The sequence below is a fragment of the Lathamus discolor genome, chromosome 4 (genome assembly GCF_037157495.1).
Source record: "Lathamus discolor isolate bLatDis1 chromosome 4, bLatDis1.hap1, whole genome shotgun sequence".
NCBI lineage: Eukaryota > Metazoa > Chordata > Aves > Psittaciformes > Psittacidae > Lathamus > Lathamus discolor.
The window spans coordinates 110,612,020-110,718,232 of NC_088887.1; the positions used below are offsets into that span (position 1 = coordinate 110,612,020).

At 44.2% G+C, this 106,213-nt stretch overlaps 1 protein-coding gene and 1 long non-coding RNA gene across 9 annotated transcripts; one reads left to right on the forward strand and one right to left on the reverse strand.

The window, feature by feature from the left end:
• Nucleotides 1-8,198: 8,198 nt before the first annotated feature.
• LOC136013971 (E3 ubiquitin-protein ligase RNF213-like) lies at nt 8,199-68,483 on the reverse strand. 8 transcript variants are annotated; one of them, XM_065678632.1, is made up of 68 exons: nt 68,399-68,483; nt 67,627-67,708; nt 67,223-67,334; nt 66,516-66,643; nt 64,829-64,892; nt 64,224-64,263; nt 63,825-63,893; nt 63,539-63,715; nt 62,702-62,913; nt 61,739-62,022; nt 59,210-59,415; nt 58,186-58,359; nt 57,369-57,567; nt 56,450-56,514; nt 55,856-56,063; nt 55,356-55,475; nt 55,160-55,258; nt 54,806-54,934; nt 54,376-54,589; nt 53,366-53,545; nt 51,650-51,781; nt 50,226-50,803; nt 49,128-49,293; nt 48,744-48,961; nt 48,020-48,157; nt 47,304-47,477; nt 44,918-46,385; nt 44,263-44,456; nt 43,463-43,618; nt 38,905-42,462; nt 37,779-37,912; nt 37,567-37,662; nt 35,859-35,974; nt 34,209-34,337; nt 33,444-33,508; nt 32,873-33,014; nt 31,490-31,631; nt 31,086-31,259; nt 30,328-30,461; nt 29,962-30,119; nt 29,560-29,763; nt 28,434-28,624; nt 27,300-27,420; nt 26,785-26,885; nt 25,991-26,164; nt 25,293-25,468; nt 25,119-25,215; nt 24,912-25,026; nt 24,160-24,343; nt 22,880-23,085; nt 22,193-22,294; nt 21,766-21,987; nt 20,861-20,939; nt 20,487-20,521; nt 20,295-20,389; nt 19,800-19,950; nt 19,466-19,637; nt 18,949-19,040; nt 18,453-18,707; nt 18,106-18,241; nt 17,087-17,170; nt 16,649-16,817; nt 16,330-16,525; nt 13,553-13,630; nt 12,799-13,008; nt 12,519-12,608; nt 11,955-12,115; nt 8,199-11,025 (listed from the first exon to the last, which is right to left on the reverse strand). In XM_065678632.1, the coding sequence occupies exons 3-68, from the start codon at nt 67,317-67,319 to the stop codon at nt 10,851-10,853; spliced, it is 14,808 nt and encodes a 4,935-aa protein (XP_065534704.1). In that variant the 5' UTR covers nt 67,320-67,334; nt 67,627-67,708; nt 68,399-68,483; the 3' UTR covers nt 8,199-10,850. The 8 variants fall into 8 exon arrangements, with proteins under 8 accessions (XP_065534704.1, XP_065534705.1, XP_065534701.1 ...); XM_065678633.1 differs by having other exon boundaries at nt 12,808-13,008; nt 22,880-23,091; XM_065678629.1 differs by having other exon boundaries at nt 22,880-23,091.
• Nucleotides 67,965-105,603, forward strand: LOC136013973 (uncharacterized). The gene is made up of 3 exons (XR_010612467.1): nt 67,965-68,507; nt 87,155-87,236; nt 105,428-105,603. It is a non-coding gene; the product is annotated as an uncharacterized LOC136013973 (long non-coding RNA).
• Nucleotides 105,604-106,213: the final 610 nt, after the last annotated feature.

Genomic DNA, 106,213 nt, shown 5'->3' on the forward strand with positions numbered 1-106,213 from the left:
GTCTCCTCAGATGAGTTACACTGATATAAAGAAGCCATACACGAATGGTCAGTGCAGCATAAAACTGTCTGTAAACAGCCTTAAGGCACAGGAGATTAATATGGCCTGCTCAGGGATTTGCACTGTTTTAATGAATTTGGTTTGTTAATTGAATTCCATTAAAGTGCAGAAAAAAATTATTTTAGACAAAACCTCGAGCGCTGATCTTCCATTTGGATGTGCCATTAGCACTGGCTGAACTGCTTGTGATGAACACTTCATCTGAAACAGCGCACTGTTGGTCATTGCCAGACTATTAGTGAGTGTGACCCAATTTGCCAAACAGTTTCCCTGAAAAGCAGTTTTGAGGCCTGATGATGAGGTCATCTCCTATTTATGGTCTCTGAGCTCACAAACTGTGGCTGAACTTGTAAGACCCAAGTTCGCTTTGAATAATCTATCTAAGGGGCTGTGAACTGATAGCTTCTTGGCTGAGCAAAACAATTTTTTTCTTCCTCTGCCTGGAGAGCCGTGTGCCCTGTGCTCACTGCCGTAATGCACTTGTAGGGTTGGTTCACACAGCAGCTTGGAGTACTCCAGTTGTGGTTGCTCAGAGACCAAGAAGAATTAGAGGGAAAGAGTGGGAAAGCAAGTGGAACATATTGGCTGAAGTCAGGAAAAGCAAGCTTTGTCAGTGTCACTTCTGGAGACCATGTTAATGTTAGCTAGGTGGCTGTGCCTTGTCTGAGCAAAAGCTGTGGGCTATGCTGGCTGATCCTGGGACACGGTGTGATGCTGTAATCTGGACTAGAAGAGCAATAAAAGGGGATTTTCTCTAGAAAGTAGTGTTAAGATCTGGTATAGAGAGAAAACCTCATGCTCTAATTCACTGGGTCACTTTGTTTCCACTGCTGTTTGCTTGTTCCCTGTTAAAAACCAACCAACCAACCAAAACTGCAGGAGTTTTAGGTAACAGGGTAAGTCACTGTAACTGGGATAGGTGTGTGGTACAGAGCAGTTATTTCTTTGAATTGCATGCTTATAAAACACAAGAAAGGACCTTTAAACAACCTAAAAGCATACAGATTTAATGTAACTTTGTTAAGCTTTGTGTGAAAGTCACATAGAATCATAGAACAGTTAGGGTTGGAAAGGACCTTAAGATCATCTAGTTCCAACCCCCCTGCCATGGGCAGGGACACCTCACACTAAACCATCCCACACAAGGCTTCATCCAACCTGGCCTTGAACACCGCCAGGGATGGAGCATTCACAGCTTCCTTGGGCAACCCATTCCAGTGCCTCACCACCCACACTGTAAAGAACTTCTTCCTTATATCCTTCCTTATATCTAAACTTCCCCTGTTTAAATTTTAACCCATTACCCCTTGTCCTATCACTACAGTCCCTAATGAAGAGTCCCTCCCCAGCATCCTTATAAGCCCCCTTCAGATGCTGGAAGGCTGCTATGAGGTCTCCATGCAGCCTTCTCCAGGCTGAACAGCCCCAACTTTCTCAGCCTGTCTTCATACGGGAGGTGCTCCAGTCCCCTGATCATCCTCGTGGCCCTCCTCTGGACTTGTTCCAGCAGTTCCATGTCCTTTTTATGTTGAGGACACCAGAACTGCACACAATACTCCAGGTGAGGTCTCACAAGAGCAGAGTAGAGGGGCAGGATCACCTCCTTCGACCTGCTGGTCATGCTCCTTTTGATGCAGCCCAGGATACAGTTGGCTTTCTGGGCTGCGAGCGCACACTGAAAACAGCTCCAGTTCATTTTCTCCTCGACCAACACCCCCAAGTCCTTCTCCGCCCAACCTGTAGCTGTGCCTGGGAAATCTGCCTGGCCTTTTTAAGGTCCTCCCCTTTATCCTGGAGAATTGATGAAAAGACTGTCTGAGCTCCAGAGCCCCTAACCACCTCTCCCAGGGCTTTGGAGTCCTTCTTAATATTCTCCAGGCTACTGCTATCTATATCACTAGCACCCACATGGATGACTAGAAGCGGGTAAGTCAGTGGGACTTACTAGAGCAGGCAGCCTCTCTGCAACATCCCTGATCTGTGCCCCTGGTAGGCAACACACCTCCCTTGAGACTGGGTCAGGCTGACAGATGGGTGCCTCTGTGCCTTTTAGAGTCCCCTATTACTATGACCCGCTGCTTTTTCCTGGCAGCACCAGTAGAGATCTTCTTTACTGGTGCATCACCCGGTTGCTCTTGGTCCGAGTGTGATTCCTTGTTAGCCCTCTACAGAACTGTGAAGTGGTTCTAGGTGGGGATGTCAGATTTAGGAGGAAGCCCCTTGCTTTTAACTGTCCTCTTCCTCCTTTTTTTGTTGGTTTTCTTGTTACTAGCTCCCAGCTTCCTGGGTTAATGCCCTCCTTTCCTCCATGAGCTACAGGGGACGCTTGAGGCCCCTGCACAGTTCGGGCCTGGAGCAGGCAGCGCTGCTTCCTCTCCGCTTCCCTGACTCCTTGCAGCCCATTGACAGCGTCCCGCAGCTCAGCCCCTGCTGCAGGAGGGCCTCCACCAGGGAGCACCGGGCGCAGCCCTGCCCATTGCGCACCCTCCCCTCACGAGCCCAGCGCAGGCACTCTCTGCCCCCGAGCTCCGCGCTGCAGCCTCCCCTCTCATCGGCTCTGCCTGGTGCCGACGCTGCCACCGCCGGGGCAGCCAGCGCAGAGCTCCCAGAGCGGGCCCTGCCCATGAGGCCAGCGCTCCCCGGCACGCACCAAACACCACAACCCGGCCGCCCGCGTTCCCCGGGGCAGGTTTTTACCCACCCAGGGCTGGTGCCGCCCCTCCTGGCCCCGCCCCCTGTGAGTCCCCGCCCGCCCCAGCGGAGCTGCCGGCTCCTGGGCACGGCCTGTGCAGGGCGTGAGGCTCCCTCGGTGGCTCCCGCCGCTCTGAATTGAGGCTCCTGGACGCTGAGCTTCCCTCCGCTCCGCTCCGGTGTTGAAGGCGTCATCTCTGGAGCTGCTCACCTTAGGAATTCGGTGACTAAGCCTTCCATTTCCTTCTCAGGTGTGCTCGCTGAGTAAGTGACCTCTTTCCAGGGCAATGTATCTCCTGGTGCCATGGAGAAAGAGACTTGAAACATTCCGGGAAACACAGCCCCTTCAAACAGCCTGGCTCGGTGAGAAGGGAGTAGAGGGCCTTCATCAGGGGCAAGGTTGTGTTACATCTTGGCATGTCTGTTCGGTGCAAAGTGGTAAATACCTGTCATGAAAAGGCTGATAACCATGTTTCATGTGCCTGCAGCTCTGAGGTGCCGCCAAGATGATGTGAAATCCTTTCCCTGCCCTAGAGTCAGACCCTGAGGAGGGAGAGGTCCCTCATTTTGCCAGCTGAGGGAGAGACACCAAAGAGCTGGGCAAGTCGGGTACCTCCTTACACCACTGGTACTGGTCTCTGGGTCAAGGGCTGGGCTGTACACAGGGCTGAGTTCTGCACCTGCAAGGGGCTTATGCTCTGTTGACTTGGGGATGGGGCGTGCTTGTGGCCGTGGCATGCCAGGTGAGGAAATATATCAGCCCTTCCTTGGAAATTTTGCCCATCTGGTTCTTTTTTGGTTTTTTTTTTTTTTTTTGACACTCTGCAAGAAGACGTACACGTGGCTGCACTCCTGTGCCAGCATTGCTGCTGCAGGCACCCCAGGACGCCTGGGCCTTTCTGCAGTGGTGCCTGCCCCAGGCAGGGCTCACGGGTGGGTGCTCGGGTGGGCATCTCCGGGCAGAAGGGCGGCTAGGTGGGTCCTCCTGCGCCCCGGGCGTTGCTCCCGCCGTTCAGCGGCGGGTCTCTCGGGCAGGGCACCGCGCAGAAAAACCAGGTTTGACGTCTAACGGGGTGGTTTGGGGTTTTTTTCAGCTTTTGAGACAGCACCGTCTAGCGGGCTCCGTGAGCATTGCGGACTGCCGGAGGGGCTTCTCAGTGCCGCGGTTGGACAGCGGCCAGCGCGGCAGCGTTGTCCGCACCCGCCGCCGGCTCCGGGATGCTGCTGTCCGGCCCCGGGGATGCTGCTTTCCTGCCCTGGGATGCTCCGGTTGGTCCTGGGGACTTCGTGGCCTCGAACCCAGCTAATGGTCTCAGTGCAAGCACTACTCCCCAGCCTGCTGCATGGATTACTGCTCCCTGTATCCTTTCTTCGGAGATTTCAATCCATCATTCAGACTGGCAGGGGACAGTATTAATAATTCTCCCCAGTTACAGTTTTTTTCCTTAATTTTATTTTTGGCTGTGGTGGCTTTCTAGTGCTACTCCCTACTCACCCCAGCCTCAGGCAGTATTTTGCTCAGGATTTTAAGCTGTCCCTAATCCCCAGAAAGGGTGAAGAGGAGAGAGAGAAGGAAAAGGGAGGGAGATGGAGAGGAGAAGCTGAAATGCTGGAGATGTGCCAATGCAGATGCCACGGATGGAACGGAGTGCTGAAGTCCAGAGGCTTGTGCAGTGCTCCCATGCTTGTAGAAGTGTTAGGCAAGATATAGTATAGTAGTTGCAGGGTCAGAGGACAGAAAAGACAAGAGCTACTCACTGAAAAAAAGCAAACTCTGAAAGCGCTGAGCTACCTAATGTTATTTTGAAGTTGTCTCTGCTTTGGGTGGACACTGGACTATGTGATCAGCAGAGGTCCACTGCAGTCCAAACTATTCTGTGATTCTAGTTTTGCTTTATTTCTGCATTTTAAGAGAACAACATTCTCCTTTGGTGATGTAGGTCTTTTGGGAATCATATTACTGGAATTAGCATCGTAAATCTGACCAGTTACTTGTCTAAAGTATTGACACATCTGTCTGCAGCATGAGCACATTTTGAAAGTTACTGGGGTCATGTCCTTCCTTGGAATTACAGGATGTTTTCTGACAGCTTTGGAAAAGAAAGACTATTGCAGGGTCTGACTGTCAAATTCAGGCTTTGCCCGTTAATTGCATTCTTGAAACTATATTTTAAGACGTAGAGAAACGTAATTGCTGGTCACAAAATGGAAGCCATGCAGGGCAGAAATTAAACATTTTAGATTTGAGGAAGAAGGACACGAGGGATATTTCCCAGCTCTGCAAATTTTGCAGTAGTAGTGCTATTCCATAGGAGCAAGAAGATCTGCAGATTTCCAGAAAGACAGCAAGTGCATGTTCCAGGAACACTTAAAGTGTAACAGTTGACTTTCTCAAGAAAAACTGCAAGGGCAGTTAGAGCCTTCTGTTAGCACAAGCAGCATGTAGAGGAAAGTCTTAGCTAATTTTTGAAATCAGTTGGATTTAACAGCACAAAGTGGAGGTGATATTGTTTGTCTCCCTTCCCTGCTGGAGAAATGATCCTGCCAATGATTTTTATCTCCTGCATGGATTCAGGGTTACGCATGGGGATTTGAGAGTGCAGTGACCAAACAGCTATCAATGCAGGCAGATGAGAGTGAACAGGAATGGAGCTGGGCCTGCTCAGTCCCACTCTCCTTCCCTGTGCCCACAGTGGATATGGGGTTTACAGCTTCTTTCCCGTTTCACAGCATGATTGGAAATAGCTGCATTATGCAGAAGTTTATAGAGACATCAGAAAAAGGCACCACTGTGCGTATTCTGCATAACTGAGATGTATGGGGTGGGGAGAGGGAAATGAAACCCTGAGAGAAAGACCACATCTGTGCCTGGCTGCAGCATTACACAGCCATGGCACCCCCTGAGCACTAAAAGCACATTTGCCTTTCAGTAATTTCTGCATTATTAACGCTCAGGAAGGAAAGGATGCGCTTTGCAGAGACTCATGTGATGTGGGGCACAGCAGATGCCTAGATGTGAGACCACACCAGCTATCAAGGCAGGACCACACTGGACCCACCAGCCTCACCAGCTTTGCCCTGTCTCCAGCAGCTGGCTTTTCCTTTGGGTGACATGTGCCCACCCCAGCATACCCCTGTGTGCCCACCAGGGCAGAGCAGCACCCTGAGAAGCGGCCTGGGGAAGGACATGACATGACATGGCAACTGGTTCCCAGCACCTGTGGCAGGTCCTGCATCCTCTGTGTGCTGCTGAACTTGAAGCTTGAGAAGAAGCAGAATTACTGAATTAAAAAAAACGAAATGCGCTCAAAAAGCAATATAAAGCAAAGGATTTGCACTCCCCCATGTCTTCTAATATAACCATGAAGTGGAGCAATTTTGCATATTTATACTCTTACTCTACAAGAACCTGCTGAATATTTATTACTGTAACGTCTCTTGCACCTTTGTTCATAAACAGCTCAATACCAGTTATTTAAGCATTCATTGCTTTAAACTGAAGCCAATAGTTACTGAACGAAACTGCTTATTCCACGCAAGATCCCTACATCTTCCACAGAAAAGGTGATTAAGGGATAACTGTAACACAGGGGTTTTAGAATATGATAATGATGGCTTTGGGAATGAGCCATAATTAATTACCTGCCTTAGAGTGATTTTATTGTCGCTGGTGGGTTTCAGACAAGCCAGCTCCCAGGTGCAAATCTCCTTTTCTTTGTAAGAGGAAAAGCATCTGTATAGTTGAACACAGCATTTCCCAGCTGGGCGTCCTGGAGCTTCACAAGTTAAGCGCAAGGACTTCACATGTTTTCATGTAGGCAAGGAAAGAACCAAATGGGTGGATGTAAAGAAGTAAATATTCAAAGCTGAAGCCTTTGTTTGTTTGGGTTGGGTTTTTTTTTTCATTGGAAGTGGGAACTGCACAAAAGTGTAGATGCTTTTTTCCCCAAAAGTGGTAGTTTGCTTTGTTAAGAAAACAACTTTAGCTCACTCCTTTGCTTGGGCTACACACTTTTGTGAATATGCATCAGTAAGTCCTTCTCAGTCAGATCTGGTGGATGGGTAAGCCAATAAAGACACCCAGACCATGGAGCATGTGCTTAGAGCTGAAAATTATATGGATACCTGTCCTGAGCTGCTGATTCCTGGGGAGGCAGCACTTCAGTGGTGGAGCTAAGCTGGCCATAGGAACACCACTGCTCTGTTTCCTGCTGGCACAGCTCCTAAAGGCGTGATTCTCCTGGTCACTCCTTCAGAGCTGTGACCTACATTAGAGTGAGTCTGTAATGAGAAATTTTTCCATCCATCTTGTCGAAATTTATCTTTTCAGAATGCATTTGGCTTTTATTTTGGGGTTGTTGTACTAGGTTTGCTTGTGTTTTGTTTTCACACAGGATGGTAAGAGGAGGATTGGTGTAAAAGACAAGCCAGTAAAATCAAACTTGTATGCCTAGGGTGAGATTGGAAGAATTTAGTTTCCTTTTGGGTGAACTCTGACAGATGATACAAATTTCCATCCTTCCCTCTTCTCCCTCCTCCTCCTTAACCCACATCTGGCTGTAAAGAAAAGCCTTGAAATAGGTGGTGACCAAGGCTCAGGAATTTCCCAATTTCTGAACCTGTTCTGGCAAACCTTGACTTGCTCCTGTGGCACTTGAGGGCTCTATGGCACCTCTACATGAAGCCATTGGTGGATGGGTGAAGCTGAAGAACTCAAGGACCCCAGCCCAGGTTGCCCTCATGGCCTCCAACAGCTGCGTGTGGCTGACATCAGCCATGGCCAAGTGAGTGTTCAATGACTCCAAGGATGAAGATGCCACCAGCTGACTGCCTGGGCAACAATATGTGGTATGGTCAGTCTTTGTCTTCACCAAGGTTCATCCAAGGAATATCTGACTAGTGTGGGAGACCTTGTGCTGGGAGGGAATGAAAAAGGAGTTTCTCATTCAAGTGGAGAGGGAAATGGCTGGTCAAATGCCAAGGCCACTGTCTGGGGAGTGCTGCAGTCCAAACGTGTTGGCTTACCCATCACTCCATGTGCTTTCCACTCTAAACCAGGACATAGTTCTACTTTTGTGTTGGAGGAAAATGCAGAGAGGCAATCATGGCCTACCATGGCACTGTTCCCTCTTTCAAAAATTATCTATCCCCATCACACCCCTTTAAGTGTGCTAAGCAGCTCCAATCACCCCTGATCTCTCCACTATGCCAACGGGGTATGTGGCCGCAGGTCCTAGAAAGGCCTGTAAAGGATTTACACCTCCTTAGAGACCTATTTAAAAGCACTTTTTCTTTTTTTTTTTTTTTTTTTTTTAATTTGCTGAGGGAAGGTCCAGCTGTGTGTCAAATTGCCTCTTTTTGTCTCCTGTTCTTCCCAAGGGTAGAAAGCAGTTACTCCTCAAGTCCAGCTTTTCTCCATTTGATTGGAGGCTTGAGAACTAGTGAACTAGGATGCTAATGATGTTTATTAACTAAGCAAAACACACATCTAAAAAGCTTGTGACATCTTAACTACATTATAAACACAGCACTGTTAGGTAGCTTAATTCACAATTATGCCACTGCAAGTAATATGGAGTGATAATTCTATTGCTTATTACTAGTGTTAGTACTGATACATAATTATATTACTACAAAGAAATCTTATAAATCAAGCACTTATTAAGATGCAATTCTATTGTCTTTCTTCCTGCATACTATGATTAAGGTATGAAGTCTATCCTTCCTTATAAGTTTGTGCATCTTTACTGCATCATCCCACACCAAGTCTTGTGAACCGGCTGGTCTCTCTGGTGGAGAGACCAGTGTATTCTCCAAGGGGAGCTCCTTCCAGCATCGCTGGTAGTGTTGGGTCCATAGCACAGCTTTGGCATCTGCACTCCTTCCGTCAGAAGCTTCTTGCCCTTCTTTGCTCGCCACCTGATCTTATACCTCACTGCCCATTCTTTTCTTTTTCCTGCACCCACATTTTTGCCTTCATTGTGGTTCTTTTTTTCCCAAATAAGCAATCCTTAATTATTCATTAGTTACAATTCTGTTTGTTACATTCATACCCAAATTCAGTGTTTCTGACACTGTTACTTGGGCGTTTTAGACCTATTATGGTGTTACCGATACAATTCTTAAGATGAAGGACATCTTAAATCCTGAGTGTATGGTCCACAATGGTAGCATTTGATTTACATTTAATGCTTTTTTGGGCAGAATTACCTTACTTTAACCTTACTCACCTACCTCAGTATGTGTGTATATCTATATATATGCATGCATATATATACATAAATACACACACACACACAGATATAGTGACTAACACTAGTAACAAGTACTTACTATATGCATTAGGAAGTGTGTATGACCTTAGAATAGAAATGCAAAGAGGACTACAGGCATGGGATGAAAGTGACAGCCTTGAAGATAGAGGTACAAGATGATACTTGAAGCCACAAAGTTCTAACCTACTCGCCAACTGTCAATCACTCATCACCAGAGGAATTCAATCTTGGGAACTGGGATTGATTTTGGGGATACAGACCACTCCAAACCTGCTCTATGAAAGGTGTCCCTGCCCATGGCAGGGGGTTGGAACTAGATGAGCTTTAAATTGCCTTCCAACCTAAATCTTTCTGTGATTCTATGATATCAAAGAAACAAAAGTTGGGACCAATAAGAACAGAACATACTTCTAGGTCAGGATGACCAAAACTAAAGCTTTGTTGTGGGTCAGCTGAAAGACTGATGTACAATCTCTCTCAAGGTGCAGAGTCTTCAAGTATGGGTGTGTCAGTGACACTAGGTAATGGTCTGTAGTGAAACACACAAAGATAGAAAAGTCCTGTTTGTCTGCTTTGGCTCCTCCCTAGAAGGTCCCGCTTGGGCTGCTCCCGTGAAGTCCAGCTTTGGTTCCTCCTCAGAAAGTTCTGCTTTAGAACTCCCTGGAAAAGTCCCGACCTTGGAGACCTTTTTAGATATTGCTGGCCACTTCTCCTGACGCAGGCTGGCCCCCTGTGCCAGAATGAGTGTGCATTTTTGTTAGTATAAAAGCCGGAGCCTCATGCGATGTGGAGAGGCAGACCCTCTTACCGCCCAGGTCAAAGTTGCCTTCTCGGGATGCCTGCTAAGGGACACCTGCCACCTCACACTGCGATGATGTTTCTCAGAGCTGGTTTCCTGATCGTCATCACATGGTCTTTGGGGTTGGTAAGACAACCAGACATCAGAGATATCCTTTACAGTATCTTTTGTTACCTCTATATTTTCCCTGTATTATGATATAAACTACTTATGATTATTCATTGTGTTGCGTTTCTCTCAACCCAGAATCCTCGAACTCTGGAACAATGAGCATAAAATGGGTCTTCACTGCAGTTGTGAAGTGTATCTTTATTGTGAATGTACCACTGCTGATCTATGCTGCAGTGCTGCAGCTGCTGTAAGCGTCTTGCTTTTGCTTTTATTTCTAGGGGTATTTTTGCTTACGCTGCTTTTGCTGCCTTGAATATGCTATCACAGCTATTAGAAAAAAGCACAAATATATTACTAAGTATTAAAATGAGGTTCCCTTTCCCACCCTCTTTACATCTGATTTTTTTTTTTTTTGTAACCTGCTCTGAAACTTGGATGCATTAAATTGGCAACAAGCTGAACGGTTGGTGGGCACATTTTTGTCATAGAATGGCAGCTGTGGGGCTGTTCCATACAGGAAACTGAGCTGGAAGCAGAGGCTGACCCCAGCAGAGGCAGGACAGTGTAACCACTGACCAGGCACAGTCTCACAGAACCTGGGCAGAACCAGATTCTATTGACTGGCCAGTGATCATCAAACAAAGTGAGGTGATGACAGCGGTTTAAGGTCAATGCAGGAAGGCTAGTGAACAAATCAGGACTGCCAGGGCACAGGGCTGGACATCAATATACTTACAGCATAGCTCAAGCAGGGACAGAGGCCCAAGCTGAGTGGAACTCCAGGGCCAGTGGATAGTGGGTGCACAGAAGGAAATTCTGGGTGAGGTTGATCAGGACAATTAAGGCACTCAGGGCATTGATAACTGGATTGGGGAAGCTGCTGGTGAGTTAATTCCTGGGGGACTTAGCAAGGGTTAGGTTGGTCTCTTCTGGGTAGTAGAGCTAAGAAGTTTGCTGGTCCTCAGAGCTGTCTTCCAGATAAAAACAACATTCTTCAGTAGAAGGTCTGGACTCAAACAGCCTGTCAGGTTTACAATGGAGGCATCATCTTGCCTGTCTCCCAGGAAATCTTTGAAAGTTTCTTTTAGCCTGTGGGTGAGACAGATCACAATTTTAAGTGTCTGGAGGACTGCTGGGTTTTCACATCTCATGACCTTTGGCAGGCAGTGCTGGCACTCTGCACTGGCTCCCCTGAGATGGCCTTGCAGCTGGAAGCCAGGCAGTATCTCTGGGGTATCTCTGGTGGTATCAGACAACAATGTGGGCAACTGTTGCTCAGCATTGTTAACAATACCCAAATAGTGGCTGTGGCCTCGTCAAAGCTAAACAGTGTCACCAACCACCTCTCCCATCTCAGGTACAATAGCACACTGAAACTATCTGTACTCAACTCAATATATCCCCTGCTCCCTCCTTCATGAGGTCTGTGATGCTGTCACTGTGGCATTAGGAGATGTTTCTTATGCAAGAAACAGGGAAAGGGAGATGGTATGGCCATATCCTCACACTGTGTTTTCTCACTAGTCCTGTATAAGGGGCACCTTTTTTTGTTCCCTTACATGATCCTTTTATTTTTTTCCCCAAGGCCAGACACATACTGGGCTGTTTAACAAGAATATAGCCAGCTGGAAAGTAATTTTTCTACTCTGCTGGGACTTGTGAAATCACATCTGGAGGAATGTGTCCGATTTTGTGCTCCCAATACAAGAAAAACATTGAACCTAAATCTCCATGATGATATTATTTGTACTGGCTGTCTTGCTTCCCCATGACATGCAAGATGAATTGAAGGTGCTGGGGTTTCTGCTTTATTTTACTCCTACTTCCTTTTAGCTGGGCATCACAAAAGGATTCAGTGATGCTCATCACAGGTGAGGTAACTCCCACTTTTGGAAGAGATGGTCCTTCTCTCTAGCAAGCTTCAAGAGCCCATCTTAAAAGAGATTTCAAGACCCATTCCACCTGGGTCTAGAGTTTTTATCTATCCCTGGAACAAACCAGGAAAAATCTGCTCATACCCCCACTGTGGATCAAAGCTGTCCAGGTGCACAATGATCATCTCATGGAGCTCAATAAGGAACAAATCCAGGTTAACTGCTGAAAGTGCAGTAGTCAGAGCCGCCGCCTTCTCTTCACTCAATTCCTCATGATAGTGCTCAGAAACCAGGCAGAAAGGATTCTACAATAACAAAGAACATCAGCAAGAGGATGGCCTGGGACTTGCCGCAAAGACCATCTGGGGCTACATCTGATAGAAGAGGAAGAACTGGAACCCGTTTTGTTCCTGGTTCTTATGCCAGGGCCGCCATTAGAGACCACAGAACCAGCTTATGTGACCCGTGCCAGAAAGCACCACTGCTTCTAGCACAAAATCTTGTGGATGGCCCTTTTCCAAAGGTATTACATGACTTAAGCAGATGAATAATGCTTGGCTTTTGCTGAATGGTAAGATACTAAAATCACTTTTTTTTTTTTTTCCTAAATATTTCCAAAGCTTTCCACACAAAATCAACTTTGTCAAAAAGTTTCTGTCTTCCCCTAGCTCTTGTAGACGGTTTTGTGAACTGGGCTGTCTCCCTCACCTGATTCATCTGCACCAACAGTATAGATCTCTTTGCTGACAATGTTTGCCACAGAGACAGGATGTGCTTCAGCTGGCTGTTTGCTACCCCCTGGAAGAGATAAAAACAGATAGGCAATCAGTCAGCCAATTCCTGCTTTTCAGAAAGGCAGTGGCTGAGTTAGCCATGTTCTAGGTTAAGTCACAAAAAAGTGTGTGACCTAAAAGGCGATGTCTTAATCCTTAGGGGAAGGCATGAGGGATGGAAATGCTTAGCCATTTTCCTATTCAGTACAAAGTACCTTGCTTACCAATATGTCTCTGAACTGTTCTGCACTTGCATCCATCCTCAGCTCATTTTTTACATACTCAGACAACTGGCGCTCTGGGTTCCCACCAGTCACAGCCAGGAATTCAGCAGCCAGTTTCAAGGTGTCAAGTGTTTGGGAAATAGCATTCACTGATCGTGCTTCTTCCATGACCCATTTCAGTGTGTTCACATTTATTGATTCCTATCAATAGGAGAAATATAGACATGCCGTGACTTTGACACATAAGATCTGGGTTCTGCAAGTGTGTGTTCTCAGCAAAGGAACTGTATAACCTTTTGGCACCAATTCTGCCCTCTAATCAGAGGCAGACTTTGAGATACCTGGCTGATATCCAGGGTTTAGATGGGAAAGACACAGGCTCTACAAGGACATGGGTTTCCCAGCCTAGTTGCAAGCAGGAACAATAACCCTACAGTTGACACTTGTGTTGATCCGCCATGCCAGTGTATGACATGCTGTGGTCACCATGTCCTGTTGGTTTAGACACTTGTACAGATCAGTCCACATGAGTGAGTTGCCTCGATTCCCTTTGCAGCCAGCAAAGAAAATTGGCTCCTTGTGAGGCTCCAGCCATCTGCCTGATTTGGACTTGGACCTTTTTACACATCCTGTAGGTGCCATATTCTCTGCTGAGCTCTCTGTCTCCTAATGTAGCTTATTAATAAGCATTACAAGACATAAGAAAGCTTGGGTGGAAAAAAAAGATGGTAAGCTTTTTGTGTACCTGAGGCACATGTTCTCTCACTTTTGTTTTTGTGTACTTCAGGGTCTTCATTCTGTCCAGCTCAAAGAATGGAGCCGTCTGGAAAGCAAGTAAATGGATATGAAACATAAAGTATCACTTGACACAGGCCAACTTGAAAAACCTTGACCATGCAGTAAGACACAGCTACCCACATCTTGGCTGCAGGGCTGGCGGCAATGACAGCTTAGTGTAAGACATAGAGGGGAGGAGGAAGCAGGGACAGGCTACCCAAGTGGAACATAAGAGACATTGCTTGGACATGCAAGGATGGAGTTAGGAAAGACAAAACTCATTTGCAGGTGAAACTGCTGAGGGGTGTGAAGGCCAACTAGAAGAGCTTCTACATCAGTACCTCAGTAGCAAAAGGAAGACCAGATAAAAACTGGGCTCACTGCTCAACAGGGAAGGGGACCTACTGAAAAAGGATGTAGAAAAGGTTCTCACTGTGATACTTGGTTCTTTCTTTGACCCGCTTTTTACTGTAAAGGTCTGCTTTCAACCCTCTCTGTTTACTGACAAAGTTTAAAGGCATGTCACAAAAAAAAAAACCGACCAAATTAGGCACTACTGTACCATCGAGCTGATTACTCTCTTCCCTCCCCTTGCCTCCAGCGGGATGGTGAAAGGAGAAAAAAAGTGAGAAAACAAAACAAGTGATGCCAAGGTAATGCAACTCACCACCTCCAATGGGTACACTGACACTCAGCCACTTCCTGAGCAAAAGATGGCCAACCATCCTAAAATCCCTCTCATCCATTTTATTCCTGAGCATGATATTATATGACATGGAATACTTCTTCGGTTAGTTTAGGTCATCTGCCTTGCTGTGCCCCCTCCCGGTCTCTTGCACATCCCCAGTCTGTTCACTAGGAGGGGGGAGCAGAATGAGAAATGGAGGCAGCCTTTAATGCTGTACAAACACTGTTCAACATTAGTGTGTTATTAGTGCTATTTTGGTCAGAAATCTAAACCACAGCACCATACAAGCTGCTATGATGAAAATTACCTCCATCTCGACCAGACCCAAAACAGCTGGATATACATAGGTCCATGGGACCAGATAGAATGCATTAAGTGATGCTGAGGAAGCTGGCTGATGTTGTTAAGATATTTCAGCAACAACTGACATGACATCTGAGGAAGTTTGTTGATGATACCAAACTGGGGAAAGGAGCTGATGTGCTGAAGGGCAAGGCTGCCACTCAGAGGGCTCTCAACATGCTGAAGAAATGGGCTAACAGAAACCTCATGAACTTCAGCAAGGACAAATGCAAAATCCTGCATCTGGGATGGACAATCATAGGAAACCAGCTCTGAAGCAGCTTTGCAGGAAAGATCTGTGTGCCTGGGTGGACAGGTTGAACCAGAGTCAGCAGTGATTATGGTTAAAAAGACCATGTGCACAAAAGGCTGTATTAGCAGGAGTGTAGCCAGCAGAACAAGGGAAATGATTCTTTCCATCTAGTCAGCATTCATGAGATTACATTTGAGCACTGTATCCAATACGGGGTTCCTCAGTACATGAGACATTGAAGTGAGTCCAGCAGAGCCCAACAAGATGATTGAGTGACTGCAGAACAGGGTGAAAGGAATTATTCACCCTGTAAAAGACAATTCTACAGGGAGAGTTTTTGCACTTCTAATTGTACTTCCACTACTAAAAGGGGGGTATCAGTGAAGACAATAAGGACAAGGAGTAACATGGGATCTCCTGCTTAAGCACACAGGAAACATTTTCTCAGTAAGGGTGCTAAAACACCAGAACAGAGGGGCAGAGAGGCGGTGAATCTCTGTCCTTGGAGATTTCCAAAATTCATCCATACTCTGTACATCACCCCAAGCAATCTGCTCTCACTTTGAAGTTAGCTTTACTTGGAGAAAATGGCTGGACCAGAAACAAACACCCAGAGGCTCCTCTGGCCAAACTCTTTCAAGTTTCTCTGTGACTGTGTGTCAATTTCTCTGCCTATTCTACTCTACTACTGGACATGCATGTAAGCCAGAATCACTATGTGACTGTTACAGTCCTTGAACCCCTTATTCCTACTCCCTCGAAGCCAGATTTTCACATTTCACAAATGTAAACACCTAGTAGACTTTACCTCTGACATAAGAAATACCTGGGGCAACCAGTGGTTGTAGGAGAACCCCAGATGATGTCTACATAACCACCTGAGAGTTTTAAAGGGGCTGAAGGGATTTAGGTACTTAAATTCATTGCTGTCCACAAGCTGTACATTTTGAGGTGTATATCTCTGGCCTGCCTTTTCAGATGAGAATAACCATTTGCAAATCTGGTCCCCCGAGAGCTTCTGGAGAAAAGTCAAAGGCTGATGTGACTAACTGAAGATGTCTGCCACAGCAGAAGTCTGACTTCTCCAGTATGATTTAGAGGTCCAGCCCTATAGTATGCACAGGGACTCAGCTCTCTTGAGTCTTTTTAGGTAGCGTCTGACTCTTCCTTGGTTTTAAGATAATTCAGGTCAACCTCCCCTGCAGGCTTTGACAAGAAAGGCTCACATTTCCTGTCACAGCACCAAGGTTTGCTGAGCACAGTGTGGTTTTTGACCGCACAATCCAAGGAATGCAGATAGATGCAGAGTGGTGGGTGGGCTGCCAGACATACAGGCACCTTCACCTGTGTTTCCATCTCTGGAGGGGTGGATACCAGGTGCTGGAAGAAAAATCATATGCTATCTGCTGGCCTGGAGCACTGCAACTTGGCTTGTGCTGAAAGTTCATTGTGCTAAGCTCACCTGAGCTCTGATGATAGGTTTCCCACTGATAAAACGTTGGATCATTTGCCGCTGTAGTGTCTGGAAGTCAAAATGGGTTGTCTTGGTGCCATCTTCATGTATCACATACTGAGAGTTGACCAGTGTTGCAGTGATCAGATCATTCTCAGTTATCTTCAACATGGAGTATGGTTTCACTTCTTCTGCAGAGATGATCCTGGAAAAGAAGTTACCTGTTAAGGATAGCAGCTTGCTTCTTACCTCATCCCACTTTGCAGTCAGTGACACTGCAGCTCTGGATGAGTTCTGATTTTCTCCAGAGGGATGATTTGAAATTTACTGTTGCTTTTCCTTTGTGATCTGTGTAGCTGTGTCCACACAACTGTTCTGGAGCTGTATGAGGAGCTTTGTCACAAGGTAACCAATAGAAAACGGTGTTGGGAGGAGTTTCAGGACCGGAGTGTTGGCATTGATGTCCTTTGGCAACTTGTCTGGGATGACTCTGACATCTGTAACAAAATGGGGGGTTTCTCTTCTGATGCATGCGGTGTTAGGAAGAATTCTCCTAAGGGAGAAACTCTGTATAGACTTTGTTGAAATATTTTTGACTTTTTTTTTTTTTTCATATTAGGTTTTGTAGTTTCTGAAGGGTTTTAATTTTATTTTTTTTTTCTCAACTAGGGAGTCAAACCAAGGCAAGCTCAGCAACAGGCATGAGTTCCATACTGCATCAAGGGCTTAGGAAAAGAAGGTAACAGTACCTGAGAAGTTTAAATACCTGAGCACAGTGGTTTCATTCTGATATTGCTCCAGACTTTCTGGATGGTCTCTACAGCTCGGCAGAAAGCTGAACGTTGGTCCTCTTCAGGCACAGAGAAGGGAGTAAAACAGAAATGTCAATGAATGCTCCCAAAAGGAAGGAACTGAAAAAGATTTATTTTTGTCTACTTGGAAGAGAGTAAGCTGTGTTGACTGGGCCTTGGTTGTCATTCACAGCTGTGGCTCCAAGCTTAATTAGAGTGAATTTGTTTCTACCCCATATTATAGCATATCTGGCATTAAGGGGTGCTGAATCCCAGCTCATGTGCACCATGCTAATATCCTGTCTTCCAGTCTTAAAACCCTGTCTTGAATATGTTGACCATAGAAGCAGTCTCTACAAGTTTCTCAAGTCCTGCTGGCTATACCTACTCTGAGGGTGGGAAGCAAACTGCCCAAGACCCATTCTAATGTTTCAGAGATCATTCCAGTGTCTTGGAGATCTCTACCCTCTCCCTCAAACACCAACGGTGGTCACAAAGGTGGAGATGATCACTGTGAACTTGCGTCATGGCCCTGAGGGCGCAAACAGACCTTAATAGCCCTGATCAGCCTGACCTGAAGACTCCATTTCACCCCTTGCCTATGGGCCCAGGAGACACGTGTAAGCTCAGGACAGTGCCTGAGTTGTAAGCAGCCCTGTCTCCTGCTCTCATAACTTATTGACTGGACCTCCTAGTCTCCTCCTGGACTTAATACCTTGCCTTCTGTTATGATCATTGGATGTTGACGGAACCCTGTTATCACTACTCTGGCCTTGCCCTGATCTTACAGGACTTCACCTTGGTCTCTACCTGGTCTGTACTGTGGTCGCCCTTAGCTTGCGGCTTATCTTCCCTTATGGAGCAGTCTTGTGTTTGCTGCTCCCTCACAGCTTGCAACAGAAATCACAGGTCCTGCTATAATGTAGTAGCAGAGCATGTGGGTATTGAGTTGTAGAAGCCAGTTTACTGGGATGAGAATAGGTCTGTGTCATACCTGAGAGTTCGTGTTGGTCTAGAAACTGTTGTACTGAGTATATTTCCCCTCCATGGCAGTTCTGGAAGAAATGGATCAGGGCTTTCTGCAGACTCAAAATGTCAGGCAGGTGTTGGACGTGCTGGATGTTTTTTATCTGGAAGGGAAAATTCAGCATGACTTTGCAATCTACATATTTATCTGAGAAACCAGGATTGTGTCTGGCATTGTGTGGTATTTGTGAGAAGGGCACTGTACTAGAAACACAGGGAAATAAATCAACTTAATGCCCCACTGATAACAACAATGGTGAATTGCCATAGTGCCTGTCTCTGCTTTGAAGGAGGAGGAAGGTTTCCACAGCAAACCTTAGACATGAGCTCCAGAAGAACAGGATAGTGACTCCCTTCACTTTCTCCGTGTTCTTGCTGAAGGAGATGCATCAGGGTATGAATGGACACCTTCTGTTCATATCTCCACATGTAGGAGAGGCCAATCAGTCCAAGGTTTGGCTGGTCTTCGAAAGGGATCATCTGGTCACAAGCTATTTGTGGGAGCAAGCTGGAGCCCTGAATATCTCTCATTCTCTGCTGCTTGATGTAAGTAAGGTTCTGCTTCAAGTCCTGTGGAATTTGAAGGGTTGTTAGGTGATGCCTTTTGTTACAAAGGGGTTTGGGAGGACTTACAAGTCTTTTCATGAGTGAAGACAATGGTAGCTCTGAAGAAAGGGAGGAGATAGTAAAATTTTCCTGCTGAAGAATGAAGCAGGGTCAGGAGGAAGGAGGGGTTGAGCAAGTGGCTGTGTGGTGCCAAGTTGCTGGCTGGGTTTAAACCACAACACACAGCAATAAGTCCCTTGTGTACCTTGAAGAATGGCTGAGTCAGGGTTTTAAAGCAGGTTTCCCACTGCCTTCTGTCTTCTTGGCTAAGCAAAATATTCCAGTTCATGTTTTGTCCTGTAGGAAATTCAAAGCATTATAAGGACAAGGGGCAATGGGTGTAAACTGGAGCATAGGAAGTTCCACGTTAACATCAGGAAGAACTTCTTTACTGTAAGAGTGACAGAGCACTGGAACAGGTTGCCCAGGGGGGTTGTGGAGTCTCCTACACTGGAGATATTCAAGGCCCGCCTGGACAAGTTCCTGTGTGATGTACTGTAGGTTACCCTGCTCTTGCAGGGGGGTTGGACTAGATGATCTTTTGAGGTCCCTTCCAACCCTTGGGATTCTGTGATTCTGTGATTCTGTGACCCTCACCCAATAGACACTGGAGTCTGTGCAGAACAGCTGTAGTTGTGGGATGAGAGCCACCAGGTCCAGTGGCTGTGTGAAAACCAACTTGTTGTAAGCCTGCTGGTACCCTCCCGGGGGGTGGAATATACCTTTACTGTTTGCACTGTTGCTCAGGTGCTGGAGGAACAGATGGACTGTCATTGTTGCATCCTCCATGTTCCTGCTACATGCCTCTGCCAGGCATTCAATGTCTTTCTCAAGGTGGCCGCAGAAGAATTTTGCCACATCATCTGGCTTCTCTGTCATCAGACTCAGAATTGCCTGGAAGACAGGGTGGTTTCTTAATTTAGCTCTCAAGAAAGCTTCTGCCCTATTCGTCCTCTGAATAGGGAAGAAGCTATTCATCATGTGGAAACTGCAGGCTGAGTGGAGTGGGCAGACAGACAGGAGGCAAGGGAGAGAAAAGAATATAGGCTGTCTCACCTCTTTGTCTGTGTAGATGCCCAGCAGCATGGATGAATGCAGAAGAACTCTTGCAAGACAGACAGAGGCAGGCGACAGGTCCCTCTCCAGTTCAGTTCTCCGTATGGAAGGGCTTCCAAGGATGTATCCTTTTCCTGTTCTATCCTGTGTGCTGTGATAAGGAAATGTAGTTCAGTTTACATTCCCAGTGACTAGGTTCCTCTCATGTAAGTTAACGTTGACAGAGGCTTGGTCATCCTTGGGTCAGAACAAGTCTGAACATGGGGTGAGATGAAACTTTCGGAAGGGAAGAAATGCTGCTGAAGAAATGCTCTTTTCAGCTGTTTCCACTCAAGCTTTTTCTTCTCTCTGTTCCCCCTAGTGTGTACTTCTGAGATTTAGACCTTGCTTTGCCCAGCTACAGTGTTTCTCCTGTACCAGAGAGTGGAAAGAGAGTCAAGTGGCCACATGTGTGTCCATCTCTCTTGGGCTGCAGGTCAGAGAGCATCAACTTACATTTTTAGCCTCACAAAACCTTTCTCAGGTTTGTGTTTATGTCCTCCAATTTCGGCACCACATACGCATCGTTTGACTTCCCAGGGACACACGCACTATAGGTAAAGATATGACAGCAGTGTGAGACCTAGCAGAAAACGTAACAGCAGACAGAAGATCCCCAGCATTACAAAAAAGCCAAAAGGCACTCACATCAGTGACGGTCCAGTATGATCCACACTGACAAACTGTGTAGGAAAGGAAATTAGATTAATCTGTTAATTATCTCCCAATTACAAAATCCTCCATAATGTAAGCACAACTAGAAATTCACTGGACAGGCTTTTCTTAAGTAAGACATTCTTCCCATCTATTGGGATCTTGTGTCACAACATTGTTCTCACAGAGTTTAGCATAAACGAACCTGAAGGTGCTGAAGCCAAAAGCAGACCAGTGAATACTCATCAGGAGCACTCCATCTACCCGTTTCCCTCCATCTCCTGCAACATTTATAGCAAGTTCCCTGTGTCTGCCATCCATATAGGAGCAGCTGGGCTGGACTAAGGTATAATTTTCCTACCACTTACTCCAAAGCGTATCATTTTGACCAGTTTTCCAGTTCTCATCAAAAGGCAGGTCTCCAGGCATGGTGGGAAGGTAGGAACTCTTAGAAAGGAAACAGAGGTGTAAAGAAGAATTTGAGAAATTCTATAACCATTTTCCTAGTTTTCTTCTCACCTACTGGAGAAATAACTGTTCTGGAGATAAACACATTAGGTGTAAATGGGTGCATGAAAAAGCTTGCCTGAGACATAGACCAAGCAACATATCATTGTATCAATTGGGGATACACTGGGGATTGGCTGAGTTTACAAGAACAGTGATGCCCAAGTTAGCATGTTCATATCTTCTTTGGTATCTGCCTACTAAACTGAGGATTCACCGGGAAAGAGCAGGATCTGGACACTGCCATTGTCTTCACAGCCAAGATATAGGCAATGCACGTCTCAAATACTTTCTGCATTCCTCGAATAACAGGAACAATTTATGCATCATTAGGTGCGGGGGGGGTGGGGGGTGGGGGGGAGAGGGGTCTAATCTAGTAAAAAAAATAATCTTTTCTTACAGATGGCATATTTGTGGTTGGAATGAAGAAGCTTGGGCTAGGATTTGAGTCATGTAAGCTCAGTTGACAGCTAACATTTGGCAGGGCCCCTTAGACCCACTGGAGAGATATGGGCATCTCCAGCAGGCTGTCTCCCACTTTCAATACAGATAGTGATGGACTATCAATACAAATAATCCATCACTATCCACTGATGGTCCCAGTTTCCTTTTAGTGGACTGTCCAGAAGGGAGCATAACTAGAAGGTTCCATTTGGTGTCTGCAACAAACCAGAAAGCTGCAAACTTACCCAAACCAAATCTGACAGAGCTGGTAGTGTAAAAGCAGGTCCCACCCCAACAACATTATCCCCACAACTTGACTTACCTTCACCTCACAAGGCTTAAAGCAGATAATTCTGAAAAGCTCAGCAAGGGGACTTTGGGATAGTGCCAGAGTAAATGCAGTGTGAAACACCACCTCCATCAAGACCTTGGTTTTGTGTTTGCACAGAGCAAACTTATCCCAGATCTTCTCAATCTTGTTTTCCAGAGACTCTTCTGGGAGCACTGGTGTTTGGAGGATGATTTCCATTTGTTCTATGACAGGCTAGAAAAGAAATTAAAAAAACCAGATGGAATTTAAGAAGACCGATAAGGCACCTTTTGATGAGGTGACCACTGTTAGGCTACAAAAGTGGTTTATATAAATGTGATCCTTTCATCTCCAGCTCAGGAGAAAATTCCTGTATCTTTCTACAAGCACCCCATAACACCCACAGAAATCCTATGTAGAAGATACAATGGATACTCACTATCAGCCTTTGGAATTCCTGGGGATTTCCTGTTTTTATTTGTTTTTTTGCTCTGTCCACCACTGGAAACACCAGCATTATATCTGACCAGTCACCCGTATGCTGTGAAACACAGATATAAAATATGTTATCACAGTGAATATACCTCCAGCATGTAGAAGGCTATATCAAACTCACTGAAGCACTGAGATAAATCCCTCACAAATGATAATGTTATTTTTGTGTTGTGACTATAACAAACTTTTTGCATTGTTTAAAATTTGTGCTTGTATCATTGGGGGAAAGGTTGGGGTGCTGTAGAGATATGGGGTCTGTTCTGCCTGGATTTTGCTGTGCAATAGTTCTAGATTCTACAGTCTTCCAAATACATAACTAGGTCCCTTGAGGGGAACAGTCACACGCCTACAAGTGAAGGAGGTAAAATGATTCTCTAGAGGGCTTATAACTCTCTCCAGAATGGAAGAAAGCCCCAGGAAGAATTTTTTTCAATACTTAAGATGGGTGTTTCCTATCCCATCAGCTCTGGTAAGGCACACAGGCTACAATGCGAGATGTAATTCACCAGGCAGGGCCCAAGTTAGCCAGCTGTAAACTCTCAGAGCTAGCGGCAAAGAAAAGCCTGGGTGCACCTGTGTGGTTGGGTGGCCCAGCTTCAGTGCCATGTAGAAGATTTTGGAAGACACTCACCTGTGAAATTTCAAACCCTCTGGGTAAAATCCATTTTTCTGCCTGAAGGATCTTCTGTGCTGGGATGAACCCGTAGTTGTTACAGAGATTTTTAATGAGGAATATTTGAGGCCATGGTGTCTCTGCATTTGCCACCAGCTCCTTCATTGCATTCACCAAGTCTTGCTCCTCTTGACTGCTCCCACAAGGAGATGGTTTGTTTTGATCTGCAGCTACCAGTGAGATTTTTCATTAGGATTACTCCCATGCAGTTGTGTATTGTAGATTTTTTTTGTAAACACACCACCTGCTTAGGTTGCAGCAACACTTTTTCTCCAAGAGCAGAAATATGGCCTGCAACCATAGTATCCTGGGCTTCTTAATACCTGCAGTATGCAGGGAAGTAGAATACTGGGCAGTGATTATGAGGACTTAATGGTCCACTATTATCCCATTTTTGGTCTTTATAGGATCTTGGTCAGGTAATCTTCTCTAGCATATTTTAGGTCAGAAAGGAAAGCTCTCAAAGGCTGTTCACAAGGTAAAGAGCAATCTCATGGCTCTCTTCTAGGTAGCTGAGTGGGAATCTTCTGACCTATTCATATCTTGGCCTTACAACAGGTCTCCTGTATCTCTGTTTGTTGTATGGGTTGAGATAAGACTGTGTTGGTTTCTTCAGTCAGACTTTACTTGGACACTCTTTGAAGCTAACAAAATGTAAGGAAGTGACTCAACAGAATTTAAAGTGCACTATATTTGCTTCTAAACCGAGAGGCTCACACATGTTCATAGTGAACTCCACTCTGCTGCACACCACCCCTTAATTCTGGTGAACTATTTTTTTGAGGGGAAATGCCAGTATTTCTATAAGTCTCTTTTAATTCTGAACAAAACCTGGATGTTCAGTTTTTCTCATGCTGAAAAAATAATCCAGAAAAAAAAAAAAAAGGCTTCAGGGGAAATCCAGAAGTTCTAGGTAATACATACATTTTGAGTGCAACATATGCATCTTTGGATGCAACCCATTCACATATAAAATTTAGCTACTTTAGCACCATTCAGTTTAAATATTGCAAAAAAAATAGTTTTATAGTGTCAGAATAAGAGGGTTAAAAATCATCTAGATTTAAAAGAAATAAATTAGCCCTGCTGATCCTGAATCACTTCTTGAAAATTCCTCTGTTAAACCTCTTAAATTTAGACAAAACTTTGTCTTTGTTGTTGTTGTTTTAATCCTCTCAGAAGAAACCTCAAATGCTAGTGAATGTTTGGCTTCACAAATCTCATGTTCTCTGACTCACCGCAGAGCACCTGCCTGCCAAGCACAGTGGCCACATGGCTGATGGAGAGCCGGAGACGGGCTATGAACTGCAGGGTGTCGATTTTTGAGGCCTCTTGTGAGCAGAAAGCAGAAAGGTCTGCAGTAGAGAGGCAGCTTTTAGCAAGCTGGTTGACACTGTCTTGGGAAGAAGGATACATAAAATCCTGTTCAATGGGAAGAGAGAGGGAAAGGTAAGAGTCCAAATCTGCCATAGGTTCTGTATAGTCCCTTCTTCTTTCCTAAGCTTTTTCAGCAGGTGCAGAACTTATTTCTGCTGTGATGTTGTACCCTGTAAATCTCAAGTCCCCTCAATGACTGCTTTAAAGACATACCACTGAGACTAGTCCTAACTCTGTTTCTCCATCAGAAGAGGACTGCTTCCTTTCTGGATTTGCTTGGTGGGGAATCATGTGTTGGGCCGATGTGCTTGTGCATATCTGCAGTGCACCAGCTCAAAGTGGAGCAGGGATCACAGACAGTTCTGCTCAGATTATCAGCTATGGGAGGCTCTAGTGGCTTACAAATCAGGCCATGGGCAGCCCTGGACTCCAGGAGCTAGAGCTCCAAAATCCAGATTGTACAATGGATATTACTAACTCAGGTCTGGATTCTTCTAGACTATGCTTAGGAAGGGAGATCAGCAGCCTGTTACAAACAGCCTCAGGAGCCAGTGGGGGGAAAGAGAGAGGAAGAGTTTTATCTGCAAAGGGTCGCACAGGTATTTGCACTTACCTCCAGACAATGCACCACCATGAAGCATAAATGTTCCCAGTTACTTTTGTTGAATGTTATCTTTTTCTCCATCTCAGAAAGGTATTTTTCTAGGTGAAACTTTATGTTGTTGAACCTATGATAAAAAAACAAAGAAAACCATTAAATGTGAGCGTCCATGTAGCCTGAGTGTCTCAGCGATCAGGCTAAGAGCTAGCTCACACTAACCCATATCTCAGGAGCAGTTTCAAGAGGGAGGACTTGATTGTTGCACTGGTGTCCATGCACTCTTGAAAGGGTGACAGCTCACTTTCTGACTTGCGCACTAAAAATGAAGGATGGCATTCATTATTTTTCTTCAGGGCAAATCAGGTCAGGGTCCCAGTGAAGTTAGACTCTTACCCCTTTTTACTGCCTGGTGCTCAGGGCTGGATGGCTTGCAAGCCACAAATTGGATCAGCTGAGTGATCACTTTTGGGGACGGTATTCCTTTGTCTCCCAAGACAGAGGTGGTGACAAACTCCATAAAGAAGGAGTTACATTTCCTCCTGAATTTGTTATGACTTTCAACAGCTTCTCTGTAGGAAGGAATAAAGTCAAGATCTACCATCAAAACTCAATAAAGCAAAGAAGCAACTTGTCTTTTCTGCTTCTCGGAATGTGACCAGAAGACCAGGTATACCATGACTGTGGAAAAGAAATACACATTTTAAATAGAGAAGGTGATTAACTCCTAGAAAACCCACTACAGCATTTTTTCTTGAATACTGAAGACAAACTTTCTTCTTCCCTGTATTCTTCCTCTCCTATCTCCAGTCAAGTTAGCTAGAGAACAAAGACAAATGGATTCTTATGTGTTATGTATGCCTGGATAGACTGCCTGTTGAGATGGAGGTAAAAGGGCTGAAACTGACCCCAGATCACCTCATGTGAATCCTTTCACCACCAAAGGTTTGCTACATATGGTAAATACTGACATTTCCATGGAGCTCACATGTTAATGACATTTGTGTGGCCCCTGCTCTGGTAACTCTTCCAGTATTTTATACACAGTGATAGAGACTGAAACAACAAAACTAGTTCTACTAGTTACAGGATACCTCGTGGCCACTGTAGCTTTGGGTATGTAATCCTCTGGGAAGTTTTCCTTGCAGATCTTGCACTGCTTGTTTCTCCATTCAAGGATGCAATCTGAACAGAAAATGTGGCCACAAGGCAGCTCTGCTGGGTCATTGATCTCCAGTTGACAGCTCTTGCAGTCCTTCACACCTTTCCTGAAAGATGCCACCAAAGGAAGATGCATTTAGGGCTGATTTTACACCAGTGCCAGACTTGAGGGGTGGGCAGGAGATTCTCACGCCAACATTTGACCATCCAGAACTGTATGGTAATTTGTAACTAACCTCACTGGTGAGCAGAATATAAGAGAAACTCCTGCTAGTTTAATAAGGAGGTGGCTCCACCAAGGACCATCTCATCTAAGAGATGTGGCTCATCAAGCTAAGTGAGGCTGGGCTGGGGGGTGGGCCTTATCCGCAGTCTTACTAGGCCTATGAGTAGCTACACTGACTGCACCACATTCAGTACCAGGCTTGTCTCTGTCACCAGCCAGGCACAACACTGCATGGAGAAGACTTTGCTCCATGGTCTTCTGAGTTGGGCATTACATGCCCTAGCATTAGTAGTCTCCAGGGGATACCCTTTGGCTGGAGGAGATTCATCCCCATTGAGTGCTGACAGCCTTACCCTATCCCTTACAAAAACCAGTCTTGATGTAAAATGTCCCTAGAACTGGGATTTTTTTTTTGTTGGTTTGTTTAATTGTTGGTTGGTTTTTGTTTATTTTTTTTGTTGTTTGGTTGTTTGTTTTTGGGTTTTTTTGTCTTGGACTTACACAAGGTACACATTTTCAGCATTCTCGTTGCATTTCTTCAGCACTTTTGTCACCAATTCAAAAATTTCTGCTGGGTCAAAACTCTGTGCTTCAGTCAGGCGCTGTAGGAAAGAAAGGATGGTGAAAGCTCAATGGCAATACCTTCTTGGCGTATGGAAAAGGAACAATAATGGACGTCAGCATCACAAAATTACATAATAAACCACTAAAATCAAATGAACCCACCAAGCACTTTTCCTTATGTAATGCCAGGGATAACTGGCCTGAAATAAGTCTTCTTTCAAGGAAACATTCCTTTAAATAAAATTCTGATTTGGGGGGGTTTCAGGATGTTTCTGAAATCTCAGTGCTTTTTGCCCTAGGTGGTGTTTCCACCTTCTTCCCACCCTCTTCCCATTTCCATGCCTTCCCTCAAGCCAGTATCAGAGGAATCTGTGGAAGATAAGGCTGCTTCAAAACTCTGACAGTCTCCAATGCTATAAATTGTCCAGGAAAGCACTACACTGAGCCCATACTTTATAGATGAAGATGAACTGCTTCACAAGAAGTCTCAGAAGCTTCTCATCTATTTGTGTCTCATTGTACAGCAGGTGGTCAAAGAACATGTAGAAAATGTTGGTGCAGGTCCACTGGCATCTGGAAAAAAACACAGATGTTGAACAAAGCTTCAAGACTTTCCAGAGAAAGCCGCAGGTGACCTACTCTACTGTTGGCAATGGTGCAATTTTAAGTGGGAGGCTGGCCTACAGACCTCTGAGGTCCCTTCCAACCAAGATTTCTATGACAGGTCCCAGGCACTGAGATGATTTGAGAACACAAGAACTCCTGGGCTAGCTTTGAAGGACTAGACTGAGCAAGAAGCGAAAAATATGGCATAGTCCTGTCTACCTTGCTTGCTGGCATGTGCCCAGACTAAACTGAGTTATGGAATCATTACTGGGTTTTGTCTATGGAGATACCTACTTTACTACTTGCTGTAAAGTAAGCATCCTGGGCATGATCAAGCAAGCATTCAGTCAGATGTTTAGGAAATCAGATCTTATTGTCAAGGAATGATGGGTGCTTGACCATTGTCCTGGTCACTGGACATTCTCCTCTCCGTCCCTCCAGGAACAGGGCGAGGGCAAGAAGGGGGGGAGTGAGTAAATGAGGTTTGTGGTTCGGTTTAAACCACGACAACCATGACCAAAACATGTAGTTCTTAACACAGCTTTTTGGAGTAATTTTGTCAATGTTTTGTGATAATTAGAAAACAAAATGAGCAAAGGATTAGGAAGGAGCCAACAGGTTCAGGGATCAAGATTCTTGGACTAAATACTACAGGTTTCCAAGGAAACCATTGATTAAACTCACTCACAGTGTAGACACATAACTCATGGAAGAGGTGACATAATACACTATATGTTTGCCTGAAATCTTTCAATTCACTGAAACACTGGATTAGGAACTCCAAGGAAAAAGTGCGGGCTATGAGCAATCCTTCTCCACAGACCACATTTTAAAGCTCCAATTATTTTAATTTTCAAACCTTTTGGTGAAGGCTGGCAGAATCTTTCAGCAAACACAAGCTAGCAGTTTGAACGAAAACAATATCGGCTTGTCTGAAAGAGGACCTGTTACTTGAAAGATGAAAATGAGGCTGGACTTACAACACACTCCTTAGGAGTTCAGTTTTCTTCTGATGAAGATGAACCTGGTGATTGCTCGTATCAATCCACCCCATCCAGGGCTTAAAGGACTTCACCCTTCTAAGCCATTCTGTACAGGCCTCAAATGACAGAAGAGTATCTGTGGGCTTCAACTTTTTCAGGATAATGTTCAAGGTGTCAAGGGTGATAAACTGAAATTATATTTAAAAAGAGAAGGAAAAAATTGCTTTTATAGTTGGCATTGCCCCATTGCACCTTGGTGAAAAGAAAAAAAAAAAAAAGGCTTTGGAAGCTATGATGGGGAATTCTCTGAAAACCTTAGGTTGGTGCACACAACAAGAAATACCATAGTAGGAATTTATTAGGTAGGAAAGTGAGAACCGTACAGAAACCATAATTGTATCATAGTGTGACTCTGTGTTGCACTTGTGTCTTGTATACTGTTTGAATACTTGAACAAGGGCACTGGTTTCCCTCCACAGGGAAACTCTGAGCTCTAAGCTTCTAAGCTTGTTGCCTTCAGTCCCCTTGATGTCCAGGAGAGAGAAACAGGTATTTCCAAAGAACAATTCTTCCATTTCACAGAGAGATGTTTAAGGTTGTCGAATTAATTGTTCTTTGGAAAGACTTAGATATTTAGGTGGGATCCAGTTGCTCTATTGTAGGTCTCTGCTGTCAGCTGAAATGCCTTTGGATGTCTGAGACATCTATACAGAACTGGCATATAGGGCACACAACCTACAGGAGACAAATGCCCTACAGCAGCAGGAGCTGGAGGCCAATCAGCATCTGAAATGTCAGTAGATGCCTGCTTGTGGGCAACTGAACTGCACCTCCCCCTTCAGTCATGAGTCACTCTCTACTGTCTTTGTAGCCCATGTTTTCACTGTCAAATCAGAGATCAGACAGTAGATCAGACAACCACTGCAGATATAGGCACATCCCTGTAGACATGTAGGCTACAGTGTCTGAATCCAGACTTGGACCCTCACCCTGGAAATTAAATTCTATGACCACCACCTAAAAGGTCTGAATGTCTAAGAATGGATGAATGTCATACCCAGGATAACACAAGAAAAAGGATGTATAGTATTTTTCTACACAGTGTAGATTCCCTTTAGCTTACCATTTCTGGTGGATCCTTCTCATACATGTTTTGTAGCTCTCTTATTACAGACTCATCAATTTTTACCAACTGAACAAAGAGTTGATACTCCTCTTGTAGGTAGAAATATTCCATATGAAGCCAAATGGGGGAAAAGCTTATCTCCTCCTGCCCCACAGAGGAGCAGAGCTGTTTTGCATTGACTAGGAGAGCTTTTGACAGAACCTGCAGATGAAACAAAAAGTATTATTTCTGCTCCAAAAAAAGCAGCAGGGCACTGAGGATGTCATTCAGCATTGCTGAAGTCGTCTAGTCAAATTTCTCTGTCAAAATTTCCCCCAGTTCTTTGAACCCTAGGTATCCGTAGCCCTGTGACTCAAGCCTGTGCCATTTAAAGCTTGTACTCCATGAAACCCTATTTACCTCATAGACAGAAAGATCTTGCCCAGGAAAAGTCATCCTTAGAAAATCATTGGTGTAACACTGCATCATCTCTGGATTACTTCCATCTGGTATCAACACATTCTTGATCAGCTCTTGGAACAATTTGGCTGGTTCCTTCATAGGCACTTTTGGATGACCTAGAGGAAAGGACAGAGATAGCAGGTAATCAGAAAATAGAAATTGACAGGAAACCAAGAGTGAAAAACAGATATTCTAGGTCAATATGGTTGTGTGGGGAACAGAACTGCTATGGTTGCTCCTACCACAACCTTTGACTATTGCGGGAAACTTTGGAGATCAGCTTCCCTGGGTTAAACAATACCTGCTTGAAAAGTCTGATGTTACCTTTCATATTATAGACTCTCTCCCACAGTTCCTCCAGGTAGGCCTTCAAAACCCAGCTGAATGGGAACTGGCAAAACACAGATGTGTTGGGATCTTCAGTCGCTGACAACACAGAAATCTTAGCATCTTGTTTCCTTAAACAAGACAGAATGAAGCAATCATGTCATATGCTCTATGTGTACGGAACTGAAGCATCACAGAAAAAAATTCTGACTGCCACTGACATATGCTCTGCTTAAAAGGTTAAAAAGCACAGAAAGATAGTTTGTAAAAAACTCAGCAATACTGAAAACAATGGAGGAACAGAAGTTCCTGCCACTTGGAGCTGAAGGCAGAAAAAAGTCTGCAGCAGAGGAAAGGCAAGTGAGTCAGATAACACCTCTCTTGTCTCTGACAACAGCTGCTGTTCAGAGTAAGTTAAAATGTGATAGTTGTATACCAAATGCATTTTGTGCTGGGGAGGAGCTAAGATTCAAGTTTTAAAATTCTGGACTTATTGTTTCAAAGTTTACACTGTGTCAATCACTGTTTCAAGGGTTCCTTACTAATGTTCCTGAGTTGCTGAAGGTATAAGACAGCTGTAAGGTTCTGATTCCAATGTCATGACACAGAGGACTTATCACAGATAAGTTATGAGCTGTGTGAGTTTATCTTAACTTCAGACTTGTTTTACCATTTCCTTCTCCAGAGGGTGCATTATGAAAGCATGTTCTTATTCTCCTAATGTACATACTGTATTTTTCCACCAAGTCTCTTACTTGCTGGTATATTTAATTCTCAAGAATGATTCTTCTTTGAACATCTGAAGCCACATTTCTGAGAATGGAGACAGTGGAGAGAGGTGATCCAGGTTATTGTTTGCATCCACCACTGCGAGAATTTGAGCAAATAGATTGGCCACAATGTCTTCTAAATGCGTCCAGAGCGCATGCCTAGAAATGATAACATGGCCTGTCAAGTGTTTTCCTCATACCTTACTAATCCTCTATTCATCAGAAACTCACATTTACTCCTGTATACCAGATAGCAATACTCTTCCTGGTTGTCATATCTGATCCCCATTAAGTATTGTGCTTTACGCAGCACAGCTCTTTTAACACTCTCAGAAACAGATCTGTTAGAATTTGGAAAGGGTTGCACAGGTAAAATGTGTGAACAGTACCTGAATGAAGTGTCTTCAAGGATGAACTCAATGGAGACAGCTCTGCGGAAAACCCACTCCCTTGGCTCAAGACTTATTTTCTCACGTTCTTGTAGGAGGAGGCAGATTCTCCTTTTCAGCACTCTCATGAAATGACTAGAAACTAGTTATAAACAATGCTTATTGAAACATTTAAATGAAAGGAGTTTCCATTCAAAGTTTTCAGTCAAAGTAAAGCCAGTCATAGGAAATGACCTCTATAAAAGTTCTTGCTTTTCCTCCACAACAAAATCCAGGGACTTTATATTCTACCCCAATCTCCTCTCTTTATTTCTCTCTTTATTTCTAACAAGTTGATTCTGGGGCAACACTTACTAAAGACACTCCTTTTTTGATTGAGGAAAGAAAATTCCCTTCTCTCTGTCTGAGCCTTTTAAAAATAATTGCATGAATTAGGTTCTTTGGTGTATAAATAATCTGATATTCAAATCGATACGGAGAAATATTTAGTATTGTATGCCACAAGAATAGTCACAATCCTGCAGAAAAGCTGACATCCTGTTCTTATCTGTATAGCACTGGTATCAATATAAAATAAAATTGATGGGATTGTTTCCATTTCCATACTGATAAAGCCACAAGCAAAATTCATCCTGCATTGCATGAGGACTGGTGTCACTTTGCAATCACAAGAAAAAGTATTTTCACTGGGGACATTTTCTCATAGTCCAAATTTAGTACAGTATTCTGGTTTTGCCATATGACCACAATGACTTCCCATACCCACCACATTGTTAAAGTGGCAACATAGTCTCTTTTATTTTTTTCAGTCACTAATAAACATCCTAGGCACCTGACAGGAACCTATTGCTCAAAGAAGAGCAAGTCATGCACCACAGTGAAAAAGTCTTTTCATATGCTGGAAAGAATAATTTCCAAATGCACACGTAGGGCTTTTGATACTGGAAAACCAGACCCTTTCCATTTTGCTGTAGCCACAGTTTTCTATCAAGGCACCACATCACCTGCACAAATAATTTGTATCAATTCTATGTAGAAATGAGTTGTGTGGCACTGGACTCCAAAATAATCATGGGAGTATAAAGTGACCTCTGCCTCAGATTTTTCTGTCAAGGTCTCCATCAAAGGTCATGCAAAAATCTGGATGTTTCAATATAGATTCTGAGAACACACAACATGGGGTGCATGAAGAGCAGAACTGGCCCTGACCAAACCTAGTCCTCTCTCTTTTGGGACCTCCCTCCCTGCTGGCCTAGACAGGCACCAGGACAGATCATTAAAACACTCATTTTGTTTCCCCTGTTCCATGGTTTGCAGTGTGCAAGATGAAGCGATGCATAAATAAAAAACCCCAACCTACTCTGGGCCTTGGTTTGTACTCACATGTGGTTCTACTGTCCTGGAAAAGCAAGTTGTGAATGATCATGATTCTTTCAGTGGCACGCCGACTGTTGTCTGTCTTGTCTTCCAGCTGGATCACAGCTTTCTGGATGCTCTGTTTGATCATAGAATCCATGCTGAGGAGCTGTGAATGGAGAAGACTGGAGCTCAGTATATTGCCTAACACTTTGTTGCAATTCCTACTTGCCCTGACAAAATGGACCCCCAGGCATATATCTATTTTGCCATTCCATCTATAGTAAATAAGTCCCAACATTGTAGAGAAGTGCTAAAAGCCCTGGCAAAGGAATGAGAAGTGGGGAAGCATTTAATGCTTTGTCAAATTTCACAAAAGCCTTATACATGTCTACTCTTGCCTTGTGCTGGTCTGTCATAGGATGGGGAGAACTTCACTCACAAAGACCTGCAACTACTTTTTCATGTGGCAAATGTACATCCAAACCAGAGACCAGCGTAACTTGCATCCCTATATCCCTATGAAAACCATTGTTTCCTAAACCACCTCCTGTATAATGCCAGGCAGCTGAAATTAGAAAAAAGAAATAAATCATACATTTCCTTCTGGATAAAGATTGGACTTGGCTGGATCTTCAAGTGCAGCAGATTCCTCTTGAGAACCTGAAATCACAGTAACTTATAAGACTCCATTGCAAAAAATGCAGAAACCTGAAAAATAGATAATTCCATCCAAAGCAAGCATCTGGAGTCTCTGAGCAATCCACAAAAGGTTGAAAAGCTGTCTCTCTCACAGATTTCAGCCTGGGCTTTGATCCCTCCGGGGTGAATTACCCAGTAACCAGATCTTTGTTTTAGTTGTCACCCCAGAGGAAATATAGGTGTGTCAGGACAGGAAGTAGAGTTCACCCCTAACTGCTCCTGTCTCCCTTCACCCATACATCCTGAAAACAATGGCAGGGATGTATTGAGCTGGCTTTGAACTCACAAAATCAGGAATATTTAGAGGGTTTTTTTGGGTAAGGCTAGCACAAAGACTTGATGGGAATCAAAGAAGGTAAGTGTATGTCTACTCTGTGCTAAATGAGACAGCAGTTCAGCCAATTTGCTATTGCAACTGAAGAACAAACTTTGGTACCCTGCTACCTTATAGTCACAGCTTTCAGACCAGAAAGAAAAAAAAAATGCAGTGCTGTGAGGACTTCAGAAACAGCAAGTACAGTAAGTCTTGTTGAGACCCAGAGACAGTGCCTCCATAGGCCACTTGGTGTAGCTATACTTAAAGCTGTAGATGGAGCAAATGGGACACAAAGGAAGGGAAAGAGCTGTGAAGGTAGTGGGTAAAAAGCAAATGGCAGGTTACCTGTTGGGAGATGCTCATGTAAAGTGGTCATGAAAATCTCAGCAATAGTCATTTTGGTGAGATGGCCTAGGTTGGCTGTAAAGTCGTCTGATGGCATCAGATCATCCAAGTGGACTGACATCCATTCACCTGGGGAAGCAGTAAGCATGACAGAAATAGTAGTGCTGGACTTGACTGCTGTGAACAATTGACCTACTCTTCTTGGTGCACCACATCCATCCAGAAAAATAAATAAACTTTGGCTGCCCTGACCTACCAACAACCTTGATAAGATATTGAGAGATGGAAGGTTTACTAGCTCCTACCTCTTTTTGCTCTAAATTATTCTGTTGCCCCCTCTCTATTTTCTTAGTGCTAATGGGCACAAATGCCCTAACTGTCATTCTCATCCATTAACTAGGGAAGAAAATGATTCTATAATCCAAAAGATGTTTGACCACCTTCAATATTCTCTTTGAATGGAATTTCTTGTGTTTCAGTTTGTGCCCATTGCCTCTTGTCTTGTTATGGGACACCACTGAAGTGTGGTGTCTCCATTTTCTTCATGCCCTCTCATCATGTATGTATACATAATGCTAAGATCCCACAAGCCTTCTCTTCTCCAGTCTGAACTGTCTCAGATCTCTCAGTCTCATATCAAAGATGCTCCAATACCTTAATCATCTTCATGGCCTTTCACTGAGCTTGCTCCAATATGTCCATGTCTCTTCGATACTGGGAAGCACAGAAATGAACACCGTAGTCCAGGTATGGCCTCACCAGTGCTGAGTAGTGAGGAATAATCACCTTCCTTGACCTTCTGATGGTACTCTGCCTAACAAAGGCTATGTTGTCCTTCTTTGCCACAAAGGCAGATTGCTAGCTCGTGTCAAACTTGATGTCCACCAAGACCACTAGGTCCTTCTCTACAAAGCCTCTATCCAGCTGTTCAGCTACCAGCCTATACTGGTGCCTGCGGCTATTTCTCAACAAATGCAGGACTTCACACTTCATGAGGTTCCTGTCAATCCATTAGTCCAGTTTGTACAGGTCCCTTTGGATGGCAGCAGGACCTTCTGGTGTATTAGCCACTCCTCCCAGTTTTGTATCATCATCAGACTTACTGAAGGTACACTCTGTCCCATCATCTGGGTCATTAATTAAGATGTTAAACAGTACTGGCCCCAGTATTGATCCTTGAGGTAACACCACTAGTGACTGGCCTCCAGCTGGGCTTTGTGCTGTTGAGCAAAGCCTCTTAAGTGCAGTGGTTCACCTACTTGTCAGTCTAACTCAATGTCCATTTATCTAGTCCATAATTCACTAGTTTGTCGGCGAGAATGTTGTGGGAGATGGAGTCGAAAGCCTTTCTGAAGTCAAGATAGACACCATCCACCATTCTCTCCTCATGCACCAAGCCACTCATCTCATCACAGAAGGATATCAGGTTGGGCAGACTTGATTTGCAATTCATAAATCCATGTTGGCTTACTGTTTTTCATGTGTTTGGAAAGGGTTTCCAGGATTATTTGGTGCATCATCTTTCTAGGGATCAATGCAAAGCTATTTGGTCTATAGTTTCCTCAAATCCTTCTTCTTGCCCTTGCACAACCTCTCCTTTCCCACCCACTTTCTCTCTGGTCCAAAATATTAAACAAAATTCGACCTTACCACTGCCAAATGCCAGGTAGCTGCAGCCTCCCAGGACTCGTGGGACTTTAGTGGCCAGCACAACATGTGATGGGCCTGTGCCTGTTGATTTCCTTTTCTCATCTATGATACAGTACCTAGAATCAGGACAGAAAGGCTAAAAAACCCATTATCTCTGTCAGGTGGGCAAAGAGTCTCCTAAAGCCATGCTCTGCCTTCTCAGGGCTCAGGCAGAGCTTCTAGAAAGACTAACAGCTTGAGGCATGGTGGTACTGCAGTGGTGGAAAGAGGAGACAGAAGCTCAGCTCAGTTCAGAGTAGACGTGTTCTGGCAAGGCCAAGATCCAAGATAGTTCTGGCTGCCTCAAGATCCATGCTCATATATCTCCTCTACACCCTCTCCAAGCAATGACTCAGTCACATACCTCATCAAGCTTTTTCACAATAATTTTCCCTTCCTGTTAAATATGGAATCTTTATTTTAATCTGAATTTGTTTTGTTGTATGTATGGGTCTCTACCCAATCATACGTTATTTCTGGCAACCATGGGAATGCCAGGAGCATTATCTGCTACAAACATAGACAAATTAGACAACAAAAGCCATGATACAGACCGGTGCAGGACTTGCTGGGAAACAGGCCAAAACCCAGCATAGCTTTCCTAGAAACAGAACCAGAAAAGTTCAAGCTTCTCTCTAGAGAAGCTCAAATCCACCCAGGACAAAGCATTTCAGAAGACAACATACACAGTAGCTCAGATGGTGAAGAAGCTATGTGAACAGGAAACATGGGAGAGTGGCAAATGTGGTAAGAGAGATCATATTGCAAGAGGATGTGTTTGGCTGGGAGAGGATGTCACTAACATACTTCAAGGGCTGGAGACCAACCTCATATAATGCTATTGTCAATGACTTCAGCTCTCACTGGTGCCCAGAAGGGCTTAAGTCTCCTGAAAGCCCTATCAGTGAAGTCTTATCAGCCAGCCCTGAGAGGTATCTTGGATCTCTAGGATGTCTTAAATGGCACTAGATGTCAGTTTAAGTCCTTTGCTTTGATGACTAAAGGGAAAAAAAGTGATCTGGTGCTAGGCCCTGTTTGGAGTAGCTTGTGCTGTGTGAGTCAACCCTGCTGCCAAGTGGTTTTAATGTGGGAAGGATGTGAAACAGTGTCAAAGGCTTGATTAAAGTCCAGGTAGACAACATCCAGAGCCTTCCCTCATCCACTAAGCAGGTTGCCTTGTTGTAGAAGATCAGATTGGTCAAGCAAGACCTGCCTTTCATAAACCCATGCTGACTGGGCCTGATCACCCAGTTGTCCTGTACATGCTTTGTGATGCGCTCGAGACGATCTGCTCCACATAAAACATGCTGCCAGAATGAAGGTGATGTTCTTTTAAACAAATGAAAGCTGAGATGTTAGGGATGTTTTATCTTAATATCTTAACAGACACGGGCTTGAAAATTTCAGCTACAGAACTTATGCATGAGTGCACAGACACAGGCATGTGCATAATAGAGTCATAGAATCATAGAATAGTTAGGGTTGGAAAGGACCTCAAGATCATCTAGTTCCAACCCCCTAAAGATGTATGAAAACATTTGCAATGACTTCACTGAACAGGTCACTAAAACCAGTGCTATATCCCATGGCTATTTGGCCTCTGCATCTTTCTTTTCATACCTGATGAAAGAAATACAGAAGAAAAGAAGAAATAAGGAAGGATGTTTACTTGGCACAAGCTAGAAGTCTTTTGCTGCTCTGTGGCTCATCAAAGTGAAACTGGATGAGGAGTAGTTTCTCTTCTGATGATTGTTCAAAAAAATCCCTGCAGACAATGAAATGGTCTGTTATTGCTCTATTCATAAAACACCTTTGTTCTTCACTCCCACTGCTCCCCCTCTATAAAATTAACAAACAGGCAGGAAGGAAATCTCTCCTCACCTGAGTTCCTGGCGGAAAGTGTATTCGGTGTCAAATTGGCTTAGGAAAAGGCAATGGATTTTATTTTGAAAATTAAGTTTCTTCCTTAACTCTTCTAAATCTCTCTCATTTAGAAGTCTTGCATGTGTAGAAACCTTCAGTGAAAGGGAAACAAATTACAGGTAATTATTTTGTAGTTGTTGCATTACCATCCCTAACGGGTGAGAAAATTGAAGTGATCCCTTATGGAAGTTTTCAAGTGCTTCTTAAAGGCAAGACTCAGAAATGTGCCTGCTTACAGGGAAAAACGGTGGAAGCATTGTTAACAACCAGAAAAAAAATTATTTCTTGTGCTACAAGAGACTCAGGTGAGCTGCATCCTTAGGAATTACTCAGAAGCTGAGAGGCAGTGACTCGAAAGGAATCCTGCTCTGGGAGACATGCATGAGCACCTTGAGGGCTGGAAGAGCTTTTCCATGCAATGTTACGGGCCTAGAATGAGGATCCACTTGTGTGATTCTACTGGGCTGACTTTTTCCCAAGGATGGGGGCTCCCAGTACTGTAGATTCTGTTTGGAGATTTGGTTGCTACCTTTTTAGGTGTCTCTATGCAACACAGGTTCCTAAACCACTGTGACAGTCGCTGGAAAACTGATCAGGATGCTTTCTTTGGCATGGACAACAGCTCCTGAAAATAGATGTCAGGAGGCAATAAGCATGCTCCAGGACTTGCAGAATGGCCAAAACTAGTTAAAGTCCTGGTGGATGCTTGGTGAGATCCCCACAGTACCACCAGTGGTGCTTGTCACTTGTCTGCAGGCAATGAATGATGCCCTGAGCATCTTAGCCTTGAATCTCCAGAGCAGTCAGAGTTAGGACCTGGCACCTCACTGCCTGTCTGTTAGCAGATCCACCACATCTGGGTCAAGAGGAGAAGCAGAGTCCACCCTTGATGCAGAGGACCGCAAGGCAAAAGCCAGGCGCATATGTGATACAACTGATAGGGCAGGACCCAAAGAGGACACGTAGAAGCCCATCACTATTCAACAGTGGAATTTATCCAGTAGCTTAATGGAGGTTGTATGGTAACCTCCCTCATCTGAAAAGCAAAGACCACTCTCAGTGCTTTACAGTGAAGCACACCTACCTGCAGGCAGAGCCCAGAAGTCCTCTCCTTCCCTGGCTGCTGGTTAAATGCCTCTTCCAAAACACTAACAAGGCTGTTGTGCTTCTGCTTGTGGAAGTACAAGTCTTGTATCTGCTCAGCATCATCCAGAAGGGAGTATTTAAGGCGCAGGATGGAGTCAGGGGTTGCACACTGAACAAGTTTACTTTTGGCAATAGAGGCCTCTGGCTCTTCATAGGGCAAAAGGGGTCCCCGGGACCTGTTCTGAGTGCTCTCCAAAGCAACGGCTGCAGAGGTATCACTGCTGAAACCGATGAAGACATCTGGTTCCTTGGGGCTGAGCTTGGTGGACCAAACATTGGAGAGCTTGCTGCTGTCAATGGAGACAAACAGCCTGGCCCAGTTCTGCAGCTCCCTCTTCAGTTCTTGCTGCTGCCAATTGAGAATGGTGTTCATGTCTAAGCAGTGCTTCTCCAGCCGGTTCAGCAGCGGTGTAGGGAATTGGGTGTAGACTACATTCTTCTCCTCTATCACAATGAGTCTGAACTCATCCTTCACACGGCTCTTCACTCTATGAGTGCCGAGACCCAGGTCCACATAGTAATTTCCCCCAAGGCTAATAAAGCACTGGTTGAGAGCATCATAAAGGCTTTCGTAAAGGTTGTGTATATTTAAAAGTACAACAGTCCTGCCTGTCTCCATGCAGACCTTCACTCTGCTGACAGACTGGCATATGCAGGAATAATCCTGGTCCTGTGGAAAACTGGAGCCAAATATAATTTCACAGTTCTCAGTATCTATAAGCTGTGTCATCTGGATGATGTAGAAAGCTGCATGGTTGGTTGTCAGCAGCAGAAGGTATCGAGACATGAGACCTGCCTGTTTGCTCATATTTTCCCTCAGCAAATGAAGTGTGTGGCTGGTTTCCAAGTGCGGGGAACAATCGAACTCACTGGTGCAGTTTTGCAAGAGCTCAAGAGGATTGATATCACTGGAGCCTCCAAAGTTTCTCTGAATGGCTTTTATAATGTTCTCATATTGAGAGATGTTCTTTTCCTGGAAGTAGTGCAGTATCGTTTTGATCAAGCTGTAGAAATCACGGAGCCCAAAGAACTCATTTTTTTGTGCTTTTAGCACATTGCAGTAGAATTCTGCCAGCAAAGGGAACAAATGCTTCATGTTTTTAAATGAAGTGTGTGCAGCACAGATGCCCTCAGCAGTTTTAACTAGCTCTTCTTTGCTAGGGTCAGTCCGAATTACAAAAAGGCCCCTGTTCATTTTGGCAGGATCTAGGGCCCAGTTTGAAATGCCCAGAAAGCCAACTTTTTGGTAAGGCTCTGGGTTTTCATCATCAACACATCCGCCTTCAAGAAGAGGGTGCAGTGTCTTCAGTGGCATCTCTGGTGAGTCTTCTGCTAGGCCGACTTCATCCAGGACGACAACGGATGCAAACTCATCCAGATTCTTCCCCCTCTGGAACTGTGCACATTGTCGAAAAGTGGAGATGATCCCTTCTGGTTTCGAATGGGGACTGCACTGAAAAGACACCAGCTGGATCTCCTTGCATCTTTTGAACAACTGTCTTTTAGACAGCCTGCCCTGCATGGCATCAACAGCAATGGTTTTAGACAGGGATTTCGAGCTTCCTGGCTTCCCAATCAGAAAGAGTGGAACTCGTAGGTCCATGCATAAAACTATCATGAAGATGTTTTCCCTCAGAGCATCATTGCAGGCTGTTGTCTGAGGAACAGAGACGTTATCAAGAAATACCTCTTGGCAAAACTCAATCTCTTGCTGTAGCAGGGATGCAGGGACAGAAAAGCACTTTGCAACCTCCTCCAGGTAATCTTTGCGATTCTCCAGAGACACATAATAGCAAGCTCCCAATGAAAGGACCAAGGCCCGTTGTTCATCATTTAAGATTGTCTCCTTTTTCTTTTTGTACTTTTTATCAATCATAGGAAATAGCAGGTCTCTGAATTTGTAAAACCAGAGCACAATGATTATACACCGCTCTATATCCCGGAGACTGGCAATTCTGCATTCATCTTTCTTTTTCCTGAGGAAATTCTGGGAGGCTGAAATGGCACTGGTAAAGATGTCCAAATTTTCAATGTTGATTTTATTCTTCATGGTGGACTTTACAATTTCTCTGATGTACAGGCTCTGTGTCTTTTCATTCAGCTCTCCAAAATCCCAGACAAGAGGCAATAAGCTAGGTGGAAGGGGCTTGACCCGATACACCATCTGCCGTAAAGGAATGTAACCCAGTTTCTCCAGTGTGTCTTCACTCTGGACTCGGTACCCCAAGCCAGGTTTTTCAAGTTTCTGTATAGTTTCTTTGGAGTGCCTTCTGTAAGGGTTGCAAGCAGCTACTACTTTTAAACGGTCAGTGAGTATCTTCTCTCCATTTACACTGTGATCACACAGCACCTCTTTGATTGCAAAGATAGCTTCTGATGTGTTTGCTTCATCAAAAAAGAGTACAGTGTCCATGTTATGCCTTTCTTCATTGTAACGTGCCAGCTCAATTGCCTGCTTAACTTTCTTGTGGATGGTCTTGGAGGTAGTGCCACCATGGACACGCACCACCACCATGTTCTGAATGTTCTTGCCTGCCCTTTGCAGGCTGCACATAAACTGCACAAGCTTTGTCTTCCCACAGCCTGTTTCACCCATTATGATTACAGGAATCCCACACTGGAACCGCAGATGAATGGCAAGCATCTTCATGGTGTTGTCCAGTGTCAGCTGATATGATTCGTCTGGATCTTGGGTGTAGCTCACACCAAAAACTCTGCAGAGAGCTTTCAGCTGCATTGTTCTTGGCAAGTCTTCAAACTTCTTATTGAAAGGAACGCACTGGGTTTTCAAAATCCAGTATAATTTACCTTTGATAACATTGCTTTCCAAAATAGCTTGAGAATAGGCATCAATAGCATCCAGGCTCTTGCTGATGTGAAAACCGAAAAACTCCATGGAGTCATTGTCTGCGTGGAAGACTATATAGGGGTGGGACACTTGTTCCCATTTTCGTCTTAGCCGGTACTGATCCATAATGCTGTTTTCCTCATCATCATTTTCTGCACTTGGCACACTTTCATCAGAGATATCAAGAGAGGGCATGGCAAAGTCCTTGGACATGGTGATCATGAATTTTACCACAAATGTTTTAAAACCTTGGAAATCGTCTCCAACTGCTGGGCTACAGAAAACTGATTTCTCACACTTGCTTAGCTGGAAGTTTAGGAAATGAGTGAAGTTGCTAAGCTCAGTCCAAGAAGGGTTGCGACAACAACAGAATTCCAGTAAGATCTTCAGCCACTCTTTCTCTGTCCCTTCAGTCTTTTTAGGGGTGAAAACAAAATGATCAAGATCTTCCTTGTTCTTATATCTACGGAGGTACTGGTAAGACCTCTGGAAAGCTTCACTCCTTAACTTTTCTAGATCAAACTGCTCCTGTTTCATTTCAAAACAACCGGAGTTGGGTTTGTTCAGCAACTCAAGTACCCGCATTGGTGATACACATTTCACTGCAGGAAAAAGATCCAGGAACATTTCTTCTGTCTCACTAGACACCTAAAAGAAAGTCAATAAGGAGTACACAGATTACAGTGAGGACAGTTACCCAACCTCTTTCATTTATGCATTTGCCTACAGTTCAAGAGATTTTCTTTCTTTTTCTTTTTCTTCTTTTTTTTTTTTTTCTTTTTTTTTTTTTACCCAAATAGGTCAGGAAGCTGGGAAAATCATATGTAGATCAAATTTGGCTAAGGCTGCATACGTGCTCCTTCGTAGACATATACTGACATGCCCATAACCTGTAAGGTTCTGGTGCCAAGTAAATGTCCAATGAAAAGCTAGAATAGAGCAAGCATGATTATTTCCACCCACCAAATAATCTGCCAGACAGACAGGTTTAAGCACAGAGAACTTTCCATCTTCACCTGCTTTCCCTAGTTAGTAAGCCACCATCGCTTTCCCTTCCAAATACTCGCCCAGACTCACCTTGTACCTGTGTCAGTCTGCCAAAGCGGGCACCCACAGCCCCGTTTGGAAAGAACCCTTATAGGTTTATGACCCACACCATGAAGAATCAATCCCTTTCCATTTCTTCTAAGCTGATCTTGTTAACATTGTGTGATGCTCCTGGTTCTTGTGCTGGAACAGATGGTGGATGCTTGATACCTCTTTACCCTCTCCAGGCTTCTTAGGATGTTCTAACTCTCCATCACATCCCTAATTTCCTCTTTTAGAGTGTCCTCCCTCATTTGTCATATATGAGACTTCTATTAATTTTTGAACACGTGGGATTTCTGTGTTACACCAGGAATGAACTGAAAAGAACTCCAAACCCTGCACAGTGCCTAATATTTCCTTTTGAGAATAAACACATGATGGGACTGCTTGTTTCTGTGTAGATGAGCCATCATTCCACTAGGGACATGGACCTTAAATTATGCACAGCTTTAAAAGAGACTTTGGATTTTAGCAGACTGACTGCAGGTGCAGATCTAGTTATGCTAGCATCCTTCATCACTATTACTCTGACCTGAGCACACCATTCCCAGAGCAATACCTCTTGTTTCCTTGTTCTGCTAAAACATTTCCCTTTCGCCAGGTACTCGATTAAGTAAAGATGAGAGGATTTGCACTTCCAGATAGAGCCAGTGGGACTCTGGATGTGTCTTAGGATGCACAGATCAATCAGCAGCCGATAGAGACCTGATGACACCTGAAAGGGAAGAAACATTTTAAAACTGGTGAAAGAGATGTTTATCAAAACGCACTTCACTACTCATGGCACATAGTAGTACCTGAAGCCAAGCTACAGTTTTTCTCCCATTTTTTTGCAGGATTGCTATTCTAGTACACACTGAGACAGCTGTAACTTAATATGATTGCATACTCGGTGCTCTGCAGCCTTCCAAGGAAAGACTAGGCTGTTCAAATCTACCCTCTGCTTAAGCCAGCTCACTACCTTTCTTTAAATAAAGTCCCTTCCAGAGAAGTACCAGACTGGATGTGAGACAGTGAATGCACTCCTTCCTGTGAATGGAGGCTTCTATGATCATTTGGTTTGAATTCAGTGATTCTCCACTACCTTACACTCTAATACCATTGTAAGAGAAAGATTGCTTTTATAAAATGGCACCCATTTCACACAGCTTCCCTACCTTAGGCATGGAACAAGGCAAATGCAGGCACCTGAGCTTCTTAGCTGTATCCAGAACTCTTTTTGTTCGCTTTAACTTTTAGCACCTGCTGCTACTACTGTAGGTGAGAACAAGCCAGCACTAGAGGCTATGCAAATACCCTCCTCTGAAAAGCCTATGAGGTCTTGGGCACTATGTTTAATGCTAAGACAAAGGCTCTCACCACTGGTGACACATCAATATGGAAGATGGTGGGCTGAGTTTCAGTTGGGAATTCCTCAACAGAGAGTAGCTCCTCCAGAAGGAACTGGAAATCAATCTCTGACTCCATCAGCCTAATAGTTTTGTGAACCACTGGTAAATCATGGAGCTGGACACGGATCTTCTGGAGGATATTGTTCACAAAAAGAGACTTCCCTATGGAAGAGAAGAGACAGCCAACTTTCACCTTCAGTGTCAGTCTGCGCTTTCACATGCATGTGACTGTCTTTCTCCAGACATCCGAACTCCCTCCAAACTGAGTGGGCTAGTCTATGGTCTTTCAGAGAACATCTGAGCTTATTTAGACAACTGATTCCCATCCCTATGATCTAGTTTATCCCATGGACATAGTCTTATTTCTTGTTCTTTCCAGAATCTCACTGCATTTATTTTTCTTTAGATTGGACAATCGTAGCTCCCTCAAAGCTCATGTTTTCTAGACTGCATTATCATTCCCCTTTGGACTGTTCCCAGGTGGCCTAAAATCCCTCTTGAAATTCACTACCCAAAGCTAAACACATGTGAGGAGAGTGGAGGGCATGCCGTGTTGCATGCCATGTTCTTCTCAAGGCCTCCTGTACTGAGACATGACTCACAGTAGGAGTTCTAATACCTACCCATTCCTGCCTGGTTGGAATATATGAACTTCACGTTCTGCTGATAGGGCTCTTTGAAGGCCTGAGCAACAGGGGCTGTCCCATGAGGCACTTTGAGATGTGTGCTCAGGTATGCCTGGATGTCTGTTTTAGAGTAGCATGGGATAGTAACTTTGTAGTTGTGAAAGGCTGTGAAAACATAAGAATTCTGAGCTTTTGCACTGCAAAAGATAATGAGCCTATAGTCAAGGACTGTAGAAGATTGCAGCAAGCGAAAAAAGTGGTACTCCAGTTGTCTGGAAACTTTGTACACTAATTTATCAGCACCCAGCAAGCAGTAGATCTTCTGGTTTTGAGAATCAGATGAAAGAGCTCTCCTAACAATCAGTTCAACTTCTTCCTCCTTTGTGTGGCGTGTACACACCAGGACCTCATCATATGTTGGTAGAGGTGCTGTCTTAGTGTATCCATAAACAGAAAGCATGTGGAGTAACATTTCCTCTTCTTTACACATGATGAGAGAAGGTTTCCTGGCTTCAAGGGCTACTGGCATACTTCTCTTGATACATGTGGTTTCCAGAGTTGCTAATTGCTTCAGTGTTTCACCAAAGACATCCAGGCTGATGTATTTGTCTGACACAAGGCCAGTGTATTTCTTACAGTAAGCATCCCAGAGCAGAGTTACCTTGTCACAGATGGATGGCAAACTCTCAAAGGAGGTGGCCAGTTCATCTTCTGTAAGGGTGCTAAAAGTTGCCTGGTTAACATTTCTGTTCTTTTTAAACTTCCTCGAGTTTTCCAGAAAGGCTTCTCGCTGCTCATCATATAATTTGCTCAGATTTTCAACCTCTTCCTTGTCATCGCTTCGATCAAGGGCAAAATCCATGAGCTTCTGCTCTGTAACATCGGAGTATGGAAGGCAGCTTTGCAGGGCTGCCTTTGCCACTGACGTATTGTAGCCAGATTCAGCCAGGCTTTTGATGAGCTGGGGAAACCGAATGACGTAGTCATGCCAGGTAACAGATTCCTTGTCTCCTGTTGATGTGTTGACAGACTCAAGTGGAGTCATGAGGGCTTCATCCAGGGCTTTTCTAATATCTTCTTCTTTAATGTCATGCTTTATGACAGAAAGCATATTAAGAATCTGTGGCTCTATTGTACTCCTGTGGGCTTTGGCCAGTTGGCTACATAGATAGAAGAGCTGCTGTGCAGTGAATAGGTTGAGATGATAGTAGGTGTCTCTTTGAGTCTCCAGATATTTCTTCCACTCTACCAGGCAGTGCTCCATTGCTTTACAAAGCCCATTCAGCTCCTCCAGGACGGGTCTGGTGCTCTGAACAAGGATGCCAGCAATTCCAAATTCTGCATAAACTTTTACCCTGTGTTGGGGATTGCAGTAGATGTCAGCCTTCCAGTCTGTGAAGAGGATATTGCCAACACTGAGAAGCTGCAGATACAACTTTCCAACCATTTGAACTTTTTCCAGGATCTATAACATGCAACAGACAAAACAGGGAAAAGGATTATCATGTGTTTTCAGCTACTCAATACTTCTTGCATTACATTTTCTTCCACAGATTTGTTAAAACCTGTTAAAAAAAAAAAAAAAAAGGATATAGCTTTTCAGGATACATTCCTTGCTCTAGACATGCTCTAGAATTGCATGTTTTCTTAGAAGACTTCTATTACTCTTCAAAAATACCGGTTCCATGATAATTAGCATATGTCTGCTGGAGAAAGGAGGCCCATAGAGGAAGGACAACTCCATTGTCGCAGGTAGCAAGCAAATTTGACTTTTAAAGATTATGATGAGCTGTATCCCACCCTCAGAATCACCACCTTTTTGATATTTGGCCCTTGTGAGGTTTCTTCATCTCTGACTGAAGCACTGCACTGCCTCCAATTGGTCAGACAGCAGTTAAGGTAGTTCCTCAGGTGTGTAAAAGAACACCTCACTTGAAACACCTTCTGAATAACCAACTTACTGGAAATAACGAAAAGGCATTTTTGGTATGTGAAGCATCTGGTTTGCAGTGGGTACCCACACTGGAGTGACCTCCATCACACCCCTGAATTTTCCTATTTCTCTTTAAAGTGGAAGCTCAGATGGCTTGCTTGAGTGAAGATTTCCACATCATTGACGTGAAAGTAATGACATGACCTCAGACAACTGGACTTCTACACAGTCCATCATCACCTTGCAAGGGAATGGCTGCGTTTACAATTTGTGTTACAGGCAAGATCTGGGAGTCTGCTACTTCTGTTCCTGAAAAGTCAGAGCTGAAGGTCAAGGATGAGTCTCCATGAAAGAATTTTAGCAAAAACACCCCAACCCTTACGGACACTGTTTTCCAAGCACACAATGATCTTGCACTTACCTGTTAAGTAACACGGTAACCTTTCTTACCTCCAGGAAACGATTTGCCTCCTCTCTGCCTTGCTCAGCTTTTGTGATCAACATAATCTTGTTCTGGAGCTCTGTGAGCTCAGCCAGGCTGTATGTAGACTTCTGATATGTCTGAAACACTCCTTCTGTGGTGTCCTTTAGCAGTAGCACTGAAATACAGTCCTCAAGGCCGGCCTGAAAAGCAGGTAAGAGGATCAGCTCCACTCCGTCTCTTCTCTGTGTAATTCCCCACCCTTGTGCAACAGGCCTTCAAGAGTAGTGATAGTCCCCCCTTGCATATCACAGCCAAACATCAAATTTTCCCACGTCTTAGGATGTGGATCATTCCTTCCCTCTTCTATTGTGCAGGGCTCACTCTTTCAGTGTATGCTGCAAGCACCACTCTCCTTGAACAATGGAGTGGCAGTTCTCATTTTAAATCTTTCCCTTCTCTTTTTATACTTTCTCAGTGAGCAGGTGAGGGGTTTTTTGTATTAAAATACTGCTTCCTCTCCCACCTGGGGACAAAAAGAAAAAAGCCTGTTTTGCCTCAAAATGACTAAGACTTAATGGAAAACGTGACACGAGGTTGTGCTTCTTTTGTGCTTCTTTCAAATCTGAGTAGAGATCTATTTGCTGTCTGACATAAACCTTTGAAATGGATTTCAAGGATCTTAATTAATTTGGGCAGAAAGAACACCCTGAAAAGAATTCTTCAAAATGTGGAGAACCATTACCTTGAATTTTTGAGGTGCTGAGATGATAAACATCCCTCTGCTGATGATGTCTCTGGCTTGAGAGATGGAGGAACACTCTACAGAGCCATGAGAGTCATGAACCATCTTTATCCATTCTCTCATATCACAAGAATCTTTCTGTTAAAGAAAAAAATTAACACAACAGAATGAAACCTAATAGCCAGGTGGCAGCTCCGTGAGTATGATTTTGGTAAGAATGGAGTTTCTTGTGCCTGCCATGCCTGGAGAGACAATGCATAGCTGTTGCACCCACACCTGCATCTATTTTATAGGCTTTGTGAAAGCCAAAGTGGGTGAATAAATATTTTGTGAAGCTGCTGGTCTCTGACAGTCCTTGGCAATTTGCAGGAAGGGGATCAGTTATATGGTACGCTGAGTAGGATGTATAGTTACTGTGGAGAGGATTATTCAAGACAGTGCTAGACTAGGCTTTCCTAAAACACACAGCATTGGAATCACTTTCGTCTGTACATGGCACCTAATAGGTCTCCTCTGTTTGCTCTCACATAGGCTTGTGAGGTCTTTCAAGGTGCCCCAACTGGTCTTCAGTCCAAAACAGCATGGATTTCTCATAGGTTTTATGTCATATCTGCTACATCCAGTTGGATGTCTTAATTCCCCTCCATCAATGCACTAATCTTTGCCAGTTTATTCTTCTAGTATGAGTTCAAGTAACTTTGGAACATGGGATTTGCAGACTCACCAACTTTTTGGGCAGATTTTTGTCTTTTACAGTGGCTTCACTGATGAATGACAGGGCTTCAGAGAACTGTTCAAATCCAGATGTGGGTCTCAGGTCAAATATAATGGGCGCTGAAGCAGTCATAGCGTCACGGAAGAACTGCAGTTTGTCAATATCAATGTCTTTTTCACCTGCAGAAATTGATGCCAGCTCCACAAATACAGGAATTTCTGTTTTGTCTGGGGGGAAAAAATCCAAAAATAAGACACCTGGTTGAGGAGTTTCATGGTCAGCTCAGAGCTGGAGTTCACACAGTTGTTTCATGCAATGCTGTTGTCACAACGTCTGATCCCCCTCTTTTGTTTCTCTTATCTGGTGACTTTATTACATCCCAGTACAACTCACCTTTTATTATGGTTTTGATCCAGGAGACAAAGCCTTTCCTTGTGCATTCAAGAAGTTCCCTCAGAAATGCCAGCATCTCTTCTGGAAGTTTGCTCAAACTGTTTTTCACCTTCATTACGTCCTGAGTCATATAATCAAGTCTTTTATTCTTGAATTCCAGCTCTTCCTGAAAAGAAAAAAAAATCCAAGACATACTAGTGTGTGTCCCTTGGTAAGAGCAGAAGGAAGGTAAGTTCTGCCTCTGCCCCGTACATCGAAGTTCCATCAGCCACTCAGGGCTTTTTCCAAAGTGCCACCTTCCCAGAGACTTCTATTCCTCACATCCAATCTATTTCATAAACTCGGTCTGGTATTTCAGTACAAGTCTCTGCAGAAGCACACAGTCATGATATAAAACTTGCCTGACATCTGCCTTGAAGTCTTGATCACTAAAAGACCTTTCCACAAAATTTACAAGGTCTGTTCCAATTTCAAAATTTCTGGGGAAACTGGTCCAAAACTTGGAAAGCTATTCAAGGTACAAAAAGTTACAGAACATCCAGCTGTTCTGTGGGGGCCACATGTGCAGTTTCTCGTCATTGCTACCATAACAGAAAGGTTATGACAAGACAACATTTTAGTTTTTGCCAGAATGGGGCAATGAGGCTTGGAGATCTGCAAAAAGAAAAAAAAGAACACGTGGAAGCCAAATGAAGAGTTGCTGGAGTTTCTATCTATTCCAAATCACTTGATGCAGAATTTGGTTGCTGACACCCACAGATGCCTGCATGCATTGGTCTCACATAGTTTCCTCAGATGCCCTTAGGCATCTCTAGTGGCACTGGAAGCTCATTTGCAGACAACCAGGAGTTCAATTAAGGATAAACTGAATCACATTCCTGACTCCACTTATGCCATTATAAAGTACCAGGCTAAAAGAGAGATTGCTACAACAGTGAAATTTATATTCCAAAAGGCAAAAAAAGATCATTCACTGTGTCCAATATGATTTAGTTTAAAGTTAAGACAGACAAAACCAAAGGTTCCCCATTCAGACCTGCCAACACAGAAGCCACAAGAGCACTCAGTATAAGCCAGATACCAGTGTGGCCTACGTACGTATTTTGTTATGTCGCTGATAATCTGAAAATTCCCATTAAGATCAAGTGTCTTTCGCAGTTCGTCAATCATCTGGGCAGTGTTCAGCACTGTAGACAGGGTCAGGTAGTTTTTAATCTTCCCCACTGCAGCATCTACCCAGGCAGCTTTTCCATCCCCTTTCTCTTCGCTCATCTCCATAATTGTAAACTCCTTTCTGAGTTGACTCTCATCTGCTAATTGCATCTCAAAATGGCTCTGCACAGTTCCGATGGTGATGGATAAGTCTTTGAGGGACAGATAGGTACTCTGAAAGTCAGCAATGGCTGGTTTATAAATGTTTTCTTCTACATCTTCTATCAATAAAATTTTCTCTTCAGGGATTATGGCTTTGATTTGTTTTGCTTTTTCCTTCCACAAAGTCTGAAAATAATTGCTCTCCTCTAAGACATGAATTTTTTTCATCATGTCACTGTACTTAGTAAGGAAGTGGGATTCAGAAGTTTTCTTCTGGCCATTCTCAGAAAAAACGCTTACAGATATCTGATCCTTAAAATGTCCTCTCTTAGAGATGCATTTTTCCACAGGACTTTTATTCACTAAGAAAGGGGGAAACAACAAAATTAGTGCACTTCTCTAGCTAGAAAGACACTTAACCTTTAAGCATGGAAATATTCTGACTCTGACTGCAACACCAAAGAGGTAGGAGCGTATGTGTGTGTGCGTGTGTTTATGGCAAAGTTCTTGGGGAAAAAGTGAATCCAAGATCAACACCAAAAGAAAGGTTTTGGCAGGCAAAGCCTATTGCTCCATGATGAGAGAGCCTTCAAACCATGGCCTTGAAACTGTGGTAGTGTCTGCAGTGTCAGAAAACAAGTTGGCCCTGAAGCAGATGTTGAGGAGACTTACACCACCATTTGGTCCACCTCAACTGCAGAATCAGTTCTATTGATTCTTGCACCCGATCCAAGAACTTCAATGCTGGCACATGTATGTTCCACTGTCCAGCAGGAAGAATTCACTGGGTGAATCTTCCCAACCAAACACACATTTCTGCTCCCTTTTGCTAGCTCTGTCCTTCTCTTTTCAGGTTCTACATCTTATCTGAAATTGTTTGCCCTGACTGAAATGCACTTTCCCCCTACAAACATTTGTCAGATTAGGTAATTCAGCCTTATATATCTCTCAACGAAATTAAATACCTTGTGCTGTTTAATCTTCCCCCTTGAGACAGATTCTCCCACTATTCTGAACTCCTTCCATATATGAACCCCCAACAGACTTCTTTTTTTTTAACTTTCCTGCTTGCTCTCTCCTCAGAGCTCCTGTTTGCTACTAGAGGATCATGCAGCACCATTTCCTGGAGGATTTGTTACCAGCTCTTTATTTTAGGAATCAAGAACTGCATAGGCAACCCCATAACCTCAAGTAGAATGGGATGGTACCTCTTATCACATCCTCTATGCTTCTGCATAGACGCAGAAATGAGCGTCTCTGCTCCGTCTCCTTTTGCAATTGCTCATATTCCTCTTTTCTGACTCTCAGCACTTCTGCTATACAGCTAAAGACAGAGAGACCTGGGGGAAGAAAGAAAAAAAACAACAAATCGCACACCTATGCCAAGACCTCACATATAAAGGATTTTTGAGAAAATCATTTGGAGAAAGAGAGGAGCTACTGGAAATGTAACAACTGCCATTAAAAAAATGCATGCTTGAGTTTGCACAAAGGCCGTTTCACTTGATCTAAAAGCAGCAGTATCAACCAAGAGCCCTTCTGATGTGATCACTGCCGAAGTCCAAAACACTCACATGAATGAAGTTAATCACAGCAGAAGAATTTGAAAGACATTTCTTCCATGTTTTTGTAAAATTCAGGCGGATTTTGAAACTGGCCCATGACCTTGAAGGTTATTTTGTAGCCAGCATAAATAGCAACAGAAAAACAAACCCTAGACCCACTAAACTGAGTGGTGCAGTTGACATGCCTGAGGGACAGGATGCCATTCAGAGGGATATGGACAAGCTTCAGAAGTGGGCCCATCTGAACCTCATGAGGTTCAAAAAGGCCAAGTACAAGGTCCTGCACCTTGGTCGGAGCAGCCCCTGGTATCAATACAGGCTGGGAGATGCAGGGATTGAGAGCAGCCCTGTGGAGGACTTGGCTGTACTGGTGGATGAAAACCTGGACATGAGCTGGCAACGTGTGCTCACAACCCAGAAACCCATCATGTCCTGGGCTGCATCAAAAGGAGTGTGACCAGCAGGTTAAGGGAGGTGATTCTGCCCCTCTACTCCACTCTGGTGAGACCCCATCTGGAGTACTGCATCCAGCTCTGGAGCCCTGCAGCCAACTTTGGAGCCCTCAGCACGGGAAAGACATGGACCTGTTGAAGAGGGTCCAGAGGATTGCCACAGAAATGATCAGTGGCTGGAACACCTCTCCAATGAGGAAAGGCTGAGAGAGTTGGGCATGTTCAGCCTGGGGGAGAGGAGGCTCTGAGGAGACCTTATTGTGGCCTTTCAATACTTAAAGGGGTCTCATAAGAAAGATGGTGACAGACTTTTTAGCAGGGCCTATTGCCATGGAACAAGGGGTAATGATTTAAACTAAAACAGTAGATTTGGACTAGATATAAGGAATATACTTCTTACAGTGGGGGTGGTGAAACACTAGAACGGGTTGCCCAGAGAGGTTGTAGATGCCCTAGTCCCCGGAAACATTCAAGGTCAGGTTTATGGGGGCTCTGAGCAACCTGACCTGGTTGAAGATGCTCCTCCTTATTGCAGGAGGGTTGGACCAGATGACATTTAGAGGTCTCTTCCAATCCAAACCATTCTGTGATTCTGTGTTTCTAACAACACAAACACAGTTCTGTAGATGCATCATAGGAACACTATTTAATTGCTATCCATTGCACAGTAGAAGAATGTTGTTTTCTGTCTATAGTGTTAAAACAGCTTAAAAATTGCCAGTATTCAACTTTTCTATTTTTTTTGCCTTTGTGTTTCTTCTCTTGCAGAGATTTTTTTTGTTTTGTTTGTTTTGTATTTTAGAGACCTTTCCAATATAGATATATTTTCTATTTGCCCTGTTAAACAGGAAAACACACCACATGGAACTACTGTTTTGGGAAATAAATTTGGAAACTTTGAGCTTACGACAGAGGCACAGTATATTCTGAAATTCCTCTTGATGCTGGAAGATGACGGACAGCAGGTTGCAGCGAATGTTTCCCGAGAAAACTTGATGGCCCATACCGTGGAATAAATGAGAAAAAATGGAGAGCAGTTTTTTTGCCTTTTTATTGATCTTATTTTGAAGTTTGTCCTTTGTTTCTTCTATTAAAAAAAAAAAAAAAAGAAAACCAGTGATAGAGCAGTGCTTTCAAAATAAGTCGTTTCGCCACTGGATTTCATTTTAACGTACATCCTCAGGAAGAGTTAGCAGCTTTGCAGACCCTGTCTCCAAGCCATGAATAGCAAGGGGATCTGTTACAGCCGCTTTTGTGGACAGCACAGACTTGATTGTGTGACTGACAATTAAGTGACTGACACCAGCATATGGGAAAAAATGTTGCTTTGCTCCCAATCGATGTAAGACAGCATTTTTCATTTGTTTTAGGTACACTAACCCCCAAATGTATCTTTAGAGGACCCTGGCCTAGCTTTGGTTATAATTCTCCTTCAAGACAGAAACAAACCTCTGGGGTGTTTCACAGTTAGCATTTCTGGGTTTTTTTGGGGGTGGGGGGTGTTTTTCTGGTGGTTTGGTTTGTTTGTGGGTTTTTTTCCTGAGAGTAATCTTTTTTCTTTAATATTCTTCATTTAAAAAATTCAACACCTCCCATGAATGTGAAACAAAATACCATTTCAACTGGAAGAAAGAAATTGAGATGCTTCCCAGTTTCTGAAATTAAACATCTTTTTCCAGGATATGTGAATATTTTGTCTTCTCCATTTTCTGTTGGCAACAAATTTCACAAATCTTTGAACAGAGGTGATGAAACTTCATATTCCTTTCTAGCAAAAGAAAGGACTTAATTTCAAACTTCACTCAGTGCTATGGCTGAACTGTTTAGTGTGAGATTTTAGTGACATGTACATCAGATGTTGCTTGGCTACAGAGCCCATCAAAGCTCACAAGAATCTTAAAAAGGAGGCAAACTCACCAACAGCAGAGATGAGATCACAGATCACAGAAGAGCTGAGCGCCTCTCTGAGAAATAGTTCCATGCTATCAACATGTCTTTCTTCTTTTTTTAAGGAGAAAGGAAAGTTGATCTTGTCTAAGAATATTTTCTCGACAACAGCAGAAAGGACTTTCCCAGCATACGACCTGTCTGTCTTGATGACTTTGGAAACCATTTTTACTAACATAGATTCCTGTAAAGATGAGAAACAAGGACAAGAAATTTCTCCTCTTTGCTGTAAATAGGTTTTTTAGAACCCGTACCTTTACACTAAATTCCTCTCCCACTCCAATAACCCACCATAGGCCAAATAAGCACAGCTAGCAAAGTGGGTCAGCTCAGTGTGGCAGGAGGTGGAAACTCCCAGCTGGCAAGAAGTGATGGTGGCATTTAGACAGAACCTGCGTACCTCACTTTTAGGAAAGTTTTTAATCCTTTGAATGACACAGTCTGTGAAGCAGATCTCGAGACCTGTATTCCAATACTTGTCCTTCTCTATGAATTCTGAGTAGAAGTCCAGAAGTTCTCTGCCGTTTGCCTGCAGGAAGGAAATTCTTAAGCTGCAATTGCTTTCTGGAGCCTTGCCAAGTTATCATTAATTTCTCACAGCAGTAGGGGAGGAGTTACGCTCCTCTACATCAGCAAGCAGCTGGCTGCTGATGAAGCCATCATCCAAACACTGACTGGGACAAAACAGCATCCTGGGGTCAGGAGAAATCTGAGCATCAACTCACCTGCTTGGAGTTAAGTAACCATAACTTACTTTCTCGAGCCACCTTTCAACCATGTTGTGTATCAGGCTTTGCCATTTCTTGGTCCATTTCGCACAGAGGATGTTGAGCAAGGACAGCTCGTGCCACACCTGTGGCAGAAAAGCAAAGCTGGTGAACTGGGCCTCAGGGTACTGGCAGACCTTCTAGGGTGGGTGGTTATTCCTGATGAGGGTTCTTGTTACTCACATCGATGTTTTCAAAGAACCATGTATTTTTCATGGGTGGCCAGGGCAAGGATTTCTCCAGCCACTCTGTCATACAAGCTTCAAACTCATGCCATCTTTTTGAGATAAAATCCTGAAATTCCTTGGGAAATAATAAAAAGGAGACAATTGGCATGGAAAACCAGATTTTCACTCTGGCTTTTGATACTTAACTGCTGTGTAGAGAGTGAAAATGAAGGCCTTCCCCAGCACTATCAAGGGCCTCTGAGCTGAGAAATGGCTGGCACACTCTAAGATGCTGCCAACTTTGTTTGCAGCTCTCTGTCCATACAAAGCCTCCTCATCTGTCCTGGCACAAATTCTGACAAGGTTAGAATAAGTAACTGAGAAAGGTAGCTACACGATCTGCTGTGACTCCTATAGCTGGCCATGTCTGAATGAAGCAAACCTGAACTCCTGGCCCTTCTCAGCTAAAAATGCATGGGTATATGTCTTTATGAAAGCTGTGGGTGTTATTTTTACCTGATTTGCTTGCAACACATCTGATTCTGCAGCAAACACCTGAAGTATCCGTAGCAGTGACATTATCAAGCTAAATGGCACTGCATGACTGTGTTTTAAGGAAAATGAAAGCAATCCATATGCTAAATTCAGACAGAACATGGCATCCGCCTCATCTGTGGGCTTCGTCAGCTCCTCGGTACCCTGCTTGGTACCCTCTGATTGGTGCCTGTAGACACAGAAAAACACTGTACACGTCATGTGCTAATTATCACAATGGCATTTAAAAAACAGTCAACACAGTCTTGAGCTTAAGTATCCTTCATTTGCTGAACAGTACTATGCAGTGTAAGCCAACCAGAGCCGCTTAGATGTCTGAATTTGTAGCTGAATCCCACAACATGAGATGGAGGTAGACTGTCTGACAGGACAGATTCCCCTGTGGACCCATTCGTCCTTCGTCAGCACCAGAAGGGTTTAAAAGACTGACATACATCTAACAAAGAAAATGACTACAACCTCCCTTACTCAGCTCCAACACAAATCTAGCCATTCTTTCCCACCTCTTCCACAGAGTTGTCATAGTACCTATCGTCTCAGAAGGTTAGCACTTACAAGTCCTTGAACCAGGATGTCATCCTCTCAGCAATATTGTTCAAAATGCCGTTCAAATCCTTTTCCTGAATAGAGGGTAAAAACATACACTGAAAACAACTGTGAAAACATATAAATTCCTAGAGCTGAGGTAGTCCCCTACGAAAACTTACAAATGTGAAGCTTTCAGAGACTTTTTGTCTGCCAGTGTTTGAATTAAAAAAAAAAGCCCTCAGCACTTCAAGTGGAAAGGCAGATCTAGCTCCTGTTCAAAAAATCATTTCAAATCCCACAGAAACCAGCTGCCTCCAAGATCTCTGGAGTTCAGAGGATGGTGTGAGAGGTCCTAGCTCAGGTTTTTTTGAAGCACAAATCAGAGTGTATTGTGTGTAATCCTATAATACACACCAAGAAGTAGATTTTAAGTGGAATGCCTCTTCAGAGCCTCGGAGTCTAATACAACAGTGTGGTTGAAACGTAAGTGAGAATGACACGAAGCCTGTTCCTATAAACAAGTCAAACTTTGATTTAAAAATAATCACTTTCAAAAATGCAAGTTAGAACTTTAACTTCCTTCTTTCATCTTTTCCCAATTGTTTGATCCCCACAGTGTTCATTTTGGCTACTGCATTTGAGGACAGGATGCTCAAATATTCTGATTAAAATTCATTTGATACAGTATTTGTTAGCAATTTTCCAATCAGGCCAAAAAAAAAAAAAAAATAGATTCCCTTGCTCTTTCTCTTTTGCCACTTCTCTCAAAAGATGGGTATTGAGCTCTCACTCCAGGTTCCTATGATTCAGCCTCTTTGGATTTGGTGAAAATTTCTTCAGGAGCTAGGAAGACACCTGTATAAAATTGCCGAACTTTTCATGACCTAAGGAAAAAACACTAACATGAAGTTGATCTATTACTGTGTGTGTTGTGTGATTGCCTTACATGTCCTTGGACTTGTTCAAGGGTGATTTTTATGATGCGGCTGTACACAGCATCCAGGAGGACCACAGGTGGAAGCTTGATTTGGAGCAGGGACTCTGTGGTGAAATTCTTCAGTGCCAGCATCTCCAGGACCGTCTTTGCCAATGGAGAGCAGCTTTCAATGAATGACTTGTGAATCTTTATCATCTCCAGGACTTTCCTAGGAAAAATGGACCATCGACAGCAGATGCCCTTTGGAGCATCAGGATGTACTTTGTGCAATCTTACATGCACCTGTGGCTGACAAATATGGTAATAGACTTAAAGAAGAAGTAACTGAACACCTGGGGTTTTATAGCAAGTAAATTTACACAATAAGACCCCCCGGTTTTTTTCCTTTTGAGCCTTTTAAAGAATAAATTCTGTGTTTGAGAATTTCAGTCCATAAGACACTATCTTGTGTGAGTGCACACATGTGCTTTTACTCCCTGTTCAGTTTGCTTGCAGTGAGCCCACCTTCCTCCCTGTGAGACAATGCCCAAATGAGGATCTAGGGGTAGTTTTCTCCCTAAGACCACTCCCAACAGGCTGTCTGCAGTGAGACTGCACTGTCTTCAGCTCCGTCTTTCCCTTCCTCCAATTTGCCTTCAAACACCCTCCCCTTCTTTTAGTGCAGAAGTAGGATGTAGGCGAATGGCAATGACTTGCATCCCAGGGAAGAAACACAAAGTTTCTGGGGTTTGGAAGCCCACAAGCAAAAGCACTGCAAAATTATTCTAACAGTACAACAGCTTATTTCCCTGACCTAGCCTTGATGTTGTACGCCTTTCAAACCTACTTCTGTTTCTTTTCATCATCTCTCAGCTGCGACAAGCGTTGTGAGGGAACGGTTTCTGTTGAAAAAGGACCCTCAATCTTCTCTGTAATTGCATACATTAATGGAATCAGCCAAATGCACAAGACATCATCTTCATTATCTACGCAGATTTTCTTTAGAACTGAAATGTAATTGCTGAAAAGAAAGAGAACCACCAAAAATCTCCATTGCTGGTCAGATCTCCCATAACCGCCCTCTTAAGGTGCCAGTGGGAGCTGTGAACTTGCACCTCAACCCAATGGCATTCATCTTGCCAACATGTAGACGCATGAAGGTGTGTGAGAGCAAGCAAGAGCTTGGTTCTAGAGACCTTATCAGCAGACATTCATGTACAACATATGAATCCCAAACCAGCTTTCCCAAAACAGTCTTCCTCCATAAGCGTTATGCCACAAAGGAAAATCAAAAGAAAAATAACTTAGATGGTATATCAGCATGACAAAATACAGTACAATCTGACTTTGTGGCCTAATACATCCACTTTTGTAGGGCTAAATTCAGCTGTCTTCGCAAAAATGTCAAATTCTCTTTGAAATGTCTGCAACATCCAAGACAGACCTCCAGGGTTTTCAGATATGAACCAGAACTCTGGGGAGATGTTAATCCTTTAACGTTGGTCAGGAGGCTTGGTAAGATAGCACATGGCATCTAAAATGACACTGATGACCAGTTGAATCTTTGATTATAACAGACACCCAGACACCTACAGATGTGTATAAATTTAAGGTTCAAAATCTCAAACCAAGCCCTGCCAAAAATAGGACCTGTGGCTCTCCTTCCACAGGAGACCTGTCAGAGGGGACAGGCTGCAGAGGTTATGGCAGAAACACAGCTAGGAAGCATTGAAGTGAAGTGGAAAGAGATTTGGGGGACCACATTCTACCTCCATTTTCACATAATTGCTCCACAGAGAAAATGGCCCAATGAACGCAATGACTACGGAAGGATCTTAAACTCAAGAAAGTAAGATGACACTTTTAATTACCTCTTTCCTCTCAGTTGCTGGAATTTGTCTTGAAATGGGCCAATGTCCTGGAAGAGTTTTTCAGCCTTGACGATTACCTCATTGCTTAGTTGAATGTTATAACAAAATGAGGTGTGTAAGGCAAAAAGCAGCCCATTATCTTTCTGCTTCTCTGTCTCCAGGTGTCCAATGATCTTGTCCATGAACTTTATCATGTTAGTTTTCAACTGAACAATGAAAGTAAAGAAGGGGAGTTTCACTAAGACAATGCAATCTTACTTGAGGAGCTGGGAAGGGTTCAGGAAGGAGGATGGAAGATGGAAGTTGCTTATTTGGAGGCAAAAGACTTGCAGTTACACCACTTACATAAAGACAGGTTCCTGTCTTTGCAACAGCTAGCAAATATTTTAGCTTCCATTGTGTCTCACTGCCCTGGCACTACTCCAGGGAGAATGTTTTCCTGGCTGTCAGTTTACCAAGCAGTCCTTATCTGCTGAATACTCACTGGCATTAGGACCCTATTAGCCACCAATCTAGAATGCTCAAGCCCTACCACAGGTGACGTATAGGCAAACAGACCTTCAGTCTCCCAGCTGAGCTGGGAAATCAAAGGGAATCAAAAGGAATAGTGGAGATTCTCTCAGAGGCCTAGCTTACTATAGGAGTATGACTCCATGAAACCCAAAGGACAGGTAAACAACATCTACCTAAAAGAGATGCAGCACCCATCACTCAATTCCTTCCATTGGGATTTGCCTACAGATCACTTGCAAAGGATTGCTTTGCATCCTGTATAACCCAGGTTTATTTCAGGCTTTCCACTTTGTGTGACCTCTTAGGATACCCTCACAATGTAAGACAACATCCCTACCTAGCTGTTTGTAGCCTAGGTACTTAGCCCTTTTCTGGAGATACACTAATGACTCTCTCTGAGGCAAGCCCCAGATGATGCCAGGTGAATGTGGCACCTCAGCTCAAACAGGACTTCCATTAAACAACGCTGGTGGTTTGAGCTGGGCCAACAACTAAATACCCACCAGGCTTCTCACTTTGTCTTTTCTCCTGTGGGTCAGGATGAAAACAGAAAGAGGGTGAGAAGATTCATGAACTGATATAATGATGGTTAAATAGGGAAAGCAAAAGCTGTCCACGTAAACAAAGCAAAAAAGAAGAATACATACACTACTACTTATTGGCAGGCAGATGTCCAGCCCCTTCCTGAGTGGCTGGGCCTCAGCATGTGTAAGACAAATGCCATAACTGCAAACAACACTCTTTCCTGCTCATTTGTCTGAGCTATAACTGCAGAGGACAACATTGTATGGTATGGAATACTCCTTCGGTCACTTTGGATCAGCTGTCTTGGCTATGCTCCCTCCCAACCTCTTATCTACCACCAGCATACTCACTGTGGGGAGCAGTGGGAGAGAGCAAGCACTGGTGGTATACAAGGACTGTTCAGCAATAGCAAAAACATTCATGTTATCAACACTGTTTCAGCCACAAATGCAAAACACAGCACCTATGCTATGAAGAATATTAAGTCAATCCAAGCCAGACCTAGTACCATCTCAGACAGTAGCCATGCTGGGATGGGGGTGGACATCAGTGCTCTCCTTCAGCCATGGAGATTTTGCCTTTTTACTGCAGCTGCAGGAAAGGGATTCACTTCTATGAGCAATGAGAATATTGATTTCAACCTTTCTTCCAGGACTCCTACTCAACCTGTGGCAAGAGATGGATGTGTCCAGGGCAAAAATCCACCTTTCCACCTTTGGATAAGACAAACATCCTTTCTTTTGTCCCTTGCAGATAATAAAATTTTGTCCCTCTGCTGATAATAAAAGGAGCTGGGGAGGGGGTCTTGCTCAGGCAAGCCTGTTCACTCTGGATGTAGTACTCAGCTCAAGAAAGCAAACACTCGAAAGAAGCAATTTTAGCCCAGAGAGGATCCATCACTGCAGTTGGTAAGGACTGGTAAGCCATTCCTCTGACTAAAAATCAGTGCCTACTGAATGGCTGACTCTCTAGTCTTTCAATGACTGTGTACTTCTCAGCACCTACATCAGGAGCTAAGACGTTCAGCATGTATGGACCCAGTTATTTTGCAGTATGCCAATTTTATTTTCAGTGTCTGCAACCTTAAACTGTATCCTAACTTTGGTGTATGCCCCTGAGAAATAAGTCAACGGGAATTTAATTTTAGACTTTAAAATGAGGCATTGAAGCCAGAACATAATTGAGTGTGAAATTCTTTTTTTTCCAATGCAAGATTCTCAAAACCAGGGTAGTCTTTCCATGACCCAGCCTAAAACTTGGTTCTACAAATGACACATTTCAGGTCTGATTCCAATAGACACCCGTGAACCTCATCAGGCTTTGGGTCCAACCCAGAAACTGGAAAAAGCAACGAAAATAAGGTCCAGCTTTTTGATGTTTTCTGGCTGTGGTTCAGAACCCTACGTGGAATTAGACATAGCTGCAGAAACATCTCTTCAAGGGTCTGTCTACCTGGTAGCTGCTAGCTACTTTAGGTTGGTGTATACTTACTTGGTGATCTTCAAGATCAGTTGGAGAATAGGCTTTGCCATTTGCAGCATCCCCAAGATAGATTTTGAAGCTCTCCGTGTAGATCTTCAGTTTCCTTTCTATATCGTTAAAGCTCTTCTTGAGCTTGATGGTCTTGGAGAATTCATCTGTGAGGTATTCTATGATACCACAGTTGACTGTGTTTTGGGGCATTTTTTTTGGAGACTGAAATTTGAGCAATTCAAAGAAATTTGGTTTTTTCTCATTAAAATAGCACTTCATGTTTTCAAAAATAGTCCATGTTCCTGCGGAGGAATCAGGGATTTGTTGATGAACCTTCAAACCTATAAGGACAAGTCTTAAGCTGGCCCTGAGCTAACAATACCAACTGCTTTGTATGAATGCCGAGCCCAGCTGAGTCATAACTGAGCCTTTAATGCACAAAACTCACCATGCATATTTAAATTCAGCCCTAGGTACCTCACCTGCACTTTAGAAGAGACTGGTATGCATAGCCCATAGCTGATTCAATTTCCCCAGCAATAGAAGTCTACTACTTTTTGAGTCATCCTGGCATATTCAGATCATCTATACAGGGTCGCAGATCTGACATTGGCCCTCCAGCTCACCTGCACCCTTCAGGAATGGCAACTAAAGGCCTGATGGCAGATGCAAAAAATGATTCAAGGCTTTATTATACACTCTCTTTTGCCCCAAAATGAGAAGACTGAGTTTATTCTGGGAAAAAGCAAAATAACTTGAACACTCCTTCCAAAATAGTTTGTGTTATATAAAGAATGAGTTTGTGCTAAATAAATAGTCCATGAAACTACATGTAAAAAATCTCCACAATAGCAATGTTTCTGTTGCAGGAAGCAGGTGCTGCCCCACTGTGAAGCAAAACAAGGGAGTTTGTATTCATCTGCTGTGTGCAAGGATTTGTCAGTTGCACTTCATGCCACTTGAGTAAAGTAAAATACATACCACTTGCTTTGATCTCTTCCTTGGGAATGTTCAAGACTCGATGTAGCTGACCTCCTGTATTCTTGGAGTCCATTCCATAAATATACTCTAAATCACATGATCTTTCATGGTCAGTTGAGAGCATATTTTTTAAGATAGCATATTTATAAAAAATTGTTTCTCCCTGTAGGTTGGAAATGGGGATGGTTGCTTGACCCTGTAAATACTTTTTTCTAGAACAGAATAAAGAAGAATAAGAATTAGTTACTACAGCATAAGAAGCTTTCTTCTTGTTCAACCCCAGAAGGACTTCAGCTGTACAAATTGGCTCATGCAGCAAGAATGAGCAACCAACATTCACATTCAAAATGCAGAGTTCAGCAAAATGCTTCAGGACTTTATAATGGCAAAAAAATACTTGATAATCTGACCTGAGCTTTAAGGTTTATCAGACAGGAGAGCAATAAAAATAACTGGTGGCAAGTCTTGATGTGAACAACTCTGGTCCTAGCCAAAGTTGCAACTGCCTTGTAAAAAGAATGTGAAATACATCTAGAGATAATTCCTGATGAGTGCCGCAACTGTACCAGAATTGAGGTGATTGTTCACTGCATTTTCCCCCATGCAAGTCATCTGTTCACATTTGGGAAGCTTCATAATGTTTTAGACCTCTGTGAGGCTGACAGATCTGATGCAGGACCTACAGAAGTTAGACTTAACACTGCAACTCATTTCTACAGACACCCACATTTAGATGTCTTTGTCTGGAGCTGAAGCCCAGGGTGGGACCCTAAAGTTTAGTAAGCTATATGCTTTCCAGAAATTTTACATCAGAATACATTTATATACGATTTTTACCTTTCTTTTAGAACAGCAAATTCCTGGTACAGTCCAGGTTTCTTGTAAAAAGCAACACAGATCTTGGATGACTCTTTAGGAAACTTGAATTTTTTTGACATCACAACAACAAACTCTAGGCTTATTGTTGGTTCCGTCTTAAGTGTTTTATCAGACAGGTATGGGTTCTCCAGGCAGCTATTGGAAGGGAAAGAAATACTGTGAGGTCTACATCAAGACACCTTCCACCAGTATGTTGCCATCTTTGCCTGATCCCCTTCAGGGCTCCAGGGCAGCATTCACTCACATGCAATTCTCCGAAACTCTGGCTGCAGCTCCTGGAAAAGAAGTATCTTCTGCATCATTTCTTCCAGCCCTGTACAAATATCCCGATTACCATAAAGCATTTATACTGGTCCCAACTGCCTAGATGCAAGTATCAAGCTGCTGTGTGAATAACTCAGATACAGACGGCATGCTATAGACCAAGTAACATTGGAAAGAGACCAACTCCTGTCTTCGAAGGCCTCTACTTGTATCCATCTCTATCTGCTGGTGAAGGAAGGACTTTAAGGGTGGAGTAGCCTTACAGTAGTAAAGCTATACCTCCTACCAAAGATAGCTCTTTTCCCTTCAAGCTCCCAGATCTCAAGCTCCTTGAGGTCTGATGGGAAATCCCACAGCACTGAAATCCACATCAACAAACCTGCCACTGGGTCCTAGGTTTTCTTTGCTTTCACCATCATCTGCAAATGAGGAGAATGCTTGGATTAACATGAGCAGAAGGTGCACTAAGACAAGAAACAATTGCAAACTGGGACTGGGTGAGAAGCTCTTGAAGTTAAAATCCTCATAGCCTGAGTATGGTCCTCTGGGTCTTTGAACCAAGAATCCCAGACCACTTGTTGTGTGACCTCCCATCTAGCCAAGCTCCACCATTGCTTGGTACAGCTTTCTGGGGGTAGGGAAATGGAGCAATCTGTGCTGCTGGAGGTAAGGGTGGGGCTTACCCTTACCCTTAGTGGTTAGCATACCCTGCATTGGTGGAGTTATGGGTGGGGCAATAGGCGGAACACTGACATACAATTATACTGAATGATCAACTTTTAGGCTTCTCTTACCAGTTGTCTTTGTCCTCCATGGGCAGTTCAGCAAAATACCTCTAGGCATTCAATCAGTTTACATGTGGCATTGCCAGGAGCCTCTGACTCTCAGCCAAGCCCTGCATACTCAGGCCTGATCTTCACAATAGTCAGCATCATATTTGCATTAGAGCAGAGATGGGAATGGTAAAATATACTCATGAGTTACCTCTTCTGTTAGAGATTCTTTGCTCCACTGGCTCCTCTCTCTCCTGGTGATCCAGGATCTTTTCCTTGGAAAATAAAGGTTTAAAGTTAAAACAAAGAAACAATGTTTCAAATGATTCAAACTGCACAGGGCCAGGGAGGGTGCAGAGCTGAAGAAGCCATTCAGCTCTTCTTCCAGCGTATTTTTCCATGGCTTCTCATTTGCACACAGGAAATTATGAATGCAAAGAGCAGAGCTGCATCTCAGCATAACTGCAAGTGAACACAGGGCATCACCATGCAACTTCCATGCGAATAACCTACTATATCCAAAAGAACAATGCTATCCTGCATGCTATAAGGGTGGAAAATACAGCCCTCATCAATTGTCTCCGGGGGTCCCCAGGGAGTTTAGTTATAACTAAGTTTGCTCTTTGATATGTACTTTGTGATTCCTGCTCAGAAAGCATTCTGGCTTCCTTGAATACCGGGGTTCCTGGGTTTCTGATAGTCTCACTTGATTGGAACCAGCACTCATGATAACGCTCCGCCTCCAGTGACACAGCAGACTGCTGCTGGTACGCTGGGACTTGCTGAGCACGGGTGTCCTCCTGGGGTGGGGCTGCTGTGCCACGGAAAGGAGAAGCATATGTGCACCAATGGCCGTAATTAGAGTTTCCCTGTTATGTGCTACATCAGCCTATGTCTCTATCAATGATGGCTTTTGGAGGAACACTGGCATTTGAGACCATTTCACAGCAAAGCTGTGGCCAGGCAAATTAAGTCATTCCTATGGGAGCAGGCAAAAAAGACAGATAAACAGTGTACAGCCTAATACTCTTTATCTCAAAGTAAGGGTACTGACAACATAGAAATCCAGGCTCTTAGGCTGTTTTAGCCCAGTCCAGTAATGCCCAAATGTTCATAAGAAATTTGAAGGCTTACACTTAGTTTTTACCCTGCTCCTAGACTGTAATACAGCAAGCAGTACAGTTTGTTGGACCAGACATTTTATAGGTTGGTAGTGGGGTTGATCAGCAGCAGAAGGAAGACAAATTCAGTGGGAAACCCTGAATTTTCAAGCAAAGATTTTACTTTTTATGTGAAATAAAGTGAATGGTCTTTTAGCATAAATTGGCCTTCTCCAAACTGATTTCTTACATGGGAAAGAAACAGGTCATACCTCAACTTTCACATTTTTGTTTGTTTTATTTGGATGAAGAAAAAGAAGCAAGACATCTAATTTCGTTTGCCATGATGATGGCGATAAAGAAGGCAAAGTAAAAGAAAAATTTCCCAGAACTATCCTGAAGCAGCAAAATGACTGGATATTGAGTGGACACAGCCAGATGGAAATCTCTTCAGAATATAAGCTGAATGTGGTACTGTCAGAGCCACCCTTTCATTTCTGCCTCTTCCATACAGAAACATTCCCACACCCCAGTGATGGGGCATAGCATCCCTTTGGGATCACCAGCTTGCAAGAGCAAGCAAGGACCATACACAGGCTTCTTAATGGGCTTTCTAAGTGACAGAAGAGGCAAATCTCTTCTTTGTCATTAAATACCTCAGTTTAAGGATTTCAATCACCAATAATAGGGAAGCACCCTAGGTAAAGCCTGATTTTCCCTCTGCGTGACTTCTGTCACAAGATTTTTGCCCTGCGTATGTTCATTTGGCATCAGTGATAATAAACTAAAAGCTCTCACCTCGTTATCTCTGGCAGAGGTGCTGTCTCCGGACTTGGGGGGTGATTTCTGTCCAGCATGGTGAACTTCTGTGAGTTTTGCACTTGTCACTTGTGCCTGGAGCTTCTCTTCCTCTACAGCATTTGGAGCTGAGAACAAAGGGAGATCAAGGTTTCCACCTGATCCCAAAAATGGTGCTCATGCTCCCCTCTGTGATCCAAAGCTACCAGGTGGCCAGCAGAGAGGCACAGGGGAAGCCTTTGGGCCCATCACACTGATTGCAGGGAGCTGCAGACTAACTTGTCAGAGAACTGAGTAGAGCAAAGGTCACACAAGAGCAGTCTTAACGAGGCCATGTTTTAGGGGTGCTCCTCTGAAAGGAAAAATCCCAGGGCTAGGATCTTTGGTCTCACAGGCTCACTTCTTGGCAGCCAGGAAGGAAATTGATGATGCTGTAACATGGGCAGTGAGCGGAGCTGCAGCAAGGTAATACACAGGAGAGAGCAGAAATGCCCTTCTGCTCCTCAAGAATGAATAGACCTTCTTTTTGCCTGGGTTTTCCTGGCCATTTCTGCTTCATCAAGGTATTCCTCATTCACACTGTGCCTGAACTTGTGGACAGTACATTTCTCCTTATAAAGGAACAAGTTGCTAGCTTAGAGCTGAGGAGTGGATTGGTGGCTGTTTGTACTGCCTCCACCCACAGTATTTCCTGTTACCTCCTTTACCATATAAAAGGTCACTGCTGCCTTCCTGGACAGATGAAGGTACAGGATGAGATTTCTCTCTGCTTTCACCCTCTCTGTTGCTCTCTGCACCTTCCATCGTGGCAACTCAAACCTGGGCAGCCAAGAAGAAAACTTCAGCAGCTAAACTTGCAGCTTCAAAGTTAACAGTCTAAAGGAAAGGTTAAAAGATTGCAGTGATCAAAAGATTGAGAAGCCCAGGTCTGGTAATTTTACCTTTTTGTACACCCTCCTCCTCCACCCCCCTCTCCCCACGCAACGAGGAGGAGAACTTCATTTAGGGGTTACAACCCCACTGGTTTCAAACCCCTTTTCAAGCCATGTAGGGATTTGCCAGCACCTCAGAGAATGCCCAGGAGAGTGGAAAATTCAGGTGGCTTTTATACCTTTTCCTGGAAATGCGACTTCATGGGCGGAGTTCTATGGATTGGGACTTTCCAAATGAGTGCGGTTCCAGGCAGTCCAGCTCTGCTTTGTGAAAGTGAAAGGAAAAGGGCTGCAGTTTCTGTTTTGGGATCTCTCTCTGTGCATTGCTTCGTTATTTTTTTTCTGGTGACCCCTTCCTCCGCCCTCATACTGCTCTCAGCCGTATTTGTGCGTTGCACATCTCCCTCACTCTGCAGTGTGGTCTTTAAAAGTTTTAAACCTGCTCCATCCCTTTCCCATGCTTGCAGTTATGTTTTTCCTCTGAAACAGTGAAATTAGAAGGCAGTTGAAATGAAAATTAACTTTTCCCCTTTCTGCTAACTTTTTTCCCTGCAATGTGGGAAGGAGCGAGAGCAGCACATCTTGAACAGCCCTGTAAACCCTCCCAGGTTCACGGGGAGACCCTATCCTCTCCTGGTCAGGAATTGGGACAGGTGAAACTGAGGCAGGGATGGTCTCCCATTGCCCTCACCCGGAAGGAGAGTCTTCCTCCGCCCCGCTGGGTGCCCGGGCAGCCTGCAGCCTGGAGACTGGAGGTGGCAGCTCCACACAGCCCCAGGGTCAAGCTGGGTGGGAGACAGCAAGCGAAGCCCTGGGAGGGATCAGAGCTCCCTGAAGACACTGCAGGGGGAAAGCACCCACAGAAACATACCCCAAAGCCTCCCTCCTCCCTTGGGTTTAAAGCTTGAGAAGGCCTGAGCAAAGCCTGGGGGACTTTGCCCCCGTCCCTACCTTGTGCTGTGACTACCTCCAGTGCATCTCCCCGCTGGGCTGGGCTGTCGCAACCTCTTATATCTGCCGGCTGCCGTTTCTCGGAAATGACTGCAAAGCACAGAAATGGGTAAGGCGCAGTGGAGTGCTGCTTGTTTCCTATCGCAGGGGTGGGGGAGGAAGTTCCTCAGCAGGGACAAAGGACACCATGCACCGGCCTGTGGTGTGTGGCTGCCCTGCAACGCCATGGGGCAGCCCTAGGCTTCCCCAGCAAAGCTATCCTGTGGGGTGCCTTGTCCCCACAGGTCTTCCCCTACCCCAGAGCTCCTGGGGGGTGTCAGCCCCACAAATCCCATCTCCTCCCATGTTCCCCTGGGTTTCCCAGAGATCTCACTGCTGTCTCTACACCACAGATCCTCCAGTGGTCCCAGGGATCCTTACCCCATAGATATTTCCCTTACTCACATGCATATGCCTCTGTGCCCCAGGGATGCTTGGGGTGTCTCAGCCCTGCAAATATCAACAGGGACCCGCGGGCTTTCTCTCCCTCACCCAGCTCTGGCTGCCCCCAGGATCATGAGGTCCCTGACACATGTCCTGTAAGGTCCTTCTACATAAGTCCCCAGGCATCTTTGATATGTCTTAGTCCAACAGGTTCCCTCATGGCACAGGAGGGTCCCTCAGCTTTCCATGGTTGTCCTGGTTTCAGCTGTAAATGATTTTTCTCCTTCCTAGTAGCTGGTGCAGTGCTGGATTTTTGGCTTTAGTGATACCTGGGAATAAAGCGTTAACATTGTGCCTGCTTGCTTAAGCAGTCACTGTGCTTAGTGAAGCAGAACTGTAGGAGTCAAAGTTGCTGCAATGGTTAAGCAGAATTGTAGGAGTTACAGCTGCTAGGCAGAATTGTAGTAGATAAGATTCATAGCTTAATATTTAACACATACTTGTTCGAATAGTATCTTTAGAGAGAAAAGCAACAAAAGATAGCCAGAGTAACAAAATTTACAAACTTGACAAGTTTCTGCTTTAAGATACATAAAACTGCTTGTACCGAACCTGAGGTTTGGATAGGAGCCAAAACCCTATTGAGTCTGTGTGAAAGCAAGAAGTTACTCGCGGTGATGAAGAGGAACTACAGGCCTTCATCCTCAGGACCCCCTAACGACCACCACCAGGAGGCACTGTGCAGGTGCACCAATGGGACAAATGGCAGAAAACTAATTATAATACGAGATGGGAATAGGTTTTGTATATGTATTAGGCGTGAAGCAATCTCATGTTTAGGTAATCATTATATGTAATATAAACGAACTGAGTGGCAAAGGAAAGGCACGCATGCTTTTGGAGGAGCAATCCCCATGCACCTCAGGGCTGAATAAAAGCATACCTACTTTACAACTCTAACGAGTTGTGGGGTCTATCCGTGTATCATTAGTCTGAGAACAACGTTGATAACACACCAATGCTTTAGTTGCACTTTAGTTCAGTAGCACTCCTGATCAAGGACTTTTCAGTCTCATGCTCTGGCAGTGAGGAGGGGCACAAGAAAGCTTGTATTTAAGTCCCCCCCCCCCCCTTTTTTTTTTTTCCTGTAAAGAAGCCAACCAACCAGGTCATCAAAAAAAGACCCTGGAAAAGCAAAATTCCCCTGTAGAGTTTTCAGTGTTCAAAACCCTAAATCCTGTTGAGAACCACAGAAATCAGCATCACAATACATCATTTTAAACAGGCTTTTCACAACAAGGGATACTGTAAATGGAGCAACACATATTACAGTGTTCTGGGTTCAGCAGTAGCAGTCATTTTTCCCCGTCTTAGTAGCTGGTGCAGTGCTGTGTTTTGATTTTTTGGCCTGGGAACAGTGCTGATAACGCCGATGTTTTCAGTTGCTGCTCGAATGTTTGGTCTGGCCAAGGACTTTCTGAGCATCATGCTTTGCCAGGGAGGAGGGAAAACTGGGAGGAAGCAGAAGCAGGACACCTGACCCAAGCTAGCCAAAGAGGTATTCCATACCACAGGATGTCATGCCCAGGATGTAACCGAGAGTTAACCCAGAAGGGCTGGGGGGACTGCAGGGTTGGACGAGGCATCTGTCAGTGCTTGGCTGGGGGGAGTGGGGCGAGTTATTGGTTGGCTGGTGTTGAGGTGTTGTATTCTCTCCCCTGTTATTTCCTTTATCATTATTATCATTGGTGGTAGCAGTAGTGATTTGTGTTATACCTTAGTTACTAAACTGTTCTTATCTCAACCTGTGGGAGTTGCATTCTTTTCAGTTCTCTTCTCCGTCCCTCCGGGAGTAGAGGGAGGGAAGGAAGGGGGGAAATGAGTGGACAAGCTGTGTGGATTGGTTTAAACCACGACATACAGGATACATTTTGCCTGTTTCCTTATCAAAAAATAAAGATGAACCCTGGTTCCGTAACATAAACTACACTATCTATAGAAGTATCGTCCCTATTAACTTTAAATTGGTATTTGCCTTATCACATTGATGATCTTTCATCACTGTACCAAATTTTAAGAATAGGAAAATATCCCAAGTTGTCATGTTAAAATCCATACTTCTATTCCAAGTATCATGTCTGGTAGCCTATGGGCACATCATCCGAATGACCTGCCATTTTTATATACTGAAATCAGTCTTGTTTGTGTGCGTGTATGTGGTAATGGTCAGGAGGAAGAGCTCTTCTGCTGGGGTTTTCAAACTGCAAGTTATTTAGTCCTGGTGATAGACTAAATTAGGTACTTACAAAAATTCTGAGCTCTTTGAGCTAAAAGAGATTATATAGTTTGGTATCTCCTGACATTGTTAGGAGTTGCTACTTTATCTTACCACCAAAAGAATATTGTGGGAACATTGTGCAAGCCACATTTGTTTTAAATAAAAGTAAATTCTGCCATTGCAATACTGTGATTAAAGTGCCATGAAAAGACTTTATTAAACATCAGAGACATCATAGGTATCTTTTGCTTTAATAGCCGCTGATTAATTATCATAGGGAGCTTATGCTGAATGTTATTTGGACAAGTTAGAAATTCTGCCTCAGGCCATCAGACTGGTGCTGCACAAAAAGTTTGTGCTGAGCAATGTCAGGATCTGATTCAAAATGCTGAAATCAAGCCAAAGCAATTGCAGTTGCTTGCTCGGTAAATAGCCCCAGGGGCTTCATCTGCAGGAGGAAATTACAGGTTCGCAACTGCCCCACAGCACAGCTGTACCAGCAGGTTGTGTCAGAGTTATGTGCTAGGCACAGAAGACACATTTAAATCCTAGTGTCTCTTGCCTTCTTTGAGTAAGGTTAGAAGATGGAGCTAAACATCCCTGCATCTGGTTTGCAGCACATTGCTTTTGAGAGACTGGCAGTGCATGCAGGTAATGCAGTAGTGCACACATTTGTGCACATTTGTGTGCACTAGGGCACCTCTTAAGCAGTATAACAGCTTAAACAGAGCTCTTATGCACTGTTTATGAAGGATCTTGTGCAGCCTGTGCTATGCAATTTTCGTAGCTTGTTCTGAACCTTATTTAATTGTCTGTATTTTCTCTTCTAATTCTTCCCTGACATCATGCTTTACAATGCCACCTAAAGTTTTGCAAAATGTTCCTGATCCTGACCGATCCAGTGTCTACTAGGCCTCTAGTGCCATTGAGAAGATAATGGTGCATCCCCTTCAGCGATTTGCACCCAATGGTTTCAGACTTGGCAAGTGGAATAGTTTGTTAGCACAAAGGCTCAGTGAGTTTTTCTGCAGGGAGGCATTAGCCTGCACATATACTGATGGTGCTTTCCTTCCTGCAGGTTGCCAGGGACAAGCAAGTGCTTGCTGATAAATGACAGCAAGAAACTTATCAGTTACTCAATGTGGATCAAGGTTCTCCTTGTATGAAGGCTCCAGAAGCTTTACACAATCACCTTATTCAAAAGTCATCAGCACTTCAGTGAGCACTGCTGAAAATGCTTCTCTTGTCTGTGCCTCAGTCCAACCTACAGTCACAAGACAGGAGGCTAAGAACCTCATTGTCACAAGCAACTGCTGCAGTCCAGCCTACCACTCTCTTGTGCCTGTGATACACGGTCACTTCCATTAACTTCATGTGTCTCTGTGAAGGTTATTTGTCACTTAGTACAAGTTATCCTCGGGTGCATTGCAGGTGTACTCCCGTAATTTGCAGTTAACTACTTGTTTGCTTATATAATCTTGCTAATAAAGGGAAGAAGGGGTGGGGGAAATGCCATTTAGGTACCTAAATAAAAGCCATGTGTTTGGTCATCTTTATTCTCACTAACTCCTGTTTCCACAGCTATCAAATCATTAAAGGCTTTAGCTGTTGCTACCACAAGCCCTTCACTAAACCCCAGATCATAGAATGGTTTATGTTGGAAAGGACCTTAAGACCACTTAGTTCCAACCCCACCTGCCATGGGCAGCAATGCCTCACACTAAACCATGTCATCCAAGGCTCTATCCAACCTGGCCTTGAACACTGCCAGAAATGGAGCATTTACCATTCCTTTGGGCAACCCATTCCAGTGCCTCACCACTCTCTCAGTAAAGAACTTCTTCCTTATTTCTAACTTGAATTTTCCCGGATGTTTAGCAAGATTTAAGAATTCCCTTCTGAGCCCTCCTGGTATGTTGGTTTTGGCTGGGGTAGAGTTAAATTTCTTCATAGTACCTTATATGGTGATGGAGCCCAAAGACATGGACTAAATGAACCGAGTGGAGATTTTGTGGGCATTTGTGGACATTTTACAGGGATGGTCCATAGACTAAGGGAATGACATGGTCAGTTGCTGAGGCAAAGAAATTCTTCCTAATATCCGGTCCAAACCTCCCCTGGTGCATCTTGAGGCCGTTACCTCCTGTCCTATCACTTGCTACTTGGGAGAAGAGACCAGCACCCACCTGACTATGACCTCCTTTCAGGTAGTTGTAGACAGTGATAAGGTGCCCCCTGAGCCTTCTCTTCCCCAGACTAAACAACCCCAGTTCCCTCAGATGTTCCTCACATGACTTGTTCTGCAGAAGAAAGGAGGGGAAGTTTGCAGATATGGTGTTACACATGACGGATCCCTGCTTCCCTGGAGATGGCTGAGCACCTGCCTGCCAATAGGAAGTGAATGGATTCGCTATTTTGCTTTGCTTGTGTTCATGGCTTTTAATTTGTGCTAAACTGTCTTTATCTCAACCTATGTGTTTTCTCAGTTTACCCTTCCAATTCTCTTTCCCATCCTACCGGGGACTGGGGAGTGAATGAGTAGCTGCATGGTGCTGAGCTGCTGGCTGAGGTTAAATCACGACACGTGTTCATCTAGCGTACTGTCCTGGGTTCAGCAGTAGCAGTCATTTTTCTCCTTCTTAGTAGCTGGTGCAGTGCTGTGTTTTTGACTTTCAGCCTGGGAACAGCACTGATAACACCGATGTTTTCAGTTGTTGCTATGTTATGGTTACTCTGACCAAGGACTTTCTGAGTCTCATGCTCTGCCAGGGAGGAGGGGAAGCTGGGAGGAAGCAGAGACAGGACACCTGCCCCAAACTAGCCAAAGAGGTATTCCATACCACAGCACGTCATGCCCAGTATATAAACTGGGGGCAGTTACCTGGAAGGCCCAGATCACTGCTCGGGTCAGGCTGGGTATCGGTCAGCTGGTGGTGAGTGGTTATATTCTCTTCCCTTGTTATTTCCTTTATCATTATTATCATTGGTGGTAGCAGCAGTGGTTTGTGTTATACCTTAGTTACTGGGCTGTTCCTATCTCAACCCGTGGGAGTTACATTCTTTCGATTCTCTTCCCCATTCCTCTGGGAGTGGGGGGAGATAAAGGAGGGGGGAGTGAGAGAGGTGCTGCGTGGTTCTGAGTTACTGGCTGGTCTTAAACCACAGCACTCAGATAGCATGGTTTTCCGTCAGATTTTCATGAAGGCTCCATATTGCCATTATTTTTGCTGCTGGTGTCAACAGAGAGAGATGCAGCAGGTGGCATAATTGTTTTATTCCAAGTACACAGGTACACCTATCTACTGTTGACTCAGCACACTGAATGGGCAGGGCTGATTACTGACCTGGTCACCGCACATTTGTGAACATAAAGTAACTGGACTCCCTGTCTATAGCTATCATCAAACCTCTGAGTCTAATGTACAGTCACTGCAGCTTGAAGCAGTGCAGATGGACATAGAGCTGGTGGCTACTGCCAAACACCCAAGCAGTGGGCAGGCTCTGCAGGAGGATGCTTGGAAGACGATGATCATACAGCAGCATCTGCTGCCCTGCTGCAGGCCCTAGTGTGGCCCATGCAGATCGTAGTTATATGGATCTTTCCATAAAGCTGTAGATTTTCTGGACTGTGGTTTTACCATAACACACAACAGGGAAATAAATGTTCCTTGCTTTGGATTGGCATGGAGCATCAGACAACAACCATGGCAGACAGTAGGTTAAGATCAGCAATGAATGGTTAACATCTGAAGCTTGTACCTTGTCAACCACACAGGCTGGCAAGGATCAGCTTCCTTAGCATTTTTGTTAATGTCAGTTTTCCCAAGTGCATCCACCAAGGTAAGTGACTGCATGGCCAGCATCACCATCTCTGGGCAGGAAATAAGTGTTCAGCCAAGCTTTCTTAAGCACTGGGCAGAAGACTGGCTTCAGTAATACTTCATTCCTGAGGGATTTGCTTCAGTGAAGGTGACTTTAGTGACTTCAAAATCCTGAGATGGCTTAAAGCCAGCAATTGACCTACATAAAAACATGCTCATCTGGGCAGTATCTTTAAGAGTTCAAAAAGTATTCAGGTTTGTTTGTTTGTTTAAATAAGAAGCTCTCCAGAACATCGAAATATATGGAAAGCTATTACTTTACAAGTGCATCTATCAGGTTATCTTAGCAAGTTTTTTCCTCCAAGACTCCACTTCCATGTGTCAAAAAGGAATAGAGAACCCTGTAGCTGTAAGAAGCCAAGGAAAAAGATCAATGCTTTGAATATCCTACTTTTCTACAACATTTCCATAGTCTGTACTGTTTATGCTGTAATGTTTGTCCTCTGCCAGTTTGTAATCTTGGGTTTATTCTGTTAAAGGCCATGCCTTTCTCTTCTCAGATGGAGCTACTGCTGTTTGGCCGTTGGGTTTTTTTCATGAGATTTATTCTAGCAGTCAGTGACCTTTCCCTCTCACTCTATTGATTTTCTGGAAGGGCTTAGCCTGCCAAGGTGAAAATAGCTACAGTGTTTTATTGTTTCTAGTACTTGTTTATTTACCCGGTTATGCAATGCACTTACAGGCTGGCTGGCTGATTGATTTATTGCTGCTTTGTACTGCTTCCAGGTCTTTCTGCAGCTGAGAGTTTAAGCCTGTGTTTGTGCATTGACTAACTGCATGTAAGGCATTTCAGTCAAAACCATCCCTTGCAACCCATGACTGTCCATTTGCCCAGGGTTTGCGACTGCAGATCTAGGCTTATACACACTGTCAGACTGCCAGCTGGCAATGCAGCAAATTACTGCTAATACATGCTTGTGTCAAAACCAGCATCAATTAAAAAAGGTAAAGTAATTGTAAAACATAGTAAAGGAGCCACTCTAATTTCTGTCCCCTCTATGTAACAACCTCTGAAAGAGCAAAATGAACATAGGACAAAATCATGTCTTCCTCCAGCAATTCTTGTTTCTGGGATTATTCTGTGAGGGCCTAGAAGAGAGATCTTGGCTAACTGGGCAAAGTAGGCATCCATGGGTAAAGTGTGAACAAGTGTGTAAAATGCAAATGCAAAGTGTGAATGAATAGGGGAGGCCTTCTGTTGCCCTGGCAATCCAAGAATAAACCAGTTACGATGATCCAGAAGCCACAACACGGTTTTTCACCTCTGCAGCTAACTTGGAAGAGCGATCCATATAACCTTAGTTATTAGTGACAAGTGGACAATATAGCCCTTCTTAACAGAGATGTATGGTGCATTTGCCTTGTGGCCATATTTCAGTAGCTTTGGTTTCCAGTACTGTTGACAGTGCACTTGCCTCCTTTCTGTGGTGGGTGAAATGCAGAGTGGTTGCACCAGACAAAAGTACCACTGGGAAAGGACACAGCGTTTCAGTGCCCTCTTTGACAGTTCTTCCCTAAGACATCTATGTACTCATTGCTTAAGAGTGACTTTACACCTATCTTTCAAGGTTAAAACAACACTAAGCCAGTAAATGCCACACTTTCTCTCAGGATATAAATCTGAAGCCCAACTAACCTCCCGAGGGGTACATTTCATGGGGACAACTCAGTTTGATTCATAGAGAAGTGAATTAGCACAACAACATGCACAATGCTGCTAACATCAGAAAGGAGACAAACCCCTCAGGTACCTACCAAACCCAGATGCAATCCGTTTAAGACAGGAGTATGTGTTGTGTGTGGGCAGGTTCATATTTAGGGAGGATTGGTTCTTTTTGGACTGTTGTTGCTATCATCAATACCTGATTCAGCAGCAAAACGCAGGTTATCTAGGACATCTTTCTCTTCCTTTTCTTATGGAGATTTTTTTTTTTCATAACCTGGGTTATTAGGCTTTACCCAGTAACAGTTCTTGTATAAGGAAGTGATAACGTATTTTTCACACCATTTTGTTTTGCAACCAGTATTTGTACTATTACACTTGATATCTGCAGCACCACACTCTGCCTGCTCAGTAAACTGAATGCCTCCCAAAAAGCGAAATATGCTGCTTGCACTTCTGAAAAAATGAAGGTAGGAGTCTTACTCTGCATTGCAGAGGTGATACTCTAAATTTTCCTTCAACCTGGATCTGCACAGTTCACGCTGGATTTAAAGATAAGTTGTCAAAATGAGCATGACTTATAGAGCAGAAGCCTGAGCCCATCACCTACACGTGGAAACGGGAAGACCTAGGAGAGAAGCCACAGGGCTTAGCCAAAGATTATGCCAGGTGTCAAGGACCTGCACACAGGGAGCCCCTATGATGAGATGTCCTTAGCATGGAGACCTTCACCTACGACAAAGGACCAGGCACATGTGTGAATTCATCACGTCACTATATTTTTGTGTGTAGTGGGTGTATTCCAGCCAGACATCCCAATACACAGTTTCACATTGACTAACTACAGAGACCTCCCATTACTGTAAGACACCTAGATGACCACCCATATACATTTTCATGCTAATTGATCTCCATCAGCATCCAAAATTCAGAGAAAACTTAAAATCCTGGTTCTTCTCCACACTTGGGTGCTCAGACGTGGCATGGCCACGGCTGTGGAATACGCATCGGAGGTGGTGGCCTGTGACTTTTCATGCATGTGCCTTTGCAGTGCCACTTCCAGGCTTTCAACACTGGGTGGCACCAACAATACAAGAATCAGGGCCACGTCTCGTCTCTAGCCTTTCCTTGTACAAACGAAGAGCCTGGCAGAAGTGAGGTGCTATCAGTTTGCTTGTTTACAGTCTTGACACAGTGAATGTAAGAAAAACGTTATTCTAGCATGCAGTGGTAGGATTAGGAGCGGGTGAGGGTATAAGATAGGAAGAACTGTCTGTAAACTTTGATTATTTCCACTGTGGAACTATTTCAGCTTGAAAAACAAGCCAGCTGTGATTAAAGGTTTTTTTGTTTTGTTTTGTTGTGGTTTATTATTATTCTTTTTTAATTTTTTTTCATCTTGTTTTCATCTTGTCATAAATACCCCCCCCCCCCCGGCACAGAAAAAGAAAAGAAATATAAAAGCAGTGAAGAGGTAGGACAGTACCAGGCTCTGTGCCAGTGCTATCCATGGCTCAAAAATTGTTGGAGCCATGAGTGGCCCTTGCAGCTCCCCTATTTTCTCCACCTATCTTTGGCTGCATTGCCCTGTGCACCAGACAGCAAAGCAGAATTCGAGTCTGAGGCAGAGTTTCTCCATCAGTAAGCTGTTCTTTCTCACATCACATCTAACATGGGATGCTAATGCCAACCCTGTATCAGATAAGGCTGAGTTCTTTAGGAAAAATACTCTGCATGCAATTATTTTTTCGTGTGGGAGCTTAGAGGAGGAAGTTTCTAGGTGCCAAACTGCAGGAATATCATGTGCTCATTGTTGATTTCTAATTGCCTGCTAATGATAAATTCCAAGAGTGTAGCAACATAGAGCAGAAAGTCATGGAGGAGCTGCTGTCTTACAGAGTACTTTTTATGCCTTCCTTAACATCCGTCACTTGTGACCGATGCCACTGTTATCCAGTAGAGATGCTGACCTGTCAGCATTTCATTAAAATATGCTGCAGGGAGTAGCTCAGTAAACTACTTAGCATGCCAAATGCACAGTATATGCCAATGTATTTATTGTATAATGCTCTTAAGAGCTGCATGCCCCTGTTCATTGGGAGTAATCAATTCATTTTCATATGCAGTGGACCTTGAACCATGCTCTGCTCTCACATTGCAACAATTTAATTTTTCCAAGGGACGATCAGAATAAGTAGATGCAGTACCAGGAGCTTTGGCAGTAAGCTTTATTGATATTCTGGGCTGAAAAAACCCCACAGATCTCTGAACACTGTGGGAAGGATCCAGAAATACATAATAAAAGCATGATTAGTACAGCATGCAACAAGGTGAGGAGTACATGCTGCTGAACAGAAATGGAGTCTTGACAAGGTAAAAACAACAAAGCCAAATAAAGTAGGTCAGCAGCAAGAGTATTGAGCTCAGCCTCATTGCAATATGAAATTAAGGACAGTTATGGTTTCAATGGAGCTGAAAGAATCTACTCCAGTGACTGGTAATTAATAGTTCAAGGAGACCTTCAGCCCCCCTGTTCAGCCGTTGGATTACCTCATTAGACATTGTCAGTTTCTGGGACATGCAAACCCCATGTGCTAAAACACACCATTTTTCATACACTCCGTGACCTTTCTCATCTCTTGTATCCTTTCTTTCCTTTCTGTCTAACTGCACCAAGTGCTTACACCGACTCTGTTCCCTGGCAATTACTTGTTGGGCAGCATTCCCACAGCTGAAATAGACTCTCTCTGATACTGAAAGCTAGGCAGCACTTTGTTAAACCAGGACGTGTGTTCAACAACCCTCCATGACCTCTCTCATGAGAAGCCTAGCTTCTGAACCTTTGGGTTTTCATCTTTACTCTGTATAAGGTGCTGTCAAATAGCTGTATTCAAACCCCAAAGCCAGCAAAGGGGCATCAGCATGCTCCTGAGCCTTGTGCCCCTGACTCAACCCAACGCCAGCAATGGGCTCCTGTGCCCTGTTGCCTGTATCTCTTGCTAGGGCAGACAGAAAATGTCTGTGGTATCATGTATCTCTTTAAATCCTAAAGTAATGCTCTGGCTCTATAGCAACACTAACAGGCATAATCTGTTTTTTTATAGCTGGGAGGCTCGCAGAGGCCCTGCTGCAGTGTTTGGCAGCTACAATTAAACAATTCAAATCTAGAAATAAGACTGAGGTAAAATACCATCTGTTACACCTCTGCTGAGCATTGTGGCCTGTATCAGAAATAGTGTGGCCACCAGGACCAGGGCAATCATCATACCGCTGTACTCAGCACTGGTGAGGCCGCACCTCGAATATTGTATTCAGTTCTGAGCCCCTCAACTACAAGAAAGACACGGAGGTGCTTGGGAGGATCCAGAGAAGGGCAATGAAGCTGGTGAAGGGTCTAAAGCACAAGTCTTACAATGTTCTGCTCTGTCCTGTTCTGTTCCAGTCCATTTTCTCGGACCATGCTTCTGGAGGCTTTATTTCAGATCTCAGCGAGATCTATAGAGAGCTTTACAACCTTGAAACTAAGAGTGCGTATTAGGATTCCAAAAGAGGATGTGGAAACCCAGCTGTAAAAATCAATAAAATAGGACATGTAGAAGACACTGACACACTGAGCCTTGTGGAGACTGTGTATACATACAAATACCCTCATAAAACTGGACAAGGGTTTTTCCTCAAAATGAGTGCCTCCTCAGGACAAGCTTGCTGAAGTGGAAGGTGTTGGGAGGGGTGCAAGGAAAGAAGGGAGGAAGCACAGGAATAAATTAAATATAAGTGTGCACAGAAGGAGCAAGGAAACCCATAAACATATCCAGGGTGATAAAAGATAACTGAAGCAAAAGGCTTTTAAAGATGGGAAATCCACCTGCTCTGTCAAGCAGCGCTGAAGGTGGATAAAGACTTACAATATGGATGAGACTATTTGCTGTGTGCATGTCCCTCCCAGCACTGCTGCCTATTCTCCCAAGGCAAATAGGCATGTTTGCTGCTGTAGAAAAGACACTGGCCTGGAGTGCTACCTGGAAAGCAGCTACTGTGCTGCTGCATAGCCCTGGTGTATACGGAATAAAAAGTGTTCTTTAATTACGCACAGGGCTTAGATTGGCTAGACTGCATGCAGCAGGCAAGATGCTCATGATGGTTATTGCTTTGCCCATGTTTAGAACATCCAAGCCCAAATTGCAGGTATTTATTGCCGCCTTTCTCCCTTTCCTGACTCTACATTTTGGATGCACTGGCCTGGTCCTGCAGCCAGAGAATCCTTGACAGTGGTACCTTGTGGGGCAGCAGGCAATATGCCCCCTTCCCCAAGCTGAGAGCAAAGGCTCAGACCTTGATTGTCTGAGGGGAGAATATTTGACCAGTCAGCTCATGCTACAGTCTTAATTGCAGCAGAAATGTAATGAATAAATGCTTCTCCTTCTGCATTATGTAAATAATTTTCTGGGCTGTGTCATCTCTTCTGCGTGTGAGAGCTTGTTTTAATCACTTGAGAGAGGATCTGACTGACACAGGGACAGATCTACTGAATACAGGAGTGTGTAGTCTGGTAAAGTTGCTTTTCAGATCAAAGTTTTCAGACTTTTATTTCCAGCTATTTCCTCCCTCCCTCCCTCCCTTCCTCCCTGCCTCCCTCCCTCCCTGCCTCCCTCCCTCCCTCCGCTGGGGAGGAACTGCTTTCCCCAGTGGCAATGGCTACAGTTGGCAGTGGGTTATGCAGCAGTCAGAAGGGAAAGAAGAGCAATACTGGTACAGCTGGGAAGGTCTCCATTTCACACTTGCAGAAGCATTAGTCCCAGAAGAGAAGACAGGCTTTAGCAACTTGTTTGAGTTTGTCACCTGCAGCTTCTGATGGACAGGACTTGAAAACACATAAAAATTTTGGCAAAAAAAGGGCCATGCTTTTGCAGCAAGATTTTGTGGCACGCCCCTTCTCCTGCTGCTTTTTTAATTAGTTTTGCTTCTACCCAGCAAGGAGGGTAATGAGAACCTCTTTCTTTCTGTATGGGTTTCCGGTTTTATTTTTTTCCTCCACACAGTTCCTGTTTTCAGTGCAGCAAACAATTCAACATGCTCGTTTTCTGGGGTTTTTTTTCCTCCTTGTTCTTTGTAGCTTTTCCCAATTTCCCAGGCTCTGGCTCTCTGGCTTTTTCCCGGTGGGTCAGCTGTACTTTTCATGTGGCCGGGGGAAGAGAGGCATGAGAGAAGAACACAACTGTCCCTGGTGTAGCTTGTGGTGACATGGGTAGTGTGTAGTGGGGGGCAGTCTCTGAAACTTTGTGGCTCCCTCCTCTGGTCCAACCAGCCGGCCCTGCATGTCATTTGTTCATCACCTAGCAATGTTTCAATAGCTTGCACTCAGTTTATTTACTGGCAGGCGTCCCAGGAAGGCAGACACAGCTTTTATCATGGGCCAGTTAACAAACTGTGCTACCTTTGCCAGTGGATTGAAGAGCCACTGTTGTATTAGGAAAAAGGTATTATATACAGAGCACCTATTAATAGTTTTATCTGTCTACAGTGAATTGGTATGAAATGCTCAGGCTTCTACCCAAACTAAAATGATATCAATTCAAAATGCTGTTTGAGCAGACTACAGGGCAGAAAACCAGTTTCATGCAAGCTTCTAATGCAATGTAATTCTGTGGCTATCCGCACTGAAGCTCCAGGTGCTAAAGATTGCTCCTGAACATATCCATCAGTCTCTACACTGCCTGACATTGTTATCCTTGTCCAAGTAATGGCTGTTCTCTTTTCATTGGTTTTCTCCCCCGTCTCACAGGTTGGAGGAGACGGCTGTTCCCTAGGAGGTGGGTTTTGCACTCCTGCTGACAGACACTGCCTGTGCCCTTCTCTGACTGAAACCTCCTTCCTACCTGCTTTGTATTCCAGTTCAATCACAAGTATTAGTGGCACTAAATGCTGTCTAGCCATCCATCACAAGACATTCAGGGCATCCATTTTGATATGATTCATTTGAGCAATCTATGTTCATTATTAATCTTCCCTTACTGCAGGCTAAAGTAACCCTGGCTTGTAAGGTTCTTTTCAAAGCTGGCTTTACTATAATTGCATTTTCTGCTGTATCTGCTTGCTTGCTTGCTTCTTCGTGCTTTGCAGGATGTTGTCCCTCTTCATAACTTCTGAACTGTGCCATTTTCCCCAGACAATGCTTATTGGGGATTAATATGCAGTCAATCACTGCCGTGCTCTCAGCTTTTGAAAGTCTATGTTGGAATAGAGCTCGTCCCTTCAATGGGAATTCACTTCAATAACTGTAAGATTTGTTTTGGTTTTTGGGAGCTAGGTTGTCTCCTCCATGAAATGCAGAATCAGTGATGTGGCTTTTTTATCCACTCAGGAACGTTATCTCCCTTTCCCTTCATTGCACAGAAAGTTACTGCATTTTACACTATAGAAAAGAGGTGCAAGCTGCAACAACAGAACTGAAAGTGAAGGAGCTAGGAATGAAAAACAAGTACCTTGCAGGAGAAATCACAGAGGGAATACACAGAAAACTCCTTGGCTGCTCCTCTCCCCACCACTGCCCTTTCTAATCAAAGCACACTGCATGCTCACACTGGTTTCCTCACTGACAGTTTCACCCAGGCCATCAAACTAGCCAGGAAAGGCAACATGGGTAAATGAATAGCAACGAGACACTTGGTAAGTCTTGGCTCTGCCACAAACTGACTGCTCATCTCCTGTCTACTTCTTTTCCCACCTTTGTTGTCTTTGTTCCTGAGATATGCCTAGGGTTCATATGCTTGGTTAGGCATTTGTAATTCACATCCTTAAGATTGTCACCACAAGGTACATTTTTTCACACAACATAGCACTAGACATAGTGCCATTCAGGTCAGCACTGTCCCCAGCCACCACCCTCACACACCATGTCTTCATAGGGAACTTGAGAGATGCCCTAGTTCATCCTCCTATGCCTGCCAAATTGTTCTTCAATACCTTGTACTACGTATGTGCAGAGTGTAACATAAGCTGGTCTGGACCAGACCCAAAGGATAATGCCCACTGGAAGTGGTAAATAATAATAATGAGAGCATGGGCCATGGGGTTAAATAAACAGAAGAGAGTATTTGGTTTCTGTTACTGTTGTAGGTCAAGTTGTAGATTTAAGTATATAAACTTGGGTACTCTTGGAATGTTGTGGTCCTGAAAGCTAAGAATGAGTACACCAGCTGCCCCTTTTCAGTGACTGCCACTTCCATCTCTTGAAAAGAAAACTAAAATGTAAGGAAAAACACAAAAAGAAGAAAAATTGCAGCTTGAATATGCATCTAGAGGTTTTCCTTCCCTTTTCAGCTGATTAAGTGGCCTCCTCTATTAAAAACCTCTTGATAAAACAACGAGAGCTATTATCAACTCATCAGAATCTGTGGTTGGTAAATAGAATTACAATTCTGAGAAGAAATACTGCAGATATCATACTGGGAGTAAGTGGCATGAGAGTAGAAGAAGGTTAAAGTACTGTGTTATTTTAGTAGATGAATTCCTAGATGATTGGGGAAGCTGACACAACCTGATTAAGGTTATCACTGAGAGATGTTTGCAGAAAGACAGTAATATATCACCTGTACAGGTGTAAAATCTGTAAACAACTTTCTTGCATTTAATACGGTCTGACCTGAGCTCCAGCAAAGTTCTGTTAAGGGTAAGCAGAATGTGCCCTCTGTCTCTGACTGGAGTCCAAGCTTGGAAAGGTTCCTCTTGTCTTCCATGGATGACAACCTTCATCAAAAAATTACAAAGCTCACAGTAATCTCCCCTTATTCTAGTGCCTGCTCCCTTGCATGCTAAAATCCTCTTTTGCCTGGTTCATGTGGCAATGAGAGCACATCTTCCAGATGACAGTATCTGTAGCACACACACAGCCCCCTCTGCCTTGAGAATGCTAAAAAAAACCCTCAAAAAGCAGAGCTGCTCTTTAAAATATTAAATTCACAAATATTTTACAAATAGTATTTTAGCTGTGAATGCTAACCTGGTAGTGCCTGGGAGAGGCAGATAATTTACCTGCTCCCTTTCTGTCTGAGCCATTTTGCTGTGACTTCCAGATGCCAAATAAATTATTAATCAAGTCTGAAAAATACACTGCAGCCTTCCTTCCTGAGAGGAATTGTGATGTTAATCACCAGATGGAGCTGGCATGTTAAGTTGCGTTGCCACTAAATAACTGATCAGCATCTTTCACCACCATTTTATTGTATTACCAGTCTAACTTGGAATATGTTGCGGGTGTGCACTAATTCCTCCTTTTTCAATGCCACCACTGGTGATGTACATTTGTCTGGGCATGAGCACAGTCATGCATGTGGACACAAGCTACAGGGCAAATGGCAGAGCTGCATGGTATACTAGTGAGACGTGAGAAAGCACAGGAGAAAAATCCTGTGGATCTTTTGGTTTTGGATTGGTTCTTTTGTTTTTTTGAGCTGATTAGTGGCTGGTCAGAAATCACAAATGCATTTTGTGCACATGCTGGCATTGACTTCAGGACAAGACGGTAGAGAAAATGAAACATTTCTGGTACTTTCATTACATTTTCCCAGCTTAGTTTTGTGGTGTCACAGGAACTTGATCAATGCATTTCTTAGCACAGGGCAGAGAACACAGAAGACAACAGAGAACAGACACATCAATTGTACTGTTAAAGTCAGCTGATGGCTCTCATTTTCAAAAGAAACGGACTCTGAGATACACACCATGTAAGCGAATCCATTAGGAAAGTCTTGAAGACAGTGGTCAAGTGCTGTCAGCTGCTGACAGTGTTACCACTGACCATGGTCAACCACCGGTCAACCAAGTGATTTTGTAAAAGTCTCTCCTAACACAAAGATAATTCACATGCCTTGCCTAGCTAGAGGCTAATACAGAAACACTCCAACATTATTGTGTCTCAGGTGCTATTGTGTTTGGGGCCATACTGGTGCCCTAACATTTTCATTCAAAGCCTGACTGAGCCGTAGCTGTGGAGTTGGGTGCTCACATCTCCATGATTCTGGTCTCTATTCTGAAAGCCCAGGCCTTTAAAGCACAGCTGAAAGAACTGATGATAAGTACTGCTAAGCACAAACTGGTCTTTGGCGGTCCCCAGAAACACTCCAGAATTCCTCTGATGCTAGTCAGAGCAAAGGCTAAGACAGCTGTGCACAGATCACTCTTCTGTGGTACAGAGAGGGAGAGAGGAAGAAACCAAGTGCTTTCCTTGTTGCTTTCTTTTAAAACACATTTAGATGAATCTTTTAAGTGTCCAGCTCTACCCTGAGTATTTTATGTCAGTAGAAATATATCGCTGCAACCAGAATGTACACCAGACAACTCAAAAATGCATTCTCACACAACGTATCTCGAGATGCATAATATTATTTCTTCACTCTTCTGTATGTCCACAGCTCCCAGTATGTCAGAATCACCTTTTGGCACCCTGCTTAATGATAATAAAGCAGGCTCAGCTGCCATGATCCAGAACCAGTGAGCACCGTTGGTACATACCTTGCAGCTAACCCATTCTCTATTAATCCAGGGGTCACGTGTGTGTGTATTCGTAGTACCTCATTTCCTATTGAAGAGAGTCATTAGGAAGTCAGACACATGAAATCCCAGCAAAATAGTGCCAACTGATTTGCTTGCCTCCTCTTCCAATTAGAGCATGGTACAGTGCATCACCTTCCAGTGTGACCATCACCTTCTTGTGTTAGGCGCTGTCTAAAAGTAAGTATGAAAAGCCTCTGTCTCAAACAAATAACAACCTATGTCTAAATTAAGAGGCAACACATGGAAGAGTGAAACAGCAATATCAAGCTGTCAGGAAGGGGTCCGTGCATGGCTGCCTGCTCATTGTCAAGATTTCTGTGGCATAACAACAAAAGAGACGTACAATTTATTGTTTACAGCATAAATATAAATAGTTGGTGATGGTGAAAGAACCCCAGAGACCTTGTAAACTAAATCATCCCATGAAGACCATAAGCTGCAAAAGCTTATGCCATGTATTCTGATTCCTTTCTTTAAACAGAAAAATATTTTCATAATTAATGTCTGATAGTATTAATATAATGACTTTTATATCTTCAAATGCAATTCTGCCCACAAGGCTTTGATAAATAGGAGTACATATTTAGACCAACACATACCTTTACAGTGAGTAAAAACCCAAATCTCTCTCTTCTACAAGAATGTCTGATGGCTTGATTATTGCTTCCATGAAATAGGCAAGCAGTTAGAGCCTAACAATAACTTCCTAGCAATGGAAGAAATATTAGAAACAAGGCAATAAATTGCTAGAAGGTACATGAAAATGGAAAGTTTGACTTTTCCCTTTATCTTTCCTTAGCTGGACTGAGCCTTGACCAAGCTGGTCTAGTGGTAGGTGTTCCTGCCTGTGACAGAGGGGCTAGAATTAAATGATCTTAAGGTCATTTCCAACCCAAACCATTCCATGTTTCTATGATTCTGATTCCTCTCCTTTTATTCTTTCACGCACTTTACTTCAGGGAAGTGAGAAAAAGCTTTCTTCTGCCAAAAAGCAGCTGGTGGGCCATCACCTTCAGGATATACAAGGGCAGCTGAATACTGGTAAGGCTCTTCACCCTGTATTCATGTTTGCTGTACACCATGTTTGCTATGGGTATATTATCATGTTCTGTATAATCCCCAGTGACCTTTCTAGAGATACTGTCCTTTATCATAGAAGGCTTAAAGGGCATCCATTTTTCAGGTTATCAGAAGCACAAAAACATCATTCAAAATGGATTGTGAGACACCTATTTGTGAAATTAATGCTAGCATGTCATTCAAAGTTTTGTTCTGTTTAGGTGATTAATTTGCCTATGTTACACTTTAAAAAGGTATGATATTCTAAGAAGTCTATAAATCAGCACATCTAACATAGATGTGCATCTGGAGATAGACAGAGGGAGAGACTGCCTGAACAGAAAGTTCTTGGCCATTCACAGAATCACAGAATCCCAAGGGTTGGAAGGGACCTAAAAAGATCATCTAGTCCAACCCCCCTGCAAGAGCAGGGTAACCTACAGTACATCACACAGGAACTTGTCCAGGCGGGCCTTGAATATCTCCAGTGTAGGAGACTCCACAACCCCCCTGAGCAACCTGTTCCAGTGCTCTGTCACCCTTACAGTAAAGAAGTTCTTCCTGATGTTAACGTGGAACTTCCTATGTTCCAGTTTACACCCATTGCCCCTTGTCCTATCACTGGATATCACTGAAAAAAGCCTAGCTCCATCATCCTGACACCTACCCTTCACATATTTGTAAACATTGATGAGGTCACCCCTCAGTCTCCTCTTTTGCAAGCTAAAGAGACCCAGCTCCCTCAGCCTCTCCTCATAAGGGAGATGTTCCACTCCCTTAATCATCTTTGTGGCTCTGCGCTGGACTCCTTCAAGCAATTCCCTGTCCTTCTTGAACAGAGGGGCCCAGAACTGGACGCAATATTCCAGATGCGGCCTCACCAAGGCTGAGTAGAGGGGGAGGAGAACCTCTCTTGACCTACTAACCACTCCCTTTCTAATGCACCCTAAGATGCCATTTGCCTTCTTGGCCGCAAGAGCACATTGCTGGCTCATGGTCATCCTCCTATCCACCAGGACCCCCAGGTCCCTTTCCCCTTCACTACTTTCCAGCAGGTCAACCCCCAACCTGTACTGGTACATGGGGTTGTTCTTCCCCAGATGCAAGACTCTACACTTGCCCTTGTTAAATTTCATCAAGTTTCTCCCCGCCCAACTCTCCAGCCTGTCCAGGTCTCGCTGAATGGCAGCACAGTCCTCTGGTGTGTCAGCCACTCCTCCCAGTTTTGTGTCATCAGCAAACTTGCTGAGGGTGCACTCAGTTCCCTCATCCAGGTCATTGATGAAAATATTAAACAGCACCGGTCCCAGCACCGACCCCTGGGGAACTCCACTAGTCACAGACCTCCAGCTAGAATCTGCGCCATTGACCACAACTCTCTGCCTTCTTCCTCTCAACCAGTTCTCGATCCACCTCACTACTTGATCGTCAAGCCCACACTTCCTTAGCTTATCTGTGAGGATGCTGTGGGAGACAGTATCAAATGCCTTACTGAAATCAAGAAAAACTACATCTACCGCTCTACCATCATCCCTCCACCTAGTCACTTCCTCATAGAAGGCTATAAGGTTGGTCATACATGACTTCCCCCTCATAAAACCATGTTGGCTGTTCTTAATGACCCCCTCATCCTTGATATGCCTAGTGATGGAGTCAAGAATAAGTTGTTCCATCACCTTTCCAGGGATGGAGGTAAGGCTGACCGGTCTATAATTACCCGGGTCCTCCTTCTTGCCCTTCTTATAGATTGGTGTGACCTTTGCCATCCGCCAATCCTCAGGCACCTCGCCCGTTTCCCACGACTTACCAAAGATGATGGAGAGTGGCCTAGCAATGACCTCCGCCAGCTCCCTCAGCACCCGTGGGTGCATTCCATCCGGACCCATCGATTTACAGATGTCCAGTTTGCATAGCTGATCCCTAACGCAATCCTCATCTACCAAAGCAAACTCCTCCTTTGTCCTGACTCCTTCTGGGGCTATAGAAATCCGGGGCCCTCGGCGAGAGTCTGCAGGAGTAAAGACAGAGGCAAAGAAGGCATTCAGCACCTCTGCCTTCTTTATATCCTCTGTCTCCAGGGTACCCACTTCGTTCAGCAGTGGGCCTATATTGCCTCTTGTTTTAGTTTTATTTGCTATGTATTTGAAGAAGCCCTTTCTATTGTCTTTAACCCGACTAGCAAGATTGAGTTCCAAGGAGGCCTTAGCTGTCCTAATTGCCTCCCTACATCCTCTAACAACTGTCCTATATTCCTCCCAAGCGGCCAGCCCCTCCTTCCATAATCCATAGATTCTCCTTTTCCACTTGAGTTTGCCCAGCAGCTCCTTGTTTAACCACGCCGGTCTCCTAGATCCCTTACTTGACTTCCTACTCATTGGGACGCTCCGATCCTGAGCTTGGAAGAAGCGGTCCTTGAATGCTAACCAACTATCTTGAGCCCCTTTACCGCCTAGTACACTTTCCCATGAGACTTCCCTTAGCAGTTGACTGAAGAGGCCAAAGTTGGCCCTTCGGAAATCCAGAACTGTGGCTTTGCTAGGTATTCTATTCCTCCCACACAGGATCCTAAACTCCACCATCTCATGGTCACTGCAGCCAAGGCTGCCATTGACCGTCACCACTTCGACCAAACCCTCCTTGTTGGCGAGTACTAAATCTAGCAGCGCTGCTCCCCTAGTTGGTACGTCCACCATTTGCATTAAGAAATTATCATCAATGCACTCGAGGAACCTCCTAGACTGTGAATGACTGGCTGTGTGAGTCTTCCAGCAAATATCGGGGTAGTTAAAGTCCCCCACGACGACTAAGGCATGTAGTCGCGAGGCTACTTCCAGTTGCCTGTAGAAAGCCTCATCAACTCCTTCGTCCTGATCAGGAGGTCTGTAATAGACCCCCACAACTGTATCACCCGTGCCAGTCAGCCCCTTGATTCGTACCCACAGACATTCCACTTGCTCCTCATCCGACCCCGGACAGAACTCAATACATTCTAGTTGCTCTCTCACGTAAAGAGCAACTCCACCACCTCGCTTCGCTGACCTATCTTTCCTAAAAAGGACATAGCCATCCATGACCACATTCCAGTCATGTGAACTGTCCCACCATGTCTCTGTAATCGCCACTAGATCATAACCTTTAGCCCGCACACAGACTTCTAACTCCTCCTGTTTATTCCCCATGCTGCGTGCATTGGTGTACAGGCATTTCAGGGAGCCAGTCCTAGTACCCTTTTTCCCCTGCGGGACAGGGTCTAAAGAGCTATCCTTTCCCACAAGTGAAACAAGAGATTGATAGGAATATGATGCTCCAAAAAGCTGATCCTTGGACCTCATTAATAATGCTAAAGGAAAAAAAAAAAAGAAGAGACAGACAAATTCAAGTTTTTAGACATCTCAAAGGCCATGGAAGTCAGTTTAAAGAACAGGACATGACACAAACTTGCAAACTTTCAGTGGCTCTCGGTGCACAGGGTAAATGGTCTTTGGCCCACTGAAGCAAATTGAACAATTCTCATTTCAAGGTGATTTGGGCTCAGTTTCTTGTCTATCTTTGCAACAGATTTCGTTTTGAAGATGCTTACATGGAAATGTAGCTGTCATTGCTCTGTTCTTATGTGCCTGTTGAACTAAATTCCAATAATGCAAAGACATGCACCCTTGGAAACCTTGCATTTTGTGCAAAAAAAAAAATGCAGTCCTGTGTGCTCCACAGACTTGCCTACTTGCCTACAGATTTTGAGCAGAACTGATTCAGATCTACACTGCCTATTAATCACCTGTTCTCACGCAGCATTTTTTGCAGCTGCCACCACATACATTCCTTGGGCACTGATCCACTGTTTCGCACCTCCCAAAGTTGCGCCGTAATGACTAGTGCTGATTTTTTATCCTAGAGAGTAGGACAAATCTTCTAGGGCAGCTATAAATGATACCTAACTTATGTAATTATTTTGACATTTCAGTGCACTCAGTCAGTTGACTACTGATTTAATTATAATGATACTTTGTTAATATTAAGATCACTCAACTTCGTGCCCAAAATATTATTTGTAACTTTTTGTAGACAACAAAGCCAGGAAGAGTCACTATGATCATCTACTATGACCCCTGCAGAAGGCTCTGGGTCAAGACCTGAGCTGTGAAAGCACTACACCATATCCTGTACAAAATGTTCCTGTGCTTGCAGAGATGGATAACGTATCTGCAAGCCTTGTTGGGAAGCTGCTCCAGAATTACTCAGGAAAATGCTTAATATCAGATGGCTTTGTGTGAAAAAAAATCCTTTTGAATTTTAATTACTATGCAATTTGAAACAGCTGTAAAAAGAAAGATGAAAGAGAAGCATTCACATGCATGGGGAGTAGTATATAAAGAATGCAGGTTTCCTTTTATATCCCTATTACTGTCTTTGATCCTCTTCAGCTTCTATACTTGTCCTCCATGCGATTATCTCCAGCACCATACAATGATTTTTAAGTCAGTGCAGACTGAAATTGTCTGGTAATGCCGTGGCTGCTTCGTCTCCAGTAGATCTTTAGTAAATTTGCGGTAAGCTGCAGTGCTATTTGGTAAATAACATAAACCCATGACAGGTTTGCTGAAAACACAAAAAGCCTCAGGGTGACTGAGGTGTAAGAAACAGCTTTGAATGAGCAATTTTTATTGGGAGAACTGGCAATCCTGATTTTGGAGAAGGCTGAGGTTCTTAATGACTTCTTTGCCTCAGTGTTCATTGGCAAAAGCTCTGACCACGTCGTGGTTTAAACTGAGCCACACAGCTCATCCACTCAATCCCCCCACCTTTTCTCCCTCTTTCTTTCCTTTCCCCCATCCCCTCCCCGCTCCCAGAGGGATGGGAAGGAGAATCGAAAGAATGTAACTCGCATGGGTTGAGACAAGAACAGCCCAGCAACTAAGGTATAACACGAATCACTACTGCTACCACCAATGATAATACTGATAAGAGAAAATAACAAGGAAAGAGGATACAATATCACCGCCGAATGAGTTCGACCCCCCTGAAGAGAGCCCGTGCCCTTTTGGGTAACTCCCAGTTACCTCCCTGGGCATGACGTGCTGTGGTATGGAATACCTCTTTGGATAGCTTGGGTCAGGTGTCCCGTCTCTGCTTCCCCCGGCCTCCCCTCATCCCTGGCAGAGCATGAGACTCACAAAGTCCTTAGTCAGGGTAAACATTACTGAGCAACAATTAAAAGCAACCGGTGTTATCAGCTCTGTTCCCAGGCTGGAAGTCAAAACACAGCGCTGCACCAGCTACTACGAAGGAGCACTTCCCATATGAAGACAGGCTGAGAAAGTTGGGGCTGTTCAGCCTGCAGAAGAGAAGGCTGCATGGGGACCTCATAGCAGCCTTCCAGTATCTGAAGGCATTCTGTAGGCATGCTGGGGAGGGACTCTTCATTAGGGACTGTAGTGACAGGACAAGGGGTAACGGGTTAAAGCTTAAATAGAAGAAGTTTAGATTGGATATAAGGAAGAAATTCTTTACTGTGGGGATGGTGAGGCACTGGAATCGGTTGCCCAGGGAGGCTGTGAGTGCTCCATCACTGGCAGTTTTCAAGGCCAGGTTGGATGAAGCCTTGGGTGACATGGTTTAGTGTGAGGTGTCCCTGCCCATGGCAAGGGGGTTAGAACTAGATGATCTTAAGGTCCTTTCCAACCCTAACTATTCTATGATTGTATGATTCTAATTTAATTGGAGGAGGCATTTAAATAACTAACTTCCTTCTGATAGGTTTTTCCTGCTGCACTGGAAGAAAGGATAAACACTTAAGAACTGAAATGCTCTTTCTTGCCTGAGCTGTCCCTGACTGTATGGAATAATGGTCTTTACTTCAGGAGGGGAATTGCACTTGGAAAATTCTCCTAGCTGAAGAAGACTTTCCTTTATAAGGAGGAAGAAAGGGAGTTAAAGGGGCCATAGGCCCTGAACACAGGAGGGTGTGGGGTAAATTGAGCCGTTTTCACGTTTCTTACTATACTTCCTTGGTGCTGGCCCAGAAGTGGCAGTGAAGTGTGAGGCTGTACCCTGTGAGAATGCTCAAGGCAGAGAGAACACATGCAGGCGGTTACTGCTACTGAGGATGGGGCGATACTCTTCACTGGGTAAAATACTGGCTGGATGGCCAAGTTTTGATGAATGTAGCTAAATCCAGTTGGCAGCTGGTCACTGGTGGTGTTCCACAAGGCTCAGTATTGGGGCCAGGTCTGCTTAGTATCTTTGTTATTGATCTGGATGAGGGGATCGAGTGCACCCTCAGTAAGTCTGCAGATGACACCAAACTGGGCGGGAGTGTTGATCTGCTGGAGGGCAGGAAGGTTTTGCAAGGGTTCTGGACAGGCTGGATTGATGGACTGAGGACAAGTGTATGTGGTACAACAAGGCTCAGTGCCACATTCTGCATTTGGGCCACAACAGCCCCATGGGATGCTACAGGCTTGGGGAAGAGTGGCTGGAAAGCTGTCCAGAGGAATAAGACCTGGGGTTGTTGGTCAGCAGCAGCTGAACATGATCCAGCTTGTGCCCAGGTGGCCAAGAAGGACAGTGGCATCCTGGCCTGTATCAGAAATAGTATGTGCCGCAGGGCCAGGGAAGTGATCATCACCTATACTTTGCACTGGTGAGACCGCAGCTTGTGTCCTGTGCTCATTTCTGGGTCCCTCACTAACAAGAAAGACATTGAGGTGCTGGAGTGGTTCCAAAGGGGAGCAACAAAGCTGGTGAAGGGTCTGGAGAAAAAGCCTGATGAGGAGTGGCTGAGGGAACTGGGGTTGTTCAGCCTGGAGAAAATGAGGTTTAGGGGAGACCTTATCACTCTCTACAACTACCTAAAAGTAGGTTGTAGATAGGTGGGGATTCAGTGTCTTCTCCCAGGTAAAAAGCGACAAGAAACAGCTTCAAGTTGCACCAGGAAAGGTTTAGATTGGATATTAAGAAAAATTTCTTCACCCAATGGTTTGTCAAACATTGGAACAGGCTGCCCAGGGAAGGAGGAGAGACCATCCCTGGAGGTATTTAAAAGACGTGTAGATGTTGCCCTTAGGGACATGGTTTAGTGGTGGAATTGCCAGTGTTAGGTTTATGCACCAGGAAGGTGATCTTAAGGTTCTTTTCCAACCAAAACAATTCTATGATTCCGTGACACCACAGGACCTTTACCACCTCTGTTGTGCTGCTTCCAGACCATACCTGGGCAATTAACATCTTCCAGGAACAAGGCTGGGGTGATGGCTGGATGGAGATGAAAAGAGAAGGAGAGGTAGCTGGACAGCTCAGATGCAGCAGGAACATGCTTTACAAAACTTACACAGTGCAACTGATAGTAAGAGGCAGCATCAGCAGTCTCCAGTTCCAGCCTGCCAACCTAGTTGGTAGCAGTGCTCATGGGAGTTACTGCAGTCTGCTGCAGAGTTAGCCTGCTGCAGAAGGTCACATACAATAGACTGTGCTCACTTAGAAATAGGAGATACCCATCCAGTTTAAATACAAATTGTGTGAAACTGTATGATATAATCCAAAAATAGGATGAGCCCCAAAATGGCTTTTGAATTGTCTTCTGCTTGATTTGAAACTGGGGGAGGAGAAGTAGGCTGTGTAGCAAATGCTTTGTCCTGCAGGGACCTACAGAAAGAAACATTGCATGTTTTTTTTCCATTTCTACAAATCAAGCCATATGGCAATACCCAGCATTTTCTCTCAACGCTGTTAATTAAGAAACTGTTTTGACCAATTGCTGGGTACTGCTTAAAAAAATAATCCTCATCTCTTATAAAAGCCAAGCTGTAGACTATTACTATCTTCAGTTCAGTGTTGCTACCTAACTCAATTTCATCCTTGTCATTTGCTCGTGGGGTTTTGCTGAAAAAAAGAAAAGGAAAAGAACAAAGTACATTAAGTACATTAAGGTATATGGTTGGGAATAAGGTTAAGAAAACATAATAGAAAGTGTTGTTGAGAACTTCAGGCTACATATGTGTTTGCAGCCAAATATCTAGCAGTATATAACTGAATGGTAGTCCTGGGCTCTTCAATGCTGAATTTGCAGCAGTCATTACAGAAAAGCAAACACTTGCACACATGTACAAACATACACAACATACACACATACATGCACTACAAAACCACCCTCTGAAAATCAGCCCAGTCTGAAGGAACTCAAGGTAACGATGGGGGGAAGACAAGAGACAGAACTGATCGAGATGGCCAAATCTTGATGGTGCCAGAGTCACTGGTGTTGGTCTAACTATGACAGAATACTTTTTTAACAGTTTCTAATTTCTTCCACAACTTCAAAGAGGATGTTCTGGGCAGAACAGGACAGAACACTACCTTGTTTTCCATGAAACCTGGAAGGGGAAAGTATTTTTGGGCATCTTTCAGGAGAAGGACATACTTAGTTCAGCCCTTGCCAAGAAGCCTTTGTATTGTTATGATTGAATCCTTCCCCAAAAAAGGGAGAGAATAAGCAGGACTAGGGTCTAAAGACTCAGAAAGGATGGCGATGGCACATGTAGCTATGGGCAAGGAGGGGATGATGGGTGGCTCGGGTTGGGGGATGAGGAATAACACAGGGGGAGAAGGTAGGTCTACATTGCAGGGAGAAGAGATGGAGGAAAGGGAGGAGACAGGTGTGTCAAGTGGGATCCAATGAGGTCACACAGTCCCTTTTGCACAGCAGAGAGCACATGTCAGCAGTCAGTGAACAGGTAAAACATTTTTATGGCGCAGAGTAGGACAGGCTGCAGGGTTTCACTGCAATGGGTGGCATGGGCAAATCCGCACAGCTCCCTCCCATCCAGCAAGATTATGGGTGTTCTCACAAAGCCCAGTCTTGGCAGAATTGCCTAGTTAAAAATAGCTGTTATGATAGAAATGTGAGTGCATACAGCATGTGGGAACAAAATACCCAAAACTGCCTTTACTTGCCCCAAAATGAGCATATTAAAGAAAACAGCAGCAACTAGCTGGATTGAACAGTGATCAAGGAGTTAAAGAGAGAATCCTAAACAATGAAGGAGTCAGCTGAAGAACACTTACGACTGAAGTGTGAACATTTGTAACAGCAGACAGACCTGTTGAGTAGTAACAGCCTCAGTCAAAAGTTGGTGTGACAATGCCAGAAGTACCACCAACACCCCAACCTCTGCCAAGGTTGGGTAAAGCAGCCACACTGTTGGACACCATAAGGAGCCAGCTCTGGCTAGTGTTATGAACATGGGTTCACAAAGGGAGAGTCCTGTGTAGCTACTTTGATAACATTCTATGATAAGGTCCCCTGCCTAGTGGATGAAGTGAAGGTAGTGGATGTAGTTTTTCTGGATTTTAGTAAGGCTTTTGATACCGTCCCTCACAGCACCCTTCTGGACAAGTTGTCCACCTGTGGGATGAGTAAGTTCATGGTGCACTGGGTGTAGAACTGGATGAACAGCAGAACCTAAAGGGTTGTAGTGAATGGGGCTACAACTGCCTGATGACTGGTCTGCAGCAGTGTTCCCCAGGGTTCAGTTCTAGGGCCAGTTCTGTTCAATAGATTTACCAATGATCTGGATATTCTTCTATTTTCCTTCTCATTTCTCCTCTCCTCTCCTTTCCTCTCCTCTCTTCTCTCCTTTCTGACTGCATGGGGTGTCACAGTGGAGACACATACCTGGAGTCCCTCTGTGTGATCCCACAGGGTCCTTCATCACTGGTGTGTGCATGGGAATCGCCCATACCTCTGAGGAGGGGTATGAGACTAAGAGAGCACCATTCCCAGGAGAGGGGTGAGTGCTGATGGCCCATGTGGCCTCTGAGGAGGTGATGTGCATATAACTGTGCACACTGTGGGATTAGAGCTTTGGGTGATTAGTTGAGAAGGCTATTTTGAAATCTGTGTTTATTAACATTTCATAGGTATCTGGTGCTGTGGTTTGCCTGTTTCATTACTGATATTGATCCTGCATGTACAGTTCACTGATTGCCAGTTAATTATATGTCATTTAAAAATATAAAAATTGCTTTGATCCTGATTAGATTTAAGCCACTTGAGCTCAGCAGTTTTTTTCCCTGTGGCAGAGGACAGAAGAGCTCTTACAGAAAAAGAAAGGATGCAAGCTGTCCCAGTGCTGTCCCAGCTCTCATGAAGGACTTAGCAGGGGCAGGAAAGCTGAGCTGCTTGCATCCACAAGCAGTGTGAAAGCAGGTCCCAGGCTGGGGGGATGTTGCACAGCTTGGGGTGAAGCTACATGAGGGAGAGAGCCATCATGGCTTACTGTGGACAGATGGGACCAGCTGCACGACTGCAGCTCCCTCCCAGGAACCATTCTGAGAGTCTCCTTGGAGGACCATAGTGTGGCCCTTGGGGCACGAGTGCTGAAATCTGTGTCTCAAACACACAGCTTGCAACACATGCTGAACCTGCACAACATCAGGAAAGACAGCCATGCTGGGGGAAACACGTCTTTCACTGTGCCCTGTGCTGTACTCCAGTGAAGATGTGGGTAAGAAGATGCTTGCTTTGCTTTCATACACATGATCCAGATGATGGATCCATTCACATCAGCCAGGGGATTTTGTCTCCTCCTTAGATCCAGATGCAGCCCTCTAGCCCAGATGGCAACCCTAGAAAGGATAATTCCCTTCTTATGAAGGAAGAAGCACCTGTAATGTGCTTGAACTGGCTTGCTGCTAGGTTTTAGAGCATGAAGGAAGCTTGCAGGCACACACTGAAGCATGCAGAGTTTCAATGAGATAAAAAGGTGGGAGCTTTTCTGGGGGTTGTGCTTGCAGCCCCCTTTGCAGATATTGATCACTGAAAGCATCCCCAGACAAGTTGTCTCCTTTCTTTGGCTGAAATGAGTGAACATCATGATGAAGGCTGCCCAGGCTGTGCCTGAGAGAAGCATTCCTGTAAACTGTACCCTGTGCTGACAGGACATGACTGAAGAGCCCCCTCGGTGAGCTGTCACTGCTTATCCTGTGCACCTTTTGCAAGCAGTTGCAGGGTTCACTGTGAAGTGAGCAGTCATTTAAAAAGGAGGTAAGAAACATGTTTCCCCCTGGTTGCTGCAGGCTCCCTGAGTCCTTGAGCTAGGAGCGCTGTGCAGCTGGCAAACAAGGTACTGCTGTCCATAGGGTCCTCATGAGCTGCTCTGACAGCAAGGGCATGGACAGATACACATCAAAGCCACCAACAGTTCTTTGAAAACTTGCAGTGTTTGGGATGTTTCCATCTCAAAGGAGTTTGTGTCTATTGAGTGATTTCTGCCCATTTCATTTTAGTGTGTCCAAGCTTGAAAGGCAAAGTCTGTGCTTTAGTTCGCAATACATGAAGGACTTACTTCACTTTTCCTCTGGAACAAATCTCTTGTCAGGGCAAAACCACTGTACATTACAGAGGACCTGGGTTGCTGCACCATCCTCATAGCCTCATAACTCACACTTCACCTTGCTTTTGTCCTTCAGCTTTATTTCTGCAAAGCAATTACATGCAGATTACAAGCTGACATTTATAACACTACAAGTTAAACACATGCCTATGCATCTTTGAATACGAACACTGCTTCACCCTGCCCGCACTGACCCTAACCAGTGCTTGGCATTAGAAATTATGGGAGTTTCCAAAGCATCCTGCAAGAATCAAGAATTAAGGAAGAGAGAAAGACAAAGAGACAAAAGCCTAAGAGCAGCCGTGTGCAGAAGAGCATAATGGGAATGTTTGTGACAGTTGGATAATGAATAACTAAGCCTTTGGAAATGAACCAGACATTTTTACAAGTTGGAGGGTAACAATGGCCTCACCAACATTTTTCCCTCAGATAAATCACTCAGTACCCTGAGGTGAGTAGCAGTTGTGCTCATTTGTTACCACACCAAGGGAAACGGCATAGGAAGGATGTCCTGCTCACTGGAGAGGTGTGGGGAGCAAACCAGGCTACAGAGAGCTGAGACAAGGTGAACATCACTTGTTATAGACAGACTTTGAGAAGTAAATTGTAAATGATCAGGAGGAGCAATAAAGACAACATGCTACTTCTGCAAGTTGGTGTTCCTGTCCACAAATGTGGCTAAGCTTCTGTAAGCCTGACTCCTACAGTCTTGAACAGACACTTGTACCCAACGAAGATCACATGGAGATAGAGAAGGCTCTTACACAGCTGTCATCTACCACATACTTTAGACAGAGAGGAGGAAACACAGAAACTATTATCTGAGCAATAAGGACTTTTTCTGCTAAGACAGTTCCATTTCAGTGCTAATGACTGTGGCAAATACATAAAAATGTTCATTTGCAAATAGCAAAGCCTGCAGGGTAGATCACCAGTAGCCCTGACTAAATGGAGCTAGTCTCTCAAGAGAGATGCTACAGGCTCTCCTGTAACTCCCCAGACCCCTGCAGTGTGGGAATACTCTCACAGACACACAGGGCTCAGTGTGGTGTTGGGACCACTGATGACATACATCCATGATTTTAATGGGATCAGCAGTAATATCCACAATGCAGTAATGGGTATCTGTGTCTGATCTGATCTTAGCCAATAAAGAGACACAGGGGTGACAGGGATGCAATTAGTCTTGTCTGTACCTTTCAGAAAGGGTGAAACAAGGCCCCATGCTCTCTAGTGTCTCTCATCAGGTAAGAACCTACTGAGCTCTAAAGGGAGCCTGAGTTGTAGTTGCCTGCCCTGTAGACATACAAGCTTAGGGAAAATTAATCTTTTCCTGCTGTCTTGCTTTCCTCTTAAGCTGTGAGAAGGAGCAGGACTCAGTGCAACTGTCAGTATGTCACCTTGTGCAAGATACTGTGAAGAAGCATCTACCTAAAGCCTCTGACACCTAGACAGACGAAGAGGAGGAGCAGTGCTGGGACCTGCCCATAGACCTGGCCTGTGGTAGGCTGGCACTAGGAGTTACAGGTCAGGGCCCTCTTGATCAGATCCCAGGCTCTGCCCAATAAGTTACACATGGCTCTCAGGCCTTTTCCCACACCTTTTTGGCAGGTACGAACAGCGCATGCGATATTACAAGTGTCTTCCTGGCTGCAAACATAAGCTTGTAACTCCAATATACTTCCACCTGCAGGATGCAGCCCTGTGCTAAAGCTGCCTTCATTGGAGGGGATGAAGCATTCAGCTTTAATACAAATAGCTGCAAATAGTCTAAAAGTAAGCCTGATTATATAAAATTATCTGAATAAATACAATTTATTAGAGCAGACAAGCTTCCAGTACTGCCACAACAAAAGCACAGCTCAGCTGCAGACACCAAGCAGAAGCTGCCACTGCCCCATCCATCCCTGGGGAGTGACAAGCAGGGTCACCTCAGACACGGTCTGCCTCTGAAGAAAGCACATTTATTTGAATACTAATCAGGATGTGATTCAGTTGTCTGTGCCTGGGCATCTGCTGTCATTTTGGGCTTTTGTACAGAAATAACTTTTGGGGTCCCACACATAAAATGAAATGGAGGAACCACACACACTGTGTGTTGCACGTTCATGTCCATCCACCTGGATCATACAAGACAGTGGCAGCATCTCCACCCTGGGCCAACACCTGCATCTGTGCTTCCTCCTCCTTGTGGGTAGTCATCTGCAGATCCCTGGGGGCAGAGAGGAGGAGTAAGGGGGAAGAGGAAGATAAAAATAGTTGAATAATTTATTCAATGAGATTCACGGATTTTGGGGACTAATACATTCTATGAATAATATTTTCATTATTTTCCCATCTCCAGTGCCAACAGAAGATATGAATAATGATTGAAGCAAACATTTGAATCATATGACAACACTATTGAACTTTGGAAGCACATATTATATGAAGTGAGGGGACTCTAGTCAGCCTGTCATCACTTTCATGTAGACGTTCTCAAAAATGGTGAAATACGTATTTGACACTTTGGCCTTTCCTCACAGAAAGTTTGCGCTCGGATTACCTGACAGTAAGAATCAATCAATAACTTGCATGCTGTTTCTCTCCCAGAAAATTGCTAACAATTGCTTTCTTTCACCACTTCAGAAATTACGTCCCTAGAGATGGCAGATCTCTCATGTCTACAGTTCCCTCTCACCATGGGGTGGCATGTCCTGGTCTCCAGAAAGGAAACTTGTTCCTCTGGGGTACTGCAACCTGTCACTGCCCTTCACACGCTGACAGCTTCCAGCATTGTGGCAGCTCTCACTGCACAGCTGCAGATGGATCACAGGGGGATGCTGGCAAGGCTCTTCCTATAGCTTGTCCTTCCCAACATCTCCTCTCCCTTGGAGGTGCCTGCTGTATGTGGTCTCTAGACATAAGGTCAAAAGGAGGATTAACTGGTCCTTGTGAAGTTTGGCCATGAAATCCCTGCTGCAGTCAGATGGACTTCTACAGACTTCTGCTATTGCTGTTTCCTGACCCATTGTCGTGGTTTAAACCCAGGCTGTAAATAAGAACCATGCAGCCCTCACGCTCACTCCCCCCTCTTTCTTCCCCCCTCCCAACCCCACTCCCAGAGGGACGGGGAGGAGAATCAAAAGAATGTAACTCCCATGGGATGAGATAAGAACAGCCCAGTAACTAAGGTATAACACAAATCACTGCTGCTACCACCAATGATAATAATAATGGAAATAACAAAGGAAGAGAATACAATACCAGCCACTGATACTGAGCCCCACTGAGCAGTGAGTCAGCCCTTCTGGGTAACTCCCAGTTACATCCCAGGCATGACGTGCTGTGGTATGGAATACCTCTTCGGCTAGTTTGGGTCAGGTGTCCTGTCTCTGCTTCCTCCCGGCTTCCCCTCCTCCCTGGCAGAGCGCGAGACTCACAAATTCCTAGGTCAGACCAAACATTTGAGCAGTAACTAAAAACACCGGTGTTATCAGTGCTGTTCCCAGGCTGAAAGTCAAAAACACAGCACTGCACCAGCTACTAAGAGGGAGAAAAATGACTGCTGCTGCTGAACCCAGGACACCCATGGCGGGCAGTGCCACTGACTTCAGCCCATGGTAGCTAAAGGCCTGTTTTCAGCCTATGTGCAGAAGTACTTCCTAATAAAATCAGAACAATATAAGACTTTATTTCTTGGTTATATTTTAGCCCTAAATTAATTATTATGTCCTTTTATCTGTGGCTTAATAGTGCAGCTGGAGAGTCAATGGATGTTTCCCATCCAGCCTAAGAAGTTGTGGCTGAACAATTACATGTCTGATACGTTACCAGTCAGAGCAGATTTAATGCCTCCAAACAACATGGGACCTGCTGCATCTCTATCACTTCTGAAACTAAAAGATAACACAAATTCCTGGCATCAGTTCACTGACATCAGAGGCAGAAGAAGTTCTTTACTGAATTTCAGTGGTGAGACATGGGAATAAATTGCCCAGAAGTTGTGGCTGCCCCATCCCTGGCAGTGTTCAAGGCCAGGCTGGATGGGGCTTGGAGCAACCTGCACTAGCAGAAGGTGTCCCTGCCCACAGCAGAGGGATTGGAACTAGGTGATCTTCAAGGTCCCTTGCAGTCCAAACGTTTCTATGCTTCTATGGTCAGTGGTTGAAGGTCACACTAAAGACAAAGAAAACCAGCCAATGATTTCCCAAATTCGTAATTTAACTAGTAACTGAGCTTGCTACAAGGGGCTGTCATTCATCAGCTCAATGTCAAATTCATGCTCCTGGAGGGCTTCTACTCAGTCAGAAATGAACATAGTTCATACACATATTTAATTCCAACTTTGAGAGTAGAGAGGAATTTCACAGAATCACAGAATCACAGAATCCCAAGGGTTGGAAGGGACCTCAAAAGATCATCTAGTCCAACCCCCCTGCAAGAGCAGGGTAACCTACAGTACATCACACAGGAACTTGTCCAGGAGGGCCTTGAATATCTCCAGTGTAGGAGACTCCACAACCCCCCTGGGCAACCTGTTCCAGTGCTCTGTCACTCTTACAGTAAAGAAGTTCTTCCTGATGTTAACGTGGAACTTCCTATGCTCCAGAATTTAACAGAACATTAGAAAGTGATAAATAAATTATGATGGCATTAATGAGGCTGATGCTTATATTTAAAGGGAAAAGTCCCAGAGAGTTCAGGGAGCTCCAAAATCACAATTTGTTAATTTTGGAGTTGATATAAGATAACAAAACATGCTAGATACAAGTATGCACTGTGATTTTGCTGCAGAAGACACCGTCTTTCAGCATATTATACTATGGGGTATCATTTATAAGGCCAGAGAACTAATTATTCTTTCTTATATGTCCTTAGGACAGATTGTAGTTGGATAGCTGTTTGCACTCCTAGGCACTTGACTACAGGAGGATACTGATAAACTAGAATAAATTTGAAAGATTTCAACTATGACCAAAGGAAATGATAAAATGTCCCTGATAAGAAGACTAGTGGACAAATCCTCTTCAGAAAGATGGAGAGATCTAGATATGAGCAGAAAAGAAAGCTGGTGGGAAATTATATGACACTCAGAAGAATTAAAAATTGCAGCAAACAAGTCAAGTAAAAGTCATGGGAATAAAGATTTCTTTACCAAACAAATGTGGAAAATCACCATCACTTCTTACATGAAATACAAAACACCAGGTGATGAATCAGAACAAAGCTCCCAAAGAACCAGGATATTTTCAGAATCTGTATGTCTTATATTTCATAAGTGGTTTTCTAAAGCTTTCTGCCTTCACTTCCTTAGTAAAGTAGGTTTATGACTGCAACTGGCAATATTTACCCAATCAAGCATCTTCATGTCCCTGAGGTTTTCAGTTCGGTTCAACAGATTTTGTGCACATGAATGACCGATTGATCTGCTCAGGGATGACACAGACACTTTGCACTTTCAGGATACTGGCAAACTCAGCCCTGTTCAGCATCACTGTGGCACAATCATCCTGGTGTCAATGTGATCACACACACTGAGCAGCAAACTGGGATAAATTCATACATATCATATGTTTGCTGAGAGGCTCTTGCTGCAGACTTATGTATAGAAGAGACAGAATGGTGAAGGAAAAGGAGCAACCTCCTGCCTAATTGAAATAAGAGGTAGTAATTAAAGCTAGAGGAAGCAGATGTAAGGCTAGGCAGCACACTGTGAGCTGCCTTGCACTGCACACAGTCACAATAGTTGGGTTAAAAAACAAAAAAGCAAAGCTGTAATCTCCCTTTATTCTTCTAAGCTCCTGAGTGTGCTCTGGGCCTTTTGACTTTCGTGAGGATTTAAGCCATCATACTAAAAAAACAGCAGCTGAACAGTAAGAATTTCTCCTTACAGACCTCTCAATATGGGACTGGGGACTCTGACCTCAACTGATGGAGGTGATGGGATCCTTTTCAAATAATAGTTAATGTATGTACAGGAGAGAAAGGAAAGCCACAAAGTAGCTAAATGAGATGACTATCTTGGGAGCTCTCTAATATTTGCATTAAGTGGGGATTTTCTGTCACCTGCATATGTCAGTATAGTGACAGTACATAAGGGAACTATTAGTGAGGACTGCGAAAGATTCATAGTGACCTGAGCCTAAAACATGTCCTCAGAAACGTTTCCCAGGAAAATCCAGCTCCAGAGTGGGGACAGGAGGAACCTGGTTTTTGGGAACCTGGCTTTAGTAAACCTGCCTAAAGCAGATCTCACAGGTGACATTTGCCTGACTATGGGAGATAGATACTCCTCTTACCACCCCAGCTGCTCCCCTGAATGACTTTAGGGTTGTTTGTTTTCCTCAACAGCCCTTCTGCCTTTCATCTGACAATGTTTCTGTCTGGGCTTTGGCCTTACACAGCATGAAAAAAAGTGGAGACACAGAAAACAAACAGTCAAAGGTTATCTCAAGGTCATGCAATGGCAGGATGATCTGCCTGAAAAGTCTGACAGACCAGTTCAGGGGCTACACGGGCCAATGTTCTGTCTCAGAAGAAGACAGAATGCTCTCAGTAAGAAGTCACAGGACCACAGGATAGCTCAGATTGGAAGGGACCTCAGGAAGTCTGTGCTCTAACTCCCCGCTCACAGCAGGCTAAGCCCTGAGATCAGACCAGGCTGTATAAGGCATCATCCAGTTAAAACCTCAAGACTACTAAACCTGCACATCTGTCTGACTGTCCTCATGGGGAAAAAGTTTCTTGTTATTGTCAGGATTAAGCTTTTCTGGTTCAGCTTCTCCTTTTTGTTTCTCATCCTAGCTCCCTGAACAACTGTGAAAAGCCCATCTCCATCTCCTCAAGGACCGCTCCATAGGCACTGGGCACTGCTGTTAGGTGCCCCCAAAGCTGTGTCTGCTCCAGGCTGAACAAGCCCAGCTTCGCCATCACCTTGGGGGCTTCACCTTAACTGACTCATTTATCAATCTTTTTTTCTATTTGGTGGGGTACAAAACTAGATGCAGTATCTGTATGGGGTATAACAGATGGTGAATAAAGGGGAATAATGACTTACCTTCGTCTCTACTTCTGTCCCTGTTCATGCAACCCAGGCTACTGCTGGGACTTCCTGCTGGCCCAAGTCCCACTCACCTGTCCCAACAGGACCTCCAGCCTTTCCCGCAGAGCTGCTCCTTGGGCAGGCTTGAACCTGTGTTGTTGCAAAGGGTCCTTCAATCCAGGTGAAGGACTTTGCATTTATCATTGCTGATTTTCATGATGTCCCTGTCAGCCCATTCCTTCAAGTCCCTTGGGATGGCAGCCTTGCCTTTGAATGTATCAAGTGGTGGTTCAATTTTATGCCATTGCAAACCTGATGACCAAACACCCTGGTGCCCCCTCCCACCCACTGGCAAAGATATTAAACAGGTCCCTGGGAAGCTTCCAGGACAGACCACTATGGTGTTCCCCATCTCCAGGTAAATATGAGTTATTACCCATTGCCCTCTAAACCCAACCAGCTATAGAGATAATAAACCATCTGACTTTCCCATCTCTAGCCTAGCATCCCCTCTTGGATACAAGAATATGATGGGAAAGAACCTTGAA

What these genes read in the sequence shown, in the direction of transcription:
- LOC136013971 (XM_065678629.1), bottom strand. Translation starts at nt 67,319, where the DNA reads ATGGAAGGTGCAGAGAGCAACAGAGAGGGTGAAAGCAGAGAGAAATCT. An exon ending in AGAGTTTCGGAGAATTGCAT is followed by an intron (nt 63,716 to 63,824) that starts GTGAGTGAATGC and finishes CCCTTCCAATAG; the next exon opens with CTGCCTGGAGAACCCATACC. An exon ending in CTTGAAGACACTTCATTCAG is followed by an intron (nt 31,260 to 31,489) that starts GTACTGTTCACA and finishes TATCATTTCTAG; the next exon opens with GCATGCGCTCTGGACGCATT.